The following is a 102,058-nucleotide window of genomic DNA, read 5'->3' on the forward strand; positions in this document are numbered from 1 at the left end:
GAGTTGAGCAACAACAGTATTTGTAATTGAAAATGTAAGCTCACTCCCTGAGATACAGAAAGAGTCTGCTAGGAAAGTTGTGTGTCACTTTTTGCTCATATTCTTAGTTCTTTAGGCACTAACTCATGAGTTCTTTCCCCAATAATTCACTACTACTGTTCACAACTTGTTATTCTTTCTTCCAAATTTTTGGAACTTCTAAGTAATGGATCAAACGTGAGTTTGTTATTGTGCAGCTGTTCTTTTTGTGAAGTAGGTGTTAAGAGACTTGAAGCTTATTAGGCTGTTGCTTCAAAATTATCAGACATATGTTGCTGTGTAAGGTAGTGTTTAGTCATTACTATTTTGTGGGCATTATATTTTCAGTGTTGGTAAAGCAAAACATGGGTTATTTACGTTCCTGTTAGTACTTATATGTACAAATTCCTTTATGTATGTATGCATTGCATTATATACATATATGTATATATTTTTTGTGCAAATTATTACCATTTTCATTTAATGCTGATTGTATTTGTGTGTCTACTCCAAGAAAATATGAATTTAAAAAATAATAAAGATGTTTGTTTCCTGCAAGAGTCTTACTTTAAATAATTTACTACATTAGCATAATTTTGTACTTATAAACAATTTATTAACATTCTGAGAGTAACAAAAATGTCTGGTAAGTACTGAGTGAGACATTTACCTACATATATATAGAGTTTGGAAGTCATTGTTTAAAGTGAGCTGCAAAAGCTAAATCACGTCTATGAATGTGCATGAACTACTTTTAGGCTTGGACCGAATTGTAGGGTACTAATTGTAAAGTATTATAAACTTTTATCTATTTGAATCTTGGCTTTATTACAGGTTCAAGCCTTTTAGTTTTATACTTGAGAAAATATTATTTATGCCATCTTATTCCAAAAACTTGGTGTATCTAGAAATTTAAAAAAAAAAACACAACCTTACATGCCAGGGACGGTTTCATTTACGTTTTGGCACATGCCAAACAAACATAATAAATACTGTATTCACCCAAAAATAATGCAACTCTTGAATTTAATGCAACCTCAAACTTTTTTATTATGAGTTTATATGAAAAAGACTGTATACAGTGGAAAATTCAATTCAAGTACACAGCACGTGAAAAGTATTAAAATCGCTTAATCGAGTCCGTATGTACTACATAAAGCTTTTCGTCAGTAAAGAGATTTCAATGGCCTCTTTTAAAACATCAAGCCGCAGTTATAAAAAAAAGTTTTTTTATGGCTGTAGTTAAATAGTGGTTGTTCAGGAAGCAAGGTATGAGTGGTGATGTACGGTGGTCACCCAGTAGTGTTAAAGAGTGGGAAGGGTGTCTTCGCAAGCAGCCACAGTCAAGGGAAGCAGATAGTACAGGAAAAGTAGACCCAAATAGACCAAATTAACAACAAAATGTGTACATTCATGAAACTTTGATCATATCTTTGTTTTGGTAGTAAGGATCGAGATCTGCAAAGTCCACCAATGAGTGCCTCAAAAACTGGAGCACTTGAAGATTTCACATGGATCACATTTATGACATCTGAATGGAATGTTCATTCAAAGTAGTCAGGTGAAAATGAGCTCTGATGTCAGCAAGTTACAGCATTGGCTGAAACTTCAGAATCCATTTGCCATTTCCACATGTAGTTGTATTGTTGAGCGACTGATATCCCTTCACAATGTTGTTCGGGCACAGCTCGTTTTATGTTTATTATTCACACCTGAGATCTTTATTTGCTCTTTCGCAGTGTGGTTACATTCAAAATATGTTTTATCTAATGAAACTAATTTTATCTTTGTATATATATTTAACTTTTTTATAAGAAGTCTCAGAAAATGGAAAATGAGATGTTTTCTTCAGACAAAAAATATTATCTTGCGTAAAATTTAGTTCCGGAAACATGTCGCTAACTTACTAGCAAATTTATTTTATGTTTTAGCTATAAAACTTATTTTCTAGCAAAAATCCACTGAAAACAGATTTTGCATTGGCCACTTGTTAAAAATCTAAGTGAGATTCCTTTCTTATACTTATTTCTGATCACAATTAAAGGTCATATTTGCCATTGTATGCTATCTTATAATAGGAATTTATTACATTTTCTGTTAAAATTTTACTTAAGTATTCTTTATAACGAAATAATGAATTAGAAATGAATTTCAGGCATGCATTTCACTAAAACTTAATTGTCATCGGGTGCTTAAGCTTAGTTTGTGACAATATGCTGAATATGCCCTCTCAAAGTATCTTTTTAGTTTTTATTCTGAAGATATGGAGCTAATAAAATAAATTATATTTTAACAAAAAAAAAATCTCATTTTCTTACAACAGGCTACTGAAAATGGATAATGTACTGGCTCACAGACTGTTTATGCTTCCTAAGGTGATGAGTGACGTATATTCTTTTATTCAATACAAATTCATTGTGAAGAATAACTGTATTTAAATAAATTAATGTTTTTACAACATATATTTTAACATTTCTGTAAGAAACCATTGTGTAATTTTTTAAATTTCCATAAAAACTATGTTGATATTCGATAATCCACCAAAATCTATAACCCAGCATGGTAATGGTCCAACATGTGCCAAATTTAAGAGCTTTTAAGTTTCATTCAAATTAATGTGCGTGTGCTCACATACTGTCAAGATACATGGCTGAAATAAATGGGGGAAGGAGCCGGGCATGTCAGTAATACAACCAAAACATACAAAAAAAATTCATTACAGAATTTTTATTTATTTTTCTCAAGAAACTTTATTTATTCCTGTTTGTGCGAATAAATTTTCATGAACCAGTCCCTGAATCCAACATTTCCACATCTGCTGTGGTACTTGAATTGGTAATATTCTCTAGGCACACTGCTGTTGATTTTGAATCAGTTACGTTCTCTTTGCACACTCCTGTGGAACTTGACCCGGTAACGTTCTCTTTGCACATTGCTGTGGTATTTGACTCAGTAATGGCCTTATCGTGGACTTCGGTGCTACTCGATGTCTCGGTAATGTCCTCATCGCACACTGCTGTGGTACTTGATGACACAGTAATGTCTTCGTCACACACTGCCGTGGTACTTGGTGACTCAGTAATGTCTTCGTCACACACTGCCGTGGTACTAGGTGACTCAGTAATGTCTTCATTGTACACTGCCGTGGTACTGGATGACAAGTGTTTCCGGGACATTGCCTCCAGATCGCTGCGGCAATACCTCTTCAACTGGAAGTTCTGAATGTAGCGCAGTTCCCCAGACCAGTTCTTCAACAGTGCAAACTGCTTCACGTTCAGCAGATCTGGCACTTCTGCAAATGTAATATGATGCTCACAGTAAATATGAACAGATATTTTTTTTTTTTTTTAGATTAGTTACAAAATAATTAATAATACAAAAATTGGGATTAATTATCATCCATCATTAAAGATTCTTTTAGTAATGTTGAGCCAAGAAGACACACTAACACTACAAAATGATAATGACATTGGAGTAATTTAAGATAAAAATATGAAACAAAATTTCAGACTTTAAAGATTTGCATACTGCCTTGCCTGCACACTATACCTCTGGAATAGCAAGTGGAAACTCATACATAATTTGTTTTACTAATTTATTAAATGACAAAACTATTTTGCACAGTAAAATTTTAAATGTGTTAAGCTCTGCAAGATTTTTTTTTAAATATTTATAATTTAATTTAAATGGAACCATATTTCAGAAATGTTATTGTACTTAAAAAACCTTACATGCATTTTTATTTTATTCAATAAAATATGAAAGCAAATGCAAATATAAAATACTAGTTTAATACAATCAAAGTATCAATCAAACCCATCAAACATTTTATCACGATTTATATGTATTTTATATAATTACAACAGTTCCTTTCCTACAGTTGGATCACTAGGATTTTTAAACTCCCACGAAGGTTTAGTGGTGGATTGTATTTTGCCATTTTAGATTCTTAATTTTTTTGCTACAATTATTATTTTTATTATATTTATCCAAATTGTTAGCATCACAATCATTAATACTATTATATTATTATTCACTGTTTAATAATCTTATGTTAAGTAAATAACTGTAGCATGTAACCACTGGGAGTAAATATCCAATTACTTTATTACAGCCACTTAGGCTCCAAATGTTGGTTTCACAGGTACCGTGGCGCTGCAGAAAGCCAGGAGTTGGCCCAGTCCAAAGGGGCACTTCAAAAGGGAGGGGAAGAGGGGTGTGATTCTCTGTGGACAGTTAGCGGAAGAACAAAAAATAAGGGCATAGGTGGGGGTGAGTAAAACTGGCGTCGGTCAATGTCTGTGCAACGTAACACCAGTCAGTGGCGTAGCTAAGGTGACTGGGGCCCCTGGCCAGAATTGAAAATAGCACCCCCTCTTGGATTAAAAGAGAGAAAAGGGGGGGGGGGGGGGGGGGGTTCAATAACACGTAACCGTTGTGGTGGCGCCCCCTCCCCCCCTCCCCTGCTCCGGCGCCCCTGGCGAAAGCCATCCCTGCCACTCGCTTGCTACGCCACTGACGCCAGTATAGCGCTGGCAGAAGGCATAAAGGCATATCTGCAAGCACAGCACCTGCACGGGACACCTGAGACCATACGTGCAGGCACAAACATGTTAGGGAGGCAAACTCAGCATGGCACAAGGATCTGAGTGGCGCACGGCCGCCCAGTGCACATAAATGACCGGCGGTCGAGCCGCCTGCGGAAAGTTGAAGTCGGACGGACCACACCACAGCAACGATAACAGTTTGAAATTATAAACCACTGAAAGCAAAACTAAGATCCTTTTACAATGTACTTGATAAAAGAAAAACTTTAATTGTGCCGAGAAAATAACTCATTTGCGGCACAGCTTCTCAACAGACAGACGTCTGATAAGTGCTAATTATGAAAACCTTTAAGGCCTGCACCGCAGCTAGGCGAGGGCTCGCGCCACGGATTCCAAAGAGCGTTTACCCAGGCCGCACGTCGCAAATTCCTCCTCCTCGTGCAGCACGGTGTGGCGGATGATGTCCTCCCGGCTGGCGTGCTGGCGGTGCTTGCTGCGGCTGCCGACCGAGTGTCTCATCCGGATCTGCTCCTGCTCCTCGCGGAACCTGCTCAGGTACCTGCGGCAGCACGAGCGAGGCCTGCCGTCAATGCTCCTACAGGGTCTCCTTTTGCACTTCCCGTGTTTGAAGGAGCGTATATGCAGAATTTAACATCAGGGGGACACTGTCCCCTGGTGTACTGGCAGAGCTAAAGCACAATAATAAATACAAGTTAAGGAAAGAATGCAAATATCAGGAATGGAGTAAGCTTGATCATACAGCATCGACCTAAGTAAAAAAATATCTTGACTACTTAATTTTTGTTAGTTTTTTTTTTTTTGCACAAAGTTTCTTGGAATTATGTTCTGCATGTCTTCTCCAAGCCACATAACTGATAAATATTTATATGGAAACCATTATGAACCTATTTCAGCAAACCTTTCAATGCCAATAGCATACTAATCATGCATGTGTCAGGTTTTTAATTGATGGGGGGGTGTGGAACGAGAGCAAACCAGTTCAATAACGGCCAGTTGAAGTGCTACTGTCAACTGTGGGAAACAGAGTGTAAACAGTCACTGATAATGGAATAAGCTATTTTGAAAGAGTTGCCGTGGACAAAATCTTTAAGTTGATATAATTGGAAGTTGGTTCAAAGATTTAGCTTTGTCGAGGATTTCAGAAGCAATAAGCTTAAAAAAAGCATCATGGTTTCACGTTTCTATGTATTAAAATTATGTGTGGATAGCAGCATGCTGGTAAGGCAGAGCTGTAGAGCTGCAGAGAAAATTAAAAGGCCATATTTATTTATTTCCTTGGAGAGGAAAACCTAATGATTTTGAAATCCCTCAAACAAACTATGCATTAAAGCAGGACACATAGTTTTTATCAACATTTTGTGTGGATGTGTTGCAGTGTTTGTGTTGATTATGTGGAAACTGTTAGCTGATTACTAAAAAAGAATTAACTGCAAAATAAATTGCAAATATTTCAGAAAACCTGTATGCCTTCTACAATGAAGTTATCCTTAAAAATATACTGTATTTTATTCTAAAGTGACTATGTATCAAGACAAAATCTATTTACAATGGATAATCTTGGATATAAAAATTTCCTTCTTCACTTGCATAGCGTTAACTTCTGATGACTCAAAAATGTTGCCTGCTCTAAGTTTGTTTACTGAGCATGTTACTACAAAATAGGTGTGTTTTTTTTTTACCCCCTGTCCAATATGAATTTGCAGGCACTCGCATAGAGAGTAACGGCCTTTCCATTAAAAAAACACACACACACACAAAACAATTATTTAAGTTCTTCTGAGGTGCTCTGATAAAAAAAAAGGGGGGGGGGGAGGGGGGGCATTTTAAAATTGCTACTGGATTCTGAAATAATAGTGTGGAGGGCAATAAAGTCTAAGGAAATGGCGAGGTAAAAACATTAAACACAAGAAAAATATTGAAAAAGAATATAATAATTATAATAACATTGAACTCAGAAAAACCATTTTCCCACCCATCTCTGGTTTTACGGAAAAGCCGCTACCCTCCATAATGTGGACCATCAACACCACAGAACCAGTTACCTTCAGCCTCTGGGGCTGGGAAATCCTCCCAATGTTGTTAGCACGTGGCACGAGGTGGCAAGACTCGCCTCCTTAGGAAATACCAGCGAGACAGATTATGGACAGCAAGAAAAATTCTGTGTAATCACTTTCTGGCATAATCTTAGAAAAGAAGAAAGGCTAGCAGAATAGTATGAGAGACGTAGTCTAGCTAACAAAATTGATTTGAGTGTTCTTTAGGTACACAATACGGTTATATGTAACTTTTTACATCAACATGGCATGGCTGCCATGTCATAATGAGGAAGTAATATATGCCTCGGTAGCAGTGGCGGATCCAGGATTTTGGTTTGGGAGGGGCTTGACCCAGCTGAGGCTAGGCTTTATCAAGGCAAACACTAAAACAATAGTGGACCCAGATGCTTTTGGAGGGGGCTTGAGCCCCTTAGCCCCCCCCCCCCCCTTCTGGATACGCTACTGCTCGGTAGAAGTGGCGGGAGGTCAGCCTGATTGAGGAGATCAATGAGGAAGGACCTGTCACCATTTTTTTTAACAAGTAACTCCACCGGGAATTGAACCAAGGACTGAAATTATTTAAGTAATTAAATATTGGAAATACATATTATTTTCCACATTTTTAAAATCAAAATTTTAAGATATTGAAGTTGATTGTCAAGGTCAAGTTTGTGACCCAGACACTTACCTACATTTTTGCCATTTTAAGGAATTGAAACCTTAGCGAGGAAAATTAAGCCACCTAATTTTTTTTTTTGAGAAAAAATGGGAAATTTTCTCTCAAAAAAGGAATTTTTCCCTTAAAATAGATAATTTTTAAGTTTTTTTTTTATTATTTTCAGCAATTTTTGAGGACTTTTAAGGAAATCCTGACACCAAAATGGCTAACATGTCATAATCCAAGATGGAGGCTGCAACACAGCCTAAAGCCTGTTTTCAGACTCATTTCTAAAGTACTATGAAATGAATAAAAATATAAAATTCTAAAATACATACATTTGTACTATTTTAAGCGGATACTTACTTTTCTATAAGCTGAACTGTTAGCTGTGGCGTATACTTGGTCTTTTTGGAATCAAGGTTGTCTCGAAACCACAAAAGCTTTTCACCAAGGAGATTTTGCTTCACATAATTTACCAACTTGCTTTTTTCCCTCGCTGATGTCCTATTTACAAATTAAATCACAATAAAAATGCCAGATACAACCATTAAAGTTTCATGTATACTAGGTAAACCTTGCAACAACTACACATACTTGTGAATCTGTTTCGTCAGCTGTTTGGTTTTTCGGCTTCTTGGATGAATTATTTTTTTCAGTTGAAGAAGTTTATTTTGCACGGACTTTGGCTGTAACAATATACAGAAATATTACATTTTTCATTTAGTATGACAGTCTGAATAGACGTTAGAAATTAAGGGCATTGAATTTAAACTACAACTACTAATTTTATGTAACATTAAATCTCTACACCCAATCAAAAGCACTTCTCTCAGTAGCTCAAACATACTCTTGTCTCGAAGAGCGTAAAAAAAAGTCAGTAGAGAATGTAATTGCTACTCGCTATGTAGCAGTACTACTCTCTTATGCTCTCCCACAACCATCATGGCAACCCTGGTCCAACTGGACTCCACGCAAGTGGGGAACGCAAAGGGCGTTGCGATGAGCCAGTGGGTTTTCTAAAGTTCTCCCTTTTCCCCCACCCACACACTTCTCGCTGTCTAACAATCACGATGTTAGTTTGTGATGCATTGTGTAATGGCAAGAATGTTTATATCTGATGAGTCATGCCCATCATGCTATTTGTGATTCCAGCTTAATACAAAACAAAATTTCAACACTGGTTTATGTTTCAGTTATGAAAGGATATTTATTACAAACTCTTCTGAAAAAATAAAATTAAATTAAGAAAATATTTTTTTTTAATTCCTCTCATTCTATTTCACTATTCTGTTAAACAGCATTGCAAAATTTAAATTATTTTATACTTTGAAAACATTTGGTTAGGTTCAATAATAATACCAAATAAGCAGGGCTTAAGAGTTAAAATAGTTTTAAAAATATGAAAAGGGGGTATTTATTACATTCCATAGAATTTAATTATAGTAGAAACCATAAGGCTATAGAGCATTAAATATGATCCTAACAGAAAGCTTCTTTTCTATAAAAAGAATAATATAAATTCAGAAACACTATTTTTTTTTTTTTTTTAATTGCTGGCATGCTTTCCAATCATTCTCAAAGAGGGTGTTGAGATAGGCTGCTTAAAATACTTTTTCAATGCATGATTAGGGTAGTTACATTAAAAAATACTTTGAAATCGTGTGAAGTTTATTGAGTCAGGTTGGTTGTCTACATTAAAAATACTATGAAATTGTCTAAACGGTTGGTTATTAATGAAATTATCATGTAGTTAACCTAAACCACAGTCCAAAATTATTTTATAGAATTTCAATTGTACCTAACCTTCCATTCAATTATTTCAAAGTATTTTTGATGTAGCTAACCAAACTAAAAACTTCCTCTGATAATATACATAGGCTAATGTAAAACTAACTCTGATGCTGCACACAATGTAGCTGCCCTGAACTAACAAAACCATTAAGCCTTACGTAATAGCTTTGGAGATTTTTTAAACCTTTTTGTAACGTGTAGCCCCACTTGACTAGCATTACAGATTTGATTACCTACATTTAAAAAAAAAAGTTCAATTGAGTAAACATTTATTAGGTTAGGATATCGCTATTAGGAATACCTAATGGCGTTTTTCGGGACCAATAGTACCAAAAATAACATATTCGTAATTATTTTTATTTTTTCAAAAGGGTGCCTATTCTAGGAAATTACAGAAAAGGTTTACTATCAGTTTTTAACAAATAGTGTGTTATGTTTACTACAAATACATATTTTGATTAAAAAGAAAGGGATCGTTTACGGTTACTTACCATTTTTCTAATCTCTCTTTAACAATACAACATAAAAACTTAATATTTAGCTTACAACAGCGACAAATAACATTCCACGTCCACGTGGTATTTTCTTACAGCACCAAAAAACAAACATTAACTACTATCGATTTCTTGAATTCTAACTATCGATCAGTTAGATAAAGAGGAGCTGGTAGAAAGCGCGCACCGTTTGCGAAGAAAATCAGAAGTAAACACGACAAAGAAGTCATAAGGGAGTTATACACAAAGAAATTTGTAGACAAAATGGCTAAACTGGCAGCTACAAGAAGAATTATAGTTAAAGTCATTAAAGTCATGTTGAGGATTCCTGCAGTGGAAAGGAATCGAATTATCACAGCGGTATAAACTGCTTCAACCATAGCTACAACCAGGGGCGCAACAACTAAATTTCCAAAGGTTTATAAAGAATCATCGATCCCCCCTATTGAAGCGGGGGGTCCGGGGGTCCTCCCCCGGGAAAATTTATATTTCAAGGTGGAAAATGGTGCTATTTAAGCAGTTTTATTATCTAAAAATTGATTACACAGCATTTTCTTTGCCCCCGTTTGCCCCCACTTCAAGTTTTCCGAAGGGGGGGGGGGGGGAAATACCCTTGCCCCCCCCCCTGTTGTTGCGCCCCTGGCTTCAACCACGACCTTGGATCTCTCATTAACACACGAGATCCTTTTGTTCGACGCTTTTTCGTCTACGATTCAATCATGGCTGCTCTAAAATCATTTATTTAAGTTAGACTACACCTTGCAACATCTCCCACCTGCGACTGTAAAACAGTAAAACATTAGGTACCTACATTAATCATATATTATTTCAATGTCCATTGATGCAACATCATGAAGAATTTTTTCAATAACTAATTCAAGAAGGAAATTTTGCACTCAACAATTGCGAGTATGTCCTATGCCCAGCTAATGTAACCATCTATCAGGCTATACATCATTATTTGTCCTCTAGTACATTTATTTTCCTCTAATTTGTCCTAATTACATATTTGTCAAGACTGATCTCAACATGGCGACACATTGACACAAGTGGTCAATAGGTATTCAATACAGCAGTCCAGCTTTTGTATAAATCTGCCAGTTGACACGTAGAAATAGACATATTGTCAGTTATTGGACGGACACCGAACGAAGAGGATATCTCCCCTATAACATTACTAATTTTATTTTTGGGACCGTTAATAGCAAAATTCCTAGGCGAAAACGGTTTATGTTGGAGAAAAGAAAGAAAACGAGTGAAATTTCCCGAGCTAAAGCAATCAAAAATGCAGAGATGTCGTGGGTATCGAACTAGGCAAAATATAACCAAGAAAAAAAGATCCAGTGGGGCAAAACGAGGCGCGAAATTTGCACACGAGCGAGCTTCAGCCATCTACCTCATGAGAAACGACGAAGAATGCAGTAAATTGCTCTTTCCAGCAAAAAGTAACTTTTTTTTAATTTTACATAATTTTTATGGATTGTTATTGTTATAAACTTTTGAAGATGTCAAGTGAAAACTGAGCCAACAAACGTACAAAAGATAATAATAAATAATAATTTATATAATAATTTAATTTCCGGAGCCTTCAGTCCACAATTTTATTATTTTTTCTACAAAATTTATTTACATATAATTTTAATAAAATATTTTTTACTTGAAAAATATTATTTTATTTAAATTCGATATCATCGGACCAAATATCGATATAAAATATATCGGTACCTAAATATCGATACAAGATTATCGATTTTTTGAACAGGAAATATCGATATTCCGATATATCGATTGTCGTTGCATTCCCTTACCGCGGGCGTCCTCTTGTTCTTCGTAATTGAGGCGGTAGCTGCAATAAGGGCCTATATTCAAAAATTGTGTTTTGAGATATCGGCTGTCAAAGTTTTCATACATGTAGTGGAAAACTGTAGTGAAGATTAAAACTATTCAACCCTATGTGTTTGATTAGTTATAACTTTTACTATGGAGATCTGACATTTGAAAGCCAGACAGTCAATTACTCTGATCTAGAACAAATAAAGAAGAGAACCATGTCAAAGGCCCTTTTGTTAGAGAACAAGAAAAAGACAAATTTTCAGTTCTCTGCATTAAAGGCTTTCATATTTACATCTGTTATTTGATGCAATAAAACTTCAGAAACTTGAAATATCATGATAAGTAGGCCTATGAATAGAACAAAAATAATTTTAGAAACCAATACAATATTTGTTTATTAGGCAAAAATAAAAAAACGAAAAAATCAATAAAAATCATTGCAACATTCTTATTCATTAGCAAAATCAAGTTCTTCATTTACATCTCCGTTCAAACTATCTGAATTGTCGTTGTGTACATGGGCATTAAAAACATAAAGCCACAAAAGTCTTTTATAGAATTGCTTTGTTACTGTTAACTTGGGTAGTGGAAGATTCTGAGAGTAATCAAACTCAATTACCAAACATGAAGAATCTGTTGATTTAGCCTTTTCAATGTACTCTTTTTTCAGCTCATAGAATCTCTCAGCCTTTTTTCGGTGAGCTTCATAAGGTCTTCGACATTCATCATTTGGGTTATTCTCTAATTTCACTGCACACTCTTCACAAAAGTCATAAGTGTCTGTTTTCACAGGTTTAAAAGTAAAATTTGTTTGCCGAAAAAATTTGAAGTAAGTTTTATACTTCATATTCAATGTTGAGTTTGTTTTCTCTGGGAAATAGTTATTAGAAAACTCATTGAAAATTGTTTTGATGTTCAAGTCAGTGTTGTCAAAGTAAAGTCTGTTACTCTTAGAGCCAGCATAGTGAGAAGGTCTATGTGATATACTTTTCAGGTGTTCCATAGCTAATTCATACTCTTCAACAGGTATTTTCTGTGAGTTAGGTGTTTTTCCTCTCTTTTCTTCAAAAGAAGCCCCGCTAACAACTTTGTTCTGTAATACTCTAATTCTTTTCTGGGATAATTGAAAAATACTGAGAAGGAATTTTCGTAACACCTTTATCGGACAGGCATTCTGTTTCAAATAGAACTCCCAGAAATTTTCTTTCTTAAACTTGGGCTCAACAACTCTACGTTTCACTTCACTTTTCAATGTCAAACAACCACTCAAATAAATATCCTGACACTCCTTACTTTGAAGATCGTAGAAAGAATCAAACAAATTTTGTTGTTCACGTCTTGAAAAACGTTCAGCGCACTTTTCACCACAACAAGCTCTCAAGAATATAAATTGTTTATTTGAAATAGTTTTACCCGAAGTAAGAGACACATACTTCTTGCCTTGAATACAGTTTTTCTTTGCAATACTTCTCTTCCAGCCTTCTTTGTTTTCAGCTTTCTTCTTCATTCCTTTTGGCACATTATTTTTCAAAACATCTTCCCTGCTATTATTAAGAATATTATCACCATCCATTTTTACAGATAACTAGTATAAATCACATTAAATCATTTAAAAACAATCTTAACCTCACACTAAACATGTAAATAATAAAGTTTGAAGAGTAGCCAGATGTTCTCTGCAAGAAGGGCCTTTGACATTGAACTATTAAAACAGCTGTAAAATCTTCCAAAGAGGTTGGAAATGAACAGAACTTGGTGAGTATACTAAAAACAACATGGAGATTCAGAAAATGCGTTCTCCAAAAAAAGAGCCTTCAGTCACAAAGGCCCTTATTGCAGCTAGTGCCTCAATTGTGAACCATTCAACAGCTTTCTTAATTAGGGCTATCCCACTTCTGACACCAAACGTTACGAGTGGGGGGAAATGGGTTTTTAAGGATATCCCAATTAATTTTATACAGTTTTATTTGTCACTAATATTTACAGTACTAATTAAATCATCACACTCAATGCATGTTCACAAATCACTTGGTATTTGTCCAGTCTACAGTTCGCACTCCTCGCTGGAGCTAAGCTCAACACTGGTTCGCCGCTTACCACAAACTTGTTCACGTACAGTCTCGCGCCACTCAGTCGCACTCTCGCGGTCCCGTTGTTCCTCGTCGCGCCGCTCGCTGAACTCGCACTGACGGAGTCACCGCTTTTATATCCGTTGGCCGTCTTTCCGGGACGGACTGGAGTGCTTTTGACATGTCGCGTCATCCCGGGCCGACCCGACGCTCGAAGCATCCAGAATAGCGGCACTTATTCACGCCGCTCCACGCGGCGGCCTCAGTAAGCCCGCGTAATTCCCAGGCCGCTGAGGGATATATGACAGCGCCGAGGAAGGAGGGCGCGGGGGCAGACGGTGGTAAGGCCGGGCCGCCCTAATCCCCCAAGGTATGCGCGCGTGACGTCAGTGGCCGTGCGGGGCCGCCAGACCCCTCAGGTACCTGGCGCGTGTCGCGCCCTTGCTTCCCACGTTCGTGACACTGCATTCCTCAAATTATAAGATTAAAATCGCCAAATATAAATGATGGAGATAATTACATTACCACTGCGAATGATTACATCACAATACATGTTCAAAGAGAAGGCTACCCTATATTTTTTACTATTCAGTAGACACTAAAAGCTATAGATACGTTATTTTAAGGTGGTAAGTGATATCTGGCTCACAGAAAATAAAATGAGGGGGTGTGGTGGCGTGACCCACCCTCCGCCCTGCCTAGTGAGGGATGTGTTTGCGTTAGTGCGACGCGCGCTGCTGCTTCCAGAGCGGTGTCTCCTCAGAACTGGCGCGCAGTCTTCTCGTCGTGCATAGGACGACTAAGAGATTTCAGCGGTGACCATAATATTATATGTTGGAGAAATTAGGATGAAGGTGTGATGCAAGTCCCATTGAGCGTTTTCAAGAATATGTATCAGGTGTTTCATGCCTAAAAATAATTCTGAAAACACGCGCTTTAGCCGTTGTCACTCTTCTAAAAATATAGTTAAAAAAAAAAAAAAAATCTGAAAAGAGAACTAGTTATCCGCTCTCAGCGCATTCTTAAAAGCTTATCGTAAACAGACGCCACTCGGATGTCTCGAGGAGTTACTAAACGGCGTGGTTATTTCAAATATAGTATGTAATATGGACAATGTTGGGAAAATGATAAGAGATGCGCGAGACAAGAGGCGTCAGCGAACCTGGCGACGCGGAGTGTGAAACAGCGCGAAGGGCGACGCAGTGTGAAGCGCCTCGCGCTTCGCCGGTGCTGATCGGCCAGATGTCGTGGTGTGTTCGGCAGGCCTTATGTCGTGAAGGCGGGCTCGCCACGCACTGTTCCGCGCGCTCTTGCGGCCGGCTGTACGCACTGCTGACGGCGGGGCCGGCTGGAATGAGCTGACTGGCTGCTCGTGTCCGGTGCGCGCGCGGCTTCCTGCCCCGCCGTCCCCGGGAGACGCCCCCTCCCCCTCAAGACAACTTAGCAATCCCCCAGGCAGGAGGAACAGGCACTTCATAACAAAATGCAAAACGGTCCCTGGGCGATACCCAATAGAGTATATGATCGGGGGAAGCCTAAAGATGTCCATCAACTTCTGTCCCTGCCCGAACACGCCCGAATATTCACGTTCGGCCAACTTCGGGATTTGTTTTATTTTCGCGCAGGAAAAATTAATTCAAATATTAAAAGTGGTCGGTTAGGTTAGCTACATTAAAACAGTTTAAAACACTATGGACGGTTAGTTAGGTTCATGGGCGTAGATCCCGGGGGGGCCAGGGGGGCCCGGGCCCCCCCTGGAATTAATGGGCCCCTCCTTGGGGGGGCCCACTTCGTGATTTTAAAGTTAATGGTGTACACAATATATATAATTATTATTTACAATGACGACAGACACTTTGACATGCTTTACATTCCTACCTTCGAGTTCCGTAGTTATTTTCCCCTACCCCTTCTGCGAAAGCCATGGTATGGAGTTTTCCAGTGAGAACTTTAAAACCCTTAATTCCTAGAAATCGTTCATTCCAAAGGACGAAGCTAGGGTAGGGTTCCGTTAGCATTTCCTCCCCATTGTTTCCCACAGTACCTTGATCTCTGAAACGACAGTATTATAGGTTTCAGGTAGTCTGTTTTTAAAGTGGTTTTGCTCTCGTGTGCGCCAGTGTTCTGCTTTCTTGGCAAACATCAACATGGATAAGTTCGTGACGCGGAAGAAACGGAAAACAGAATCTGATTCTCACCTGGTAAGCTTGATTGTTTTATAAGTAGTGACTATTATTTAGGTAATATATTTTATTTAAGTGATTATGTAACGTTATTTTTTTCCAGTAAATAAAATACTTAATACATTAACAGTAATTATAGCAGAATTTAGTTTATTTACGAACTGAAACTTATATACCATTTTCTGGAATTTTTTAGCTCATCTCCATTCTGTAAGGCTAGCTGCTCTGTACGTTACATGTGAATATACAGGGAATATTTTTTTTTCCTCGTCAATATGGAATTTTAAATCACTCCCCTTTTATTATCAAACGATAATTTTCCCAATTCATGGCCGGTAATCACTTTATAACATTTGTTATTTGATAACTGCAACACTGCACGAGGAAACAAAAGTAAGAGTGAGAAAGAAGTATTTAAACGTTACACATCCGTATTTAAGTTAATAAGGAAGCAAACGCGTCTCTTTAATAACTAATCAAGTGGCATATTTTAACTAAATAATTCACTGCCAAAATACTGATTATACTAAATATAAGCCGAGAAATGTATGTGGTTCAAATAGCTGTAGGATAAATTTCATAATTCTATCTCCGAGATTTTTCATTTGTGTCATTAAGTTTTTTTTTTTTTACCTGGTTGATGCCTTTACTAAATAATATAGTCTTTAAGGGTTTTAATATGATTCGATCGTTCATTTGATGTTGATCCGTTTATTAGCTTTGGCGCTTTGGGTTTTTAGGGCGCATCGAAAACTGTGAACAAAGAATTTCACGAACAGCATTTGAATCGCAGTAATTATGTGATGTGGCATAAAAAACCCGACAAAGTGCGAGTTGAATCGCGCACGAAGGGTTCCGTACCATTATCTATAAAAACGGCAAAAAAAATCATGTCTGTTGTATGGGAGCCCCACTTAAATATTTATTTTATTCTGTTTTAGCATTTCTTCTTATAACGGCAACAGAAATACATCATTTGTCAAATTTTATTCTGTTTTCATGTTTGTTGTATGGGAGCCCCCCTTAAATATTTGTTTTATTTTAATTTAATCATTTATTTTTAAAGTGAATATATAACTAAATATTCTGTGAATATTTCAAGCGTCTATCTGTTGCCGTTTTCAATATCGAGCAAACGTAAAAATAAAGTGTATAACATACGAGCTTATCATCCAGAGAAGACTTGTTTCGGTTGACCTCTAGCGCAAAATTCTTAAACCACAGAATTCACGGCCCCCCCTGGAAATCCTACAGATTTGCGCCCATGGTTAGGTTAGTATAGCTACATTAAAATAAACAGAGAAATATATATAAATAAACCCTAGGTTGGCCGAATATTCGGTTGGTGAATATTCGGGCGTGTTCGGGCAGGGACAGAACTTGATGGACATCTTAGGCTTCCCATATGATTGGCGCTCAATGCAAAAAAAAAAAAAAAAAAAAAACACGTCAGACCCTTTCCCCGGAAGTTCCACCGCCTCCTCGCGCTCTCCTATCCCTCCCCCCTCCTCCCCGGGTGTATCCACGGGTGGAGAGCTCTGACTCCCTTAAAGGCCCTGTCACACTGTCAAATTTTCGCTTCCAACACCTTCCAATCTAAGGGTGCTTGGCTTCTGGGTTGCGTCGAAGGCGAATGTTGTCACCTACTGCTCCCTGCTACGATCGCAGAATACTGTAGGGTACGATCGCAGGATTGTTAGAACCGAACGCCCGAAGTGAACCAAAAAAAAAAAAAAAAAAGCTTCTTAAAACACATCTCGTATCATTTACGAGCTGCTATACTCACCACAGAAACCGAACTATTTTTTCTCGCTATTCGCTTGTCAATGCTGTGTTTTGATTGGCCACTGACAGTCAACGAACTGTTTTTTTTAATGTATATTTTTTTGGTTAAAAATAAATACAAGCAAAGAAAAACATTTGGAAAACACATGATTCAAGAATAAAAATGCTATCTCTCGCGAGCGAGTAAACGAGTTCCACTCGCCCAGTGTAAAACGACACGCTCAAGAGCTGGTGATACAGCGCTTACGCACACGCGAGTAGTTTCTTGACGTGAATACGTCTTTAAAATTGTTTCCATAGTGGGAGGCAATTCAAAAAACGAATGATAAAAAAATCAGGGGATACAGTTTGGTGTTGCAGCTACATATCTATCATCTCCTACCAAAATTTAATTACACCACTGGATAGCTAAAGGATCAAAGAATTCGTTACGCTAAGTGAGGACTGTGACGCATCGCGCGCGGTGGAGGGGGAAAGCGCCGCCATTTTGAGGTCATTTTGCTGCGTTTTGAGATTTCCATTTAGTATAACTTTTGACTCGGAGAAGCTACGACGTTCGTTTGAGTTTCAATCGTCAGCTCTCGTCAAAATCTAGCGATTGCGTGTATAAAACATCAGTGTAACATAGTTACATTGAATATATATTGTGTTAAAATAAAAATAATAGCGTGTTTTTTTAAAATTTTATATAAAAAAATTACCTGTAACGTACACGTATTCACGCACAACACACGGCCGTGTCCTTGACACAGCCACACCCCATTTTTTTTTTTTTTCGCTGAGAATAGCTAGCAAACTAGCCCAGTGTATTAGACACCTTAGCTGGCCTGGCTCCCTGCGACCTATGTCGCCGTACCACCCACCGCCTACTAGAGGCGCGATTGCATTGGGTGAAGCCTGAATCACAATATAGATCGTCGTGTCCACCCGTTGTCCGTCAGCCACCGAGCTATTCAAAACACTCCGTCCATCCGTCATAGGAATTTTCCATTTCAATGCTGACAACTGTTCAGAAATTTAAAATTATAGGGGAAAAAATTCACATAATAATATTAGTTAAACAATAACGTCAACTAACTCATTAAACTCGTTTCCCCCCCCCCCCCCCCCTCCAAACTCTGGTCAAGAGTTAAACGCGCAATTAATACACTTCTGTGACTAGGACCACTTTTATTTAAAAATAATAATAATAATCCCTTTCGGCCCAGCCTACAGGCGTAGGTAGATTTCAAAGTACATATTTCTTTGGAAATAATTTTGGAAACTTCTAAAAACTCTTGGAACATTTTAAGAAATTAATGTAGCTGACATAACATCCTATATGTTCGTCAAAATTAAAAAAAAAGATCAATAATTTTTTTTTTTTTCATATTTTATGCAGCGCTAATATTTTGATTTTTTTTTTTAAACTTAATGCATCCAGCATTGAATGTCTTAACTAATTTTATAATATGCCTTCGAAGGTAGTGGTCGTATAAATTTTTTTTGAACAAAGGTTTAAGGTAATATTAAGATAGTTATTAATAAATTCCAACGAATTTGATACTTAACAAAGTTTACTTTTTTTTTTTTTAATTTCAACCCTTATTTTTACGGTAATAGTTAGTTTCATCAAAAATTGTTCCAGCCAAAGGTTTGATAAAGTTTAGGCGTTTTAAAAATAAATTATAATGGAAATGGAAGTAAATGTATTAAAAACAAGTAATGACATTTTGTTTTGTTTTTTTCACCCTTGTTTTTTTTTCCACCCCTAGCTGTACTTAATGGATTGTATTATCAAAACTTGTTTCAGAGAAAAGTTTTAGGTAAAAATTATAAGATTAATACACAATTTGTAATATTTCGGCTTTTTTGCCTACGACGGGAGTTATGATTTCTTTTTTGTACGCCAACCCTTGTTTTTCCACCCCTTGCAGTTATGGTTGATTGTATAAAAAATTAATCAGACAAAAGATTTTGGTATTACTCCTACGAATTATAAAACGTTCAAAAGGATGTGATATTTTCCATACTACGGTAGTTAGAAAGATTTTTTTAATCTTTCCCATTTCTACCCCTTTCTTCGGATATTGCCCATTAACGAACTCGGCCGAGATTTTCCACAACTATATTTTATGTATAAGTTTGAAATTGATTTGAGACAAATTGCTACAGATAACGTGTCCACAAAATTGTGATATGAACTTTTGAGTTAATGATGGTTTTGGGGTCTATGGACCATGGAAAGAAAAACTATATAAAATTTACCGGAAGTCGCACCATGGCAACTGCTACAATAGGTAGTATTTCTTTGAAATTTACCTAAAACAGCTGACGTAAGTTAAAAAAAATAAGTTTGAAAGCAGCTGAACATTTAAACAAACTGTAATATCTTCTAATATAATAAGATTCGACACGCAACAACCTAGCTGAAATTTGGAGGTTATAATTTCACCCGTCCGTACGTCAAAAGTATGAAGTTAACAAACTTTTGACGGACGGACGGACGTGTGAAATTCTGACTCACAATGATCCGTCTCGTCCGTCTGTGACCCCGTCCGTCATCCGACAACGAGTCGAGCGATTCACAATGATCCGCACGGCCGTCAAATACTTTTCCATTTCAATGCTGCCAACAGACTATAATTCTATAATACTGCTACATATTCATATTTTATTGACGATCATGACGATTAAACACTTAATAAATCATTAATTTTTTTTTTTCGTTGTGATATTTATTAAAATATTTTCACTTGTAAAAAATGTTCAAACATAAGTTAATAACATTAAATGTAAACAGCTAAATATATAAATATGATTAAAAAGCTTTTAAGGTAGTATATGTTGCCGGCAATTTTGCTAACATTTTATAGGTTATTTCACCGTCCGTCCGACGAAAGTTAAAGCTTGGTAAGGTTTTGACGGACGGATGGAGTTTTCCGGGCCATCTATTGGCTGCAGGTCACGTGTTTGACGGAAGAATGACGGACGGACGGACGGAGGCGATGGAATATTGTAATTCCGGCCTGAGTTTACAAGATATTCACCTGCGTAGTTCCACTCCCTGCTGCCAAACTCGCTCATTCTAGAAAGCTAGTAAATTCGCTACTTTAGCCCAACGAGCAAGGGACACGTTTAAATGAAGGTGACGGGGGGTTTTGGGGGTCTATCGAATCCTGTCTCTCCCACGGGTGCAATTATTTTTTAAAACTACGTCATGGCCTCAGTCCATAAGCTAAGAAGTAGTCAGTGACTCTGGCTGCGAGAGATTACGATCTTATACATCACTTGCTTACGTAATACACTACAAATGGGTGAATTGGGGTGAATTGCAATTATGCTGTTTGTAAATAGGTATCGTTTAGGCCTATAGGTATATTTTACTCGAACTGAAATCTCCAAGTAGTCTCACTTAAAAAGTTTTAATAGCTACGTTTGTTTCAAATGTCTGAACACGGAAACGGAGATGGATCTCAAGGATCAGAGTTTCTACACAATAGCAGGGGCGTAGCCAGGGGGGGGGGGGGGTTAGGGGTTCAACCCCCCCCCCCCCTTTAGCACCAAATATTTAATTAATTTCCTATTCATCACTCAACAAATTTCATATTAAAATTAATAAAATTTTTACCATTACAATATTTAAATTTAAGTACTGAAAACTGCTAAAATAGCACTATTTTACACCTTAAAATCCAAATTTTTCCAGGGGAGGACCCCCGGACCACCCACTTAAATACGGGGGGGCCATGCTTCTTAACACCCCCCATACACAAATCCTGGCTACGCCACTACACAATAGCACGCAGACAAAGACGGGCCCGTACGGATTAGCTCCGGCAATGCTGAGCTCTTCCGTTTACATTGCTCCGTGCGCCAAAAAAGCAGAATACTCGGCTGCGGGGGTAGCCATGATTATTTATTTTGTAAATACGTTGAGAATTGTTTCCACTACAAGAATATCTAATGTTCTGCTATTACTTTGCCGTTTGTTTTTATTACATATGTAAATAATGTAAACTAAAGTTTTTTTGTGGGGGAAAAAAAAAGGGGGGGGGGGGGGGGCAAAGTGCCACTATTATTCCTTCCATAGGACCGCCACTGACACAAGGCAAGAAGAAAGTTTAGTAGACGTTCGACTGTCGAGCTGTGAATACATTGATCATGACCCGGAGGGAGTTGAATGAAGCCATTAAAGTTGGAGTTGAAAGAGGAGGAAGCAAAAATTAAACACGATAAATAATAATAAAAAAATAGGTTAAGGAAAGGATCGGTAGAAGAGCTTCGTGGAACCTCCAATATGCCTTCAAGAGAGATCGCAGTTAAGGACCCTAAAGAATATTTTTTAAGCTTTGAGAACGTCCTAAGATTGTTTCAATTTCATACCTATTAGAAAGAATACCCTGGTATTTCTAAGGAATATTCAATTACTGCGATTGCAGATGACCTTAATTGCAGATTTCACATTCCATAAGCTCTCTTTTTCGATGTAAAGAGTGACATACGTGTGAGCGTAGGTTTTGTACCCGCTGTTTTACTAAACCACTCGGCCAAACAGTTCACACACGTCGAGTTCATTATTTTTTTTTTTTTTGTTTGTATGGTTAACGGCTTTCGCCCACAACCAGAACTAAATCATTCCAATCTTTATTATAATATCGTAGCAATCAAATCTCTTACTGTAAATTAACACCCATACCTTACCCGGGACTCGAACCCAGAACCCCTCGCACCATAAGCCGGTGTGCATCCGAGTTCATTAAATTAATCGCCACTCGACTAAATTACTAGTCTAGTGAAATTAGCCTCAACTGTGTTACATAAAAAAAATTCCCAATTAAAAACAATATATTCCTGTAGCCTTAGATTCATTTTTTTATATTAAATACCTGAAAAACGAGTAATATGCTAAAACTGCGTTTTAAATACAACGCTTTAATTTTTTTTAAAACATAATTTCGTTTTATACCAACGTAGTAAACTATCATCACCGTAGCATATTACGAAAGAAGAAATAGATGAATAAAGGAATGGCACCGAAAGCAATAAAGGATTGGCACCAGTCGACCATTTGAAACAGTTTCGAAGCGTCCGCTAAAGTGGGCTTTGGGCAGTCCTGTTCGAGACGTTGCAGGGAAATTACGGAGTCAGCAAGTGCCTGCCTTGCTGGTTTCGACGGTCGAGTGTTCCCGCGCACGCCGGTTTTGCAGTTCGCAATCAGTCGGTGCGGCGCGTGTCGTTACAGTAGAGGTGTTGTGATTGGTGTGCGACAACGTCTTGAAGCCATGTGTGCAGTTAGATCAGCTGGTTACATCGTCTAACACAGGTATTAGAACCCTCCGCGCCTTAGCACGGAGTCATCTGAAACAATTCCGGTTCGCTTTTGTGCCATTTTTTTGTTGCTTAGAAATAAGAAGTCTGCATCTATGTTCCATCATCGTTTGTAATCGTATATTGTGATCGTACGTTGCGAATTTAAAAAGCACAAAATACGGTTTGTAGTTATCTGCACAGTTTTTAAAGTTTCCGTCACGTCATAAAAGTTTGAAGTCGCTATCTCGGAGAAAAGTTCAAATTTATAAATGCGTTGGTCGACATTCAAACACTTTTTTTTTTGTTTGTATTAAACATTTTCTTGAAACACGTGGTTTTATTCTCGGCGCAATAACTAGTTCTTGTTAAACGAGGCAGGCAGTCTTGTTCTGCGTTCTACCCGCTCTCGGGCCTGTGCGAGAGGAAGCATGTACAACCGACAGAAGTTGGAACTTATAATTTAAACTGTGATGTCAGTGCCGCACACAGGGTAGAGCGCAAGAGGCCCAGGACATCCCCCCTCCCCCCTTCCAACCCTGTACGCTCCTTTTTCAAATCTACGAGTAGGGCCAGAGACTGAAGAAGTCACAATTTTGCTCCCCGGGAATTTTTTTATTTTTTAACGATTATGCTTGAAAACATATTTTTAGGCTGTCTGAGGGGCTTTAAGTGTGTTTTTCAAAACCGGAAACCCTTAGATACTACTTAAGAAACTGATCCTTACACTACCAATGCTGATGGTTGAAGTGAAAGGGAGAAGGCTACTTCCTAATTTTGTGTGTTCAGTGATCATAGATTAAGCCATACTTTAGTCATTTTAAACTGATTGTGTATTGTTATTAAAATAAAATCTGTATCTAGTGGTTAAGCCATAGCCCCACCCTGACTACACACAGGGCCGTTGAGGGGGGGGGGGGGGGGGAGGGAGAAATGCTCAGGTTGAGTTTTCACCTTTTTTTCTAATGTTACCCTAAAACCTTCCTTATTGTCTCATCACTAATTTCGTCTTTTTTTTTTTAATCCGGGAAGAGAGAGGTCCGGACCCCACGGACATCCACCCTTTATTCATCCCTGATAGTCATGACTTGCACAGTATTTTTTTTCCACAAAATTATACATAATTAAGATGTTAAGTCTGCATTTTTGCTGAACTTTGCTTATACTGTAAATATTTTTGTAAATATCTTGCTGGTTAAGCAACAGAAACTGCAAGTCACATTCCAGAAAGAACCCCATGCAGTTACTGAATGACACAATGACAGTGACTTTACTTGTGTAAGATGGGAGGGTCCGAGTTAATTTCCAGGCAGGGATTGGAATTTTTCACTTGTTGAAAACTTCTTTTGTGGGTTCAGTACCTTTGCCTCCATGTTGCAGAAGGCAATGGTGGACCACTGCAGAATCATCTCACCTCAGTCGTATCACAGCCATATCCCTTTGGCGATGGTTGGGAATTTGATGAGCCTCAAGCCCATCAACCCATCATTTGTGCATAATTATTTTAGTGTTTATTAGAATAATACACATAATTTATCACTTATATGGAGTGCAATTTGTAGCACTACAGTATGTCTGCAAATTGTGGGGTGGAAATATAATGTGAGGCAGTAAACCGCAAAACCAAGAAACTTTTGTTAAGGAACAGATATCCGGAAACAAAACCCACCAATGTTGGCAGGCGCAAACCGTAGCGTGCAAATTTGAATTTGGTGGGCTTCAAGGGACTACCCCATTGGCTGAGGGGATGCGCAGTCCCATCGCAGTGATGTTAAAACACTTCATATGTACGTTGTATGAAACTCCCAGTTTCAGACAGTTGCTGGTGAAACCATTACATGTCTGTTGTCAAAGCATCCTTTGTAAATGTGCATTGTTCATGCTGCAATTTTTTTTCTCTTCAGGCTATACACCATTAACATACTGTCCCTTCTCTGTGAATGTAGGCTATTTTCTGTTTTTCAAATCTTTTACCGTATCATCATACTCGCTAACAGCCAACACTACGCCAATCGCCAAAAGCCAAACGTGTAAACGTACTACAACCAATCATAGACTGTTCTGTGCGCCAGGCTCCTGGTTGCTAGTGCATTTGACTGTGACAGGCTGAGCCCGCCTAGAACTGCTTTCCGCGGAGCGTCTGGACGTCGCTGCACAGCGATCGTTCGTCCTCCCAGCCGGTGGAGTGGTCACCTGAAGTCCACCAAATTCAATTTTGCGCCTGTAACATTGCTGGGTTTCATTTACGGACATAATTTATGGCGTGCGATTTGCAAACAGCCTGTATAGCTCTCCGTTTGGAATCCTCTCAATTGCTTGCAATCTAGAAAAGAAAATCTTGGTCTGATTGGTTTATTGTTAGTCGTCCAACTGAAGCTGGTGGTGCTGGCTCAAGTTGAACCCAGATTCCAATTTTTGAAAGCGTGGTTCACCAACCACTACTTTATAAAAGCCTTGTTGCAACTGAAAGGGGTTAAACATAAGGAGTTTGCCTAACAGTGCAAGATGTAGTCTGTAGGTTTCTAGTTAATTGAAGAAACCAATGGAGCTTTCAGCAGTATGGGTAAGCCATTAATTAGCCCAACTTATGTCTTTGAATGTGAAATACTGCGAATCATTTTCAATCAAACTGAGCATGGTGTAGAAATACTAAAACATTGGGATTTGCATTCACGAGGACTTGTGTTCAAACCCAGATCAGTTTTCTCATATGATATACTTGAAAACATTAATGGAATTATAATTTTGTTCAATGCTCTGTGTTAGTTTCTGACATCTGTAGATTGACAAAATTAAATGCACCACCGTTTTGTAAGGATGTTTGTGTTTACTTTGATATTTTGGTGATAAGTTTGTTTATTTGTCCTTGAGGTAATTATTTTGTTCATACAACCATCCTCATTCTGGAGTTCAATAATATTTATTACAGGACTTATAAACGTGAGCTAGTTATTAAATATACATTTTTTTTTTAATTCAGCAGTTTTGTACGTAATATTGTGTGTTTGAACAGGTTTGCCGCGGAGTGCCAGGCAGCAACATCACAATGTCTCAAGTGCCTGCACGAGACGAACCAGATGGGAGCCAGACTTCTGTTCACTTCCAACAATCACCTCGCCCAGAGGCGGATCAGACAGGTACTAGTTTTATTTAGCTCACGCCAAGTTGTTGGTCCTCAAACTTTGTTGTTCACTGATCTTTTTTTACTCAAAAAAGGGGGTTGTCTGCAAAGTCGGTTTACGGACGATAATTTTACGTGATGTCATAAGAAAACATTGATGAAAAATTGCATAATTTTTCATTTTCAAATATTATTTACAGTTTTTGCAAATTTAATTAAAATAATTTGTTTAAATATAATCACGAACAATTAGTTATAGAAATAAACTGAAATCAAATCAATGTCAATAAATTGTTAATTTGAAATGACGAAATTGGACAAATAAATCAAATTTTTTAAATTGCAGCGTTTAAAAAGCCCGCTTAAACCTGTTTGATATTATAGAAGATTTTCTCGCATGGTGGTTGGCGGTTCTTGCACGCTCGGCTCAGGCGGAACGTGACAATGAGTCATGCTTTTTCGTGCGTGCAGCCGGCGTTCATTGATTTATAAGACGTTATCACGTCAAAAAGTGATAAAAAAAAATTTGCTAGTTCATCCAGAAATAAAAATAACAGGGTTTCCTTCATCAGGGAAAATGGGAAAACCCTGGAATAGTTAGTGAGTTTCTGCAAAATCAGAGGAACAGTCCGGGAAATTATAAATATATACTTTTGGTAGGAGAATTTAAATTAAATTGTTTGACAGTGGCCCATCTCATGGGCAAAAACTAGGATTCCCAGTGAGGATGGTGGCTCCTTTGCACCGCGTGATAACGTTTATCATGTCCACTTCATAGTTACAATTCTGCAAGTGCAAGCAGGTCTCCTCAGTGAGGGGCTTTTTGATTCCGCAGAGGAGGAGGGGATAGGATCTATGCCAATGGCTTATCCTATTAACATCTGTGTTATGCATTATTGTCGCCAAGTTTTTTTTTTTGGTAAGAGTAGTATTTTATGGCATGTGAGGATGAATGCCATCTGTGGTGGTGCATCGGAGTGCAACATACGAAACATCACTTTGTTCGTAGTTCCTGTGTCAAGGTGTTTGTCATGGCACTGAAGAATCTGTAAGTTTGTTATGTCTATGAAAGTTTTAAAGTAGTAGTTTCGAAAATTAAGATCCTGTGTTTTTCAAGTAATGTTACACGTTTTCCGGAGATTGGACATAACTCCGTTCACACCAAAACATGATGAGGTTGGGGGGGGGGGGGGGTCTGGGGGCCCTCCGCCGGGAAAATATGGATTTCAAGGTACAAAATGGTGCTATTTAAGTAGTTTTCTTAACTGAACATTGACTATTCCACAGGTAGAAAAATTGACATTTTTTTAAATACATTATTTTTGAAAAATAATGATTGACTTACATTATTCTGATAGTAAAATACCTACTCTACATTACTTATATTCTAAGTGGGAGTGTAGTATCATCGTACGCCCACAAATCCCCCACGCACTGCCAGCCAACAGCCCGCGGGAGAGATGCGCGCGCCCCGAGAGACGACCGCCGACTGAAACGCGACATCGCCACCTGCCGTGCCGAAAAGTACCGGACACAGCCGAAGCAGTCGGCGGAAGAATTCCACCGTCTGCTTCGGCCATGTTCGCTCCAGTTCGGCAAGAAAGCGTTACCTTCGTAGCTTCTACTATGTATTTTTCCAGCCAATCCCCTCCCTGAACCTTTGTACCATGCCACCCCCCTTCCGAAAGGAAACTACTGCAGCAGCCTTCCTGCTGAAAGCGATCCTACCAGCGCTTCTAAACCTAGCAACGCTTCTAAAACAGCATGTTTTTGTGTCAACGAGTTCTTTTTTTATAGCGCACAGCGCACAGTATTGGGTCCCAAGAAGATAGTGTAAAAAATACATACACCTAACTGCACGAGCCAAAGTAAAATACTATTCTGAATAAAATATTTATTTAAAAAATACAATGTCTGGAAACTGCCTGGGCAAGCACTGCTTGCCTTGCTTGCCCTGACGAGACGCCACTGATGGCCATACCACCTCATTTAGGCTGTTCCTTGTACAAGTAAGACTAATCATAATTTTACATTGCAACTTTTCTGTTGTTTTTTTTTCTTCCTGTTGGGTGCCATGTTGGTGTCTGTAAGAGATTCCCGGTGGGATCTATCCCAGATGTTCTGCAAATGGGATGCTGCAGTGAGCTGGTGGGTTTTCTCTGTGTGCTCTGTTTCCTCCTCTCTCATTCCGTTGGCAAAATTTTCATCTTGACATCTGTTACGATCCTGATGTCAACCAGACATTAAGCACTTAAAGGCTCGCCTGGTCAGGAGTGTATAAGTGTTGGTGAGGCGGGATGATGAGCGGGAAACTCGCTGGTGCTTCTAGCGTGGTGTCGACTCTGAACTGGTGCGCAGTCTTCTCCCAGTGCATTTGGCAACTGTGAGATTTGAGTGATAACAATAAAATTATATGACAAAGAATTGAAGATAAAGATAATGCAAGTCTCTTGAAAGCTTTCAAGAATCTCTAATGGGTTCTTCATGTCTAAAAATTTTTCTGAAGGGAAAAAAAAACCACGCCTTAGCCATTTTTTATCTTCTAAAAATACAGTTTAAAAACGAAATATGGAAAAAGAAAAACTCATTCACCCTCAGCATATTTTAAAATTATTTTACCAAACAAACACACACTCTGATAGCTTGAGAACTTTTAAAATTTAAATCATGTTTTTTTATGAAGTTTTGCACCATCCTACATTAGGCATATTTTTATGTAAGTATGACATTTAATTTTGAGTAAGTTTAAAATTAAAAAAAATATATTTAATTTTATAATTATTTTATGGTTTTCATGTGCTGATATTTATTCTCTGGTAAACTAATATTTAGATTGCAGGTTTAGATTGTGTGCGCGCCTGAGTAGGCAGTGTAATGAGCTTAACTCCCCTTCCATTTTGCACAATATCTTTTATTTCACATCACCTTACATTTCCTATTCACTCGCCATTTACCTGCCATGCCACACACAACCGCTCCTAACGCTCCCACTCTCAACTTCCCTACCTACAACCTCTCTACCGACCTTCCGTTCCTGCGTGTAACACAGGCGGGGGCCTGAACCGTCGATGCCCTCTTGTCTCCAGGGGCCACGGGGCCGGCCCAGGGGTCCCCGAGGAGGATACACTGGCAGCACAGCATCAGCAACGTGTCGGAGAGCTGGAAGCAGTGCCCGGACACGCCGTGCCAGGCGGGGCGCGGCCAGGGGCGGCCTTGCTTGCTGGCAGCGTTCGTGGCGCTGGGCGCCGGGCTGCTGGTGCTGCTGGTGGTGGCCATCACGAGCGGCTCCTCAGGCGAGTGGCGTCCTCGCGAGAGCGGCGGAGGCTTCGAAACACACGCGCGCTCCTCGTTTGCGACGTGCACCGACCCGTGAACTAGGAACGAAATGACAGTGTTCATGTTCCGGTGTTTTGCCAGTTGTTATCTTTGAAAGATTTGTGCAATGGGAGCGCATGACTTGATGTGAGCTTTTTGGACATACGCCATTGCTAAGCACATGCACGTTTGTAGAAGAAAACTACAAAAAAACACAAACAAAAATAAATGCAAATTAAGCAAAAAATATTGCTTAATTTATGTTGTTTTTTTTGTCTTTTGTGTTTTTTGTAGTTTTCTTATACAAACATACGTGTGCTTAGCAATGGCGTTATGTCCAAAAGCTCACATCAAGTTTTGCCAGTTATTCTGCACTGAGTGTCATTCAACAAAAAAAAAAAAAAGTTACTTGCACCCACGCATGCTTCACTGAGACTGCGAACAGAGTAGCATTGGGCGTTGTTCTTGGTGTCCTGTGGCTCACGTGTGGCTTGCCGACACGGTGCTTTGGCCGCATACCAGGTTTACTGCAACTTTGTGATAGCATATCAAGTCAAACTACCTATCTCATATCTGTATATTGTATACATGAGTTATATTAATTTTATATTATCTGTATGACATTTAATTTTAAGTTTAAGCTTAAAAAGCATTTAATGTGATAATTCTGTGGTTTTTGTGTGCTGATATTTAATCTCTCTTTAGCAAGTGTTGTGACCATTAGGTTGGATAGTATATTATCGCATACCTGGGGATTTGTGTATATAGTATTGTTACATTTAAAGCCTTGGTAACTCTGTTGAAGTGTGTGATGTTATATGTGTTAATGTGTGTTTTATTTGTGCTTATATAGTATTAATGAAGTGTGGTATATTATTTAATTTTAGTCTAGTGTAGCCACACTGACTGTTTGGCTGGCACTAAAAATCATACAAATGAAATTAATTTATACGATTGTAAACAAGCATATGTGCAGCTAGGCCGGTCTTCTTTTGGAAGTAATTGCTTGTTTGCCTTTTGTACCATTTGTTAAGATGGTCAGAAACACAGTGGTAAGAGACTGATAACGTAACAGCGTCCTTAAATTTGTATATCGGTTTGGTATAAGGTGACTGGCCAATTGCTGATTGTGTGTTGTATTGTTCATGTATGGTGTTTTGACTAGTAAAAGTAAGACACAGCCTACATCGCAGTCCTGGCCTTTGACACGGGCAGCTACAGGACTGGGAACACCGGGCAATCCCCCAGGGCCCAGACCAAGCAAGGCCCCACGGTGGCTCTTGAAAGAGCACCTGTAACATAAAATGTTTATATGTATATATTTGCATGTAGGCCTACATGCATTTCAAAACAAACATTTAAGTAGACAAAACATTTTAATTTTTCAACCAACAGTATATATTATATGTTATATTATTTAATTTTATAATATATGTATATGTATATATATTATATTATATTAATTTTATTTTGCACTATTTATTACTTTTCTGTTTTTACATTTTAAGATATGGTGTAATTTATAAGCAAAAAAATGTTCTATATTAAACAAAACCTAATTTAGTTGAAAAATATTTAGTTCCCTTGTAGTAGCCTATGTGGAAAGAACTTAAAACCAATTTTTCTTTATTATTAATTTGCAGAGTGGCTGCATGTTTAACCGAGAGACATTTTATTTTTCAACTATACTAGACAGGGCAGTAGAATTCTTTTATGCAAGTAAATCACATCCATATTGTTATAAAGAGTTATAGTGGGTTTTGAAGCTGAAACATATTTCTTGCAATTTTATTAAATAAAGTTAGTTTTTGAGTATATTTCGAATTTAAAAGTTTTTAATTAATTTTTCTCAATTTTTTTTTACTTTTTCAGTACATATATTTTTTAATTAATGTTTAAATATTATTTTACTAAATTTTTATTTTATAATGTCTGCTACTGTTTGGGAATGTTTTGCATGTACGGTATTAGCATCATTTTTAGTTTATTTGGCTGTCTTTTAGTGATTGCACTTGTGTAGTGTTATCATATTATTGTGAACCTTCTTTTTTCTTGCATTTCCTATTTCATTGTTACATTTTAGTTAAGTTAGTGTTTAACTATTTTACATCTGAATTTTTCTTTGCAGACAAGAAGTACTCATGGAAACATTCAATAAATAAAGATGAAAATTCGAGCATCCATGACATGGAATTCAAGACTTTACATGACTTTGATGATTCCGTTCTTCAAGTACTGGAAGCAGATGACAGTGATGCGATGACTTCCGAGGGAAAATCAAATGTGCCCATACAGAATTCAATAGAGAGAGCAGAGAACGTGAAGACTGATGCCAAGTACAACTACGACAAGCAAATAAAACGTTACAAACGATTCTCCAGCAGTGCCAAACATTCAAGGCTAAGTAAAGTGAGGTCCGTTAACAAATTGAATTCACTTTCAGGGTTACCACTCGTGAATAAGTCGTGTGAAAATAACTGCAGAAACGGATCTTTTCTTGAACATCAGAACGAAACTAAGGAAAAGTCAAATGCAGTTGTTACCATTCATCACAACGATATGGGGAAGCTCTTGAACGAGGAAGTGCTGAATAGTACTTCGTTGGATGGTAAAGGAATGTTAAACGAGGATGTGGAAGAAGCTATAAAAGTCATGAAAGAATCTCTTCAGCATCTACGGAATCTCCTAAGATATGTGAATGTTCATTTACAATATTTTACAGGGCTAGATGAGACATTGGAACACTTGAAAAAGGAAATGGAAGCAATGTCGCTCATGACAGATGGATTCAGTGCAAGGTTCGGTAGAGACACGGGAAGCAGCTGTAAAGATTCTCTCCTGGAGTTACAAAGAAAAATGGACAAACTGCGAAATGAGGTGAACAACTTGTACCAAGATCTTATTTGCATGAATATTTACCAAACTGGGAAGACAATGAACGCATCTATCCAATCAATTATAAAGTGCTCAATTAATGTGTCGCTACAGATTGATGCAAAGACGACCATTCCTGGTTTCACTACGGTACACAAGCAGTCTAGCGAGGCAGATGTGCAAAAGAGTTCCGCTGATGCAGCTGGAGATAGTCTTAGGCAGTTGGTTGCAATGATTAAAAATCAGACACAGGCATCTAATACCACACAGCAGCCTTGGGACATTTCCGATGCAAATACTACGGCAAGTGAACTGAAGGACTTAGCAGCCATTGCTCAGTCTTCTGGGACATCTGCTTTAACTGCTGCCAACTCTTCAGATGTAGAGATTAGTGTTACGGATAGTAAGAAGGAAAGTCCAGAAACTGCAAGCACGTCACTTGGAACATCTTCAGCTCATTCTTCGAAAACTTCAACCAGTGCAAACAGCGCTGCTCCTGGCACTGAAGTGGTTTTTGGAAACACTACATCTAGATTTCCTTCGGATATCAAACATGTTACTGTAAACAGCATAGCCAACTCGTCTTCTGACAGAATTTCATCTACTTCTCCAGGTAACACAACTGATACTTTATCTTACAACACAAATTTGATTAATATTACCGGCACAAAGAGTCAGAAAGGAATTACAAGGCCTGCAAGCAACAATGATAACATTTCTGACCTCATTGCCGGTAGTGGTGATGGCACACAATCTCAGAATGTAGTATATCCGTTTGCTCCTGTTGAGACTTCTAATGCTGTTCGTGACATTGAAAATACCTCTAAAATCGGTGACAATGTGTTCTCTAACACTACAGAATTCTCTACTGAAATTCACAATGAAACTGGTGTTTCAATTGCAGTTGGCATCATAGATAGTTCTGTTGTCAGCACTGCAAATTATTCTAGCCTCATTGGCAGTCCTAACCCTTTGAGTTTTGAGAGTACAACGTTTCCGGTTCCTCCAAGCGAGACTAATATTATTGCTGCTGGTAACGCTGACAATACTTCAATAGTTGGTAGCCATTTTGATGTGCTTCCTAAGACTACTGAAATTTTGACTCTCAATAACAGTGGTGTGAATGTCATTGACAGAACTTCTAATGTGTCTACCACAGCAAGAAGTCCTAATGCTGAAGCATCATCTGACAGCTATGGCAACAATTCGATGGATGCTATTAGTTATTTAAATGCTACGAGCCCTCCTTCAGTTGGTAAGCATACTCTCGGCATTGCCAGCACAAAGAAAAGGTCTGCAGACAGCAAAATAACTTCTGACAACACTACTGCTGTCAACTTTCCTCAGATTACTGATTTTCGCAGTACTCAAACAACTCCAACAATTTTTTTGTCTACTAACAGTAACAGCTTCAACAGTACAAACATAATGTCAAATGTTAATTACAATAATAACAGCATGGAAAATACCATCAGTACTACAGACAAAGATAAAAATTCAGCGATCTTAAGCATTACTGAAGGTAATGTCTCGCATCAGCATAATACATGGGAACTCGGTGAGAACTCTTCAAATGAAAACAAAATTTACAATAGCACAAGTTTGGAACAATTTGATGTTGCCACTAATAATTATTTCTCTAACAAATCCACAATGCAGGTCACAGAACTGCCAAAATCTCGAAATTCGTTACAAATTCACTCATCAACAGAAGAATCCAAAGTTGTAAACACTGAACAGGTGAAAGTTAATTTGAACAATAGTGTAACAGTTCCAAAAACAGATACTTTTCATAATGCAACACAAATCATTGAAGGCGGCACAACCTTACCTTTGCTAACTCCAAGTAACGGCTTCTTGTCACCAGCAGGAACAATATCCTCTCTTTCCTCCTTGAATGTTACTTTGAGTGATTACACGCACATTACCGTAACAGAAGTTAGTCCTATATCTGAAAATATACGAGCTGGAAATTGGAATACAATGCCATACAAAAGCAACAATTCAGAAAAACTTTCTTCGGCCAGTACAGAAACGAATAAATTCGACTTGGATGATTCATCTCTAATCACCACTGATTCAGTATTATCTCCCACTGAAATGTACAGAGAAGAATTTGAAAATAGAGTAAGTAATGGTAGTAAATTAATTGCAGAGTCAATGATAAAAAACTCTAATGAAAAAAATAATTTGTCTGAATCTTCGAGTGTCTGGTCGGACGAAAGTAAGACCAAACCAATCCAGAACATGTCGCAGAGAGTGGATGCGTCTGCGAATGAAGCGAAAACCGCAGATGGCCGCATAGTCCACGGTCCGGGCAGGAACACCACCCCAAACCCGTCGACGCGCCGGTTCATCGTGGCCCCGGAGGTGCAAAACCCCGGCGAGATACGGGTGACCTCGGTGGGCGAGACCCCGGCGTCCCCGGTGCAGCAGAACGTCTACAAGCTCAACGTGTTCCCGCAGATCTGGAGTCCCTGCCCGGTCTCGGTCTACTGGTACGGTGTCGGCGGGCCGGCCTTCGCCGCCGGCGGGAAGGAGTTCACCTTCCCCAGCCAGGGCAGCGTGTTCGACCTGCCCGCCCCGGGTCTCGCTCAGCCCCCGCGCTTCCCGCCCTACCCCTACCAGCCCCAGCTGCTCCACCCCTACCAGCCGTACCCGTACCCCTACCACCCGTACCCGTATCCGCTCGCCTACGCTCAGCAAGCATACCCCCACCTGCCGCAGCACTGGCTCCGACACAAGCCCCAGCCTCCCTACCTCCCCCAGAACGCTCGGGAGGGAGCTCCCGACCTGCTCGCCCAGCAGTCCAGGGAGTTCCCGGGCAACCACCATCCGTACCTGTGTGGCTACTCCCTCGCCCCTGCGGAGTTCCCGAGTGTCGTGGGGCTGGACGACAGTGGCCCGAGGCACGCCAACACCACGTCCTCCAGCAAAATGGAAATGCAGCACAAAGTAAATGAAATGGTACCCAAGGAGACTAATATCACGGACACATTTGATTGGTCAAATGTACCTGCTAGTCGACAGTTTGAAGGTGAGTGTTTTTAAGCTTATTTTTTTTGTTGTAGTTTAATTTTGATCTGTATCGAAGAGCTATCGCTTTTATCGATCAAAGAAAGATATTAGATTTAATATCTAATTGTTGCTACAATTAGAAAAATAATTTATAGTACATATGTAAAATATATTTGTTCATTTAGTACCAAATCAAAATATTTTGGTAACTCAAAACTTTAAAGATTGCTTTTAAATTTTTCAGAAGAACAAAAAAAAATTATTTTTGGCAATGGTTGGTTTTCGTAAGTTTTCTAAACTTTTGGATATTTGTTATTGTCTATGTACGACTTATATCAGTTACTTGACTATGGTGATAGTTACTGTGTATTTTATGTGTTGCTATGTGTATGTGACGTTTGTCTTTGCCATATTCTTAAGCCATCGCTGAGTGACAATGACTGAGTTGGTGGAATTCTCCCCCAGTCCCCCAGTCCCCTTTTTGCTTCAATAGCAATAGTTAGTAATAATTGTAATGCGGTACTTGCATTGTTATCTGTGTAAGTTAGTTATAAGTTTGTGTATAGTATTAGCTAGTTGAGGTCTTTCTGACTGTCGGCTGGTACGGGAAGCACTTTTGCAACTGCGTTTGGATTGGGAAATCGTTCTGCTGGGCTGGGCTTGGCTTGGCTTGGCTTGGCTTGGCTTGGCTCGGCTTGGCTTGGCTCTTTCCTTGCGGTGGGGTCGTCTCTCGCGTGAACTGCTAACGGCCGTGTTGTGCGCAGACGTGTGTCCCACGGACCAGGTGGCTTGCTCGGAGGACGGCAAGTGCATCCTGGCCAGCGAGTGGTGCGACGGCACGGTGAACTGTGTGGTGGACGCCAGCGACGAGCGCAGCTGCACCTGTCGGCAGCACGTCGACGGCGAGAAGATATGCGACGGCTTCTTCGACTGTCCTCAAGGCGAAGATGAACTCGGCTGTTTCGGTACGTGCACATGGGTGGAAGCGTGGATGAGAGACGGCTTGAATGTCGGTTCGATGTAACGGCTGTCGGCGAATTGTAATGCTCTAAAATCGGTGTAGGTCACAAGTGCATTTTTAAGCAGTTTTGTTTACTTTTGCGTGGATTTTTTTTTTTATGCTTCAAACAGATATTTGTTCAAACTTAACTCGGAAAAAAAATTCTAAAATCGGATGCTTTATGCAAGTTTTATGCTATAAAGGTCTGCGGCCTGACAGTTTCTTCTCGTGCTAAACTTCTGTGCTGCTAATGTCTTGGGGGCATTTCTGCAGGTGCTGTTTGTTCCGTCTTGGTGGTATCTCTTGCACATAACCCACTTTGCACACTTTTTTCCCCCCCTCTCTTTCTGTCTCTCGGCACATGAATGGCGTTGTTGCTACTGGAGAGCGAGTGGGGACGGCTGTTGCAGGCTGCGACGCGCAGTCGTTCAGCTGCGACGACTGGAGTGTCCACCAGCTGCAGGCGACGTGCGTGCCCGTGGAGAAGCGCTGCGATGGCGTGCGGCACTGCCGCAACGGCAAGGATGAGCTGGACTGCGCCCTGCTGGCGGACGCCATGGTTCAGCCGGAGGTGAGACGGGCGTGACTTTCCCTTCGTCCTCCCCCGTGTAGGTGCGGGAGGATATGTTCCTTCCCAAAATCTCATTACTTACCTAAACTGAAATTCTGCGTAAGCTCCTGCGTGTGACTTGGTGTGGCCAGGGGCGCAACAACAGAGGGGGGGGGGAAAATGGTATTTTAACCCCCCCCCCTCTGAAACATTGAAGTGGGGGCAAACAGGGGCAAAGAAAGTGCTGTGTATTCAATTTTTAGATGATAAACTGCTTAAATAGCACCATTTTCCACCTTGAAATACAGTATAAAATTTTCCCGGGGGATGACCCCCGGACCCCCCGCTTCAATAGGGGGGGATCGATGATTCTTTATAAGGTATATTCCTCCCTCCCCCCCCCCCCCCCCCCCTTTTGGAAATTTAGTTGTTGCGGCCCTGGGTGTTGCTATTGGCAATAGCTTTCTATTGTAAGAAAAAATCATGCATTAAATAAGCTACATTATATTGAAGAAAGAGCAATGTTACATGCTGAATATTTACTATACTATGTACTTTAACTGCGTTCAGAAATACTCTTCAGAAACTGAACAGCAAAACATGTGGTTAAAATGTTTCCACTACTATTTTATCCTAACTTGCAATAATTGTGTGTGATACAAACAGGATATAATTTTTTTAGTATGTTACAATCTCTACGTTTTTACGCTGTTTTCCACATGTAACACTGTATCAAAATACCTAATCACCCTATATTATTAGAAATACTTAAAAAAAAAGACTCTATAGTTGAAGTTCGAATAAACATGGTCAAATAATGTTTATGTTGGCGTTGACAATTTTGGAACACATGAAGAAATTGCTTTCCATTTAATCGCTAAAATTTAATACATATTAAGATGTTACAATTATTTATAAAAAAATGTTTATTAGCATTAAATTAATATATCTTTATCCATAATTTTTTTGTGGTTAACTGCTAATAAAAATTCCAATTATTAACAAACCTTAACATCGTGGTTGTGGTTAAAAAAAAATTAAAATAAGAATAAAACAGTTCATGAAAGTTTCTTTGACATTTGGCATTCTACACAGTACTCTAATTTTTTGTGTAACTAACATATATAAGTACATAATTTATTTTTCAGAACATAAGTTTCTCAAATTTTGCAGCAAAATTTCAGTTTTTGAGCAACAGGTTTCGGAGACAAACCTTAAGTAGCCTGAAATGCACTATGCAGTTTTGTAGCTATTTGATGGAATGGAAAATTATTATTTTGGGCTAAATGTGCTCTGATTTTGTTTTCAGAATTTCTTTATTTCGTACGCGGAGGGCTTTCTTCACCGGAACTGGCGAGGGGCGTGGTACCCGGTCTGCTCGTTCGACAAGGTGTGGGTGGAGGCCGCCTGCGATGCAGACGCTGGTGTCCGTGACAGGTCAGTGCTGCATGCTGTCAGTGGGTGTCCCCCCTCGTCCCCCCCGTGTCCCCCCTCGTCCCCCCGTGTCCCCCCCGTGTCCCCCCCGTGTCCCCCCCGTGTCCCCCCCGTGTCCCACCATTTCCTGAAGTAAAACGGCAATCCTGCTGGAAGCGACAGATCTTTTGATTTCCTGCAGCACATTTTGTTAATTCAACACCTTGCTGCAGTTAAATCGCAGACTAAATATAAATAAATGCATATTTCTGTTTCACGTGTCACTTGTCCAACGTCAAGGGATCTAACTTCGGTAATTGGAAAAAAAATCATAACTTTAACTATGACAAAATAACTATTGCAAAAAAAAAAAAATTATCAAGTGAACAGGATGCACTCATTAGACAATCAACTAATTTTCTATTAAAATTGCATTACATTGAAAATGTTTTTTTTTTTTTTTTTTTTTTTGTTTCCTACAAAAGGTGGTCCGGATTTGAACTGCTGATTAGGTGGTTGTCGAAGCTTTCTCTGCAACGAGACCTTTGAATATTGTTGTTTACCATACCTAACATATTCTGATGCTCAGATTAACATTATAAGGAAATTTTTTTTAAGGTTAGTTGAAGATGTTCCATTAAAACAAACAAACAAATAGATAATTTTTTTTTTAAATTATTGTCCCGTTGGTTTCAGTCATAAATGTTTAAAAAAAAAATAATTCATTACATCTTTATTGCATGTGTAGATATAAGAATTAAGTATTTGTGTTCAGAAACGTGAATACAGTTTCTGTATTACCCAAGTGATACATTTGTGTGCCGGCCACACTTTTTGGTCTAAAAATTGTTTGGTGTACAGGCACCTGGATCACGTGGAGCTGCGCCCCTTGCCCCAGGCCTACAACGGGGTGTTCATAGCGCCCCACCCGTACGGACGCGTCAACTTCATCCACACCTGCAATGGATACACCTCGTACGTCATTTGTGCCCCTGTGATGTGCGGGACGCGCGTGCCCTCTGCAGGCGGCGAGGAAATAGTGCCGGAGGCTATGGTGCACAAGAAACGCCAAACATCCCCGCCGCGGGGAAACGGCACGGTGGGGAACGCTCATTTTCCAGATAATGATGTTGGCAGCAAATATGCGGGTGCACGCATCCCGTCAAAGCGGAACGTGGTCCCGAAGATTTGGGATGAAAATTACGGAGACGAACCCATTCAATTGGAACCGAATACTGGAAAAAAGATTTTAGGTCTCGTTTATGGAGAAAAACTCGTTCCATCAAAGCTGAACCGAGGCCATGATCTCAATAATGAAGACAGACCCAGTACATCAAAACTGGATGTGAGCCGAAAGGTTTTGTCTCACCCTGCAAGTAGCGGAGCGAGCCCGGCGCTCTCTGGCGTGAAGCAGCGGCGCGCGGACCGTGCTGAAGAAGGGCGTGTGGTCGGCGGGGAGGCCAGCCGGCCCGGGTCGTGGCCCTGGGTGGTGGCCCTGTACAAGGACGGCCTCTTCCACTGCGGAGGGGTGATCCTCACCCCGACATGGGTCATGACTGCCGCGCACTGCGTGGACCGGTGAGTGTAGTTCGTAGCTGATAATCTCCCTTAGTGAATCCCGCCAGGTCAAGTGGTTGGCGCTCAGAATCACATGCTTCAGTTTCTCTGCATGAACACCACTTGCCTTAATGTACACTTCTTTAGAATTTTCGACAGTTCTATGCGACTGAAAAAAAATGCAAATATCATTAAATTAATAATGTTAGTGTTAATTTTTTGTAGCGCTTCTTTATATATTTTATGGAGCAAAGTTTTCCCCATTTTAAAAGCGGGCAAAGCTAGCATAACATTAAGTTTCTTTTTTTTTAATATTAATTTCTATTTATTTAGTTACTAATATCATTTGTTTATTTTATTATTTAATTGAATATGTTTCTTCCAAGTGGTATTGGTACAGGTGACAGGGTGTGGTCCCAGGTTCAGCGGCGCGTACTTCGAGGTGCAGGCGGGCATGCTGCGCCGCCTGTCCTTCTCCCCGTCCCACCAGAGCCGTGCCGTGGCCAGCGTCGTGCTGCACGGCCGCTACGGCCGCACGGACATGAGGAACGACGTGGCGCTGGTGCAGCTGGACCGGCCGCTCAAGTTCAACCGCTGGGTGCGGCAGATCTGCCTGCCGCGCGACAGCCCCAAGCCCGACACGGTGTGCACCGCCGTGGGCTGGGGGGCCCTGCGCGAGCACGGACCTGATCGTGAGTGGCCTCACGTGCACCGTGCGTGTTTCGTTCGACATCCGATCAAAACGAGAAAAAAATCGACACTCGCGCAGGCCTGGTTATTAATTTTTTTTTCCACTTACAAAAGTCATTTTGTTTTTTTGAGCTGGGAGTGGCCAAAAATCTCGATGTAGAAGCAGACGTAGTGGCTGTTGTAGTTCCTCAAATAATACTAAAGACTCTTGGTACTCTAGTACTTTTATTATTGCCACTTAATCACACGTACGCTAATCACGGTTACAGTGTCTCGCAGTAGGTAGTACATATCTAACTTGCTCTTACATATTACGGCCATCTTAACCTATATTTTCCCAACAGTCTCGCCAACTTGGCCATATACAACATGGCTGAGGGGGCAATCACGAGCTGGTGACTGGAGTCTGCGTTGTCACTCGAGGATGAAATGGTCTAGGAGACGGGTTGCGCTGCCTTGTATGCGGCAAATAAGCCGTACCCGCTTGGCGAACGCCTGGGGCACAGTACGTCTAGTGCCCAGATTGGACTGGCTGTATCTGGAAATGTTTTTTTTATAGCAGAGTTGGCTGATTCAAACCACAATGGTTTAAACCAAACGTTTTTTTTAAATAGAACATAATAAATTTAGATTAAAAAGGTCTAATTCCACTCTAATAACAAGTGTTTGCTCATTGTTTCTTTCTCATTATTGTTCCTTTACACGATCAAAAAAAAATTTATACTAATCGAAGATGTTATGATTAAAATTATCTCAATAGGTTGTAAATTACACCCAGCTAAATACTCCTCTAAAATCAAATTAATTAGTGAATTGTAGTCTAACATGTAAAAAAAAGAGGAAATAAATTAATTAACTATTTTAAAAATCGTGTTATGTGGTAAATTCCAGATTACTATAAATCCTGATTCTTAGGAAACATTTTATGGAGAATTCTGTTCCTGTTGGGAAACATCTTTCTCTGGTGTGAGTCCCAATCAGATGTGCAAATCTGCTGGACTTAAGTTCTTTGATGTTGTAACTTTTCTGGTTCACCATGAGTGGCAGAAAGCGGAATGTTGTATGGCTTTCATTTGTACATGCTGAGAACCAAAATAACTAATGTGATTTAAAGAATGCTGGTTTAAACAAAAAAAAAAGAAGCTTTTTTTTAATCTCTCTTCTTTTTGTCCAACCCCGTTTTCTAGTAACTGCATACGTAATACTTTTTATCATTTGATATCCAATAAGTATTTTTTTTTTTTAGTTGTGTGGTTTAACTTGTTGCAGCCGACCACCTGAGGCAAGTCGAGGTGCCGATATCGGTGACGTGCAAGCACAAGATGGATCAGGATGGACTGGAAATATGCGCCGGTGTGGTTGAGGGCGGCAGGGATTCCTGTCAGGGGGACAGCGGGGGACCACTGCTCTGCAGGTGAAGTTCAGTTTTAACGTGCGACACTGTTTTAAATTCGCACATCATCTCGCGTACTAATTTATGTTGATGTTGTATGTTCAATTTTGGAGCTTCTACAGAGTTCTCCTTTACATATCTGCCAGTACTTTTCTTTGGTCTGTAGAGACATGTCTGCCTAATGGTGATCATTAAACAGAATGGCTTATTGGAACTAATTGGAAAAATTATGCAATAATTTTTTCTGAGTCTAGAATAAATCTATATATGTAAAAAATTGTGTAACATATTATGTTCCATTCCATTTTAACATAGTGTTCTACAGATATAAGAGCACAATATATTACGTATACGGGATTAGTATTCACATTCTGAAATGCACGAGATAAGTTGGTTTAAGGTGAACAAAGTGGTTAGAAATATTTATTGATAAAATTTTAATTAGTTAAGTTATCTTTATTTGTTTTTGTGTTTATGTTAGACAATAGTAGTTGGTACCTAATATAATACCTGTTTATTACTTTAGAAATTGTATTATCCAGTGCATTTTTTATCCTTCTGGGGGGCAGAGGGGCACCTGCCCTCCTCCCCTCTCTGGATCTGCCCCTGGAAGTATCCAAGTGAGCAAATATGACAGTGAAAGTATTCAAGTGTGTAAGGAAGCAAGTGTGTGTGCTTTGATGCAATCACTCCGTTGAGTGCTTTGATGCCATTTGTGTTTTAGCAAGTAATTTTATGGTTAATAAAGCATACAATGATGGTTCACATTTCTAACCAATATGGAGTCTTAACATTTGTCCGCCTCTCTACTTTATTCACTCTTGAGTGATAGCCTTTTCTTTTCTTTTTTTTCGTTATGCTTGTTGGTTCCGTTCTGATTATTTCATTGCCTTGGCTTTCCCTGTAAGGAGGTTTCACGTCAAAAAGCAATGGAACCACTGAAACCGAATCACTGGCAAAACATTTGTTTAAAAATAAGGAAGTGTCGCTCCTTTATGTAGATAAATCTTTATTTTTAATTAAAATTTCTTTGTGTTATTGCAACAAGCATGTGTGCCACAAGCTGAAAAAAACTCTCGTTCCAGGGATTCAATGAATGCCAATCTCTGGTACGTTGCCGGCATTGTCAGCCACGGGGAAGGCTGTGCACGACCAAATGAGCCAGGGGCTTACACCCGTGTTTCCCTCTTCAACAACTGGATACACACCACGATGAGTAAGAGTTTATTTCTGTTACATGGCAATCAACTGTCACCAAAATTTATTGTGACTGAAAAGTGAAAAGAAGAAAGCTTAAACAAAGCTAGAAATGTGAAAGAAATGAGCTATTGTAATAGCTTGGCATTAGGTGAATGCGCACTCACACTTGGACACGCCATTTTAAAATCCAGCATCTTTGTTTCCGACACCGTCGAATTAACTCTGGAGGGAAAGGGGATTGGGGAATAATAGGAGTAGGTAGTGTAAGGGTTAAGAATAGCTTTGGGCAGGAGTTGTGGATCGTCACTTACTGATTAGGCACTGCCGTCGGGGGTTGTAGCTTGAGAACTATTTCAAGTGCGTTCTTTTTCACGAGCCTGACTATTTGTTTCCTTTACTTACCAGCACTTTACAGAAGTCTAGCTTTGAACCTTCTCTTGTCTAGCTTCGAACCGAAGACCTGGTGACAACAACACTATTCATCCTTAGCTTCTAGTCTTAGGCCCGCTCTACCTGTTATCATTGACAATAAGAAACTGTTGAATATTAGCTTAACTGCATCTTGTAATAATCATCTGTAGACCTCCCTTAAATTAATCGGTACTCTGCTCTCGTCCTAGCCACAACACTCGGTTATGCGTTCATAACGCTCTGAATTGTCCGTTGCCCTAAAGTGAACTTCCCGCCAGCTGTCCAACCCCTTTCTCTAGCGTACCTCGCACGACCTGCGCGGTAGCGCTTCCGACGAAAATGGCAAACTGCAGATGACCAAACATGCTAGGTGCAGCGACTGACCCGTCTCTGGAGCGGTGAACTCAGAGCTGATGATAAAAATCCACACACACGCAACGGTAGAAGAATACCTTACAACAAGTCCAATATTAATTTGAATTTCCCTTAACTCTATAATGGCTTTCAAGGATGAGCCGTGTCTGTGGTAGAAATTACTGATGTTTTACTCTGGATTACAGCAGACATCTTCAAGGTTAGGAAACGACCCTTATCCCTGAAGACATATGTCTGCTGCAATGCAGAGTGAAACGTCCGTAATTACTACCACTGCTACGCAGCTCAGTCTCTGAAGTCACGATGTCTCATTGGTCATTGGACAAAGGCAGCTGAAGCCTGCAATTTACTGTTGCAGAGACCTTGTTCACATTGAGAAGAAAAATTATAGCTTAATGTTTGAAATGTTTTGTCAGTTCTTTGTAATAATAAACCAATGATAGTGACTTATACAGTTCACGAGTAATCAAAAGTAAAAACCAATGATATAGATTCTTAAAATACTGTAATTTATTAGGCTATGTCTGTCATTTCATCATATTAGTTTGCTTGCTCAGCTTGCTGATGCATAATTCTTTCATATTATTCATACATGTATACATTAAAAAAAAATTAAAAGTATGTAGGAAACATTAGCCAAATGTGATTTTGCCATCTGCTTTCTTTTGAGCTTTCTATTTACTTCATAAATATTTGCTGTACAGTTAATCGAATGATGTTCTGAATTCCATAAATTTCAAACCTCTATGGAATTGGAAGTTCACGAGTTGTTAATGAGTTGTTACTGATGTTGCAGGAAAGCCTCCCAAGGGCGAGGACCGTCATCCGAGAAGAAAATGTCCCGGCATGCACTGTTCCGTAGGCCACGGCTGCTTGCCCCAGCACAAGATGTGTGATGGTGTCGTGGACTGTCTTGGCGCGGAGGATGAGATAGAGTGCATGTCGGCCAATAGCATAGCCAGATATGATAAATCAGAGTCCAGCGGTAAAACTTCCTCGGAAGCACAAATGCAAATTAGTCCTACGGAAGAACATGGAATGTCGCATCATCTGGAACAAACAAGCGGGTCGGTGGAAAAACCAGAATATGCAAGTCAAGTCTGTGGGCAAGAGAAAGTATTAGACTACCAACAGTGTAAAAAGTTTCTTAAAACTGAAGAACGTGAAAATAAACTTAACCTTGGTGGATCTGTAAATGTGAGCAACACTTCGGACTACACATTTGTAACTTCAGACATAATGTTGGTTAATTTACCTCTCTTCGACCATACTTCTCAGTCTCTCAATGAAGATTTAGATACTAATTTAAAAATTACTACTGAAAGTGTAGATACTACTAAACTATGGGTAGAATCTACTATTGATTCTATGAAACGTGATACTCCCATGATTCAGTCTTCAAATGAAAATCTTTCTTACTTGACACTATACAATTTATCATCTCCTATTGTAACAATGGAAAATTCTAGTAATGCAGATTCTACACGAACCACTCATTCTACCACTGAATCAAATTTATCATCTGATGGTGGTATTTCTCAAAATACTAAAATATCAGATTCTAAAATAGCTTCTTTAAACAGTGTCATATTAGCTACCAAATCAACCACTCCAATTAATTTTTCGCACTGGATTGCTTCAGACTCTCAAATAGCTTTATCCTCTTCAGGCTCTACTGAAATATCATCACTCTATGGCAATGTTGTGCCATCATCCATCCCACCACTTACTACATCATCCACTAATATTTCAATATTGCAGAGATTTACATCTGGCATGACCACTATTCCAAATACTACCACACCTAACTTGAAAACTATTTCAACTAAGTCAACCACTAGCTCGAAAACAGTTTCAATTACATCCTTGCCAAACTCTATAAATGTTCCAACAATGTCCACACCTGATGCAACAACCGTTCCAACAACTAAAGCCACGCCTGGATCGACAACCGTTTCAACAACTAAAGCCACGCCTGGATCGACAACCGTTTCAACAACTAAAGCCACGCCTGGATCGACAACCGTTCCAACGACTATGACCACGCCTGGATCGACAACCGTTCCAACGACTACGACCACGCCTGGATCGACAACCGTTCCAACGACTACGACCACGCCTGGATCGACAACCGTTCCAACGACTACGACCACGCCTGGATCGACAACCGTTCCAACGACTACGACCACGCCTGGATCGACAACTGTTCCAACGACTACGACCACGCCTGGATCGACAACTGTTCCAACGACTACGACCATGCCTGGATCGACAACTGTTCCAACGACTACGTCCACGCCTGGATCGACAACTGTTCCAACGACTACGTCCACGCCTGGATCGACAACTGTTCCAACGACTACGACCACGCCTGGATCGACAACTGTTCCAACGACTACGACCACGCCTGGATCGACAACTGTTCCAACGACTACGACCACGCCTGGATCGACAACTGTTCCAACGACTACGACCACGCCTGGATCGACAACTGTTCCAACGACTACGTCCACGCCTGGATCGACAACTGTTCCAACGACTACGTCCACGCCTGGATCGACAACTGTTCCAACGACTACGACCACGCCTGGATCGACAACTGTTCCAACGACTACGACCACGCCTGGATCGACAACTGTTCCAACGACTACGACCACGCCTGGATCGACAACTGTTCCAACGACTACGACCACGCCTGGATCGACAACTGTTCCAACGACTACGACCACGCCTGGATCGACAACTGTTCCAACGACTACGACCACGCCTGGATCGACAACTGTTCCAACGACTACGACCACGCCTGGATCGACAACTGTTCCAACGACTACGACCACGCCTGGATCGACAACTGTTCCAACGACTACGACCACGCCTGGATCGACAACTGTTCCAACGACTACGACCACGCCTGGATCGACAACTGTTCCAACGACTACGACCACGCCTGGATCCACAACTGTTCCAACGACTACGACCACGCCTGGATCCACAACTGTTCCAACGACTACGACCACGCCTGGATCGACAACTGTTCCAACGACTACGACCACGCCTGGATCGACAACTGTTCCTACGACTACGTCCACGCCTACGCCTGGATCGACAACTGCTCCAACGACTACGTCCTTGTCTGGCTCGCTTTTTGTAACAGATGATCTCGATTTCTTTGAAACTACCACAGAATCTCAATTGATGAATGATGACACACTTCCTTTACAGATTGTTACGAACATGTTAAGTAAACAAACTAGTAAGATTCCTGCAGCAGCAACAACTGTCTCTCCGAGTCAACACACTGTTGCAAGTGAGGACGTTTTGGCAGTTACTTCCGGTTTTTACGTGCCCGCTAGCAGAGTTACTGCAGATGGCTCAAGAACAAAGGCAGCATCTACATCTGAAGCACCTCTGACTACCACCCCTTCTCCAGTGACGGTTACTAATGCTGTAGTTACCGCCATTACCCTCCCACCTCCAGTAGAAGCACTTCCAGCCAACTACTTGCACGTCAAAGAGAAAACATTCGCTTGCACCACGTAAGTTTTCTACAAAAATTTTATTCTGTCAGAGATAAACTACAAATCTGAGTGAGTTCAGTAAAATGGCACTGTGCTCTCAAGGATGGTTGAGTGGTCACATATAATGCTTTTTCATTAAGGCAATATGGGTTTTAGTCCTGGTGGGATCAAACCTAGTTTTTTCGCAGGTTAATATTCTTGGTTGTGTAGTCTTACTGCAAAGAATAACTGCATACATGAATTAAACTGAACTCGCATATGTAACATTTGCGGAGAGCTTGTGAGTTTTCTGTTGTGTGAGACACATCAGAAGGAGAGTATTTTGACTCTCACATGATTGTGACACGGGATGCACTGTGTTAGGCCAAGTGTCCACTGTACACATTTCATCTGATTCAAGGGGCATGGCCCCTGGGGCTTTCCAAACAGAAATCAAAAAGTTAAAAGCAGAAAAATGGAAGCTTAAATTCAAAATATCAAAAGATTTCGAGCAAAAATTAAAGCCCTAGTGACCTGGTGGGAAATCTTTCCTTGACCAAGTTTTCCCCAAACTCTCGGAATTAAATGCAGTAACCAAACCCCAAGCAGATTGCTTAAAGCACAAGTGACAAAATAAATGAGTTTTGCAAAAGAATGTTTTAAAGGAAAACACCGGTAAAACTTACCAAATAAAGATGCGAGCTTATTGTGAGTCTGCAAATACATCAACTTGGAAATTTAATTGCAAAAAATAAGAAATGTACATAATGACACACATGATTAACAATATTAGCTCTTAAAATTGAACAATAAAATGGACTAGCCTATTAGCCATACTATGCACAATAGTCAATAGGTTCTTTGTTTTTTCAAGGGTATTTTAAAGTTAAATAAGTTCATGAGTTGCATTGGACATCAGCAGTAGTTTAGACTCCGCACCAGAGTTAAAGGAGATCACTCCCACACCTGGCTCGGGTTTGAGTCTGTTTTGCACAACATTGCCAATGCAAAATTTTATATAACTCTGCAAAATAAAAGGACTTTAAACCATTCATTGAAAGTGCAGGCAAATTTCATAACAAAATACACCATTTAAAATTATATAAAAAATTTTACTGTATAAAAAAAAAAGGCAAAGTAGGTTTTTTGAAGCAGCATTTCTAAAACAATTTTTTAAAAATTTTTGCAACCTAAATTTTAGACTAAATTATCTACCCAAACTTTTTTTTTTTTGAAAATTATCTGCTACCTTTATGTGATTTCTATCACAACGTGGGCACGCTTCCATCTCGTATTAGAAATATATTACGATAAAGTACAATAATATATATATATATATGTACACAAACAATACTGATGACAATTTACCAAAAAATCTGGGAGCTCCTGTATCCACTACTGCAAGACGTCTTGCTACTAACTTAATTTAAAATACTTAAAAAATTACCAAAATCAATCTTGAAAATTGTTATAGATCTGTGCCCAGGCAAAAATTCTTAAGTTTTTTAAGTGCACTACCATTCAGTCTAAAGGGCTGTGACAAATGACACTGCAACTTTACCGCAAGCATAACTCGTGCCAAGGCTTCCACGACTTTACAGTATGTCTACCGGCTTATATGAGTTTACAGACAAAATCTTGACACCCATAATCAACACCGCAACTTGTCCCATTTGTCTGTTTTAACACAGCACAACTGACCCCGGGATCCAAAAGACTTTAAAAAATATATAAGTGCGTGGTCACTTACTTGTCCTTGGTTCTGCCTCGTACCTAAGAGTTTGGGAGCCTTACGTGCACCGTCGGAAGGCTGTTCCCAGTCGGAAGGTACTGCGCGCATACCCGCAAAATACTCTCGCTGTGTTGGCGTAGCACTCTTCTCTCTGTATTTCACATAGTCTTATTAATTCATACACAGCGTGTCCATGCAATGTTAATGTAAAAAGGAAATCATTCTATGCACTGATATTTCCCGACCCGATGCCCAAAACGCACGGCGCTGGGGCATGCTGCATGTGTCTAGCTCGCTGGCCAAGCTTCCGCGGTCAACCACTGCAAACGTCACGCCCTCTCACGACCTTCGCTCCAGTCAGTTATGTATCTTTTTTTTTACTGACAAGAGTCCAAACATTTTAGATTAATATAAATATTTACTACAATGTTACAACTAAAATATTACCTAAAAAAGCTTAATAAAAATTAATGCCAACATTTTGTATTTTAAAAGCTTACACTTTACTCAATTACTAGTAATAACTATAACTTTCTGGAAATGGCAATAAACCACCTAGACTTAAAATAATTAAAATAAATACAAAAACGTCTTTAACTATTAAGTAGCTAAATAAATATATAAACGTCTTAAAAAGTACCTCCACCATCAAGGGCCAGAAATGAGGCGGACAAGCCTAAATGTAATTTTGCACTTAATTTATAATGTTAAAAGTTTTTCTAATAGAAAATATTGCCTTCTCGGCATTTTTATTATTTCCTTTATACAAACGAAGCTCTAAGTGTAACACTGGAATGTCCTGTTTTCTCTTCGTGCAAGGCAGTGAGTATGCATGTAGTATTTTTGTCATGATGTGTGCACTTGCAAATCTTGAAGCAATGACTTTGTAAGAATGTACAGACTTACAGGCAACTAAATGAACTTAAATTAAAACCTATAATTTTTAACTAAGGTGTAAAATGCTTTTATAAGTGTTTGCCAGAAGTGGGATTAGTTGGGGGCAAATGGCGCATTCCAGGATCGCTGTAATCTATCGGCATGCTTTGTGTTTCTTCAGCAGAACTCTGCCGTCATTGACAGCAAGTTTAGTTTTGGCCTGTATCGTGTTTAATATTTATCCTTATGTACCTGCTATACAATATTTGCTACCAATCACCATTGTACAGATGTATTCGCTCTACAATTTAGCATTTGGCGATCACGGAAGATACCACGTGACAGTCCTGACACTTGTAAAGTCCCGATTGTGCCGGATTATCTGAGTCTACTTCATTCGGTTGCAAGGTTTTTAGATGCAGCGGTGTTTAAGATAGACTAAACTGAAGGGCTATGATTAAATTTACACCAAATGCCGAATGTCTTAAAAATAGTTATTCTACACAGTCATCAGAGTATAATTTCTGCACAAACGGGTAAAGACTATGTTGAGTAGTTTTCTGCATAAAAATGTGTCTCATCCTACAGAGTTTTATTTCCCTAGTAAAGTGGACCCATAATTAATAATCCATCTAAATTTTTATTTTTGTAAGCTTCTCAACAGATTTACTAGTTGTAAGACAGTTTCACGTATCGGGGGTCATCACTTGTGCTGGTGTTTTGTCACAAGGTTTTTACGTTCTTATCCCTTATGACATCAGAATTCTCAGATTTGGATGTGCTTGTTAAAAAAAAAACCTTTTTGTGTTATGTTTATGGTTGCTTGAATTTTGACTTAGTTTCACTTTCATGCCTCCACAGAATCAGTCAACAGATCCTTGCGTCCCGTCGTTGTGATAAGACTCTGGACTGTGAAGATGGCTCGGATGAGGCTAACTGTACGTGTCGAGACTATCTCCTTCACAGCCACCCGGAAGTCTTGTGCAACGGTGAAACCGACTGCCGTAATCAATCAGATGAGGATAACTGTAGTAAGATTGTGCTTTACATTTTATAAACTTAAGTTTGAACATGCACCAATGACAAAATAACGCTTGTGGTTTTTTTAATTTATCAGTGAATCTGTTTCTCTGTTTCGAAAAAGCACACATGCACACAAAAAAAAAGGACAATTGTAGTATTAATTCATTTTTTCACGAGCGAGTTGCATATTTACTGATTGTTCCAAAGTTGATATGTTACATTGCGATATTCTTGACTGATTTGTGCTCTATCTGCCACAGAGACTTCTTTCAGTCTCCTGATTATTCTCCTTGTTTTACATTAAAACATACAAGCAGCTGTTAAATATCACTAGCTTAGTGCTCCTGAGAAATGTTCCCTAGGTCTGTATTTTCCTCTTTGGAAATGACAGTCCAAACTTTGTCAGTGCTCTGTTGCAAGCAGCCTATTCTTATATGGACCATGGAAATGTATTTTCTAATTCTCTCTCGTTGATTATTTCGGCAGTGGTGGTGGTGGTTTGACAAGGTTTTTATCTTCCATCGCAATGGTACAGAGGTCAGCAACATGGGGGTAGCCAGAGATTATGGCCGAAGAGGGGGGGGGGGGGGGGGTAGAGAGAGAGAGAGAGAGAGAGCAATAAAAATCAATGTGATAGGCTTGTTTTTGGAGGTCTAGGGGAATGGAATACCCCCTTCCCCTTAGACAATTTTTAAAAATACGATGCTTAAAATGAATTTTTAGGCTATCTGAGGAGCCAAGTTCTTTTTCAAAACCTGCTTGTTATTATGTCCTACATGATTAAAGCAAAGGTTACTCTCTAATTTGGCACAATTAGGGGCCCTTATTTGAATAATACATTAGTGATTTTAAGCTGGTTTATGAGTTAACATTAAAAGGGGGCTGTGGTCCCTTACTAAATCCGCCCTTGGTCAGCGAATCACATTTGTTTCTATTCATTCTCCTAAGCGGAAGAGCGCAGAACCCAACACTCTTATTTTAATCCTAAGTTTTTTCCTGGAAAAATTAATGTAAACCTTGCTATGTCTGCCCAATGAATATGTTATCTCTACAGTACTTGTTTTACCTAAGTCAGAACTGAACATGAGTTATTTTTATTTTCTAGGCATGTGTGAGGAAGAAGAATTCTTCTGTTTCCAGAGTGGCCATTGTATCCCAGAAGAGTTGGTGTGTGACCATAAGCCAAATTGCAAAGGTGGAGAAGATGAGATGAATTGCTGTAAGTTTACTTGAAATTCATCTGTTCGGTTTGCAAAGGTGATTTAGTTCACCGTTTAGTTTTGATCTAGAATTTGAGTTACAGTACAACATATTTATAAATTTTGAATTATTAATATTAATATTAATTTAAAAGTGGAATTAGGAACTTCGCAAATGACTGGATGTTCTCGCTCTGAAATGGTTCGTATCTACTTGCCTTTACCAGTGTTACCATTTGTGTAAGTTAAAGTGGAAGTGTTTTTTGCTTGTGCAGTTACCCTCACTGATGGTTCGGTCGTCGTGGTTGACCTGGACGGACGGCCGCACCTCAGCCGACAAGGTATCATTGCCTACAGCTACGTGGGCGACTGGTGGCCACTGTGCGACGATGGCTTGCAAGAGTTCTCCAGAGTGGCCACTGCCCTGTGTTTCTACCTTGGATTCAGGTGACACACATTTTAATAGCTTGTGTTCATTTCCCTGTCAAAAAGGGGTGGGGGCATATTTTGATCTCTCTTAAATTTAGCAAAATATTGTTTTTAGCATCAGTTTGAAGTCTCGAGAACATAGTAATTTAGATCTTTGCATGCCATGCAGATACTCTTCTGGCGGCTTTTCTCTCGAAAAAAATTACTTTTTCCCGTGTTCATTGACGCTGGAAATATTTGCTTAGCTTAAAACTACTTTTGCACAAGGAAAATCAGGGTCTGTAGAATTGCCAATGGAATTAATTTTGCATAACATGCTTGGACACTTAGATTTGAGTTACATAGTTATATTTATTTATGAATTGTTACTTGCCTACCTATGCCTGGTAGCTTTATATGGTAGACATAATACAAAAACAATAATACTTAAAAACAGAACATATTTACAAAACCTGTTACAAGAGCATGACAACGTAAGAGGCACAACAATGTCACTGTGGAATACCTTTGTTTCGTGGTTTTCAACGGATCGTGAGGGACTTCCGAAAAGTTACATGTAAAGCAGAAAAGAATAACTTATGGAGGTGTAAAAAAAAAAATTTCCACTGAAGCAGTTGGCGTGCTTCCTCCCAACAGTGGCTACGAGAATTTCAAAGTGCAGCCCATGCGGAACAGACGGTTGAAGGCCGTGCTGTCTGCCTCTGGCGCGGAACAGAAGCTCAGCCACCACAAGCGCGCCGCCCGCAGGCCGCGTCGCAACCACCCGTGCCAGGCCCTGAACGTCACCTGCGCCCCACAGCTGAGCGCCACGTTCAGGCTGGCGGGCCCGCGCCGTCCCGGCACGGAGCACCACTGGCCGTGGCACGTCGCCGTGTACGTCGGCGGCAGCTACAAGTGCTCGGCGGCTCTGCTCGGCCGGAGCTGGCTGCTCGCTTCCAGCGACTGCGTCCGCGACTCCGAGTGAGTGCTCCCACGCTTGCCAAACTACACCACAGTATTTACATCTGCAATTTTGGCTTACTATATTGTTTTCAAAATGCAGTCATTTTTACCTTTGATCTACTACAAAATGAAGTGAGCTGTCAAAATAAACGGAATTAGAGTTGGCAAATAATTGCTGATGGAAATTAAAATTTTTAAAAAACTTCCAGCATTGTTAATGTTTTATTTTAGGACATTTTTTTTTTTGCTCAGTCCTTCAGTTCAGTTACTTATTCAAGACTTTCCGACCTTCGTTGCCTACAGACAGTTGAATTTAAATTAAATTTAAATTAAAAAAGGTAAAAAAATTAAAATAAAAAACATTGAATACCTTTGTTAGAAAATATAAAAACATTTTGAATCCTAGATAGATAGCTTTAATGTATTTCTTCACCTAAATAGAAACTATAGTGGAAGTTGAACTCAAATGTTTTTGCTGTCACAAAGATTTTTATCTGAAACAAACTGGTTTGTGGCTTCAGTGTGTACAGGGATTACGTAGCGGTCAGGATCGGGGCCACCCGGCCAGAATTGCCGCTGACTTCCATGTGGGAGCAAGTTTCGAGAGTGGACGATGCCAAGACTGTTTCTCCGCATGTGTCTCTGCTGCACTTGGAGACACCGGCCAACTTCACACGATACGTGCAGCCCTTAACACTGCCTGAAGGGTGAGCGATGTGTGGTTTTTGGGTCCACAGTGTCGTTGAAACTGGCACACTAGTGACGTAGCTGTGGGTAACTTCGGGTTGCAGGTACCCTCAGATCCAGAACGCCAAGGTTTGTGTGACTGTCGGCCTGGACTCTGGGAACGCTGTGAGAGCGGTCTATGTGAAGGCAGCCCAGCTTGTGTACTCGGATTTTGCCAGTGGCGAGATTTACTTATCAGAAGAAAACAAAGGGGAGCCTTGCACTGTAAGTTCAGTAGCCGATACCTCGTTAAGCATGTGTGAGATGAGGTTTGGATTATATTTGGCACAGTAATGGGCTGAAATGATCAGAAATTTAAGGAAAGTGTTCAAATTAATTGAAATGAACGATAGAAACACTTAGTTCTTTCCATTAACTGATGAATGTGACAAATGCAGGACTTTCTGAAGTGGATTTATGAAAGAGAGATTGCTGTTCTTTGTATTGTTTGCAATGCGCTTGTTTATCCGAGGCTGTATCGTGAAATGACGTTCGGAAAGAGAAAAATGGAGGGCCGGAGAGAGAGTGAGATACAATAGAAAGAGCTGAGAGAGTGGGAAACAGGGAAGGATAGATGGTGAGGCAGGGTGAGAGAAAGGGAAGGGCTTATGGTGACAGAGGTTAAGAGGAAGGAGGAAATATAGATAACGATGCAGTGAATTTTTTTGTTAATATATAATTGATTGTGTTTTGAAAGTGGAATATTAATGTGTTCATGTACCAGATAGCAAAATTATCAGTTAATTTTGCATACTACGTGATCTTAACATTGGTTTACTAAAAGGATTTGTTTTTGCAGTTTTATGAGGGTAAGGAAAAAGAGCTTAAAAATTAAAATTCAGTTATGCATTAAAAAAAAATTAAAGTTGATACAGTATTTGAATTATAATGAACTGCAATAAAGTGTTTAGTAAATTAGAGAGTTTTAAGTTACTGAAAGCAGTTTTACTAACTCATATAAAAAAACAAAACGAATGGAATGACTTAATGTTAGCTTGTATGCTTTATGATGTTGAAATGTTCGGTTCTGAACGTGTGTGTGTGTGTGTGTGTGTGTGTGTTTGCTCAGCAGGACTCCAACCCGAGGCCGTGGACCAGTGTCGTCTCGTGTCAGCACAAGGGGGAGTGGTACCCCGCTGGCGTGGTCCATCAGGTGGATGGCTTGTGCGCTCTCAGGTCGAGCACTCTAGGCCACGAGACTGTGCGTCTGCGTCTGCACATCCGGGAGGTCATCGGTGAGTTCGAAACATCGACCAAACTGCTCTCTCTGCTACATGATAAACTTCTGGGTTTTGCTATGAAATAAAGGATGGTAGCGAGTGATTGCTGGGATTCTTAACTTTTATTGTAAAAAAAAAAAAAAAGCATTTAATAGCTATACAAGTGTCAGATCTTAAAATGTTAAGAGAAAGTTTAATGTTTTAGACCTACAGTTACAGTACTACATATTACTGTAAGTTTACTTAAAAATCACCTGTTCATTCACTGGTATAGGTAAGTAGTTAAGGACCATTTCGGAGTGAGAACATCTAGTCCTGTCCGATTTTCTGATTCACGTCCCCAGTACTGTAACTCTTGAATTCTAAACCAAAACTAAAGGGTGAACTAAATGACCTTTGTGATTTTGAATTATTAATATTAATTTAAAAGTGGAATTAGGAACTTTGCAAACGACTGGAAATTCAATACCGTGCACCAGAGCTAAAATGGCTCCCATATCAAAGTTTACTAAGCTATGTGTATTAAATATAAATTTCCAACCTGTTGAATTTTTTTTTTTTTACTTCTGGCCTTCTGGTTGTAATAGAAATATTTTAAGAAAATCCTAGTACTATTAAAGTTTTATGTTTAATAAAGTTTAATGTTGTATATTGAATTTTTTGTGCACAATACAGTGAAACATTTTACCTTAAATTTCTTTGTTAGAAATTCTGTCTTGTAAAAATGCAAAATAAAAACATTTTTTTTGTACAGAAAACAACGCTGCAGTGAGCCCCATCACACCTCCTTTCTGTGACGGGTTTCGTTGCCCTCTGGGACCGTGCCTCGGCACAAAAGATATGTGCAATGGGATCTGGGATTGCTACGACGGCAGCGACGAGAATCCGGACTTTTGTAAGTCCTGGAAGGATGAGTGCACCACTGTGAACAGTCTCTCTGCCTGCAGTAAGTACTTAAGAAAATGTAATTATTTACAATATTTTTCATACATTGAGAATAAGTCAAAAAACTAGTCAAAACCTTCCAAATTATTCTTCAATGTATCTTAGTTCATGAGAATGTTAAACATTATTTTAAACTTAAAATTTTTACTTCTTTTTTTTTTTTAATACAATTAGATAATATGAATAAAAAAAGGCTATGTTTAAAACCTGTAATCCCGGGTTTTTCTGTAGGTATTTAACATTGCAGAATTCCTGCTCCCTACTATTTTGCTCATTTGAATAAGACTTTTATGTTTAATGTTATTGTGAATATTTTTATAATTATTTTTATACAAGTATTTTGTTGGTGTTTTAATGATTATTGTTAGTTTAGGTTATGTTTAGTAGTGTTTTATTATTTGTTTAATTTGTAATTGACGTGTGTCATTTACGTTTTTATATATTTTGACGCATAGTGTGGATGGTTGGCCGGTGGTTTTCGAGAACGGTCTAGAAAGATAGAAAAGAAAGAAAGGACATGGGCGCAACACACTGTCGCCAGCAGGTCACTTGACACACCTCAAGATAGTGCGTCATTGGAAAACCCCAGCACATAAACGCACAACTGTGCAGCAATAAAATGGAACTTTTGCTGGGCGCAGTCTCGCCAGCCAATCACGACGAACCTTGAGGTGGCATGATGTGTCTCCCCATGTCAGTATTTTTCGGGAAATAATGTGATTGATTGGTCGGCCCACGGGGTTGCCTCCTTTTTTTTTTGTTCTTGTAAAGGGATGGTAACTGTGTGGTGCGAATTCAGTATCAGAGTAACAGTCGGCAGTAGTGGTCGTTGTCGTCCGGTCGGCCGAAGGTGCGGAAGTTGTAAGCAAAAATGTAACTTATAACAAGAAATTATTTTTTTAAATATAAACGAAACTTAAAAAGTGTTTTTAATTGTATTTGTTATTATTACGGGTTGTCGAGCCGGGCCAACTTTGGAATGTAACAGTATCAGCTATAGACTGCTTTTATTTACTTTATATAAAAAAAAAAAAAAAAACATAAGAATGAATAGTTTGTTTTACTTAGCACTTATAAAATATTTTAGGTTTTAAATAAATAATTTGTGTAATATATTCTATATTTTACCAAACAAAACGTAATTTTTGCAGCATTTTGTTTTTTTACTTTGCATTTCAATTTTATATGGTGTATTAACTTCCATTTTGATGTTAGGCAATGTATCGACTTCAATTTCGCTGTTATTTGGGTTTTATCGCTATTCACCATATAATCTTGCCTCTAATCATTTTTAATTATGTTTGTATAAATTAAAACAAAACAACAGGTTTTTGTACTAAAGTAAATAAATCTGGAGTATTTTGTAGGCCTCATTAAGTCATTATGGAATAAATTGGAACCTGAAATGAAAATACTTAATTTAAATCCCAAATATGAGAATTGAAACTGAAATTGGCAGATTTTAAGAACTGACTGAACACTAGTTTGTAACTTGTTTGTAGCATAGACACAACCGCGCCTGCGCATGTATGTGCGCACACACTCTCACACACTGTCCCTCACACTCACTCTCTCTCACACTCTCTGTCTCACACTCACTCTTGTTCTTTCACACTCACTCTTGTTCTCTCACACACTCACTCTTGTTCTCTCACACACTCTCTCTTGTTCTCTCACACACACACACTCTTGTTCTCTCACACACACACACTCTTGTTCTCTCACACACACACACTCTTGTTCTCACTCACACACACACACACACTCTTGTTCTCACACACACACACACACTCTTGTTCTCTCACACACACACACACTCTTGTTCTCTCACACACTCACACTCTTGTTCTCTCACACTCACACTCTTGTTCTCTCACACACTCACTCTTGTTCTCACACACACACACACACTCTTGTTCTCACACACACACACACACACACTCTTGTTCTCACACACACACACACACACTCTTGTTCTCACACACACACTCTTGTTCACACACACACACTCTTGTTCACACACACACACTCTTGTTCTCTCACACACTCACTCTTGTTCTCTCACACACTCACTCTTGTTCTCACACACACACACACTCTTGTTCTCACACACACACAATCTTGTTCACACACACACACACTCTTGTTCACACACACACACACACTCTTGTTCACACACACACACACACTCTTGTTCACACACACACACTCTTGTTCTCACACACACACACACTCTTGTTCACACACACACACTCTTGTTCTCACACACACACACACTCTTGTTCTCACACACATACACACTCTTGTTCTCACACACACTCTTGTTCTCACACACACTCTTGTTCTCACACACACTCTTGTTCTCACACTCTCTCATTCCCTCACACACACTTTCTCTCATACCCTCACACACACACACTCACTCTCTCATTTACTCTCTCTCGTCAATATTAATTCATGCATGTTTTGTGTGCCTATTGTGCTTGCTCACTAGCCAACATGTCTGCCACTGATGTGCCGACTTGAAAAGCACGGAATGCAGGAGGATGCGGTGCTTGCCTGCAGGCTGCGGAGCCGGGGAGCTGCGCTGCGGCGACGGGCGCTGCCTCCCCAAGTCCGGGTTCTGCGACGGCGTGCGGGGGTGTCGGGACGGCAGCGACGAGCCGGGCGGCTGCCGGTGCGGGGACTACCTGCGGCTGGCCGCGCCCCACCTCGTCTGCGACGGCCGCTGGAACTGCATGGACAAGAGCGACGAGCGCGGCTGCGGCTGCCACGGCAACAGCTTCGCCTGCAAAAGGCAAGCGTTGGCCGTCTGCACGTCGGGGTCACAACATCCTCTTGCGTCACTTTCGTTTGCCCGACCCGCTATGGATGAGGAGGGGTGAACAAATAAGAAAGCCACAAAGCAAGAAGAAAAGTTTCGCAACTCAATGCTATAACTAACGCTCTTATTTTCTTTAGAAATGTGTAAACTGCGATATTTATAGGCAACCTAACAACCTAAAATTCATTAACTTTTCGAAATAAAATTTTAGCTACCTTTATCTACTTTTAATTTTTTTTTTTCAAATTTGTTGCTGGGAATATTTACCGTATATATTTCAGATCATCTATTTTCCAATACAGAACAACCAAAACACTATGTTAAAGTGCTTTATCTTTTGTTTCAAAACTTTAAAACTACATATAGCTGCAAAGTATGGGTGTTGAAAAATTATAACTGTAGTTTCAATTGCAAAAAAAAATACACGAGTACACATAGCAACCATGCTTATTTCATTGCTGCCATTGTCAAAAAAAATTTCCAAAGTATAATATTTTGCAACTATACTCAGTACACCACTCTGTTAATACACTATTCCATAAATTCTGAACTAACAATTTTTCTATAATTACTTTTCATTTAAGTCATTATGTTTAGAAATTTCTATGTTTTCTTTATAATTAAATCTTGCATTGAGTGCATGATACGACTGCGATACTGGAAAGTAAATTTTTCCAGACACTGCCTAACGACAGTTTGGTTTGGGTCTCTCTTACTTTCGCTAGCAAATGCTCCTTCTGTACTCTTCCATTAACTTTGTCCTGGCCTTACAAAAAATATCTTTGCACACCAAGTATGTGTATAATTAAAATTCACAAAACTGATATCAAGCTGATTGTTTAGCCAAAATGATTTATTTTGCAGCAGTTGTTTACTGAAAACTCTTTGATACTGCAGATACACATACATATATATGTATACATATATAAAGGCTCTGACTGTTGGTAGGCACTCAAATAATAATAAATAAAATAAAATATATACATGTATACATATATATATAATCTATACACACATATATACACATATACATATATTAAAATACCATTCACTCTGTTGTGTTGTTTGTTTGCAGCTCTGGCCAGTGCATTGCCCAAGAGTTTGTGTGTGATAACGAGTTAGATTGCCCAGATGGAGAAGATGAACAATATTGCATGGCTCTCAAAAAACATGGAATTGTGTAAGTATAACAGGAAGTTTTCGGGGCGTCAAAGTTGGCGAGACTTACGTGAGGTGGGGTTACATGGCCTATGTTAAGTGTTGAAAATAATTATCTTGTCTTAATATGACTCATTAACTCTCTTGTTTTAAGTAAGTGGCTAAACTTGGAAACTAAATGCACTGCATGCTGCATACCGATGTCCAAATTCCAAATACATAATTTATTGTTTTTGCTACTTTTTTCTAGTTTAGTGAAAGAATTATAATTTATGCAATTTTGTCATTGTGATTATGGCGAGGTGTCATTTTCTCTAGTGATACACAAGAAATATGCTCAATTGATCTGAATCCTGTTTTTTGTCATATGTTGGGCTGGAGTTATTTTAAAATCTAAGTGCAGTTCCAAACTGTAAGGGGTAAGAATTGTTGTAGAAAATAAATCCAAGCTTTGTAATGTCAATGTTTTCTTAATTCCTATGGATTTTCAATGCTAAGAGATGCAATTTAGTAATAGGTATTTTTTCTGTATTGTTTTTTGAAAAATTGGGAAACAGTTGGTGAAAATGAAAGAAATGTTTGCAACTGTTTCAGGAATAGCGGAACCGTGATGATGTGTTCTTCTGGCGTTTGGTACACGTACTGTGCGCCGGAGGTTACGCAGCCTCAGTTGGATTCGTTCTGCAGGGCGCTAGGCCTGACCCACGCCACCCGACTCGAAGAGGAGAATCTCAACGGCGACAAGATCTTGGTTCCTGTCGAGGATCCGTTCACGTCCGTGGTGTTGAACAACCGCACCACGTTCATGATGCGCGGAACCAGCAGGCAACTCGTAACGCTCGTCGAAGGCTCCCGCGCATCTTGTGTTCCGTTGAAAGTCAACTGTTCATCGTGAAACGCCAAAGCCGCCTGATATTTTTTTTTCTACTGTACATAGTTAGCAGAGGATGATTTGCCAGACTAGTCTTTTTTGTCTGTAAGTCGCATAATTTTCTGCATCAGTTAATGTAACATATTGTATTAAACATGTAAGTAAATCTTTTTATACGGACTGAAGTCATAAAAAATATAACTAGTTGAATGTTTTTTCTTGTGTTGTTTGAAATGCTCTGCAGATTAATTAGGCCGAGGGGATGGCAAAGCATGCGTTACCACACTGCCACTCTTGTTTCGATTGTCTGCACCATGTTCGCAGGTCACCCCTGACATCTGAAGTAGTGTCTAGTGGTGTACGCAAGGAGGGGTGGGGGTAGGGGGAGGGCCTTGTGCTACGTCACAGCATGCCATCTCCTGATGATTACTGACTCCATGATTACGCTGGCATCACATGGTTCGTACCCTCTCGTGCAATCAAAAATTAAGGAATTTTTAATAACCTCTTCACTTCACCACCATTAAGTTATAAATCTATTTCTGTACCACAAAATCCCCCAAGAAAACAAGGCTGAATAGTCCATGCACAAAAAAAAATATTGTTGGTTATTCGATTCTAGCAGATAAGCCCCTATTGTCCAGAATTGTCTCTGGGAATCTATAATTTGCAGTCCTAACACTTAATTTACTTTATAAGTTCAAAGTAAGGCAGTAAATATACACGTTTTTAGTTTAAGGGTGAGGAAAAAAAATGAATTCAAAATATTTTTACACGTAACTTATATTATTCACGTGGCTTGAAATTCGCCAGTTGTACTGTTCACGTGATAAATTTGTTTTGCTGCCAAGTCTGAAAACAAAAAATTAAAATGACAATATTTATCCATAACTTGCAATTAGTCTTTATTAAGGAGTTTTAAGGATTATTCATGAAATTTAAGGGCTTTTAACGGCCCTTGTTAAATTACACAAATTAGAATTTTTTAAGGATATTAGAGGCGTACAAACCTTATGTCACTTCTTTTTTGTCATGCAACAATATTAGTCTAGTTTGAAGGCAGTCTACTATTTCATGGTTTCATACTCCGGTTGTTACATGCGTCTACAGCTCACGGAAAGTCACTGAAAAGTCCCTAAATAAACAGCAATATTCCTGAAATTTAACTTTAATTCCCAACAGACTAATGTTTATATTTTGCGTTTTGAACTCCTTACTTCAGTTTATAATTGCATGTTAAACATTAATAGTTGTAGACTGTCCTATTAAATCATGTAGAAATTGACTCTGAAAAGGTTTTAGCTTTTTAACTTAATCAGTACATGTCTGCGAATTATAAAAAAAATAGTGTATTATATTTGCTCAAGTTTGATTTTGATTGCATAAATACAGGATGGGCCAAAAATCACAAAGTGGTTATAACTCTGAATAATCTTTTTTTTATAATTAGTTTCCATTTATTTTTCAGACTCAAGACAATGATGGGAAATTGTTCTCACTTATAGTAGAATAAAATTTGTGATAATGGAAACTAATGATAAATAAATTGTTTATTCACAGTGACTTTTGGCCTATACTGTGTATTTAAAAATCACCCTTTGATAAAACTTGTAAAAATATTTATGTTAAAAAGTTAAGAAAAAATCCTGAAATTGGTTCACCTGGTATTTGTAGGTACTCTGCATGCAGTTGTGTTCCTGCAAGGTGTAATGATTCAGAGAACCAAATGAAGAAGCAAACTGAACACATCAGGATAAACAATGATTCTCCAGCCAAAGCCGTAAAATTGCGTAGTCCGACCGTACATTTGGCTTGTGAAGATGTTGGGAGCTATGATGGTGTGCGTATACCAGATAGAGCCAGCCTACAGAGGATCATTCTGAGACGAAACCGTTCACTGTGATGAGTGCCAGGGTTGGGAAAAAAAAAAAACTTGTGTTTTATATTACGTTACCATGTTCAAATGAAAGCCACACAACATCCTGCTTTCTGCCACTCCTGTTGAACCAGAACAGTTATAACATCAAAGAACTGACGTCCAGCAAATCTGCACATCCGACTGGGACTTAACGACATATCTAGTGTAAAGCAATGTACCATTTCGTTAATAAATGGTACAGTAAGCTCGAACACTATAATACTGTGCCGGAAAAGAAAATCTGCAATGGCTGTACTTCCGTTAGGGTTTTTCCCCCCTCATTTTGCAATTCAAATCTCTCCTTACATACGATCAAATTTTACACAATTGGTGCCCAAAAGTATAATATATATTTTAAAAATTGCTCATTTATTTGCTTAGGTGCTCACTAATCACATTTAAGACATCTCTAACAAAAAACACACTGAGATGGGAATCCTTAACTTGAAGACATCTGGGAAAACTGCAGGCCAGTATTTTTGGGTAACTAGATGTCTCTAAGGGGATGAATAGGGGGGAGAGGGAAGATGCTAACAACCTTTTAAACAGTTTTGCAACTAGTGTAAGGCTGGCTTCTACAGTAAAGTATGGAAAATCCAAGCAAAAACTGCAGGCTAATCTAATAGTTATCTCATTGTACCACCATCTCTGGGGCAGGCATATTTCATGGAAATGTATGAACGCTCTCTCTACTGCAATATGGTATGCACACGCCAGTGGTTTCTTCCTTGTAACTGGTGGCCGTACGAGGAGCCATTGCCTTATTTGACCGAGCCACTCGGGATGTGTCGTTCACTTCCGCACTGAATTACTATGATTGGTGTATCTGAGGGGAGAAACTCGCCCAGTCATGAAACACTAATGATGCTACAGTGTTTTAACTTTCAGCTAGTCTCAAAATAGTTTTTGTGAAAAATGCATGCCCCTACCCATTACACATCATGTCCACACGCCAACTATACTACCTCGATGATACAAGCTGCTGCACACTTTCTTGGGACATCGTAGTCATTAACTCCGTTCGCCAACTGAATCCACATATTGGATAGCTAATAAAATCTGTTAATGAATATATTTAATATTATTTCCTTGTTTCTATAAAGATATAAGTGCCTTATGGCTTCTTATTTTACAATTTTTACAAAAATTGTGGTTTGTTATACTGAAATCATCATGTCTGGTAGGAAAAAATTTGATTTTCCTGTGTCCTCAAAAAACTCAGAGATGCTGCTAGGTAAGTAACAACCAATTTGCATAGTACCAATAAAGTGATTTAATTGCATGGCACCTACATGTTAATGGTAACATGAAGTTTGTAACTTGCGCAGTTACATATTTTCATTACTTAAAATTGAAATTATAATGGACTTGGTATTTAAGGAAAAACTTGCACACAATTTACATATTTAACTGTTTTTCCAATTGTTCAAGCTGTCTCTGTAGGCTATTTCCAAAAGATGTCCTGTACTTGGTGCTAATGGAATCTAGCAGCGCATATGGCGTTTCGAAATAATGTTCGCCGTTCAGCAATTTGGAGTCGTGTGAATTCCCAACAATTTTAAATCCTGCAGCGCTGAGCTCTACACAGTACTTGTCTCCTTCCCCAGTCGTCATGTTCAGGTAGATGAAACTGTCGCTGCTTTGTAAACTGGACAAGTGCACTTCTGTCACGTGTTCCTTAATGTCTCTCATTACACCTTCTGCTTCAATCACCCACTGGGCTTGGTTGAAGGGTTTTTCGTCTTCATTTCCCATGGTAAACAATTTGTGGCTCAAGTGGTCGAAAGGGCTGATGTTACAGCTGCATCCCTGCAAAGATAGCATTGCAAAAGTAACCAGTAACTATTTGAAAATTTGCAAGTACTTTCAGCAAATGGAGATTACTGTGGTAGATAAGAAAAGGTAGGTATCAGTATTAGAAAATGCTGAATGTTTGTGGATAAATAAAATAAAGGTAAATATGTAGAGTAGCGGTATATGCGAAAAAAATGCTAAAAATCCGAAAATACTTTTATTCTATGCTCTTTCACTTCCTCTTCTCAAATCAACCGGCGGAGGTAAAAAATTCCAAATAATTTAGGAGATATCGTATTTTTTTTAATTTTGCAATACAACACCTGTACAACCATTTGACCGTCACAATTTTTATTTTGCCGTGTTTTCGTGAATGCGTAATAAATAAAATGGTTGATTAGGTCAGGTCAGTTACATTATTAATACTTTCAAACTAAGCGGACATAAAAAATAATGTGAATTAATTTTAATGGCTGTTTAGTTTTAAAATATTTATAATGTAACTGACCTGACCAAACAAACCGGGACAAAGGATGAACAGTAAGAACTATAATGGTCGATTAGGTCAGGTCAGTTACATTATGAATACTTTCAAACTAAGCGTACATTAAAAATGATATGATTTAATTTCAATGGTTATTTAGTTTTAAAGTATTTATAATGTAACTGACCTGACCTAACAAACCCGGACAAATGATGAACATTATCAACTCACGTAAATTTTTTTGTTACTTATTACTTGCGCAACAATATCCAAATAAAAAATAAGACTTTAAAATTAGAAACGTTAAAAACTCACCTAAGTTGAAGGTGGGTACATTTCCTTTGCCATTAGAAGGAAATGATGTAGTCGTTCACCTACGTCGCGATACCTCCGACGGAACATGAATAAATAAATAAATAATCACATATTGGTTCATTTGAATACTGGCCAATTACGGAACTATCACGTGACATAATTGTCCAAAAAGAAACATAATAGATACTCGTAAACACGAAACAATTGTGATCGCCGCATGAATACACAGGTAGGTATTGTGATGAAAATTATAAAATTCGATATCTCCTAAAGTATTAGGAATTTCTTACCTCCGCCAGTTGATTTGAAAAGAGGAAGTGAAAGAGCATACAATAAAAGTATTTTCGGATTTTTAGCATTTTTTTTTCGCATATACCGCGACTACATATTTACCAAAATAAAAAATTGCGTTAAGGCCAGCTAAAGAAATGTTGAGGATTTTGTTTTGCAATCTGCCAGTAGTCCTCTGTGATCAGTACCAAGAGTTATCCCCCCCCCCCCCCCCCCAACGTCTCTTTATACAGTTAGGTTAGAAGATAGTGAGGTAATTTTACCCTTCTTTTAGCTCTGCAACTGCCTGTGATTTGCCTAAGAAGCCTAGGTTAGTATGGTTTACAGCTGTGATATACCCATTCAGGTTAGGTTACCATGGTACTTTTGCAATTAAATTCACGAACTGTCGGCATAGATTTTAAAAACACTACATGAAGAATGTGCAGCAAATAATGAAAATCGAGCAAAAATAGAAACAATATTTCAGCTCAGTCGTTAAGAGGGCATTTTTATTTCAAAACAAAAATTTAAAAATACACCTTACACCAAATTGTTTGCCTGTTTCCTACTAGTATAACTCCCTATTAGATTAAAGGAGAAAATTAATATTTATAATAGTAAGTAACGGATTCTTTCAAAGATGTAGAAGACTTTATAAAAATAAAAAATAATAGGAAAGATTTTATAGGGTAAATTCAATCCCACTTGCAATGTATGTTAACTTATAAGTAAAATGTAATTGTATATTATTATTATTATTATTATTTTGTGAAATTGTATATTTTTGTGTTTTTGTTTTTTGTGAAATTATATATTTTGTGCTTTTGTTTTTTGTGAAATTGTATATTTTGTTTGTTTTTTTTGTGAAACTTTATATGTATATATATATATATTTTATTTTTCCTATATGTACTTGACATGTATCATACCCCAGAAATGGGGTCAAAGGATATGAAAATAAATAAATAAAAAAAAAATAGATGTAAATATCCGAATTCGGCTGAAGTACATACTTACACGGTTTCATGTACTTGCCTCCGAAAGTGTCATAACAAGGTTTGTCCGAAATGGATTTGAAGTATGAAAGTACGCAAGTAAACAAACCTATGTACCATTCACACCCGTTGAAGTCAAGTCGTATTTTGAAAAAGTTTTTGTATGTGATACAACGTTCAATAAATTAGTTTAAATTTTCCATCCAGTCCTGTATTGCATTATTCTAATTTTAGAACAATATTAAAGTTGAAAAGTTTGAGCTAGTGTAGTTCAATAATAAAATTTGATAGATTTTTTTTCCTAACCTAAGTTAATCTAAATGTGTGTGAGGGATCCAGGTTAGAGGAGGACCTAAATGTGTCTCAGGCCGAAGCCTATACACTTTACCATGCGGGATTATAACCGTGCAGAACAAAAGCACATGCATCATGTGCTTATTGAGGTTTTATTAACCAGTCATGGTTGCGAATGGCATCATGGCTGGCGCCCCTTAGGTTGCCTAGCCTAAAAGCTAACGCAAGTGACCCAGGTAAAATATACGTAGACACAGGGAAAACCCTGGGCCGTGTCATGCGGGGATAAATTAATCATGCATTAATGCAAGCAAGAAAATAACTGGACAAGATGGAAAAAGGTCTAAGTAAGAAGAGTTGGGTGGGGCAGAAAGAATCAACCATGCACAAATTGGGTGCTTGGGCCTTGCGGCCCGCATTAGTATTGTTGGACACACCTGGGTTGTATTTACCAGGAACGTATGCGTCCCCAGGGGTGGGCGTCTACACTCGTCAGCCCAACCTAGCTGCCCAGGCAACCACCTGTAAAAAAGAAATGGGCTACTGTAAATATTCCCTTCCCCTAGCACCGGAGCCGTGGGTAGACTAGTGGGGCAACCTCGGTTATAGCAATATTAACAGCTGCAGAAGGCGGTAAGGCAAGCCCTGCAAGCGGGTAAACCCACTTATTCGATGGTCCAGAGCACAAAATACTCTCGGTGGTGGGCAGACGAGTAGTAAACCGACTCGAACTGCGGGCGCACAGGGTTTCAGGCAGCCTGGCGATGCTCCATCTTCATCTTACTTCTTCCAGTCAACAGCCAATTACTTTTCAAGCCTGGGTGGGGGTAAATCTTCCATGCGAATAAAGTATCTTTGATAGTGTGACATGGTTTGAAACATGTTTGATACTGTCTCTTCAACTTCATGTGAAGGAGAAAGTTGTAATTACAGTTACACATAATATTTCTGACGAAAACTTACTCTCAAACTTTGTTGTTAAATATAGTTGGAGACCAAAGTTTGAGAGTGTGATAAGAGTTAATAAATTGTATTTATTTTCAACGATATTTCCTTAATTTAAAATCGGTTTATAGGTAATATAATAATAATAAAAATAGATTTTACTATATTTATTCAATTAAATTATCAAAGAAAACTACGGTTTTATCCCAAGATTTAAATGCACAATAAAATGTAAAGTCAAGCTAACTTCAACGTTTTCAAGATATTGTCGTTGCTATGTTGGCAAACAAAAATGATATTTGAAATAATTATTTCAAATGTTAATATTGGCATCACTGGTTATTTTCGCAACTTGTGAAACTTGTGAAGATTCATATTTGTGTTTACATATGGCACAATGGATTTTATTTGCTAGGAAGCTGAAGAGTTCGAATATGTGCGATGAAAATTTTCATGTGTAATTTTTACTGGCATTGTTGTTTCTTAGTAGTGTTTAATTTATGAATTACTGATTATTTTTTTTGAAATCATGGCAGAAGACTTAAGTCCTGAACAAACAGAGAAGATAGTTCAATTCCAGGTATGCAATATTATTAGAGGCTACCAACAGACCAGCCGATGTTAAAATTACGATGATAGTTAATTTACTAGTTTAAAAAAATAAAAAATATATTTATATGTATTTTCGTTAATGTTCTAACACCATCGCTAGTAGTGAAGGTATGTAAAGGTGGGTACACAGTCACTACCATGTAATGTAGCATGTAACATAAGCCTGATTCACAAGATTAGTCATATCGTTCAGTCCTATGGTGATGTTCAACACAAGCACACATTCATGCTACCCTTCGTGCATGTTGAAACCCTGAGTGATAAAGCTGGAGTCACAATATCACAATGAATACGACACAAAATATCGGACTAGACATACATTGTTCCAGCATGTCATTTAATAGTGTAGGTTCACAATTCAATGACAACAATAACACAATGAACTCTATGGCTGTCTGCAAATCTTCCCATGCCATAAATCATGAAGTGCTGTGTAGAATGTGCTAACAACTGCATGGGCTCTATAAATATATTTTATTTCCTGTTGAAATTTAATCATCTGTGGCACGAAGTGATATAGAGTTTATGTTTTTGGATACAAGGAAGCACAATATAGATATGTTACTAAGGGACAGAAAAATTACTTCTGCTGTTGGCTATATGAAGAATTAAAATTAAATCTTGACTAAATGTAGAATACTACATTGAACATAAACACAATTATATATCCTTAAACATAAACAGTTAAAGGGGCAGTCTATATATCAAATCAACCAACAAAATAATTATTTTAAACCTTGAGATTTTCAAAATGTGTCATATTTGGTGATCATATTCTACTCATCAGTATGACCACAAAATACAAGGTTTAAATTTTTACGTGTTCTTTTTTATCTAAGTTTTTAAAAAAAAAATACAATAGTTTGTAGAAACATTTAGAAATATTTAAAAGCATGTAACTCTAAAACCGTTTGTCCTAGTAAGCTAAAATTTGTACATTTTCTTTAGAATGACAAGGATGTTTTTAATTTGAAATACAACTTGAGTGTATCACATCACTTTATATTTTTTCCAAACTATTTGAAAAAATTTTTTTTTATAAAAAAACAACATTCAAAATTTTTAATTTTAATGAAAATATTATATTTTATACCAAACCTCTTTAGTAAGTTGTGTACAAAGTTTCATGATAGTGTTCCAATGGTATCATATTGAAATGATTTTTTTATAAAAATTGTTGTGAATATTCTGCTAATTCATGACTTGTTACATCATAAAAAAAACTAGTCAAACTTTTTTTAACTTAAACTTGTCTTAATAATTGATTATTATACCATAAAAATGTACGTAAGAAAAGGGAGATCTAAATAGGGTTATAATAAGTTTCGTTGTTAAATACAACAACTGGCCCTAACAGGAGTTACTCAAGCAGTGAAATGTTTATTTCCTATCTCAACTTGCAACCCTTAGTCAGCTTCCTCCTACTAGGGCTCTTGTCTTCAGTCATTGTGTTGTGAGTTGTCTCTGAGCGAACAAGTGCTCCATGCATGTTCATAAGATACAAATGACTAAACCGTGTGGTAAATATTGTTGCAATCCTTTTAATAAAGGCAGGCATTGGGTAACTAAAGCCCTAAGGAATGTCACTCCATGGATGACAAAGCTAAATGACATTATTGAAGATGGAATGAAAATTTGCATTTCTTGCGGCTTAGAATTAAGTAAGAAACAATCATACTCAAGTTCTGAAAATGAAGAAAATGTAAATACAAAACCAGGCTGCAGCAAAGATGATCCTGAGTATATGGATATTGAATTAGGTATAGATTTTTTAAATGCCTCATTGACATCAATAGGAGAATCACCTGTTGTTAAAAAAAATATTTTAATTGAATAAGAAATACTGAAAAGAATAACTTGACACAATTAAATTAAGATTCAATGAAACTTTTTTTCCAAGCTGGAAACATAGAAGTGGATAACAAGATTCCACCAGACAACTCACAGACATAAAAAAATTTGCAACAGCAAACAAGAGTTAAACACTACAGATTTTAATACTTTTACCAACCGGTTGGTCTTGTGCAAGAATGGAACATGAATTTGTTATTAGTAACTATATGGTGAGGAAATAAAACAAATTTGTTGAAGAAAAGGGAGTGCTATCGTCACCTGATCCAAAACTCTACCTCGCAAAACAGGTGTGTTGGTAACGGAATATTATAATGACGATAATAACAGTAGGCAAATGCCTGGAAAAATTATTGTCTACATGGGTAAGAACACTTGGAAATCAGCCTATCCACGTTCAAAAAAGGTCGATTTTGGGAAATTTGCATGAATTTTAGAATATTTTCAAATCAAAATTCCCTTATTTAATAATTGGCTTATCAAAGTTTGCAGAACTGAGGCCCAAGAACTGCATTATTGCTGGTGCCAGTGACACTCATTCTGTCTGTGCTTGTAGTGCACACCAGAATATAAAACTCATGTTTTCAGGAGGTAGCTTAAATAAATTGACACTTACTGGCTCTGAAAGTCCTCTATTGAGTTACAAGGAATGTATGGCTAAAGTTATGTGCAATCCACCATTACAGTAATGCTTCCTAAATGAATGTGACTACTGTCCCGATATTGAGGAATTTAAAAAAGCCTTAACCTAGTTTTTCGAGGAGGAAATGATTAACATCTCTTAAAAACAATGGATTACTGTTAACCGATACAATTTAGAAACATTTACCAAACCATTTGATGTGTTTGTTCAAGAATTTGGCAGTCAATTGAATAACCTTAAAAAACATGACTTTGTTGCTAAACAACAATCAAGTTTTATCTCTGGAAAAAAAAAATCATTGTTTGAAGAAAGTGAAGCTGTAGAAACATTGGATTTTGCCTTAAATTATTTATTTGTTCTACAAGATGAGGATCAAGGGTTTCATTGAAACAATTCTATGGCTACTGTGCACCCTTTTGTAGAATATTTCAAGGAAAGCAATCAAGAAAAAGGAAAACATGAGCTTGTTCACCAGAGTTTTGTATTTATATCAGACTGCCTAACACACAATACTCTTATTGTTCATGCTTTTCAGAAAAAGTTAATCCTATTTGTGAGAAATTATTTGCCAAATTTGAAAAAAGCTGTACCTACTATTTTTCAGATGGTTCAATTGCACAGTACAAAAATCAAATGAATTTTCTGAACCTTTGCTATCAAAAAGAGGACTTTGGTGGACTTGAGGCTGAGTGGCCCTTTAATGTACATCACATGGGAAGGGAGTTTGTTATGGAGTTGGGGGTTTGGGTAAAAAGGATTGCTGCCAGAGCCAGCCTCCAAAATCCATTAGAAAACCAAATTCGAACACCATTTGAGCTTTTTCAGTGGGGTGTGAAAATTTTTCCTTCCATTACATTTTTTTTATGTAACCAATGAAGAAAATATTCTAAAACCAAGGTTTGAAAAGGCTGTGGTAGTCCGTAACACCCAGAAATTATAATGCCTTCATCTCTCTAGATCTAAATAGGGTCAAAACCAAAATTTACTCATTTTCTGATGAAATTTACTTATTTTCATTTGATGAAATTGTGGGTTTTTCATTTGTGCTTATGATAAGGGGTGGTAGTTGGCGCATGTTGACTCAAAAGATGATGTTGAGAAAGAAGTTTGTGTTTCCTTTCTGCACCCAAAAGGACCATCACCATTATTCACATATCCTAGGAGAGCAGATACCTTAGCACTGCCAATAAACTATATTTTGTGCAAATTACATCCAACCACAGCAACAGGTAGAACCTACCAAGTTCCAGCAGATGAGATGGCTAAAAAAGCACAAGTATTGCCTGTACTAATTTGAAGTGCTAAAAGAAGAAAAAAAACTTCCTTGAATGTGAAGTAATTTTAATTTTTTGTTTGATTAAAATGGGTAAAATGTAATTTCAATTTAAATAAAATTGATTGTTGTTTAAGAGATTATTTTTTATTTATGCTAACAGGTAATAAATTAACAGAATTTCCATACACATTAATTTCCATAAAAAATCATTTCAATATGATACCATTGGAATACCCTCATGAAAATTAGTACACAACTTACCTACTAAAAATGTTTGGGAATAAATATTTTTGTCATGAAATTTAAAAATTCTGATTTTGATTTTTTTATAAAAAACCTTTCTTGAGTTAGTTGGAAAAAATATAAAGTAAAGTGATACAATCAATTTATATGTAAAATTAAAGTCCTTGACATTCTAATGTGAGCTTTCTACGACAAACGGTTTTAGAGTTACATGTTTTTAAATATATCAGAACTTTCCTACAAACTTGAGTGTTTTTTTTTAATTTTTCAAAAATTTATAACTCAAAAACCAACGGTGATAAAAAAAATCAAACTTTTTATTTTTTATCTGGTAAGCTAATACCTTTGAATATAGGTATATACTGTATAGAAGTTGCCAGCCCAGGTTAAAATTTCTAATACGGTTTTGAGGTAGTTGGTTAATTCACCGCCGCAATCGCCACACATCTCTAGGGCATCGACTTGTGGTGGTCCCTAGCGGACAAGTTTCGAACTCTTCAAACACCCCCCCTTCCCCCTCCCGTTGAACGAACTTGAGCTGCAGTGAATGATGGGTGCGGGGGAATGACAGCGGGCGACAGTGCTGCGCTCTCTGACGTGTAAATAACAACCGGAGACGGTACAGGGCGTTAACGGCAGCGCACTGCAGCGGTGAAGTTCCCAAGCTGCTGCTCATCATACGCCCCTGAAAAACGTGGAGTAAATCCTATCCACTCGCTACTTCTATACAGTATATACATTCAAAGCTAATGCTATCTCATGTGAAGAAGTGGTAAGTATCGGAAGACGTGATGGGAACGACGCAAATGCGCAGGACCTGACGGGCATAGAGGACATGACGGTGTGCCGAGACGTGCTGCAGCGGCACGCCTGGGACCTGGAGGTGGCCGTGCAGGAGCAGCTGAACCTGCGCGAGGGCCGGCCGTCCGTGTACCGGCCCGACTCGGCGCCCCTGGCCCTCGTCGACGACCGCGCCGCCCAGCACACGTACTTCGCCCCCCCGCCCTCGGGCTACAGCTACCCGCGCGACGGCCTGCTCGGCTTCGTCAAGTACGTGCTGGGGCTGGTGGTGCGCGTGGCCTACAACGCCGTGTCGGGGGTGCTGTCCTCCGTGTGCCGGCTCTTCCTCCCGGACCCCAGGACCTGTGAGTGGCCCTCCGGAGTTGGGCAAACAAAAACTATCCACTACAGTTTGAAATGACATGTACAAAGGGTAGAATAAAGTTAATTGTAATTTTACTATAAATATTCTTTATATAAAAAGAAAACTACATAAATTACTTTTCAAAAATAGTGTCTTGTAATTAAGGGCTAGGGTGTTGTGATCCAAAAAAATAATTGTTGGGAAACGCTGCAATAAAGCCTCGTTAATGTAAGAACAGGAAAAAAAAATTGTATTGTACTAAACACTTTTTGTAATGTGTGTTATTTTTTCAGTTTGTGTAAGGCAGTTGCAGATACAAAAAATTTATTTCAGGAGGGGATTTGAAAAAAAATAAAAAAAGAGAGTATATTCAAAAAATCTTACATCAACATCAAGTGGTTTGTCAGTTACATTTAGCATTCTCAACTTGGCATCACTGCCTTAGTGGTTTGTGATTCCTGGTGTTGTAACAGCTCGTCTTCCGTCATCACCCAAAATAACATTTATTGCCTTCACCGAGATCTCGCATATTTTTTCATAACTTCAGTGGAAAGGGGGGGGGGGCATATACTCCTCCCTCCTCCCACATTCTAGCATCCTCCACTGGGCTACGTTATCTTCAAACACTTGCCCACTGGTACAGTTGTGTGCGCAATTTTTTTTTTAATAAGGGGCCTGACTTAGCAATGTTTTACAGTGCGTTATACATCTATAAGTTGCACATGAAGTTATGCTTGTGCGTGGTTTAGCTGCCATCATGTGTTTTTGTTTATTGAGTTCAAGGGTACGTTTCGATGAACTTCATAGATTGGATTAAATTATAACTAAAAGGGTGTTAGAAAGGGTATTTTGATATTTGAACTGTCAGTTATTAGGTATTTGTTTGGTCAAATAAAAGTTTATTTTCTTCCAGTTTTTTTTAATTTTAGGTTTTTTATTTTATTTTTAGGGAGTAGCATTAAAGCCTTTTTTTAACCATTATAAAATAATATTTATAGGTATATATGTTTTGTCTACCTTTTTTTTATTTTTTTTATTAATTTTAGATCTAAAAAACAGTGTAGAAAAATAACATATTCAGGTTTTTGGGATTTATTTGATTCCCCAGAAAGCACAAAGCCATAGATGTATGAGAAATTATATTCAAGAAAATATATAATATATTAAGGCTGAAACAAAATTCTTTGAAGGAAGAGAAACTTTCAATCTATTGAACAAAATGGCTACAGTGATAATGTTATTGTGGCATCAGTTGTCATTCAAGATATGAAACACAATAAATATTTGAATGATATTCGAAGCTATATTTGATCTTGTGAAATACCATTTATTTTAGTTTGGAGAATCTAGACAAATTAAGTGATTGTTGAGTTTAACTGTGGCAGTTTAAAGGATGTTGGATAAGTTTTATACCATTAATTTAATCATTGTGACAGAATGGTGTAACTGCATATTAAAATATTAAGTTTTAATATTTCATGGTTGTGTTAAATTTCTAAAAGGTGTAAAATGCTATTAAAATATTAGCATATTATTAGTTGATATATTGAAGTTATACTTTCTTGGCGTGATAAAAAAAACCAACTTTAAATTTGCATGCAAATAATTAATAGAAGTAAAATAATAAAAACCTTTAGTGATATTATAAATATGGTTGGTAAAGTATAAATTCATTGAAATTAAAAAAAGAAATAAATAATTGCCTACTCATTACTCAATATTAATATAAACACATGCACAAAATTAATTATTTTAATTAGTAAAATAAACAAGATACATTTTAATTATCTATTAATTAATTATGCTTTAATTTATAATGTAATAAATTATACATATGGCAACATAACCTCGCTTATATAAAAATGCTTGAAAAATTTTATAAACATAATTTCTATCACTAATATTCACAATGAATAAATGTGTTTAATTATAGGACCAGTGTTTAGTATTAGTCACTAAAGTTTATGATTTAAAAGCACATACGTTATTTTTTTTATATGTAGCGGTTTTCATCCTGTCAGTTTTGTTGCATAATGTGCGCACATCATAAAAATTTCTCTTTCATCATTTTTTCATATCTCGCCAAAGATGTATAACTTATATAAATACACTTGAAAAATTTTATAAAAAAATGTCTATCACTAATATTCATATTAAATAAATATTTTTAATTTTGTGGACCAGTATTCAATATCAGTCTCTAAAGTATAAGATTTAAAAGCACATATGTATAATTTTTATTTGTGTGTAGCCTTTTTTTTCATCCTGTGAAAATTTCTTTATGGTTCGTGAACATCGTAAAAACTCTTGTAATTTTTTTTCATAACGTGGCTGATGACTTCATAACGTGAAGTGTGTAGTGGGGCCCGAGGACCAAGGGGGGTGGTGCGCGCCAGATGTTTCAGACCCGCTGGGGGACGTGATGGGCTTCATCGCGATGTACGAGGAGAGGTACGGCGCACGCCACCCGGTGTTCTACCAGGGCACGTACAGCCAGGCGCTGAGCGACGCCAAGCAGGAGCTGCGCTTCCTGCTCGTGTACCTGCACTGCGACGACCACCAGGACACGGACAAGTTCTGCAGGTCCGTGGCGAGCTGTCGGATCGTGTGACGTCCCGGTGGGGTCGACCACCAGGGCTTTCACGTGGTACTCCAATTTTCTGTTTGCGTGCATTTCATCGCTGCCATCTACGTCACCCAAACCCTCAATGTCTCCAATGTCATCCACGTCACCAAAACCCTCAATGTTTCCAATGTCATCCACATCACCCAAACCCTCAATGTCTCTAATGTCATCCACGTCACCCAAACCCTCAATGTCTCTAATATCATCCACGTCACCCAAACCCTCAATGTCTCTAATGCCGTCCACGTCACCCAAACCCTCAATGTCTCTAATGTCATCCACGTCTCCCAAACCCTCAATGTCTCTAACGACCTTGAAGTTGTTGAGATGTTTAGCTACGTTTCTCATTAAAGGGTCGTGCTTTAGTCAGGGGTGTGTCTGTGTTGGCGAGGCGGGATGACAAGCGCGACGCTCGCTGGTGCTTCTAGCGCGGTGCTCCTCTGGACCGGCGCGCAGTCTTCTCGTTGTGTATAGGGCAACTGTCTTTATAAGTCTATGTTATAAGATGTGTTGACATGCTTTACGGTGTTATTATCGCAATTCACCACATAGTCGTGTCCCTACTCATTGAGTGAACTATTGGGCAGGAATGATGTACAGGGCGCAATACATTTTGTTTGATGGTGATACCAATGCTTTTTTTTACTAGCTTACTTTCAGGACTCATTCAGATATGTTTTTAAATAATTTAATTTTTTTCAGGGTAACATTAACTTCAACTGACGTGATCGAGTACATCAACACGAACATGCTGTTCTGGGCATGCTCCGTCACCACGCCGGAGGGATACCGGGTGTCTCAGGCGCTGCGGGAAAATGCATACCCCTTCCTCGCAGTCATTGTGCTGAGAGACAACAGGATGACTGTTGTTGGGAGGTGAGATGTTTTGTGGTTGTGACATTTGCTGTGGCACTCACCTTTAAAACTAAAAAAAAGTTTGTGTTAAAGTTTTACTTTTAAATTATTAAATAAATGTACTTGGTGATAAAATTAAATGTTAGGCTGAAGATTTCAGATGGACACTATGCTTTGGGTGTGATATGTGTTCCAGAGATAATATTGGACAACAGGGGCTTATCTGTAAGAACTGGAACTAACCAATGAAAATTATTTTTTGCGCATTAACTGTTTAACACTGTTATTTTCTTGAGTGGTTTATTGATGATGATATTACAAATATTTAGTTATCTACCTCTTGCTAGCGGTGAAGGCATTGAAGAGAAGGTGTTCTAAAAACACCTTAATTTTTGATTGCTCAAGAGAGTACGGACCATGTTGTTCTGTGTCGTGTGTGCTTCACGCCTGCTGTCTCGCGGCTGCAGGTTAGAAGGATCGCTGGAGCCCCGTGGCTTGCTGGACCACCTGCAGAGAATCGTGGCAGACAACGAGGCTTCGCTCGTGGCTGCCCGGGCTGACAGGTGGGTTTCTGCACTTTTTTTTTTTTACATAAATCAAAAATAACCCTGTGACATAGAAGGGTTGTAATAAAATTTTATTAAAAGGAACTAAAATTTCCTAAAATCATCTCTAAATATTTGTAAACGCCGTGAGCTTTTCCCGCCAGCACTCGCACAAAAGTCAGTGTAAAATTGATCTGCTGTATACCTGTTAACATATCAGATCAAATATTTTCATAGTTTTAATGCTATCTTGGCTGACAGGATTGAAAGTTAGCTGTTGAGTTGGCCTGTGCGAATAATAGTTTTTTGAAGTGAAGCAATTATCAAATCAAATTTTTCTAATATTCTAAAAATCGAATCGAATTGCGAAATAATGTTCTTGGTGAAACTGTTTTACACACATCTTATAAAACACGGGATAGAAGTAAAAAAAAAAATTGTTAAACGTTTGAAATGTTTTAACTGTTGTGTGATGAACCGATTGGGCTCTACGTATAAACCCTTTTTTTTGTTTTTAATTATGAAATAACTATTCATTATATTAATATTCGGCACATTAAAAAACAAACGGGAGTGTCCCTTTTTTTTTTTTTTTAAATAGCCAACTTTACTCAAGCAAAACATCTACAACCAGTGGCGTAGCTAGGATTTGTGTATGGGGGTGTTAAGAAGCATGCCCCCCCCCCCCCCTCCCGTATTAAAGCGGGGGGTCTGGGGGTCCTCCCCCGGGAAAATTTTGATTTTAAAGTGTAAAATAGTGCTATTTTAGCAGTTTTCAGTACATATTGTAATGGTAAAAATTTTATTAATTTTAATATGAAATTTGTTTGAGTGATGAATAAGAAATTAATTAAAGATATCGTGCTAGGGGGGGGGGGGTTTGAACCCCTAACACCCCCCCCCCCCCCCTGGCTACGTCCCTGTCCACAACACAATAAAAATATTCATGAGCGAATCTTGGGCTTCCATGTGTTTTAAAAGCTTTCCGTCGCAATGGGAGCTTCAGACGAGAGGAATGGCGAAGTCGGGTGGAATGTCGGGGGTGACGGCGGTGGGGGGGCCCGCAGGGTGGAGCGCTCCTTCAACCAGACCCTGAGGCAGCAGCAGGACGAGGCCTACCTGGAGTCCCTGCAGGCCGACCAGGAGAAGGAGCGCCGCCGCACCGAGGAGCGCGAGAGGAGGGAGGGGGAGGAGCGGCTGCGGCAGGAGGAGGAGCGCGCTGAGCAGGACCGCAAGGAGGTTTGCTTCCCTCCCTCGACCGCTTTGAAACTCATCATTTCATGTTACTGTCACATTTCGTTACTTGCAAACAAACATTCAGCGTCAATGAAACAATTATGTGCGAACGTGCGAAATACTCGGGAGTTCCCGTTCTCAGGCAGGTGTTCCGAGACAACAAAAAAAATAAGGGTTTAGGTGTCGCGCATGCCACACCTGTATACCTTAACCGCTTTCCCTAGAGTGCACGTCACGGCTCCCGAACCTGTACGCGTGACGTGACACGGCCAGTCCCTCATTCTCTGGGAACTGATTTTTGTGTCTTATCCCGTGACGTATCTGTTGCCCGAACTTCTGCTCACTTTTTCCCGTGATTTCTTCAAAATGGCAGACCAGTGTCTGGTGCCGTTAACATGTTTTTCACTTGTGATACCAAACGTGTTGTTACACCCCTGCCAGTGTGTTAACATTACCAGCAACGGCATACGGCCTAGTTGCTCCTTGGCGAGAGTTCCACACAAAAATAGATTCATATCGAAAATATGCCAATTACAAAATTAAGTAATCTTACTCCTGAGAACAATGGTACAATAACTAAATCCAAAGCAGAGTATTATTTAAATTTACTGTAGCATGGAATTGGGAAATACAAGCAAAAAATATAAAGATCAACTAAAAGTAAAAGTTTGAAAATGCGTTGCTATTTACTATCACCATAGATGGCTACAAATAAAAGGTTTATCATCAGTAGGGGTGTGCGACTAGTGGATTTTAGTGGTTAAATATTTTTGAATTAAATAGTATCATTTTCGAATCAAATATGAATACAGTACAACCCTGTTATAACATTCTCCAAGGGACCAACATAAAAAAATGTTATAAGCAGGAAAATGTTATAAGCAGGAAATCATCTTCACTTTGTAAAAATTACGCGTGGATTGATTAAATTAAAAAGTATAGGTAAAACAACACAAAATACAGGAGTATTACACTAAGTACAGCAATAGAGTGGAAAATTGGTTAATTTTATTTATAGATAATACCTAATAATATGCTAAAGAAAAAAAAATGTTTTGTACGATACAGTTCAGAGTCGAAACAGAAATATTCAACTCTTTTGCAATCACAACACACGTTTTGTTGGGGTTCCTGTCCACTTGGTTAATAAACTGAATTTTTTCAGCTACAGAATATATTTTCGCTTATATTTATCGGCCATCATAACCGTACAAAAACCTGAATAAAATTTCAATACGGCGTATTTTAATTAAATACGACCGTGACTACAATAAGTAAAAAAAATAAATAATTACGGTAAAGGTTAACCACAAACAAAAGCCGTGAATATATCCATAGAACAGTTAACCATCTCAAGATGTTAAACCTTTGAAACAAAAACCAGCACCATAGACTATAGTAGCACTGTTTCCGACCATGTATCAGTGCACAAAATGTGCATCATAAGTATAAAGGAACAAGTCATAGGCTAACAAGCGCGAACAGGACGCCATATTGATAGTCAATCCGGTGCAAGTTGTGGAGTGCGTGTGTACAACGTCTATGGTGAACTACTCAAATATAAACATCTGATGTTTGTATATGCGTGCTGTATTTTCTAGCTATGGTTTCGCTCTAAATTATGACTGAAGGAAGGGATACTTCAAATTGTGGCAGTTATCAAAGCAAATTTGAAAGTTAAAGGCGGGAATGTAGAAATTTTAATATTGTTACAGGCGGGAAATTAAAGCATTGTGATAAATGGAGAAATGACGGGACCATGAAATTATGGTGTTACAGGCGGGAAAATGTTAAAAACGGGAATGTTATAACCGGGTTGTACTGTAGTTTCAAAGTCGATAAGATGTCATATTTTGCTTTGGTGTATTATAACTTGACTCTCCACCACTTTTTACATTATCTATTTATGGTGATAAACTTTGATGAACTTGTAATCAATGAAACTAATACAAATGGTTCAGTTCATTGCATTTTTTACTTGGTAGGAAACTACGTTCAAATTTTTATCATAAAGATGACATTAAAGATGGAAGACTTAATTGTTGCTGTTCTATTCAGTTACCAAAATACCAAATGGTTAAAAAAAAGTAGTGCCAAAACGGGAACTTAATTTCATTGTATTCTCAAATAGTGGGGAAAGACAAAATTCCATGATAAACGGTGATAATCAAAAGAAATTCAGAAAAAGTTATACTTAAATCCATCAAATACTTACAGTGCTCTGTTTTACAGCGAAAAATAAAATTTATTACCTAATTTTCTTTATTGATCGATTCTAAGTTTCATGATCGTAATTTCATTCCTGTAGCATTATTTGCACCCTACATGTTATAGTATAATGCACATTAAAACATTAAAGGTTTTTCTTATTGGGAGTCAACAAGGTAATAAAATTGATTTCTGCTTCCAGTTTCATTCTGCATGCAGAATGCATCGCCATACATAATTCTTTTTTGTTGTTGCAGGAAATACACAAACAGAAAGTGGAATATTTGACGCGTATCCCAGAAGAACCATCCCCAAATGACGCTAATGCTGTGCACATTGTTATAAAACTACCAAATGGTTTGCGACTCGAGCGGAGATTTTTGCAAACTGATTCGCTTGAGGTGAGTTCCTTTTATAAATTCCTTATAGCTCGTAGAAATTTCAGTGACTACCTAGCACAGCAAAACTAGATTTTTTTTGTGCTGTTTACGTGCTGCTTGCCAGCAAAGCAACATTTCCTGAATTTATATTTTAAGTGTTTTTTTTAACAATTCTAAAACGCCAGTCATTATATTTATCATCATCATCATCATCATCATCATCATCATCACCACCACCACCACATCATAAGCACCACATCATCATATCATCATCCATGGTTGTTTTCAGTCTGTGGTTGGTAAGTTTAGTAGACTGCCTCATAAAACTCCAGTATTTTCTTTTATAAGTAGAGCCTACTCTCTATTTAAGTACTGTTCATACTAAATAGTGTTGAAATAAATTTGCAAAAAATTTTTCATGACAATTTTCATGCTTCTGTGTAATAAATAACACAATCAAACAAAATGAAACACCTATTTAAACTACAATGTATGTAGTGCAATGGTATATGCACGTAAACTTAAAATGATAGTACGTTTAAAAAAAAAATCTCACATCATATGTGTGTATAACTTTCACTTTTCACATATTGTCCATAAAAGAATGTCCCAGTTTCAAAGGTATATTATAACAGTTTAATTTAGAATATTTACAACAAATCATATCAAATTGAAGTTAAATTAACCTAGTTTTTTGACGTGACAACATCTAATAAATGGATGAATGCCGGCTGCACACACGAAAAAGTGTCCCGTTATGCACATTGTTCCGTTACGCTGTGTCCCGTTACACTCATTGTTCCGTTACGCTGTGTCCCGTTACACTCATTGTTCCGTTACGCTGTCGGCGAGTGCAGTAATAATAGGTTATGTTACAATTGACTAAAAAATTATGGTGATTCATATAATTGATGATAGATATTTGATTACAGTTTATTTATATGAAAACTTGTTCATAATTATATTTAAACTTAATAGCTAAAAGCCAGTTTGTAAAATTAATTACAGGTCATCTACATGTGAACGGTTTCGTCGACTGTTTATAAAGTAAAGTGAAAATTTAATGTAGTTTTCATTGCTTATTGCAACAACAATTTCGGCAATAAAGGTTAATTTTAATTATTCTTGCATTTTAAAAATCTGATTACTAGTATAATTTCAAGTATTTATTCTTTTATTATTAAAATTAAAATGATTCAATTTTATTCATAAAAGTATGCAATCTTTCATCAATGTTTTGTTATGACGTCACGTTAAACTATCGTCCATAAACCGACTTTACAGACAACTAATTTTTTACAAATGTTCAATACAGTATATGCACCTCTAAGTATACGGCACACATCTAACCAAAATCCAATTCTTCCCACACTTTGGTTAACATGTCCGGAGTGATGGAAGCAATAGCTTCTTAAGTTCTGTGTCTCAACTCTGGCAAATCATTAGGTAGCAGCGGAATGTAGACACAACCTTTTATAAAGCCCCTAAGGAAAAGATTGCATGGCGTTATGTCAGGTGAGCGTGGAGGCCAGCGAAAAAGAACTTTGTCGTCTCGACCATTATGACCAATCCAACGGTGAGGGACTTCGATGTTCAACCATTCTCGTTCAAAGAGATTCCAATGGGAAGAATCTCCATCCTGCTGCCAAATAAAGTTATGTTCACCCTCTACTGATCGTCATTTTGCGAGGGTGGCGCTGCAAGCAAGAAAGCAACACAGCAGTTCTCGGACATGTGCTTATGTTAAACTGTTTGAGTTACTCTTTAAATGCGATCTCGAACCAAAACTCTACAATGCTTACAGTTGATACTGTTAATTTTCTAACTGTGACATTCTTTTATGGACATAATGTTATTTGGTCTGGTTGTGTGTAGACTTGTTATTCTGTGTTATTTATTTGAATTTTTTGCCGTTCAGTACGTCACTTCATGTGTATTTGTTTTGTTGGTTTTCAGGCCTTGTACTACTATGTGTTCTGTCACCCGGAGTCTCCAGATGTGTTTGAGATAGTAACGAGCTTCCCAAAAAAGGTTCTGCCGTGTTTGCCATCGAACGACGACGACCACGTTCAGACACTGTCCGAGGCCGGTCTCAAGCGGAGAGAAGTGCTCTTTGTGTACGACCTTGAGGCGTGATAAATCGTCACGTGTGTTGGAGTTCTCATGATTTCGTTATGGTTGAATTATTTTTAAATTGTGCCGGTTCAAGTGTGATCACATTGATAACATTGAAAAGTTGATATTTTTTTCTCTTTGGGTGTAGAAGGACAAAATACATTATCTGTATATAATACAGTTTTCTGTGATTATTGCTTGATTTTTAATTTAAAATTTTGTAAGTAATTTATATGTTGGTTACAAAGCTGCAGTTGGTTTGAGTATTTTTAGTGCTGGCAGCAATATGTACTTGTACATATATTTTTTTTTTTTAGTTATTATATTAGAGGAATTAATGTTAAAAGAACCAGCCAACTTGTTATCCTATTGTTTGGAAGATTTTCCTCATGTCTTAAGTTCTGCTTTGCCACTGACTATCTTGTGTGTGAAGAAAAGATTATTTGTTGCTGTTTGTGGAATGTACCTGGCTGTAGCTCATGGTATTGTTTTTTTTCGTTTAATATTGATATTGGTTGTACTTTAATCATTTCTTTATGTTTGTATGTCTGCATTTCTCACCGATATCTAATTGCTCAAATGACATATGTATCAGCTAAATGTGACAACTGTTTGAATACAAGTTATCATCCATTGTATAGTCTTGACTGAAAACATACTTGTCATTAGTACGAATTTTGAATCTTATATTGGTTTTCTGTGTTAGTTGTATAGTTTATATTGAATGTTAAGCATTACATTTCTAAGGAAAGTACACCAGGCATTTAGTAATTTTTATGGACAACACATTGTAAAGAAAATGCAAATTACTTGTGTGTTGCTACTTGTGAAGAAAGGCAAGCGATCGGACACTTTTGAACAATGGATCATGTATTATGTATTGTTGATTTAACATAAGACAAAAATAGTGTGTTTTGGCTTTTGCATTTTTGATGACTTGTTTCTCACAGTATTGACATGTCATTTAAAATTTCTTATAATAAACTTAACAAAACACTTAAATTGTGGTTTAAAAATCATGCCTACTGTATATTCTTCATTCTATCTGAAGACATGATCAAGAAGAATTTTCAATCCCTAAAATTTATATTTTATATCTGTGTGTCATTAATAATTACTAGCTAGAGATGAAAAAATATTTAAATGAAATAGCCACGAATAAAATGTGATAAGCACGTTTATCAGTGACAAAATGCTTTATCATCTCTAACTAGCAAATTTCCACAACTTTCATTTTCTAACTTGTTTTCACGATCAGGCCAGTGTTTGTTTTGAAGCTATGGCTGCTGACTACAGTGACGTAAGTAACACAATGCGCTCTTCTGTGAGTGGGATATTGATTGTTGCAGAAAGATAAGGTTAAAAAAACATTGCATTGTCATCGAATCAAGGTGTATGTTTTGTGCAGCATGTGGCATGTATTGAAAACTTAAACAGGCGTATATCTATGATGTTTACTTTGCTACGGAAAGCATATGTGGAGTTTGGTTGAGGTTAATTCTACTGCAAGTTTGGAATAAGAGTATTGTAATGTACAACAATTTGCATTCCCACTTAATTTTTTCATGTAAATTTGTGACAGTACTACTTGGTGATTAAAGCCGTGTATGAAAAAATAACAATTCCAATATGATTTGGGTTTTGGTTGAAGAAGGTGGATTAGGGCTCACGTATCAAAATTGAATTAACACCAGATAATAGTCTACAGCTGCAACTCATAAAAATTTCTTTTTAATTTCCCCCTTCCAATTATTTTAATAGATTATTGTGATATATTCTGTACGGGTAGGATTACTATATTCAATGTATTTTACTAACTGCAACTAAAATGAATGATTGATTGATTAGTTTAGATACATTTTAAATACATACTCAAAAATCATTTGAACTGTTTGTGGGATAATCAAATATATATCTATACATATTTGTAAAAAACACCATTTTTAGATTATTTTTTTTTATGGATAATTGCTACTGTAGGGAATTTCTTTCCCTCTCTATTCCTCAGAACTATTTAGGGCCCGAGTACTAAGTTGTTTGTGTAATTGATCAATTTATAACTTGAAATAGTAATTCCAAGCACATTAGTTTTTCAAGAATGGAGACCAGTGCAATTTTTAATTTATTCAGTATTTAAAATTTAAATCCCTTATGTTTAAAACAAATATTGACAGCACACTTAACACTATTCAATAATGGTAGTTATGTTTTTCATGTCACACATTTAGAACAACTGCACACCTAGATACCAAAAATATCCGCTTGCCAAACTCACCCTTGAGAAAACCCATTTTCTTTTTTACCTCTACTAGAATAAGCATGAATCCAGGTTTTTAAATCTTCATTTTATGTATTGCTCTGAACAAAATCGGTAGGTGCCAGTCCAATGGCACTACCATTTGTACGTGTTTATTTTCCTGACGTATCAAAACACACACATCTTGAAATGCATGAAGGATTTATAAATGCTAGTAAACACTACAGAATTTAAAATATAAAGTAAATTTATAAATCCTTTTTTCCATCATCTGTATTTAATAGGTTGGTTAAAAATTTTATAAACACAGTATTATATTTACCTATTTACCGGAATATAATGCTGTGATTTTTACCAAAACTTTGGAAACTTATACTTAAACTTATATTATAATCGCAAACTTGCATCTTGCCATTGGGAACAACTTAGTTGAAAAACTACAGGCTCTGCCTCTTAAATGTGAATCACTCTACTGACGAAAGTGACACCAGAAAGGTTCTGGTAAATATGAAATAAATGTAATACTTCAAATAATTTACAAGTGCTATTTCCACAAATTGCAATTTTCAATTCATAAACTCATAATCAAAAAGTTTGGGGTCGCATTGTATTCAGTCACGTTATTTTCGGGCAAATGCTGTAAATATGTTTGGTAAAATGAATAAGACGTGCATCTACTAACAGTTGTAAGGTTAAGTATCTACTTAATGCTGACCCAAGGTATCGTTTTTGTTCTTGGTTCACGGAGCTGTGTGACAGGAAACCTGCAGAAACTTGATAGTGAAAGAAGCAGTGAGTTGGCACAATGAAAGGCACCGGAGTTGCGTTCCAGGGCACCCGGCCCAGCAATTCCAATTTCTGTCAGCCACTGTTTCCTCAGATCAATCTAGAGAAATGCTGTTGGTAGAGACAAGATATTTATGGTTTGCATTTTAAGCCATTTTTATTTTTAACATTGCCTTCATTCATAACAATAATGAAACTAAAATATATCAATATATCTTAGTACTTAGTTCACCAAAATAGTCTCATTTTCACTGACAGTCAATATGCACTTATACAACAGAATCATTAGTAATAACAATAAGAATGTCGGGAACAGAATTTCTCAGAAAAATATATCTGCAAATTTGCCAACCTCATTAATTTAAAAACATGTTACTAAAAAAAGAGATGCAAGAAGAAACAGTGTAATATTAATATATTTTTTTTCCAATCGGTTTGGTTCATATATTTTGGTGCAAAATCCATTCTAAATAAATTACATCCAATGAATTGATAATCATAAAATATAAAATCTTTCTAATTTGAGTCTGGTTTTGTTAAAGGCACTAATATAGCAGAGCAATTTTTTCTATAGATATTTACTTGAATATCGTAGTGATAGAACACAAAAAAAAATGTTGGGGGGGGGGGGGGGGGGCATAAACTGAATTATTTGTATTGGAAGATGCATACATGCATTTCGTAAAATATTAAAAAAAAAAAGTATTTTTCACGTACTATCCAACTTTCGATGTATTGAATTACTATTTATGTATTTACAACTAAGTTGAATCAAAATATGTGGTGGTGATATGAGGTGTTGTTAGGAAATTTTTTGGTTTGTTTGGTTTAAAAAAAAAGGTGAGGGGAAGGGCATGTCCGGTGCAAGGTAAATTGGCGCCCTAGGCGAAAAACATTTATAGCCCCCCCCCCCCCCCCCCCCCCACCAGGCCGGACACCCCAAAAAAAAATTTCCTTGCCTCAAAATACATCACGTAAGCCTAAGATTTTGTCAACAATCAAATGTAAGCAGGCTTGTGTTTTTTTTTTTTACTTTTTTACTTATTACAAATCATAAACAGGTCACCGTGGACTTTAAATAATTACTTATATCAATATAAACGTTCCAAACTGTTACAAAAATCCATTTTCATCTAGTTTCAATAATCGTTAAACATGTTATATGAGCTGTTGTGTGTCGTGCTGCGCCGCCCCCAGCTACTTGGCGCCCTGGGCGGTTGCCTGGTTCGCCTTCTTTACATCATGGACGCGCCGGGCCTGGGGAAGGGGTCCAGGAAGATGAGTTCTTGCCGCGGGTGTAAACTAGGCTAGTTACGTTCCTGCCCTAGGCAGCTATTGACAGTTTCGACAACACACAGGGGAATAATTCCATCGTGACGGCACCACGGCATGCCGCGGGAGAAGGAAACACTCCTACCCCCTTTTCCGTTTCCCATGATTCTTCTCTGTTGACATTCAGTCCAGCCGGCTGGTTTCCCAACATGTTTACACGGCCGGGCGTGACGTCACGCACGGGGGGGTCACGGCGCGACCACGTGACTTAGGCCGGCCCGGACGGAACAAGAGGCCCCCCGAGATCATCGGCTCCATCTGCCTCTGGGCTACTTTCAGCTGGCCCCGCAACCGGGCGAGCGTCGAGGTAACACAGGACGAGTCAGGTTATTGTTACGAGTATAATGTGGGGATGGCCCAATTAATTGTTAATGTCTACACCATCATGAGCGTCGCAAGGATATATTTTTTTGGGGGGGAGTTCAATGGATTTAGTTGCTGAGGAATATCCATCCCCTGGGGGAAAGCGGGGGGTCCGGGGGTCCTCCCTCGGGAAAATTTGGGGTTTGAAGCTGCAGAAAGGTGGTTTTTAGGCATTTTTCTTTCCTAAATATTCTAATTATAGTTGGTTGCAATATATAATTTATTTTTTATAAAAAAATATTTTCAGAGAACAAATTTGTAAAAACACAGTTAACATATCTGTATTCGGTATGGGACCTGATTTTGATTTTACACGAAGATCGAATTAAAAAGTGCTCACATTACCACGATTGGACTAAATGCATCATGCGCAACATATATGGGTTATGTCACAGAAGTCATATTTTTAATATAACTACGAAGCTAAATATATTATTGGAGGGGATGAAATTGAAGACTTTTATTATTGGGGGGGACGTGTCTCTCTCTCTCCCCCCCCCCCCCCCCCCCCGGTTGCGACGCCCATGTACACCATAAATTTAATTAATGAAACTCAAGATCTCTTTCCACAACAATTAGTCTTGCACTGGTCATTGAAACATTAACACTTTCCACTGGAGCTTGGCTTGACAGTGGCTCGCTCTTCTGTCCGCCTCTGTCCGCTTCCTTCGCACACTCACCCACGCCGCGCCGCGGTATAGTCCTGAACTATCGCTCGTCACACCCGACTGGCTCGCCAGGCCTTCACTCGCAGGTATCGCCTCCCGATAGTTCCGGTTCGCTCTGCAAGGACCACTTGCCCTCTTCGCCTCTCGCTGATCGTATGGGAAGCCTAAGATGTACATCAAGTTCTGTCCCTGCCGGAACACGCCCGAATATTCACCTTAGGCCAACCTCGGATTTATTTACATATATTTATATTTCTCTGTTTATATTAATGTAGCCATACTAACATAACTAACCGTCCATAGTGTTTTAAAGTGTTTTAATGTTGCTAACCTAACCGACCACTTTTAATATTTGAATTAATTTTTCCTGCGCAAAAATAAAACAAATCCCGAGGTTGGCCGAAGGTGAATATTCGGGCAGGGACAGAGCTTGATGTACATCTTAGGTTTCCCCTGATCGTATGGGTATCGCCATTGTCACTCTCCGAACCCTCGGAACTCCCGCGGTTGCCGGCGTCGTCGCTTATATGCCCGTGGCGTCTTTCTCGAAGGGACGAGAGCGGCTGTGACGTGTCGCGTCATCCCGGGCCGCCCGAAACACCCAGAACAGCGAGGCTTGTTCACGCCACTCCTCGCGGCGGCTTCTGTATGCCTGAACTTTCCAGGCCGTTAAAGGTGACAACAGCAGGGCCGCTAAAGGCGGACGGGGGTGGGTAGCGAGGACCCTTGTAATCCGGCTAGACAATATTTAACTTGAAAAAAGAAAAGTTAAACGAAGGTAAATACTCGGGCATGTTGGAAAAACTTTGTAATAGTAGGATTCTCCTTCCTTTTGACGTTAACGGTAAGTTTTATTTAATCATGTCAAAGAAGCATAACTCCTGATGCTCTTATGTAACCACACGCATCCTTTATTTTTAGCAACTGAATAAACACGTCGGTAAAAATGAACTACAGAAGAACCCTGTTAAGTATATCTGCTTGTTTCGCCATTATTTCACAAGACCAGCATTTTTGTCTTAAGAGGAAGGCACGATTTTCCTGTCGAAAACATTTTATGTTCAAAAATTTCCTGCTTATGACATCGTAAAATAAATTTAGGTAAAATCATTCAATTTTTTTTTGCACGTTGATTGTAATAAAACGAATTAACGCCTACTTATTTAAATAAAAACGAAAAAAAAATCCAAGAGGAATACCTTAGAAATTATGCTACAATGATGGTTACTGAAATTGCTTTTAGAAATTGTATATAAAAGATAATCATAGTAAATAAATAGCAGGAATTAGTTTTTTTTAATTTCTTTAAATTATAAATATAAAAAGTAATAAAATAAAGTACAGATCCTAAACGTTTACCCGTTAGCATTGGTAATGTTTCTATTTTCCTTTGGAAAATGTTTGTATAAGATTCTGCTGTATCTGAAATGCTGTTAGAATAAGAGCTGATGGTTATGATTGTTATCGAGCAGCCGGTCGATAAGCGCGCACGTCTCCACGGCCCGATGCGTGTCAAGGCCGGGGCGAGAACCCAGGAGTCCCTCAGCCGCGCGCAAGGCACGCCGGGAGAACCTTGATCGAGGCGTCACCCGGAGGAGGCGCTGCGCTGCAGAGATTTACGAGGGTTCGCGCCCGGCCGACCGCTGAACGACATTCTGCGCTGTGTGGCAGTATAGGCGGGATGATAAGCGCGACGCTCGCTGGTATTTATAGCGCGGTATAGCCTCTAAGCAGGGGCGCAACAACTAAATTTTCGAAGGGGGGGCAATATACCTTTTTATAAAGAATCATTGATCCCCCTATTGAAGCGGGGGGTCCGGGGGTCCTCCCCCGGGAAAATTTGTACTTGAAGGTGGAAAATGGTGCTATTAAGCACTTTTATTACAAGTCCCTTAAGTGCTTTCAAGAATATGTACCGGTTGTTTTACGCCTAGAAACTACTCTGAAATCTTGCGTTTTAGTCATTTTAACTCTTCTAAAAATACAGTTTAAAAACTTAATCCAAAATCAAAATGTACTTTTCGGCCCTCGGCAAACTCTTAAATGTTTTTTTTTTTTTTTTCGTAAGCAGACCCCACTCGGATATCTTGAGTAGTTTTGTAATCGCGTTGTTTTTCCTGAAGCTCTGCGCACCGTGTGTGAGCCCGGGTAGGCGGAGCCCTTAGTATGGGAGCAAAAAATGAAGGAATAACAGTGCCAGTAACAGTAGGTCACTGCCCGACCCGGCTTCGCACGGCTATACTAATGGAAAAAAAATTAAGCCACATCTCCCATTTACAGTAATGGTAAATAAAAAATATCAGTGAAAATTGATTACAATGCTGTATAATGTACCGGAGAGAAAATGAATAGCACCAGTGGCTTCCCGACTCGTGCACGCAACGTACAACTGATGTACCCGTACTTCGCTACGGCAGTCTACAGGCAGATCACTCTTGCGCCGCTCATTATACATGCCCCTCCTTGTGGGTACGCCATTGCCGCGCGATGCCCGTTGCCATGGAGACGCAGAAGGCATGAACAATGCAAAATCCTGTTCTCATGCAGACAAAGTACCCACTGTTGCCTGGTTTTAACCACCCATGGGATCTAATTTTCGGAAAATGTCATCCTGCGTAACATAAGGAACATTACTGTGAAGTTTCAAGTCTGTAAAATATATATACTTGAAAAAAAGGACAATAAAAACAAATTAAACACAGAGAGAGGAAAGAAAACAATAGTTTAGGTTTGCGATTTAAAGTGATAAAAAGTATTTAAATACTAATTGAACTCTTATGAGGGTACTGATTGCTTCGTTGTTAATATCACACGGGTGTTTTTTTACTTGTATGGGAAAATTAAGAATGATAAGGCATCTAGTGCGTGGCAACAATGTTAATAGGCAATAGGAAATAAACTTCTAGCGCCTGCGGCATTGTCAACACACACTTCGTACGTGTACTGAATGTTGTATCTAACCCCTTCCAACGCATTTGATTCTAAATTGGACATTTAGTAAGGATCCCTAATGTTATTGATAATATAATATAGCCTATAGCCTTCCTCGATAAATGTACTATCCAACACTGAAAGAATTTTTCAAATCGGACCAGTGGTTCCTGAGATTAGCGCGTTCAAACAAACAAAAAAACTATTCAGCTTTATAATATTAGTATAGATATATAATCCATCTGTCCGTCAAAAGTATGAGCTTGCCAAACCTTTGACGGACGGATGGATGAAATTTTCCGGGTCCTCTGATTGGCTGCAGGCCACGTGACGCACGGACGGACGGAGGCGACGGGTTGTGGTAATTCCAGCCTAAGACCCGTTCTACAGTGGCACATAAACGCAGACGGATCTTACGGGACATTTCAGGACATTTCACTTTCGCTTCTGCTTCCTCGACAATGCCCGGAAACAAAAACGACAATCGATGAGATTGCATTGAAATGTTACGAAATATAAATTTAATTTAAAAATATATATATATTAATGCTTCGAGATTATTGCACGGGCAGAATTTCCATATGGAATGAGAATAAATCACAAAGTGAAAATTGAACACTAGATATTCTTGTACGTGAAACAAATTTCAACGTATTTGGAACATAGACAAGCATGCCAATCATCCGTCTTCTATTGGTCGCACGCGGAGCGACGTAAACGGAAGAGCTGAGCACTGCCGAGCTAATCCGCGCGGGTGCGTGCCATTGTAGAAACTCTTGTGCCGTGAGATCCGAGATCCGACTCCGCCTGCGACGGGCCTAACGCTTCCTCGAGACTTCAATCCACTGCCGTCAGAAGGTGAGTCAGCCAGGCGGCCGTGGGCGGGTGGCTAATGAGTCCGTCGGCAGCGGAAATTACCCGTCGCCGTTTCCGACAGGGCTATAGATAGGAGGCTCACAACAAGACCGGCCCTTTTTGTTCTGCAGTCTCGCGACGAGTGGAGCCCGGTGTCCGGTAACACGTGAGTACCGAGCTCTTTGCTGGCCTGTCGCAGCTTACGTCAGCCAGATCGTCAGCGCCGTATCTTGGCGGCTCGGAACATGCCAGCTTGCGGTACACGGGCACTGATGAACAAAGCTTGAAGTATGTACTTGTACGTGCTTGTCATCACGTACTTGACATCACAAGGGCTGTCCGAACTGGTTTACAAGTAAACGAATCTGTGTACCCACTTCTCGTACCTACTTCATGTTGAAGAAACGCCGCCATTTCGTTAAGATTGCGGACCCTCGTGTATGTTTATCGATCATCGGGGAATGTACTAAGCGTATTGGTGTGCCGAAGTCAACGTTATGGTAGTGAAATTATCCTGGACTACATTTTGTAAACTTTAATAATCATAATAAAATATAATATCAAATTTAAAAAAAAACATACTTAAAATTTATTAGCTAGGAAAATTGGTTGGATGAACATGGCGTCAAATATATTAAACATTTTGTTAATTCTCTAAAGCATTACGAACGTGGCGATACCTACAAGACCAAAAGTTGCAGTCCAATATATTCCGGCTTTGGACTCTATTTTTCGACAATGGATTTTATTAAAATCAAATTCAAATTCAAAGTTAAAATTCATTAAACAATTGTTGCGGGCAGCCGCGTACCCTAACATAGATATGTGTTTGCCCCTGCGAAGTGTGATACTGTCCCGCCGCACACGGGGGGCGCTGCGGCCACCCAGGTCGAGGTCGGGGAACTTCGGCAATCCTCGGTGTTCCCGATCACCTCTGCAAGAAGAGATAATTTCGTCTGGAATTGCTGTTTGTTTGCTTCGCAAGGTTTGCGTGTGTCATTATTCCTATTGTATAAATATTATTGGCCTTCGGGCCTTTGTAAACACAATACATATTGAATAAATAGCATTTATGAAAAACCGAAACCAGTCCCAAAGATGACGTCAGGAGAAGTTGGAGACTTAATCTCCGGCGAGCCTCGTTGACTATACACATTGCTCGAGTCAAAGAAGTGGACCGGTCGCAGATAACGTCAGAAACGACGCAGTTAGTTTGGAGACTGTGTCAGTGAGGCGTAGCGAGTGGTAATTTGTACTCTTTCACTAAAGTTAAAGTGCTCTAAGCGACCGAGTAGCGAAGGTCGCGAGGGCAGGCGGCGTTAGCGAGGTTCGCGAGGATGCAGCAGGCGAGCAAAAACAATAACTAACATCACCGCGGACTCGACTTCGTTCCCGGTAGAGAATGCAGACGCCGAGGAGAACTTTTGTTTCGTGTCCAGTTACGACAGTCTTCGCCTGAGTGGAGTCCCATAGACTGCAGGTTGAAGTCACGAGAGGACAGGACGCTTGTGTAGTTTGAAGACGAGTGTTGCGGGGACCGAAGGAACGGGTGGGACCACCAAGCTGCAGGGGTTGAGAGCGGCGAGCTGGGGCCAGCCGTGAGCTAGGCCCAGGCCGGGAGACGACTGGACGACTGTTTGCAGAAGGCATCCCCTGCGGCGGACGAGACTCGGAGCCGAGCCTGGCGCCCCGGGAGAAAGGGGAGCTGAATTGTTGCCCGTTGGAAGGGCAGCCCATCAGGATTTTTCTGGCAATTGTTCGTTTGTACAGTGACTGGAAGGGCAGCCCATCCAATTTCTGAAAACGTGTTTCTTTAAGTGTTTAAATAATCCTGAAAACTTGCCCCTTGGATGGGCAGCCCATCAGGATTTTTCTGACAGTGGTGTTTTTGAAAGGTTGTCTGAATTGTTGCCCCTTGGATGGGCAGCCCATCAGGATTTTTCTGACAGTGGTGTTTTTGAAAGGTTGTCTGAATTGTTGCCCCTTGGATGGGCAGCCCAACAGGATTTTTCTGACAGTGGTGTTTTTGAAAGGTTGTCTGAATTGTTGCCCCTTGGATGGGCAGTCCATCAGGATTTTTCTGACAGTGGTGGATTTGTAAGGTTGTCTGAATTGTTGCCCCTTGGATGGGCAGCCCTTCGGGATTTTTCTGACAGTGGTTAGTTTAGGTTAGGTTAGGTTAGATTAGGTTAGGTTAGGTCACTTTACAAACTAACTACTGTCAGAAAAATCCTGAAGGGCTGCCTTCCAATGGACAACAATTCAGTCGCCCCCGGGAGAAGACGTCGACAACCCCGAGGAGCAGCTCGTTGGGACTTCACTTTAGTGCTGCGAGGCGATTACGATAACGAGTGGAACCACATTGACACGCGGTGTATTCCGTTGACAAACCCCCGTAGAGATATCAACGGCGCGACGTTTTATGAGGCTATCCTTCAGTTACAAGACATTTTATATTTTAGTAAATAATATTCTATACACTAATGAATAACATCTATGAATTTGTAAATAATAACTGTGTACCAACCTCGGGGATTAGTACAAGTATTTACCAATTAATTTAAATAAAAACAGCAATAGAACATTAGTAAGCAAGGTGCCTAAAGAAGGACATGTGAACTCTTGCCAAAATAATACTTTCCAAAGGATGATTTACACAATTTCGTTCAACAAATTTATTTGTTCAAAACAAGTAACATCCAACTATGAAAATGACAGCGAAAATAACGAGTGAGTACAGTACCAATAGGAATGACTCATCTTTAAATCATGCAGATGCAAAACACTGAACAATTCATGCAATACACTAACGTTTCCTGCACCAGGGAGGGGACAATAAGATGGAGAGGAGGAAGGAGGGATGATTATTGTTTGTCGATGACGTCACTAAAATGTCTTCTTGCTGCCAGCACAACTGTTTAATAATCTTTGAAAAATATGTTTTATATAATATATACGTTAAATTGTAATGTAAATTAGTCTTAATTTGCTGGGCTCTCAGGTTAAAGTAGTATTTAATGTTGACCTTCTAATATCCAATTATTTTCTAAAATATGCCGGAATAGCTGTTTTTTTGTATGTTATACGATAGTATTTTTGGAGTATATAAATTTTACGTAAATATTGTTTACGTGAGGGCTTTAGTTATCGGTGTTAAATTTTCAGCTTGCAATGGTAGGATATAATGTTGAATTTTGTTTCATGAAATGATCGGCCACGCATTTGTACAGTTTATTTTTGCAGCGTGGTCGTTCACCTGTTGAGTAGAGACAGTGCCAGGGAGAATGTTTGTGGTCAGACGCCGTCAACATTAAGGCTCTTGCTTGCCTTGATATTCAGGCCCTTGCAGTGTGATTTCTATAAAATATTGTTTCCACTAAATTTGCATTTATGTTCACAGACCTGGTGCCGTAAAGGAGGCAAGCATATACGGAAGCCTGAAATTGCAGATTAAAATAGTTCTTATTATGTTTATGGAATTTAAATTCGTTCGAAAAATTTTGTGTTAACTTTCGTAAGCATTCACTCCCGCCCCTTTGTTTAAGTTGTCTTGCATCCTTCTGCTTTTAAGGGAGAGAGCTGAAACTTTTTAAGTTTTCGTACACATTAGAAGTCATACTTCTACGGAATTACTAAAATATTAAAATGAAACATTAAAAATTCATATAACACTTTGGCAAAATTTTCTTTTACAACACTGTTACTACTTTAAAAATGTAAATAAAGTGTGATTCTCTGTATTCATTTTCACCCTTGTCTCGTAAACTTATTTTTAAATATTTAAGCTACATAATAAACATGTATGACATGTTTAGAAATATGTATTATAATATTTACTGGGGTTATAAATACCAACCGTGAGTCTAAAATTGCCTTCAACTGGTGATTCTAACTTAATTTGTGATTTGAATAACAGATTATAGTTTGCAGTGAGGTCAGGACATGAAATTTGACTTAGTCTGTAATTTGGATATAGTCTATAATTAGAGGCTACTAAATAACTGATGGAAAACCAGAACAAACTGTTTTTAATATTATGAAGTTTGTGTATTATTATGCAATGAACTACCTGGACAAGTAAAAATATTCCCAGAAAGTCAAGAATTATGCAAAGATTACTATCGAACATGAATCAACACAACAATTAAGATAAATACCTCGTTTAAACACATGGCATTCTAGTTTTCCGTTTGGTTATCTCAGTTATTTGTTTACTGGTAACATAGAACTTTCATTTGAAACCACTGGAGGTTCAAAACTTTGACAGGAATGTATTAAATCAAATTGTATCTGTTCAAAATACATAAACTCCCAGGAAGAAAAGTTAAAATCAAAATAATGTTACTAGCTGAATCAACAGGGGTATAGAGCAAAACACGAGTCATCTGTTTTACAGGAATAACTCTGGGCAACACAAAGCAGTGAAAACGTGAATCTAAAGTTAATGGGAAGCTCTGAAATCAAATTGATATGATTCTAATGACGAACACAATAATTGAAAAACGGGTTAGCTGACTACAAACACATTCACAATAGTATTAACACAGAACATACTAGTTTTCTGCCAACGTTATCTATTTATTTTAGAGACATTCAACAGAATTGTAATTCTTAATCCTCCATCAAATAGACGATCGTTCTTTCGATATTCGCCAAGAAGATATAGATCTGCAACGAAGCTTGATAGTTCGGTACGTAGAAGTCGACAGTAAATTGTAGAATTCGCCTGAACACCGACTGCTTCAATCAGATGGGACGTGGGGAGAAGCCTAATATGTACATCAAGCTTTGTCCCTGCCCGAACACGCCCGAATATTCACCTTCGGCCAACCTCGGGATTTGTTTTATTTTTGCGCAGGAAAAATGAATTCAAATATTAAAAGTGGTCGGTTAGGTTAGCTACATTAAAACACTTTAAAACACTATGGACAGTTAGTTAGGTTAGTATAGCTACATTAAAATAAACAGATATATATAAATATATATAAATAAGCCCGAGGTTGGCCGAAGGTGAATATTCGGGCGTGTTCGGGCAGGGACAGAACTTGATGTACATCTTAGGCTTCCCGGGACGTGGGCTTCTTCTCGGAGGTAACAGACAAGACGAAACATCGATGGATGGACTCGATGTAGTAATATCTTAGGTGTAGCAGAAAAATATCGTGCTGTAGTCTGTTCCGTCTGCATCACGTACTTCTATAGATGAGTTCGTTCAAATAAGATTTTTTTTTTTTTAATTATTCAAATCGAAGTTTAGGCCTCTTCTTATGATTTAGCCTACTCGTATCATGGTAAGAAAATCGATGTCCTCATAGAACTTAGTTCATTTGGCGATGATTAGATTAAAATTCAATTTATTCATTAAAAAAAAATCTCACCAAAGTCACACACTCGTAAATGAAATTGTTCTTAAAATATGTAACTCAATCTTGTTACTCTGAACTGAAGCTTCCAAAATTTGGAAATCGTCGGCACACGACTGATCTTCGTGAAGGTTCGAACTGGACTAAAAGCTTCCAAACTAACGCTCTCGGATATATTCTGGTATGTACTGGCCAATCAACACAGTTCTTGCAAATTTACCATATAATCACAAATTATTTTATTACAAAACTACAGATCAAAATTCAATTTAGAACAGTGTAAAAATTATACGTGATTAAATTCTGGTCATCTTTAAGGAGTATTCTGCTGAGATTATTCAGTCATAAAGTTAAATTTCACAAATATAAAAATTACAAATTACGAAGGAGACTTTTAATTGGCATTAAAATCAAATTTTTATTAATTAATCTGTATTGAAACAAAAAACATAGAGGTTACATTCCTCTATTATTTAAAGAAGAAGAATATTAATAATACTAAGTATATGTTTTCAATTACTTTTTGCTTTAACGATGGAAATCAGTCAGTAAAAACTTCCTGCAATCAAACCTTAACCTTATTGACCTGATTAAACATTATTATAAAATATTTTTTTAAAAATAAAAATAAATTTCCCAGTGGCGAGATTTTAATCACGCCTCTTCAGGATAGACAGCGAGCTATCTACCACAAAGCTATTGGGACAATTTGAGATTAGGAAGGCGACTATTTGTTATTAATAGTGTAATGGAATTTTTATGTTTTTTCATACTTGTGATTATTTTTACTATGACTATTTTAGTGTATCATATATATTACAGGATAGTTTCACTATCATAAAGAGTTAGTTGGCCCACCGATACGTTTTGTATGTACCCTAATTATTACAAAAGTGACTTTGTACTGGTTCACGTTGCTACACGTGGGTGCATAATCTCAGTAACACGTTCCCATTCATCGACTTCTTCGATCTTCACGAAATTACTCCTACCAAACACCATACACCAAGAGCTGAAATGTTTCCAAACAACAACAACAAAAAAAAAACAATTGGTTGTCTGTAAAGTCGGTTTACGGACGATAGTTTAACGTGACGTCATAACAAAACATCGATGAAATGATTTCATACTTTTATGAATAAAATTGAATAATTTTTATTGAATTATCACTATTTTGTATGGATACAAAGAAGGAGTGAAATGAAGTCTACAATTTAATTGATAAATTTACTTTTCTTTGCACTCAAATATGTTGATTACTTTAACAAAGAGATTATTTTAACTATAACTTTTATACATGTTTGCTATTTAACTTCTTCCAATCTGTGTTAAACTGTTAAGGATAGGACGATGATAGGATAAGTAGGAAACGAATGGGAGTGTTTCAAGTTTAATGTGCCTCGAAAAAGTCAAATCGATGGATGTTCCAATCGAGTGGAATCAAGCGTACAATGAGCGTAACGGGACACAGCGTAAAGGGACACTTTTTCGTGCGTGCAGCCGGCGTTCATCGATTTATTAGACGTTATCACGTCAAAAAAAAACAGTGCAATGTAATGTTCGAGCGTGTGGTGTACGCTTCGGAAGAAACGTAATCTCGATAGGTGTTCGAAGAAACGCTAGCTTATCTTCACCTCTTCACTCGTTTTGAATCTCCGCCAAATCGAAGTGGACACACGCAAAACACGCAGATCGCAAACCTCGTAATCAGATTGATCGCACAATTGCGAGGAAAAACTGCAACTAATGATAAAGGCTGCGAAAAGTAAACATAAACAAGGTACTCATTCCGAAGGCGGTGTTGTACGCTGGTTGTGCGCCGTGATATTTGCTCTTGATTAAAAAAAAAAAGCTGATATAGTTATGCATTGGCGTGATTAGAAACTTATTTAGGAAAGGGCTCTTTGATTTGTTTACATTTGTCGCCCTTGTAGAATAATAAAATAACATGGTTAATATAGTATAATATGAGTTCCTACTTCAGTGTATCTTCTAACTGCTTGAACTAGTCTGAATTTGTTTACTTTAGTAGCCGGCATTAAATCAGAGCAATACTGATAATGAGAAGTGTGTTATGAATATTCCACGCTTCATTTTCATCACGCTCGGGATTATTTTAAAGAATTCTAAGTTAAATCTCGTGTCAGCTATTCATCACTTCACACATTACTGGCGAGTACTGAAAGACACGCTGGAATTTTTTTTTATGCTGTTGTATTGCGTGTAATTTTTTGACCAGACAACGTCTAATAAATCGATGAACGCCGGCTGCACGCACGAAAAAGTGTCCCGTAACGCAAATTGTCCCGTTCGCTGTGTCCCGTTACGCTCATTTTACGCTTGCGTCGCATCTATCTCTCTTCCACTCGATTGGAACAACCATCTATTCGACTTTTTCGAGGCACATTAATCTTGAAACACTCCCATTCGTTTCCTACTTTCCCTATCATCGTCCTATCCTTAACAGAATAACACAGATTGGAAGAAGGTAAATAGCAAACATGTATAAAAGTTACAGTTAAAATAATCTCTTCGTTAAAGCAATAAACATATTTGAATTAATGAGTGCAAATAAAAGTAAATTTATCAATTAAATTGTAGATTTAATTTCACTCCTTCTTTGTATCCATACAAAATAGTGATAATTCAATAAAAATGATTAAATTTTATTCATAAAAGTATGCAATAATTTCATCAATGTTTTGTTATGACGTTGTCACGTTAAACTATCGTCCGTAAACCGACTTTACAGACAACCAATTTTTTTTATGTTCATAATTCGTATATTGAAGAATGCCTGTCTCTGGACAGTTGGTGAACTCAGGGGCCAGAGGCAGAGAGCAGGCAGAGTGGATGACGCGGCGCAAGCGTACAATGAGCGTAACGGGTCACAGCGTAACGGAACAATGTGCGTAACAGAACACTTTTTCGTGCGTGCATCCGGCGTTCTTCGATTTATTAGACGTTGTCACGTCAATAAAAAAGACTGACGAAAAGGCTCATGAATGACGCGGGTGTGACGGGAAAGCGTGGGCCACGGCAGGCGATAAGGTCGACCTTCGCGCGAGTCTCAGATGCACTCTTGGTTCTAACGACGGGCACGCGCATTTCACGTGCCGCCGCCAAAGAAAATAATAAACTCATCTTTTATTTGGCACCGCGACCTCGCATTTTTATGGTGTTTCAGAACAGATAAGGGCGCTCGTAATTTATTGCGGTGTTGTATTTGTCTGTGTTCGCCTTTGGAATAAAAAAAAAATTGAACTTGGAAAAACATCACTTGGAGCTACCGTGCCTCGTGATGCTGGGATCACAATAACACCGCGCAAGCGAGGCGAACAACGTATATTTTTTTTCTAACGAATCACGTTGTTGCTGTTTAAGTTTTTTTTTTTTTAATATTTTTAGATATCACGACTCAAAATGGCTACGTGCACATTACTACGAACCAACTGTCAACAGGTAAGGCTAGCAGTAAAAATTCGAGTACTATCCATCCCTTAGAAATGCGTCCTCTCATGGCCTTCACATTCGATTACGGGCCTTGGACCCAGGATCTGAGACGCTCCCCCCCCCCCCCCCCCCCCACAAACACATTTTACAGTCACGCGTTACATTATAATTGCATGGTTATTTATTACCGACACTCTTTTTAGGATGTTATT

General features: G+C 38.6%; 3 protein-coding genes across 5 annotated transcripts; 2 read left to right on the forward strand and 1 right to left on the reverse strand.

Moving 5' to 3' along the window:
- Positions 1-2,730: 2,730 nt before the first annotated feature.
- Positions 2,731-9,778, reverse strand: LOC134542797 (translation machinery-associated protein 16). Its single transcript, XM_063387330.1, has 5 exons — positions 9,566-9,778; positions 7,878-7,969; positions 7,647-7,787; positions 4,973-5,124; positions 2,731-3,310 (listed from the first exon to the last, which is right to left on the reverse strand). The coding sequence occupies exons 1-5, from the start codon at positions 9,566-9,568 to the stop codon at positions 2,799-2,801; spliced, it is 900 nt and encodes a 299-aa protein (XP_063243400.1). The 5' UTR covers positions 9,569-9,778; the 3' UTR covers positions 2,731-2,798.
- Positions 9,779-22,491: 12,713 nt separating this feature from the next.
- Positions 22,492-61,291, forward strand: LOC134543168 (uncharacterized). 3 transcript variants are annotated; one of them, XM_063388040.1, is made up of 23 exons: positions 22,492-22,743; positions 25,741-25,864; positions 28,935-29,141; positions 31,292-35,074; positions 35,820-36,020; positions 36,466-36,626; positions 37,915-38,042; positions 38,880-39,596; positions 39,996-40,267; positions 41,535-41,679; positions 42,744-42,874; positions 44,441-47,180; positions 50,611-50,780; positions 51,878-51,991; positions 52,247-52,418; positions 53,037-53,360; positions 53,864-54,049; positions 54,134-54,293; positions 55,138-55,303; positions 56,043-56,234; positions 58,799-59,030; positions 60,133-60,237; positions 60,810-61,291. In XM_063388040.1, the coding sequence occupies exons 2-23, from the start codon at positions 25,774-25,776 to the stop codon at positions 61,108-61,110; spliced, it is 10,698 nt and encodes a 3,565-aa protein (XP_063244110.1). In that variant the 5' UTR covers positions 22,492-22,743; positions 25,741-25,773; the 3' UTR covers positions 61,111-61,291. The 3 variants fall into 3 exon arrangements, with proteins under 3 accessions (XP_063244110.1, XP_063244111.1, XP_063244112.1); XM_063388041.1 differs by having other exon boundaries at positions 22,564-22,743; positions 55,141-55,303; XM_063388042.1 differs by lacking the exons at positions 53,037-53,360; positions 53,864-54,049; positions 54,134-54,293; ... (3 more) ...; positions 60,133-60,237; positions 60,810-61,291 and having other exon boundaries at positions 22,564-22,743; positions 51,913-51,991; positions 52,247-52,337.
- Positions 61,292-68,380: 7,089 nt separating this feature from the next.
- On the forward strand, positions 68,381-84,840 carry LOC134543169 (FAS-associated factor 2). Its single transcript, XM_063388043.1, has 8 exons — positions 68,381-68,684; positions 73,544-73,874; positions 76,270-76,456; positions 77,202-77,375; positions 77,822-77,917; positions 78,967-79,138; positions 81,601-81,744; positions 83,680-84,840. Exons 1-8 carry the CDS (start codon positions 68,634-68,636, stop codon positions 83,857-83,859), a joined length of 1,335 nt encoding a protein of 444 aa, XP_063244113.1. The 5' UTR covers positions 68,381-68,633; the 3' UTR covers positions 83,860-84,840.
- The last annotated feature ends 17,218 nt before the right edge of the window (positions 84,841-102,058 follow it).

The sequence above is a fragment of the Bacillus rossius genome (assembly GCF_032445375.1).
Source record: "Bacillus rossius redtenbacheri isolate Brsri chromosome 9 unlocalized genomic scaffold, Brsri_v3 Brsri_v3_scf9_2, whole genome shotgun sequence".
Taxonomy (NCBI): Eukaryota; Metazoa; Arthropoda; class Insecta; order Phasmatodea; family Bacillidae; genus Bacillus; species Bacillus rossius.

Bases quoted from the DNA above. Each gene is read 5' to 3' on its own strand.
- LOC134543168 (XM_063388040.1), top strand. From the start codon at position 25,774: ATGTCTCAAGTGCCTGCACGAGACGAACCAGATGGGAGCCAGACTTCT. The intron at 47,181-50,610 runs GTAAGTTTTCTA...ATGCCTCCACAG, and splicing joins AAAACATTCGCTTGCACCAC to AATCAGTCAACAGATCCTTG. The intron at 56,235-58,798 runs GTAAGTACTTAA...GCTTGCCTGCAG, and splicing joins GAACAGTCTCTCTGCCTGCA to GCTGCGGAGCCGGGGAGCTG.
- LOC134542797 (XM_063387330.1), bottom strand. The intron at 7,788-7,877 runs GTATGTGTAGTT...ATTTGTAAATAG, and splicing joins CTGACGAAACAGATTCACAA to GACATCAGCGAGGGAAAAAA. The intron at 3,311-4,972 runs GTAAACGCTCTT...TTACATTTGCAG, and splicing joins ATTTGCGACGTGCGGCCTGG to AAGTGCCAGATCTGCTGAAC.
- LOC134543169 (XM_063388043.1), top strand. From the start codon at position 68,634: ATGGCAGAAGACTTAAGTCCTGAACAAACAGAGAAGATAGTTCAATTC. The intron at 77,376-77,821 runs GTGAGATGTTTT...TCGCGGCTGCAG, and splicing joins AGGATGACTGTTGTTGGGAG to GTTAGAAGGATCGCTGGAGC. The intron at 77,918-78,966 runs GTGGGTTTCTGC...GGGGGCCCGCAG, and splicing joins GTGGCTGCCCGGGCTGACAG to GGTGGAGCGCTCCTTCAACC.